Source organism: Tetrao urogallus, assembly GCF_951394365.1.
Source record: "Tetrao urogallus genome assembly, chromosome: 10".
NCBI lineage: Eukaryota > Metazoa > Chordata > Aves > Galliformes > Phasianidae > Tetrao > Tetrao urogallus.
In genome coordinates, this window is record NC_136823.1 from 14,682,856 (window position 1) to 14,827,034 (window position 144,179).

At 46.1% G+C, this 144,179-nt stretch overlaps 1 protein-coding gene across 1 annotated transcript; it reads right to left on the bottom strand.

Moving 5' to 3' along the window:
- Positions 1-1,207: 1,207 nt before the first annotated feature.
- On the bottom strand, positions 1,208-79,681 carry LRIG1 (leucine rich repeats and immunoglobulin like domains 1; the record flags this gene model as incomplete). The annotated part of the gene is given in 21 exon segments (XM_079540111.1): positions 1,208-1,440; positions 1,567-1,875; positions 2,924-3,088; positions 3,685-3,807; positions 5,120-5,539; positions 6,087-6,368; positions 6,951-7,271; positions 8,433-8,596; positions 9,778-9,849; positions 11,082-11,153; positions 15,741-15,821; positions 19,085-19,228; positions 23,700-23,843; positions 24,813-24,956; positions 27,167-27,310; positions 28,308-28,445; positions 46,451-46,525; positions 50,968-51,039; positions 79,068-79,391; positions 79,393-79,669; positions 79,672-79,681. Coding segments are annotated over 21 exon segments (3,714 nt in total).
- Positions 79,682-144,179: the final 64,498 nt, after the last annotated feature.

A 144,179-nucleotide genomic window follows, 5' to 3' on the forward strand; every position in this document is an offset into this window, starting at 1 on the left:
GTATCAGATGAATTAAGGGTACAGCTGTCAGAGCGGGACTTAATTTCTGTTGTCACAGCAGCTCCATGGTTTTGAACCCCCCTCCAGGCCAGCCGTGTACTGCTTGCTCAGCCAACGTGGTGAAGCGCAGGGCTGAGCGCTGCTGCTGCACGGGGCCGGGCTGCAGCACTGCAGGCTCCTCTGCACTGGAGGCAGCGCCTGCAGCTTGGCTGTGTCAGTGGCCAGCGCGATGCAGCACAGTTGGGCACAGAATGCCTGCTGCTGCCAAGCTTTTGAGAGGTGCCATGCATGAGGCCACCCCACGGCTTACTGCATGAATCGTTTATTTTGAGAACGACTGCTCGCTAGTCACGGTCTCCATTTGGTCGGGTTGTTCTGGGGCTCTGCACTGTTGCTGCATTATTTCGTGCCACTTGTGTGGTCCACTCGAATGTGTCATGGGGAAAATACAAACTCTGATGCGGTGTTGAAAAATAATGGAATTTAAGTTCTTCCACAAACAGGAAAACAATCAGGTTGCTATGTAATTCCTCACTGCTTGTTTTCTTTATTCCTGTAAGCTTCATTTCAAACAGTTGCAGATCCCTGTTTAAATGTGTTAAGTGCAATAAATTTCAGAAGGGAAAGAATTTGTGCTAAGTAACCCAATTGATACTTGATTTAAAGGGACTTCCACTGGAAAGAGGACAATCCCTTTGGAACAGTCTGGCTTTTTAAACTTCTGTTTATGCATTTAAGGCACCAGAATTATTTCTCTCACAAAGTTTAACAGCAACCTGATACTGAAAACAGTATTGCCAAAATTGTAAAATTTCACTCAGTTTTCCATGCACTAAAGATTAAAATAGCCTCTGTAAAAGATATATATATATATTTATATATATATTTATATATGAAAACTCTTATGTACAATTGTATCAAATACTTTTCTCTTTACACAATAACTCTTGCATTTATGTGCTTCATATGCAAGTCAACTTTTGAATGCTTCATACTTCACAGGGAAGTTTTAAACTATGTACAAAAAGATGACGCTCGAACAGGAGTTTGTTCCCCATACAAGCTTGTTTCTCATACCTCAGCTGTTTTGCCTTTGACAGGTCATCAGTTCAAGATTTGAGGTAGAAGTAAGTAGCCTCTATACTCTGTGCAAAAAATAATAATAATAATAGCACGTTTGTTGCTTTGCACATGGCAGTCTGTCCTCTCAGTCTGTCAATCTGCTCGAGGGCTTCAACGCATGACTGGAGTCGCACGACTTGGGTGTGAAGCCATTGGCCAGGAGGGCCTGTTTTGCTTCTGCTTCGCTCTGCAGATCCAGTAGTGTTGGGGGAATTTCAGGAAGCACGTTCAGTTGCTTTAGTGACCCTCCTGCCGGCGAAGCTCTCACCAAGTTCAGGTTGTTAAGCTCTGAAGGCTTTGCTCCTGATTGCGAAGAGCCTGCAGAAAAGCAAAGCAGCGCGGTTAGCTGGTGCTCAGCCCGCCAGCAGTACGCACAAAGCCAACCCTGCCGCTGTCATTCCTGCCCTTGAGCCAAGTTAAAAAAGCAAACGGGGCACGGCGTACCGTGTTGGTCTGCAAGCAGAGGGCTGGCGGTGCTCACGGCTGTTATTCTGTCGTGGTTGCTGGGGTAAAGGGTCCCATCAGCTTCCATCCTCTTGCTGGCAATCCCGTTGCACTGCTGCGGATGAAGAAGGCTGGTGGTGCCTGCACCCCTCTTCCTGCTCCGTTCCTTGCTGCTCAGTGCATTGTGGTAGGAAGCATCCAGAGCCTGAAGGCCCTCCGCGTAGAACTGCGACTCGCCGGGACAGATGTGGACGTTCATGCTGTCTGTGCTGCCGCTGCAGTCTGTGCACACAACGGGCAGGCCGTAGCCTTTCCAGAAGGAAGAGAAAACAGCAACAAATGCAGATCGACCAGCTGGAATTTGTCAGCACTGAGACACACAGAACACTCGGCAGAGCGGGAAGCTCGCTCGGCAGATAATATGGACATTTTCTGCTTCACATTCAGGGCTAGCAAAGACTTGTGCTTGTCACAACTCAGCAGCTGTTCTGTCACTAAAGTAGTTCCAATAACTAGCTGAGTTTTTGTGTTTTTTTTTTTTCTAGCTCCAAAGAAGCTTTGATTTCATTTTTAAAAATCTACCATACACTTGTTTCCTTTTCCAGACTTTCTAGTCAGGGCAGAAATAGAAACTGGAACTTTGCTATAACCGCTTTAAAATACCAATTTGCCTTTCTTATTTTTGTGCTGCTGCTTTATAGGGATCACTGTCAAATCGTATTGTTATCTCAGGATACTTTATTGCTGCTGGTGGGAACAGCAGCTGAGCAGAATTCAAAGCAGCAAGATGAAAGGAGGTTCTGAGTTTTGAAAGTTAGTTTCCTGAGTGCACTTGACAGCTTTTCATTATTCTACTTTACTGTTTCTCCTGGAGAGAGAATTTATCCTAAAAATAGGAAAGTGTAACACCCAAGAAATTGGCACAGAGAAGCAGCAGGTGCAGTGCCCAAAACAACAGTAAAATTCTGAACATTCAAATTAAAAAAGAAAAGAAATGCTGAGCTTTGAAGATGACAGCGCCTTTAAAGACCATGAAAAAATTTTAACACCTTCAGTTTGGAAGGGCTCTCTTCATTTTAGGAACAGCTCAAATCAAAACACCCCTCAGCCAGCTGTGAGCGATGGCCAGCACAAGCTTCAGCCCTCCTCCTTCTGATGGGCCCTTGAATTCAAACTATCCAACTTTGAGAGAGGATCAAAGCAAGCAGGAGAAAGTAATTTATTGTGCTCACACCTGAGAAACATCCTGGCCTCTTTTTCTGAAGGTAACAATTTCTTGTCTCATTGCTGTCTGACTCGGAGGGCTTTCTGATCTGTACAAACACGAAATACCTTTCTAGATTAATGAGTTTTGTACCTGTCTTATCTGGAACAAGCATTCCGTCAGCCGTGTCTTCAGTTTTCCAAGTGTCTTTATTATAGCCGATGCACAGCTTTGGCTGTCTGCAACCTACAGTGGGAGCTTCAACATCTGGACACCTTCCAGCATCAGTCTGACACATACCTGTAACAAACGAACCATCTGGCTACAGATTGCAACCATCTGCCCTCAGCTGAATGACTTGTTAGTCATATTTCTACCCATAAAAGCTGCAAAAGGGAAAAACAGCAGTGAATAGATTCTGTTAAACATTAGCTTAAAATTATAAGTGATGTCTAATCTTCGGAGAATCTTAGCTCAGAACAGTTACCTTTTCTTTCCTAATGTGCCGTGTTTAAATACTGTAAAACCCCAGCATTTAATTTCTAAGCCTGAAGGCAGGGACAGGCCATGCTAATGTACCTTCTACTAAAGCTTGACTATGGTAACTCCAGTGCCAAAGAACTAATCCAAAATTAGCAGGGAAAAAAAAACCAAACCAACAACTCATTATGGCCTGACTGAGCAGTTTTGAAGCTGTCTGCTTAATCTGCTTAATTAAACTCAGTTATAACAGGGTAGGGTAGCTTTGCAAAGTGAGAAAGTCCTTGTTCTGCATAAATGCAGAGGCCGGAGAATTCCAGTGCAAAGATCTATCAGCTAACTCATAACAAGCACAGGAATACTTGACATTGTATTTTTTCCATCCCTGCATCACGTTCAGATGCAGTATTACAGAAGAAATGACTGGTTCTCACCATTGCTGTCTATGTGTCCATTAGGCTGCTGGTTATCTCCTCTGACGACCGCTTCCTGCCGGTCAGAAAGAGTCCCTTGTGAGGACAAGTAGCTCGGCACGTCTGGAGGCACAATGGTCTCATCTGGAGCAGTGGGAGAAAGGAGATATGAATTCCTAGGAAAACAGAAAGGCTTCTTCTGTTTGTATTACATCTCAAATCACATTTTCAAGAGGGACTGAGGACCAGATCTGTGTCTACTCAGTATTTTCTGTAAGAGCAGTGAATTAGAATTCAGCAGCCTAGAATATCCTAATGCCCCTCAGAAGCCCCACTCCTGATTTTTCCAAAGCCTGAAGCTGTGAGATTTAATGCTGATAAACTGATGTTCTGGATGTTTGGCACTGCCAGGACGAAGTGGAACTGTCTCTTCACAACCCATAAAAGCTTGTCACCTGAAATCCAGCGCACCTCATTTGATTCATATCCTCTGTCCCCCAGAGCCATGAAGAACAGGCTTCTGGAGGGCAGGGATTCTGACTTCAGCAGGCAAAGTCCAAAGTCCAAGTCACTTAGCTGCCCTTGGCTTTCTCCATCTCGTATCAGGCAGTTTTACTTTCCCCTGCCATTTAAATACCAAGTGAAACTCAAGTACACCAGGACTGAATAGAAGGGAGACAAAAATCCCACTTAGACATGGCACTGGTGACATGGTGTCCAACGTTTTCAACTTAAGTCCACCTCATGCTATATCTAAATCTAATAGCAATACAGGAAGACCACAAATGTGAGAACAGGGAAGCCTTAAAGTAGTTTTGCCTTACTTCTGTACAGAGACTGTTTAAAGCTGATGGCAGGAGAGTTTTTATCCCTGCAATGTTTGGTTCAGCACCTTATTATCCCCTTGGAAGACTGGCAGAAAGCAATAAGCACTCCTTCCTTCCCCCAGGAAGAGAGGGATGCCCATCATCAGTATGGTTACAACAGCTCTTACAGGCAATATGGAAGAAGGGTTTCCAGCTTCAGAGGCTCACTTTTCTATGTTCAGAACATGCAGTCTTTGAAAATACAGATTCTCAAGAAGTTAAGACAGGATCTAAGCACTGTGGGCATCACAATCTCAAACTCAATCTCATCACAATCTCACAATTGTGGGCATCTGACTATCTCGAGAGTCAGTTATCATTTACAGTCATGGAAAATTAAAGTTGCAAAACAACAGTTGAAACTACTTCCACTTGGAAAAGACCTTTCTGAAGAGCCAGCCAAGGACAGAAATGCAGCTGTAAACATGCAGGCAAAGGGTGGTTCCAGCTGCTGCAGCCAAGAGAACCACTGAGAAAAGCCAACTGCTTTTCCAGTAAGATTGTGGCTACCTGACATGCTGATTTGGCCCCGGTGGGAAGTCTGATAACACAGCAGGTTAGGGAAAGCCTCAGCAGGATACTGGAGGTACCTGTGTTGGTCACACTGTATTCCTCACTCTTCTTTCTGGTTTGGTAGATGATGCAGACCCAGACCAGCGAAGTCAGCACGATGCTACACACCACAGCAATGGTGATGATCCCCACAGTGGTACGGTCCTTTCTGCAGCCAAGAGACTGTAAGATGCTCACGTGGCTGTGCGCACGCTCTGTCCCCAGGGTGTTGGACATCTCACAGGTGTATTTCCCAGCGTCTTCCAAGACAACATTCCTAACGATGAGGAGCTGGTTGCCAGAGGTGAAGTGATGCCTTTCTGTCACGATCAGGGGCTGGTCGCCTTTCAGCCAGGTAATGCGGGGCGGTGGGCTCCCCGTGGCCTTGCACTGAAGTGCCACAGTCTCACCTACAGACACTACGTGGTCTTCCAGTGGGTGAATCAAAGACGGCGTCTCTGCAGGGGAATAAAGCAGAAATTAATTTGTGGGGATACCATGACAACATTTTTCTTTTAACAGCATTGAACGTAACTCATGTTTCTGCAGACAAATACTTGGCAGTGCAGTATGTGGCCACGTGCCTAGGACTGTGGAAGCTGTGTACCAAACAGATCTAAAAATCATGACCAAAGCAGTCTCTTAACTTGGTGGTGGTAGTGTTCACTACAGAGAAAAAGCCTCGGCTATGGAGGCAATGGCTGACACACGTGAATAATCTGGCAAGGCCAGAGAAAGAGAGCACAAATTCCTTTTGAAGTCAATTTCCTAGGTAGGAAATAGCATGGCTACAGGGGCTCCCCAGAACAGAGGAAATGTGACTCAGAGCTCCTTTTTTTTAATTAGCAGGCTTTTTTTTCCCTAGTTAACTACAGTGTAGAAGAATGAACAAGAAAAACACAGAGCATGGCCTCTTTGTCCCATTTCTGCAACTGCTAAAGAACAATCCCTTCCAGTTCCTGCTTCTAGACCAGTCAGTCTTTCAGGGACTCTCAGGCATCTTACCCAGTACAGTCAGGGTGGCATTTGCAAGCACAGACCCTGCAGAGTTCTGTGCTGTGCAGCTGTAGACACCCATATCTTCTATCTTCACATCCGTAATGAAGAAGACATCGTCATCAGGCATGACGTGCATGCGGCGTTCCCGGGCTGCAGGGAAGTCTGTGCCCCCATCTTTCTGCCAGGCAATTTGTGGGGTGGGGTGTCCTTCAGCTGCACACTCCAGCCGTGCCGTCGTCCCGGTCCGGCTGGTGATGTCGTGGGGAGTTTTGATAAAGGAGGGCAGCACTGATAAAGAAAAATAGAAAAAAGGATGAGCAGTTCTATGGAGAAAACACAACTTTCCAGGCAGTTCTAACTGCTTTCCTTCCTAGGCAGGACGTGGACATGATAATTATCTATAGGCAACAGATGACAAGATGCTTTTTTTATCTATTTTTTATGTGTCTTTTATCTCCATAGCACATACCTGTCCAGAACACCTCATTCAGGATCATTAGAGCTGGAATCAAAGCTAATTTTCTTCTGTGATTAAGCTGGAAACAAAACCCATTATCCCTCCTACTTTCAATCACTACAGTCTCTTTTCTTTCTATACTTTTTTACTCCCATGGGCAAAGACTCCACTGGAACAGCCAAAGACAAGTGATTACAGCCATTAAAACCGTGCCTGGCTGGATGGCAGCCATCACAGCCTGGCATGTGCTCCTCACATGGCATTCTCAGCATCCCCTGAGAGGCAAGCAGCTGGTGTGAAGAGGTTACGAACTTCTCCTGCAAAACCCTCAGGAGTTTACAGGTTTCCAGCTGGCCACAACAGGCCCCAGAGAATTGCTGAGGGAGGGAAGGAGAACTCGGCTTGCTACTCACCATTAACAGTGAGTCGAGCCTTGTTGGAGTAGGTGGAGCCAAAGTGGTTGGTGATGATGCACTGGTATCGGCCCTCGTGGGCAAAGGTGACGTGGCGGAGGTGCAGAATGGTGGTGTATTCCATCACCTCGCCATCCTTCGCCCGCATGTGGGCAAAGTTCTCAATCTCAGCGTTATGCAGCACTTCGTTGTCTTTCTTCCACGCAAACATCATGGGGGAGCTGCTGCTGCTGGCAGCCGAGCACGTGAAACGGATGTCCTTCCCAAGGACGGCCACCGTGGTCTCCGGCTGGATGATGATCTGAGGCTTGGGGAAATCATCTGAGAGGAAACAAAGCCCTGTTAGTTGTGGACTCTAAGGGCAGACTGGAACAAGCAAAGAGGTGCAACTAGAAACGAGCAGCATTTAGTGGAAGACATTATTACGCTTCTGTCTTTACATCCCCTGCTGTCTACGCCAGAAAAGCAGCTTGCTCTTGCTAAGCGCCCACCTTTGGCACAGTGCACACATAATGCACCTCCACTGAGTGGCCGGTCTAAGCTAAGGCTCTTGTTTCTCGGGTTCCTTCTGTTAATCTGAATGAGATAGTCTGCAAACCAGAGGATGCCCAGCTCTTTTCACCATGCAGCTGAACCTCAGAAATACACTGGTCTAAAGAAACTATCCTTCCCTGCACAGCCCGTGCACAAAAGGAAACAATGCTGAATTTATGACTTAAACTCCAGCGCTGCATTAGCAGTGAAAGGTCCTAGATGCTGGTGGGATGGTGGTGTTGCCCAAAATCCGGATGTATGAGCATCACTTCAGTCTCCTTTGATCATTTATATTTCTTTACTAGGGAAGCTGCAGACATTTGTGCATGCCAAGTGTTTACTGAAGATTCCTTGCAACCAAAGCTCAGGTGCAGAGTCAACTGCAGAGAGTGAGTAGGAGAACACCAGTAGGTGCCACTTAGATGAAAAATGGTAATAATTCAGGAGTTAGCCAGTCGGTTCCTGTATAATGCCTAAATGGTCCAATAAAAGGAGCTGTGATGGGGAGGTTCTCCTCTTTTTTTTTTTAACTCCTTGTTCTTGTTTGCAAGAAGGAGAAAAGATAAGCAAAGAACACAGAGCCACAGAGCGAGCTCAGAGTGCTGCAAGATGAAAAACTTTCCAGCTGCAGTCTTGGTAATATCAAGCCAAGTGCAGCTGTGCAGCCCCATTTGGAGCTGGGATGAGCATCAGTCCCTTTTGATTTAATAGCCGTGGAGCCCTGCGCAGGATTCACGCGATGCAGGCGATGCGCTGTGCGGTTGTGGTGGGAAATAAATTGTAGCCAATGACAAATTTTCCAAATGCAGGCTTGGGCTTCCTTTGATCCCATTGAATACCAAAACAAAACAGAAACCCTCTCATAATAACATGCTAGTAGTCAAAGAAAATGTTTCCCAAGTGAGTTCTGCCCTTCGTACAACCTCAAAACACACAAGCAAGACTTACCACACACAAAACTTTCTGGCAGGACAGCAAAAATGCTTTTGCTCTTCAGCGACTCGGGATGGGCGCAGGTGGCCACCACGAAGGACTGCAGCTCTTTCTCCACCAACCACGGGGGCAGCCATTTCAGCTGGCAGTCACAGAGGAAGCTGTCGCTGTTGATGTGGCTGCAGGGAAACAAATCCAACACAGCCCGCTGTGAGTTCTGCACGGAGGGAGGGCTGCAAAGCTCACGGCCCTTTCATGTTAGTCACATTCCTCCCTTCCCTTCAGCAGGAGTGGAAGGAAGAAAAGGCCTGCAGGTTGTCCTCAAAGCACTGATGAAGCTACCTACGTCACACATTTAAGTGGCATTTCATCTCCACACAAAACAACGCCTCCCTGTATTCCAGAGACACTCCCTGGTGCCTTATTATTCAGTTTTCAGAGTGGTCCCCAGCAGCATTTATCAGCATTCTAACAGTAACTCAGCACCTTCTGTTAAGGAAAGAGCTATGGGTGCAAATAGAAGTGGAGACTCGGGATTATTATTTTTTTTTAGTAAGACCAGATCAGTCTTTCTCCTCTATTTTGTTTCAAGAGCCAGTGTAGCAATAGATAAAGTGGTTAAAGAGACAGTGGGCATGCAACCTGATCTTACTGACCCCGCAGTCACTGTACTCATGTCACTGCCAGCATCAGTTGTCTGATTCCTGTTTTCAAAGTCAGGAAGAAGACCCTGAACTTGCCTGAGTACCAACTAAGTGATTTCTTCTTCCACAAACTGCACTACTCCAGAGTGGTGAGAGTGGATTAAATATTTATGGAGGAGAAAAGGAAACCAGGCAAGACTGGAAACAGTGTCTGATAACAGGGCAGAGCCCCAGCCTGGAGCACAAGCGGCAGCTCCGATGACACATCTGTATTTTTACACCAGAAGGCTGGATGACAAGTGGATTCAGTCCAAATGGTGCTATCACTGAAATGTCAGTACAGTATGTGAACCCTAAACATAGGTACTGCAGGGGAGCAGATGGGCAACTGGGAATTAAATCTGTGACAGTGTGAGAAGGAGGGACGGCTAACAGGACCTGGGCTGGACTTCCTGAGTGGAGATGAATCATTACACAGATGCGAACCTGCTGGAAGAACCTGTTCTGATGATCTAATTTCACTCACTATTAAATTCAAGATGTTCCTGTGACAGCTACTCGTGTGTAAAAATACCCTGCAGAGGAGGACAGCGGGGAGGAGGAAATAAATGAACAGTAATGTGAATAACACCCCATTGGAAACAACGTGCTACTCCTCACGTCCAGGGCAAGAAAGATCCTTGCTCCTTCATGGTGTGCACAGCACAGTTACTTACAGCTGCCGCAGGCTCTTCATCTTAGCAAAAGCATCTGCTTGGATGGAGCGGATGGCGTTATCTCCAAGGTTCCTGCAGAGCACAACCACAGGCAATGTGAACAACAGGACATTATGGCTGTGACAAAATCTCTCCATACCCAAGCGCTGACTCTAGTAAGCAAGTGAGATTTTAGCTTCTGGTGAAGACTGCTGAAGACACTTGCAGCTCGTGGAAATAGGTTTCAAAACACATTCCTATCAAACAGGTAACGCCAGGCAATGGTAAATGAACAAAACATTCAGGAATAAATGACTGAGTCGGTCCCTACCCCACTTTCTCAGTCTCACAAACTCCTCAGCCCTCTCAATAACTGAAGATAGTCAGAAATGTTGTTTCCCAGGCCAGCCCTTCAACAAACATGCAGAAAGCTAATATTGCACCGAACGGCATCTGGCAAAGTCACTTTGAGGGGATACTCAGCAGAGCTTCCAAAAGAACGAATTCTTAACAGCTTCCCTCTCAACTACTGCTAACTAAAACAATTCAGTTGTCTTCTGAAAAGGACAGTGTCAGATTTCAGGCTTGCATTTAATAAGTCAAGTGCAAGACAGACCAGTGCCAGCTCTGCTTACAGAGGAACTCTCCATGCAGCACTGACAAGGGACCCTCTAGCAGGGAAGGTACCCCCTGGATCAGGCAGTCACTACATTCTCAGTGCTCACAACATTTCTTAACGATCAGCAGTCAGTGAAACACCGACAGCAAAGTCTCAGATACTTTAACGTGTCTTAATTCAGAAAGGAAGCTATTCATGAGTCACTGCTGGAGTCATCAGCCTTGGATCACAGAAAAAAATTACACAGTGGCAGCCAAAATCTGCTTCTTGCAAATCGCTCTAAGGCAGTTGTGCCGAATGGGGATGTGCAATGCTGCATCACGAGCAGTCATTTGCAACATGTGTCACTGCCCAGATTTAGGAAGAAGTCAGGGCAAGGGAGGAAGAGTGCGAGCTCCATCTGAAATAGCACATTTTCATTGCCAACAGCCTGCACAATAGCAGTATGCAAGTCAAGGCGTATTTATCCAAGAACAAACCAAAAAATTAAGAGCATGCAGATTTGCCATATGTTCTATAACTTTGTTCTGGCACAAAAAAAGGCCAAAGTTGAGGCAGACTTATAATGAGAAGGAAGCAGGTGGCCCCCACAAATGGACTGGCTTCTCAGTTTACAAAGACACTATTAAATTGCTAGCAGATCTCTCAGGCAGCAACTTTTGGCAGACCCCCCTTCCCAAACTGCGAGGCATGGTGGGTTACTCACAGGTGCTCCAGGGCCTCCAACCCTGAGAACGCTTTCTTGGCCACCGACTTGATCTTGTTTCCAAACAGAGTTCTGCAGTTTCCAAACATCCAGTGCCAGATAAACAGAAAGAAAATGGGGAGAGGGAGGCAGAAAAAGAAGGAACACAATTAGCGTGGCTTTATCTGATGTACGCGCTCAGTGCAAGTCCCGGGAAATCTGAACTGCATGGAGATTAAGAGGGCTGAAATACATTCGCTTTCCCACTCCTGAAATTAAATCCTTTTATCTGTGTTTGAATTTAATAGTGATGACAGCACAAAAGGGAATGTGCCATATCATGTAAAGAGGCAGGTTTGCTCCAGTGCCTGGAAACCAGCTTGCTGAGTAACAGAAGGTCCCCTCTATTCTTTGAAGGCTGGCTTTGGTCGGGATTAAGTGCAACGACAGTTTAACAAGACTTTGGTTTCTTCCTGAAACACTTTTCATTTCTGACTTCTTCCTGCATAGTAAAAGAGTGGCAATCTCTCCCCTGCTGCTTGGCCTGCCTGGCCAGACACACACACAAGGGCTGGGGCTGTCCCCGGGCTGTGTGCATGCAGCACCCAACCAAAGTGAGTGCTGACCTCCCTCCTTGGCCTCCTGTAAATACAGGAGCAGAGCAGAATAATACACTAACTGACAGCAGAGCAGTAATTTCAGGGGCCAAAGGGAAAGAGAGAAAAGATAATGTGCAGAGAGACCGAAACAAGGAGCACGCTTGCCTGTGTCTGTGGCCACAGACCATTGCTGCCCACCAGCAAGAGGGGGATCATCAGTAGGCAAGAGCCAGTGAGTGCTCGCAGCCCAGCTGGTGTTCAGTCTTCTATAAATATTGACCAGGACTGGTCAGGGTTCATACAGAATGGATGATATCCTCGACTGTTTTACAGAAACATCAGCCAGTATCATCAATTAGGAAATTCTTTCCTTCCCCAAGCTCTCTCTGCGTGAGGTTTATCTGCCAGGTGCATCTGTTTATCACCTCTTGCTTGACGTGGCTTCCAATGCAAGTCATTACTAACAGATCCAGTACACAGACTGGCACATCAGGTGCTGCTTTTGACTCTTCCTTCAAGAATTTTCTTTCAAACATAGGGTGCAACACACAATCAGTGCTAATTACACTACAATCATGGCACTGCTTGCTACCAAATCGAGATACAAGATCAGCGCATCAGAAGTCCTAGAGCATAGAACTGCTCTATGTTCTGGCTAAAATACATAATTTACTGTATGCAAACTTTGGCCATATGGCTACATCCATACGCAGTAATTTCTGGAGCCATAATCCTAAATGCTATGCTGAACTTGGATTTGATAACTGGAGATTTGTGTTTACTGTTTCCAGTAGATCTGGAATCACAGAATCATAGAATGGCTTGGGTTGGAACCCCAAGGATCACCAAGTTCCAATCCCCAGCCACAGGCAGGGCCACCAACCTCCAGATCTGGTACCAGCCCTGGCTGCCCAGGGCCCCAGCTTTGAAAGCTGATGATGATTCTCTCAACACATCTCTATCTGTGCAGAGGTAAGCGGGAAGCCTGGTGTTCTGAATACCCACATTTATAAGCCACCTACAAACAACCTTATGGTTATGTTTGCGAGAAATCCACACCATACTGGCAGTAACACCGTGCCCCAGAAAACTCATTTCTGCCTTTCAGATCTCAAACAGCCACTTCTGTGACCCAGCAGCCCCTTCCAAGGCCGTGGCATGCAGCCCTGCTGCTCGTCTGCCTGCTGCAGCCCCCAGTCGTGCTGCTGTGAGCAGAGCTGGGCGCGACCGCGCTCTCCCAGTGATTGCACAAGTGTAATTAGAAGCCAGGCACGCAATTCATTAGAAAGCAGCATTTTCTCCTCCAGCCAGTTCTGCACCTGCAGGAAGATCTCAGTCACTGAGTGAGCCATCAAAAAAACCGGTTACATTGAGCAGCTTGAATAATTAGGAGAACCGGTTGCTCCCCAGCGATTCCACTGATGCTTTTCATGCTTCGGTGCTTCTCGACTCCCTTTCTTGAAGAAACATTTTAATTTAGGCCTGTGCTCTCCATCCTGGACAGCTTCATATATAATTCAGGGAAGGCTAAAGTGACTGGCCTCCCACCTCTCAGTTTAACACCTTCATTTCAGCGAACAACCCTCTCCCGGTTAAATCCTTTCAGAGGCTAATCTGTGCCAGATCAAAGGGGAGCAGCTTTTAAGGCAATCTCCACAGAGCCGAGGTGATTATTAATTCATTGGAAGGTCTCCTCTGAAGTGCCCATTTATTTTTTTGTATGCTAATGCATTTAAAGCCTATTGATGGTTTAAACACAGGCCTTAAATCAGGCGGTGAGATGTTCTCTGTAGAGGCTGCTGTTTTACTTTATTTAAGAAAAAAACCCTGCCAGCAAGAATAACACTCACTTCAGCCTTAGATGAAATTACAAGTTTGGGATTTAAGTGCTGATGAGCTAAAGTGGACCCTAGCATACTGCTTTCAAAGTGCACGTTCCCTAGTGTGCCCAGAATGCTCTACAATGAAATAATCTCATACTCAGAAGGCTTTTTCTGCCCTTGCAGTCTGACGGACAAGAAACGATCCCAGCAAAGGAACAACCTGCTGCCCTGTGGCAGGTTTGCTGTTGTGTAACCAAACCTCTCCTGTCTGCCAACCTGGTCTGCATGCTGTGCCAGGCTATGGAGTTTGCTGCAAACTCAGTCTTCTTTACACTTGCATGAGTTCCTGCCACATACAAAACAACAGACAAAACCAGCCATCTTTTGGAGCTGCTGTCTGTGCCCAATGACCACAGAATCACAGAATGGCCAGGGTTGGAAGGGACTTCAAGGATCATGAATCTCCAACCCCCCTGCCACCAACCTCCCCATTTAATACCAGCCCAGGCTGCCCAGGGCCCCATCCAACCTGGCCTTGAACACCTTCAGGGATGGGGCGTCCACAGCCTCTCTGGGCAGCTGTTCAGCACCTCACACACTTTACTACGAATAGGCTGGGCTGCTCCACCAGCAGCAATAGGACTCTGCACAGAGCTCCAAGCACACAGCCCACAAAGCCCTGCAGGCTCTTTGCTCCATCCTGCTCCTCCTGGCCTCTGCCTGACCCCCACAGCTCACCAGTGCTCATTCCTCCTGGTCACTGAGTCAATCCTTCTGAACTCTTTCCCCTGGTGCTCTCCCCTCTGGCTGTTTCACTTTTCTTCTGCCATTTGCACCCAACACTTCTGACACACTCAGGTACGCAGGAGCACTACTCGTATTCCATGACAGTGGCCACATGGCAGTGATGCCCTGTGGTGACTCCCAGCAGGACAGCGACCTCTCCCCTCTCCTATCAGAGCAGCACTCCTTTCAGACTCAGAGCACAGCCTGCAAGTCCCTCTGGACAAAGCCTCAGCTCCCACTGCCCCTTTGACCACTCCCATGTGCTCTCTGTTTTTGTCAGATAGATGTGAGGACTCCAATACTCAGCCAAGGACTCTCCCACCCACCACATCTGCCACCTCTGCTTTTCTTTTTTTAAGCAACTTGAGGGAAGATTTCCCAACTCACACACAGAAATTCCTACTGGCTTCTCTCCCTCCCACACATGTTCTGCCCCCCTGCCCGCCCTCAAATCCATCTCTTCCTTCTGCCTTACTTTACTTGTAGCTGCAACTTGTTTCCCCTCTTCTTCGACCCAGCGACTCCTCTCAACAACGATCCATTGCCATCTATGTCTGGGACTTGAATTTTTTCTCCTCCATCTAAGCATTACGGCCCCACCAGTCCCGCACGGCTCTTCCCACTCCCCCAGGAGCCTCTAATGAGAACACGACAATATACCGCCTGCCAGGGTTCATTCTGGCCATCTGCTATCCATCGAGGTACTTTTACTGCACCTCTAGCTGTGCCATCCCAGCATCAGAGACAGCGTGATGGGAGGGTGCTGAGAACTTAAACAAAGGCAAGAGGTAATGATTAGAAAGACTCTTGGTTTGTCACAAGCCATCAGAGGCTTCCCTGACAGGGCTGATTTATATAACTGATTTCAAATGGAATACGAACAAGCACAGACAGAGCAATGTGAAAATACTTGTGAAGGCCAAGCAAGCAATAAACATTTGCAGGGCGCATGCTTGCCTTAGGTTTCTTTTTATCTCTTTAAGAGCCTGTGCCCCATGGTGCCTTTTATTGTCACTGCACATGGAAGCAAGCCCAAAAGATCACTCTCAGACAGAGTATCCCACAGAAATGAATCCTGCCTCAATCCTCTGCTGTTACAGGAAATGGTACCATTTTTCTCTGTTTATTGTTATTCACTCCATCAATCGGTGGTTTGCTGAAGATTGCAAGGGGGCTTTGGTTGCTGTTTGATTTTAGAAGCAAAGAATAGTTGTGCTACATCTTAGAGCTGAAAACAACCTAAGTCTCTCTCTTCAGTTTCTGAACTACGGTATAAGACACACAGTAAGCAACGATGTGTGCTTTCAAAGGCCCAGAACTGCCTCCTATCTGCAGAACTACCTTGCCTCAGATGTTCTGTGGATTTCTATCTTGTTCCGAGGGAAGGAAAACAGCATCAGAGAGGAGAGAGATCCACCCCCAGGGGCACACAGCACAACTGCTCAGCAGAACTTCAAGCCAGGGATACTCACAGCTTGCTCAGATTTTCTAGGCCTGTAAAGGCTCCGTTGGTGTCCTCTATTGTGCCTGAGATGTCATTGTGGTCCAGTTCCCTGGGGAGAGGACAAGAGAAAGCTCATAATCGGTGTCTAAGTCCTAGGGTCATCACTAAAAACAAACATAAGAAAGTCTGAGAATGGCAAACAAAGAGCTTCCCACTTTGTCATAGTACTTATCAAAACTGGTTAAGTCCTGCAGCAAAGCCACACTAATCACTTTTTAACACTAAAGTGTTTTCTTCCTGGCTGAAGCCCCAGCAGCTACTTTTCAAACACGCGGGGTGTAGTCCTGTTCTAGTTTTGTTTATCCAAACAAAAAGAAACCAAACAAAAAACATGCAGTCCCAAAAGTAAACTGAAAGAACCAAAGGGAACTGGTAGATACGATGAGGCAGGGAGTCCCTTCCTACGTCTCTGATGGTGAAATTTCACTGCATTTGGATGGTGCCCACTGAAGGCAAAGGAAAGCACTGCTCCCCTTTCAATTTAAATCCCACCAGGACATTCAGTCTGAACAACCAGGGTTAACAGCTGTCCTTAAATGCTGCTATCATGACTTCAGATAACTTTGGCTGTTTCGATGCCCAGTTTGCCTACAGCTTTATCTTAGGAATACGATGGTGTATTTTCTACAAAGCTGCATTTTTTCTGGCAATGAACTTGAAAGTTCAACAAAGGAAAGCACTATCATCATTGCGCAAGCCAAACTCTGTCTAACCATTAAAAAAGAAAAGTTGGAATTCCTTTTCCAGAGTTAGCTTCTTTTGGCTTTCAAATTCGCCATCAATTACGAGAGTCAAAAGGGTCTGAAGAAAAACAAGCAGACAGAACAAACAGAAAGATCCACAAAAGCTGTTCAAACAGTCTGTTTAAAAATCCTTCCCTCCTGCGCTTTAATTCCAAGCTAGCACTGAATACCCAGCAACACAGACAGAAATTTATCATTTCTAATGTTAAGTAAGAAGAAAGAAAAAATAAATAGGCTCTGTAGGTTTTGTTACATCACTCCGATTTAAAACCTAGCAAAAACCAACAACAAAGCCAACTAAATCATCCAGATAACCTCTTGAACCCTCAGGTACTCTTTTCGCACCTTTTGAAGACCACTATCAGATCAATCTGTTTAAATATATCAAAACCAAGAAAGAAAAACGTTTCTGAAACAAAGCCCACTGCATTCTTTCAAATGCCAGGCGCAGGCATCACAGCCTAACTCTTGGGCTGTAAGGCACAGGCACGCAATAATGTCCGAGGGAACAGTAATAATAATTCCACAGTTTGAACATTCACACAGGATGGGGCTGAGGTTGCTGTGTGCACTACCTAAGCTGGCTGCAGTCCCTCTCGGCTTTGGTGTGTGAATTAACAACGTGGAAGGAGACGGCCCAAAGCCACAAGGCCTCTTTCTCAGCTGCTTTCAGCGTGAGAGCTGAACCCCATCCCTGGGGAACGCCGCCCTCCGCCAGCACGACTGCGGATGTCAGAGTGATCTGTGGTACCCCAGTGCCAAAGGGACGGATGAAAACCCAACACCTCAGTGGGGTACAGACAGTTGCAGGAGAGATGCTTTCATGTGCTGACAGTTTCCGTGCTATCTAAGTGGGACGAGGCAAACAGCTCCTCCTGGAGCTACAGTTTCTACAGTTTCCCTCTGCTTGCCAAACCAATGCCAGCTGTTCTGTCTGTCTGGTTTTTAAAGGCAAATCCCTTCTCTGTTCAGATCCACCACTGGCTTCTGGTCTTTGGATCGGCAAACCTTTTCCCATGGCAAAGACAGCCCGGTGGGAACGGCCCACAGGAACCCTCTGGCATGCACTTTTATTAATTGACTGCCACACATTGTGTTTCCTTGAAAAAGAAAAAAGAAAACGGGATTGCTTGTTCATCCAGAGACATCTCAAAGGTTTAGTGTTAGAAAGGAGGAAAAAACCCTTCTCAACAAATGGGTGAAAATAAAGGAAAAAAAAAAAGAAAGAGTGGGGTACTTCGGCCCTGCTCTCTTTGTATTCCAACTCCTCTCCCAGCCCCTGTTGCCAATTTCCTATTCTTTCTGGCTGGCTGAGCTTGAATGCTAGCAGCCTTGTTAATCATTGTGCTGCAAGGTCTCTGGGCCTGACCTCTATTTGAATAGCTCCACATTTCAGCAGTTTCACACCCACCAAAGGCTCCCCAACAATGGACCATAATTAAAGCATGCTCGGGTCTTTTTCACCAGGTGCAGGACCCAATAGGCCTTTCTCTTTATTAAATTAGAGCTCACTCACACACTCCCTCTCCTCCTCCCCCCTCGGCCCTAAACATAAAAGAGGCTCCACATTCACTGCAGAGCAAAGAGAAGGCCAGCTCCCCTTCCCTCCATTTCTCTTTGGAAACCTTTAGTTCCGCTCCTGACAGCTGCCTCAAAGAAGGCCCTTTCTGAATGCCCAGTGGCTGAAAGGCTTTCCTTTAAGTTTTTTTAAAAAAAAGACAAAAACAAAACCCAAACTCACTTTCCTGTCATTTCCTCTACTGTGAATTTCAATAAAGGAGAGAGATGCAGAAAATACTGTAAAGGGGATGAGATCTCTGTTCCCATTTCCTTTTAATTACTCAAACCAGAATAGATTGCTGGAGGAACGAAGTATCAAAGAATGAAGTCAGCCTGCTGAACATAAGTGGCCTGGAGGCTCAGCTCTGTGTGCCCTCAGCAGCTTCCTGCTACCATGGTTGAGCCCTACATTAATGGGTGCTAAACTCCTGGAATCCAGAAGTATAAGCAGATCCCAACCTTTGGATTTGTTTTGCCACTGCTTTTTCCTTCTCAGCACCACCTTTACCAAGAAGATGTAGCAGCAAAAACACTGAACAGCACACTTACAGGCGATATTCAAGTTTTCAACATTGTCACTGGAAGGAATTATTCTTCACAGATTCTGAGCATAGAGTGAGCCAACAGAAACAGTCCTTTTCTAAGAACTTCAATTAAACTCAGTATGCTAGCAAGAGAATTCTGCTGTTAGCTGAACCTTAGGAATTTTTGCTTAGCTGAGCTGCATTCAGGATCCTGTCCCATGTTCCTTTAACTTTATTTTGGGGCCCTCTACTCTGAAAGCACTCTGTAACACTGAGCAATCCAATTGCAATTCTCCTAACTACACTAAAAACTGTGAGTTCACTGAACTTTACTAATGGGGTAAACACAAGAGTGCAGCACGCAGGGGAGTTTGCAGCTGAGGATGCAGAAGCCCAGAGAAACTGCAAAGGAGAACAGTTTGACAGAACACAACCTGAGGAGGGAAGGTAGGTGTTGTGGTATCTGACAAGCAGGAGCGACTTACAGAACACGCAGGTTTTTGAGTCCCTTGAAGGCACCTTCTGCAATATGATTGATGGAGTTGTGGCTCAGCCGCAGTACATGCAGTCCTCCAAGGTCTGCCAAGCTTCCCTCGTCCAGCCTGGTGAGGTTGTTGTAAGAGAGTATTCTGAGGAGAAAAACAACAGCCCTTGTCATCCAACCAGTCTGTTCCAAACTCCTCTGCACCAGCCAGTGCCTGCCTCCCATCCCACAACAGTCTCACAAGAGGCAGTGTATACTGGGTGGATACATAACAGCTCGATTAGGAAATAGCACTGCAGCCTGCAAATATTCCCAAATGATACCATGGGGCAGCAGGCATTTGGCACCCATCTATGGGGAAGTCTTCTGAGCATGAGAGAGACTCCTCCAGAAATGAATCAGAGCAATAACCCAGCACAGATGCTGTCAGTTATGTGGGGAAGAAGCTACTCTTTCTCCACTGTGTCCCCGCGATAGGGCCTGGGAGCACCATACCTCCTCAGCCCCAAATGTTCAGGAAGGGTTCAATATTCTGTAACACCTGGATATCAGCAAGAGCTATCAGTCCTGGCTGTGTTCAGTCCTCACTCTAGTTGGATATCTTCTGAGGACAAAGCACCCCCCTTCCTTACACCTTACGAGGTGCAGTGATGCCAAACTGTAAGATCTGGAAGTTCACACGTGCTCTTGGCAGTGTCCAGACTCTATATTCAGGAGGTGCCTTATCGTTCTGCACTTGTGCACAGCAAGCCCCAGGCACCTGGGTGTGGGTGTCTCCACGGCCTGCTCCATCCCAGCCTAGAGCCAAAAGCATTTCACCACGAGGCAATTGAATGCTTCCTTTCATGCACAGGAAGGAGGTATCCGCTGCAGACCAGCTGCCTTCCCTCCCGCTCCCTTCTGTCAAGGAGCACAGAGTCTCTGTGAAATCATCTCCACTTACAAGGGACTAATGTTGGAGGGCTGTTTTGTTGTTCTTTTTTTTTTTTTTGCTTGTTTCCCCATTGGTTTTATTCTTTCTTTCTGCATTCAGATGCATCCTGCTACTCACACTTTCCCAAGCTTTTCTCTCTACAAAGTGCAATTCCATAGGATTTTAGAAAATGGGAGCTTTGGGAGCACAAGTCCCTCTGGAAACCGTGAGGCTTTGGACTGCTAACTTCTCAAAAAAAAGTGGAGTGCTGCTTTGTACAAGCACTGAAATCCTTCTCTATACAGGCAAAAAAAGCCCATCGCACTGAGTTTCAAGCCTCCAGATTCCTTTTCCAGTCCTTTCTGTTAATGAGCCTGCTTCAAAAACGTGTCTAAGGCTTGCAAAAAAATCACCGAGAAGCCAAAACCTAAATCAAAAAAGGGCACAGGTTCTGAAGCATTGAGAGTGTCATTTGCTTGGCCAATGAGCTGTTTATCTCTTAGCTGTGTGAGCAGGCAGAGGGCAAGCTTTGGAAAAAAATTCAGTGAAGATTAATGAGTTTGAAGAAGGTATGGGACAACATTCCTGAAGAAGTTGTAGTGTTAGTTATGAAGAACTGGCATCTGGTCAAAATTATGTCCTCACCTGCGATTAAAGAATTTGGCTTTTAAAAAAAAAAAAAGAGGAAAAAAAAAAAAAGCGTTCAAAAGTAATTCTAAACCTGGCTGAGGAAGAAAATATTTCCTTTTGATTCTACACAGAAGGGTTCCTGCTGCAACTGGTGAAAGCATGTTCCCATCCGTTCCTCCTGACGTCACCTCAAGACGGATGGGCAGCAGCAGGCGGCTGGGTCTCTCAATGGCTGCAACCAGATGGAAGATTTCAGGAGGGAACGCACCTGCTGGTGGCCTCCTTCAACACATAAGGCCTCTGCTTCCTGCAGTGGGAAAGGCCGATTTGTAAGAAAGTGCACTTCTCTCCTTGGTGGTTTGGATGATCTGGGTTGAGAGAAGTCACCGGGTCCCTACTGCTGCCCTTTCTCATCTCCCTGCCAGTGGGAAATCACTGGAACAAGCAAATGGAAATGGTTTGCTCACACGGCCCTTTTGGCTCAAAAAGCAGCATGCTGAAGAGATGCACAAAGCAGTTAACTAGAAACGTGTTGTGCAGCTGCAGCTCCTGCTGTCAGCCAGTTCTGGACCAGGATATTTAACTCATGTCATTCCCACTGATGGAACGATAGGTAAGCAGTGAGACTTCTTCATCTTCCTGAAGAAAAAGACCCAGAAGCCAATCCATCATTTACATCTGATGAAATCGTATGTTCCCACAGTGGATTTTTCCATTGATGCCTTAGCACCTGACTGGTGAGTGCAATCAGCCCTATCTCACACCCACAACAAGTCAAGCGCTCTCCTTTCTTGGTAGGTTTTTACGTGAAACCGGAATCTTAAAGTCACATTTTTTCCTAACAGCTGAAGGACAGACAACTCATCCTTCAGATGATCTCTTCTTCCCTCACCACATGTAAGCAGAAGTCTGGCCAACTCTCTTTTTTTGCAGTCAAGGACTTTGAAATTAATTCCCTGTGCAACCACAAGCAGTATTTGCTGAAAACTGAAACCCAGCAGATTTAGCAATAGGGAACAAGGATCTTTTAATAAGAACGTAACATACACGTTCAAAGGAGCACATGGAGACAGCTTAGGTGTATCTGCTGCTTCCTTTCCTCACTCTTCAATTTCAGAGCAGACCTCTCCTACAAGTACTCTTTTGCTGTGGGAGTTTCAGTTATGAGTATCTGATGGCTCTCCGCAGCAGCCTTACCCTAAAGGCAACACCTGCAACAGCCTGTAATATTTTGCAGAGCTGTGTGCTAACACCCACATAATCGCCTTTCCAATCTCAGCTAACACTGTCATCTCTGGCCTCACGCTATGCAATCCTGCCTGTCGGGCTGAGCATGCCTCAGTGCCTCCTACCACCTCCACAAGGCCTTTCCCAAACCTGCTCCATTCTGTACCAGAGCAAGTGAGGCCTTCCTGCAGGGCAGGTTCCATGGTTACTGAAAAAGCCTCTAAGCCAGAGCAGCTCACCGCTCTCTGCAGGAGATCCCAATCCATACTGGACACATAATGACCCAGCACCACGTGCAACTTCTCAGCTAAACCCAAAGGGTTTGCAAAGACAATGTGAGGTAGAAGAGACAAGCGTATTTCTCCCGAAAGGAGCTCTGATGTAAGCTCTGCAAGACGCAGATGGGACTTGCCCATCCCCCTGGAACTCATGTTGAAATAGAGCTTCAGCACAGCCACTGGATATTGGCTGTCTGAGAGAAGAAAGCTCCCAGAGCTCCACTGCTACAGCAGTGTAGTGATCTGCATTTGGCTGTTCCAGGGATCAGCCGAGTCCTTAGAAATGTAGACTTCCCTTTTCTGATGCTTCAGATTTAAGCAGGTCACGGGCAGAGCACAGTTCTGTTTCTGATCCATTGCCTTGAAAACTTCTGCACTGATGCTACCTTAACCTAGTAAAATATCAGTTGCTGATCTGCACGTGAAGGAACTGTAGCTGTGTGCAGCACCAGGCCAAGCAAAAGAACCCTTCAGGCATGGACAATTTCACAACAGTTTGAAAAATTAGTTAATTAAATAATTACATATGTATTCAACTAACAACAAAAATATTGCCCTGTGCCAAAAGAAAAATCCACATCTGAATGAATAATTTGGGTTTAACAGAATATCACAGTTGGTCAGTGTGCAACAATATTTATTCAAGAGCTTCTAAACTTAGTGGAACCACATGTGTCAGGACCAGTTAACTTTGAATCCAAATCCAACAGATGAGGAACTCACAGCTGGATAGGCAGATAGAGACCTCCAGTCTGAGTCCTGAGCAAGCCACTGAAAACAGCGAGCTCTGTGCTCTTTGGTGGAGGAGAATCCCTAACGATATTTAACAAGAGATTTTCAAGCATCAAGCAGAATGAATTACAGTTCCACTAACCACATGTGTCAAGTCCTCCAGAGAAAAAAGTGAATCTATCCACAGTCCCACCGAGGGGATGACAGCTACTTCTGTAAGTACTGCAAGCATCCATGTGTGTCTCTTCAAAAAGGCATTAAGCAGTGCCACAGACCCCAAAACACCCTTGGTGGGGCTTTCCACAACAGCAAGGGTTTCTTTCATTTATCAAAGAGACCATATTCACAGCTGGAAATCTCAGGAGAGCAAAGCCAATGCATTTACCTCTTAACAACTGAATCTGACAGGAAGGGTGAAGTGCAAATAGGAGAAAGAAGGAGAACTGCCTTTAAAGACCCAAATCTGTGACAGCTAAAAACAAGATTGTTCTTTGTAAATACAGAGGACAAAGCAAAACTTCCTTCAGGCTGTACAGTCACACAACAAGCAGCATATGTCTCCTAACTAGCTAGATAAAAAGTGCTGCTAAGCCACAGGTCACAAACTCTCCACATTTTCCAGCACTGCAGACTTTCAGTCAATTCTAACCTTCGTTTCTGGTGCAGAGGTATTTTAAACAGGTGCTGTGAAGGTCATAACATCACGAATAACAAGGGCATTTCTGCATTTCTGCATGTTTATACAGTGGAAGCTGTGGAGTCCTTCCTCCCCTTGCCTGCCAGCATTACATTAGCATCAAATTCTGAGTGAACAACCACAATGGGAAACAACTTACAGCTCATGCAGCTTCTGACAGAAGCTCCAGCCGTCAGGGTTGATGCGGGATATGGAGTTGTTACTGAGGTGAAGCTGGTGGAGAGATGAAAGGCCATAGAGAGAGCCGCTGTTTACTTCTGTCAGGCTGTTGTAATCCAGGTGCCTGTGGAGAAAAATTGGAAGGAATTGACAGATGTGCAGCACTGATCAAATGCTGCAGAATTTCAGAAAATGAAGAATCTTCAAAAAGTATTGGTGTTTTAGCTATGCCTGCTCACATTTCTACATACCTATGTGGATACACCCAAGTGTAGGCACTTCTTGTGCAAGCGAGGGATAGAAACTCAGGGGCAACACAAGGGAAAGGTGTAAGGTCTTCACTTAGCCCAAAGCCCTCCACCATATGCAGCCCTGCACAGCCTCTCAGCACAAAGACAGAACTCTCTGCCACCAGCACACAACCACAAGCTGCCAAGCCGGTGTGTTCTGAGGGCTTAAAGTCCAGGACGAGGTGTGACTGCAGAGGAACGCTCCACTGCACGTAAATTGGGCTAAGCATCCCATTCAAGTTTGTATTTGCAGAGTCTCAGTTGTGTGACAGCAGCTTCCAGAAACATACTGCCTTGATCACTTGTGACTTTGCAAGCATGCTCCAATCACGTTGCAAGTTTTGAGCATTTCTCTGCAATGACTGTTCTATTTGCTCTGTCCTACGGAAAGAACGCATCACTGAGATTAAACCAGCTTAGTTTCTAGGTTTCCCCAGAGGCAGAATAATCAGGTCTGCAACACATAGTTTCCATGTATCAGTTGAAGGAAATGTGCAGGAGCCAGATGAACTTTTATTTAAAGCCCAGTTGAGAACTTACTGAATGTTCAAATTGGTAAACGTACAAAGGAATACTGCCACAGCTTGAAAGACAGGATTTTTTATTGAACACCTAGCAGAGCAATGAGTTGACAGTGGGTCAAACAAAGGCTGCTGCAGCATTGCAGAGATCTGTGTGTACAGGACACAGAAAAAAACATGAAGACTGGCACCACTGCCCACAGGTCTCCGCTAAACAGAAGAACACGTGAACAGGTGAAGTCTGGGCTGTTTGAGAGAAAAGAATGTAGCCTTCCAACTTACAGAACTTGCATCTTGGCCAGCCCCCAGAAAGCTCCATCAGTCAGTTTGCTGATGTTGTTGCGCTGGAGTTTCAGGACTTCCAGGCTGTCCAGTCCCTGGAACGTCAGGCCTTCAATCAGGCGGATGCGATTCCGGTTCAGCTCCCTGAAATTGCCAAAGCCATACAAGAATATTAAATCCCAGTCCTTTCTCACAGAATCATCTGTGCAGCATACAATGGGGACAGCAATGCCAACAACTCCTCCATCAACAGTTCCCAGGAGAGAGCAAAGCGCACCGGAAACTTTCAATCCCAGAGCTAGCCTGGGAAGTCAGCTGGGTGTCATCTGTTAAACAAACTCACCCTGGGACAGACTTTCACTACGGAGAAATAACAGAGACAGGGCTGCAATTCCTCTTCAACCCTCTTTTCTCTGAATATCTTTTAAGCCATTTATCCTTTTCACCAATTTTCATACCATTTGAGCAAACACAATGAAACATCACCATTTTCTTCCTTACAATCCAGGGTTTTGCAGGACTTTTTAACGGCCCTGCAAAAATGTGCTCCGAAACAAATGGGTGCTGCATGAAGCCCCAGTGGAAGCTTTATAGCAAAGTTAGAAAAGAAAGCTCTGGGTTCCCCTAAAAAAAAATCCTTTTTTTTTTTTTTTCCCTGTTCAAAGAAACCAATAAAGACTGGAACAACTTGTTTCCAATAGTAGAGCAGTCTTAGAATTCTGCCTATACAAAAATCTTCAACTTGCTTCATTAAACTTCTTTTTCTCCACTGGGGGAGGAGGAAACTCTAAGTCTTGGGAATACTTTCTTTTTCTTTATCCCCAGAATAATGATACAGACGTCACCACAGCACTCTTCACCAACCCCTGTGCAATAGCACTGTGGACTGTCAGCTGAAATTCTAGCACCATAACATCAGTAAAGAACTTCACCGACACAATGCCTTGGAGACAAAGCTTCTCAAATGAAACACCTTTTTGCACTTAGAAGATTGATCCAAGGGTGGCTTCCCTATTCAGTGTTTGTCTTGAACAAAACAATGAAGGTTGCAACATCAGAAATTATTTAGGAAAAATGAGGAAAATGGGAACTTAAAGCTTACTTTTCAACCGCGTTAAAATAACAACGCTGAATTTGCACTGAAGTAGAGTAATCAAAGACAAGTGATGAGGAAGTTTTCAGTCATGATGACTGCTGCCTGCATATACTTCCTAGACTATTACTGAACTATGCTTGGCCAGAAAAGGAACTGTACACAACAGATTCTACAACACTTTCAGTCTGTATAAATTGCAATTCATTCCTGTTTATCTATAGAGTAAACAACCAGCTGTGAGACTGTCTTAAGAGTCTAAGAAAACCAATCGCTCTGAATTTCAGTGAAAACACAAACTGAGTTGACCTTTGGTTTATTACACTTTTGCACACAGTGCAAACACAGCGTATTGCAAGCTCTCTGCTAACAGACAGCAACTTCCAACTGAGAGGCAACACTCTTAAGATGCTGCTGTGCTACACAATCCCAAGCTGACAGTGAATCCTACACGAACGCAAGCACAGACACACATCCATTCATTAGGCACATCTTAAAGATCTGGCTCTCAGTCAAAAGGTTGCCGTGTAGAGGTGTGAGTTCCAACAGCCTTTGTGGAGTTTTTGTTAATAGACAGAGGCTGAACTTTCACCTATCAAATGTGATGGAAAAACTGCACGAGGCCTCAGGCTGGGACCATTCTTCCAGCAGAAAAAGCAAACGGGAAAAGTTCACCCATTAGAGCTGCTATTCACCATAAAGCATGTTTATAGCTGCAGATGTCCATGTGTCTCCATGCAGCTCTTGCCATGCAGACCGCAGGCAGGACAATAACGATGTGTGTGTTAACTCATCTAGAGTGTTATTTTCTCTGCCCAAATACCACCGCACAGTTTAACAACCTTCCGTCACTGCTTTTTTATTGCCACATAAAGATACCTGTGTGGTCTTGAAAACCTAACGTGGTGGCTGAGCTCTATCACTCGCAACAGACGCATCTTCCAAACCTCACAGACACCAGCAGTTTTCAAGGGAACGGATCTGTTTTATGCTGTCACTGCACAAGATGCTGCTGCTTGCTGCAACATCCATCCTTTCTCACTTGACCAAAAGAATGGCCTGAGAAGTCAGGAGTTAGAGGGGAAAAAAAGACCCTCTCCCAACATGTTTTACTAGGTGTTGGCAAAGGACTACTGTGAGCACATTCTAAGTTTTACAGACAGCAAGTGAGGAAGGGTGACATTTGGTGCACGTTTCCCCAGGGACATTTTGTCTCCATAAAGAAGGGCTTTGCTTAATTAAAGCACACATTTCTACTCACAGTTGTGTCAGCCTAGGCAGCCTGAATGCCTTGACAGGAAGCTGAGTGATCCTGTTTTTACTCAGACGAAGTGTTAGCAGGGACCGTGACAGACTATCAAAAGCACCAGGCTCCAGGGTGCTGATTCTGTTGCTCCCCAGGTAGCTGCAATAAATCACAGCAGAAAAATGAACAGTTCTGTTAGAAATCTCCTTTTATCACCATTTAGTTGCTCTCCAGACAGGCTGGTGGAATTTTTTGGCTGGTTTGGATTTCTGGCTGCACAAGAAACACAGTGCCTTTCCCAGAGCCATACAACAAAGGTGGAGATGCGCTGCATAATCTCCGAGACCTCCTTGATACCCTCCTACTTCAGTTTGGAGCAGAAGACAGAAACTAGAGAATATTGCATTGCAAGATGACTCCATCCATTCCCCATCTCTTAACCTTTTTCCCTCAGCATCTGTCCCAGGGCTCTTTCTTTCTTGGGCCCTCCTCTTGGCCACAGAGGCTGTTCCTACAGGTCAGAAGACCTCTATCTTCTGTCTTACTACAACCAGGGCAGAAATTTCTGTGCAAACTTTAATGTAAACAGATCTGTATGCAGCTTTTTGAAAGTACCTAAAACAGCTTTTTAGAACAGGGAAAAAGCTCTGCAGGGAGGGCATTAATCTGCTTCACCCCCTGCTTACAGCAAATAACTAAGGAGAGATTTCTGTTCTTAACGTTCAATAGCCACTTTAACTGTAATGACAAAATAATCCTTCTTCCCTCCACTCTTCCAGATGCAAATGGGCTGATCTGGGAAGCAGCAGGACACCAGGGAAGACACTGCTCTGCACAGTGGCTCTGGCTTGTAGGTCTTCCACAGAAAGACACCCACACCTGATGGAAACGCTGTAACTTTCCTTTGCTGCCAGATTCCTATGCAACACAATTACTATTCTGTGTTCTTTACAGGTATATCAGAAAACAAAACCAAAAAGCCCAGTAAATAACCTCACAGTGGGAACAATCCAATTCTCCTTTGCACTTAAAAAACTTACAAATAACCCCATGCTTTCTGTGTCATTCCTTTCCCTTCTTTTAAAGGAAGAGGTTTGAGGCCCTTTTCTGTGCTGTGATAACTCAACAAAAGCCGTTCCCAACAAGAGAAACTCACAGCTCCTTTATGTGAAGTCCCTGTGGAAAGCAGCCGTTTCGGATTTCCGTGATGTCATTGAAACTCAGGTCCAATGTTTCCAGGGCAACGTAGGGCTTCAGTTGACTTGCTTCAATGCTGCGTATCCTGTTGTGATGCCTGAAACGGACAGGAGGAGAAATGGAGACAATTTAGTTCTCTTGGCTAAATAAGAATACCTGAAGCTGCAGCAGGCCGGTAGGTTGGCCATTGAGCTCACACACAGTGGTTGGAAGCACATCTTCAATGCCTATTATAGGAGAAATCCACACCAGACCTAACTTCCCTAACCCCCATGTTGTTCCTACAACTAAAAAGAGCAGGGAACATACATTTGGAAGTTTCTGGACACTTTCTCTGTTACTGCCAGTACTTTACGCAAAGGATGAGTTTTTCAGAGCTGTCTGCAGAGGAAACACATAAATATAAAGGATCTCAGGAAAAGTTACGAAATATTGCTTCCCCAATTCCTAAGGACCCTTCTGAAAGCACTCAGCACTGAACTAAACACTGTACGAGGGCTCGTTCTTGCAAACATTTCCTCATCTTTCACTACCTCTGACCCACTGCACCATCAGGGTGGCTGCAGCACCACGTGCTCAGCTCAGGCACTGACTATGGAAGCAGACCCTGTAACAACCACCTGCAGTTGCTGCCTCATCAGCAGCATTGATGGAATGACTTCATTTAATGCTTTTCTTTAGAGAAAGTACTGCAAGCTGTCCTTGGGATTTCCACAGCCACCAAGCACTTCAATACCCCTAGACTTCATCTGGACTCAACAAGGCCTAGCAAAAAAAAATCCCTGTCCTCCCCTCTGGTTCCTTTCCGGTCTGAATCCGTGAAGAGAACAGTAACCAATTTAAAAAAAAATACATGGTGCATTAGTCACAAGAAGCTGAGTGCATGCCTGATGTGAATTTAGACCAGTCATTGATATTCCTGGCAAGGCTGAGAGCGAGGCACTCCAAACAGAGACGCTCACCAGACACTTGAGAACTTGCTGAATAATAAGAGATAGCAGAGTGGGTTCTGACAAGTACCATGGCTTGATCAGGCTGCCTCCCTGCTGCACAGCCAGCAGAGACAGCCACCAGTGAATGCAAACCGGGATGGCTCAGCTTTCCTGGCCAAGCATCAGCTGCCCGAAATTCACCCCTGCCCAGTGAACCTGGCAGAGCCTTCGATGCACTGGGGAGTCTCTCTCCTCCCACCTCAGCCCTGCACAGCTCAGGCTGTCCCATGTGCTAGCACAAGCCCCTTCCTAAGAGCAGGAAATACCCACAGCACACAGCAATGGGCTCACTCCCCAGAAACTCAGAGAAACGCTGCTTTGATTAAAAGGTTGAAATGCCCCTTAGTTAATGCAGTGCAGGCTCGTAAAGTCATTGAGGACAAATTTTACACTACTGTAGCAACACTCTGCTAATATGGTGCAAAAAGGCCCCAGGAAAATCAAAGAGAAGTCATAACTTACATCCCCAAATGGTTAGTGCATGGGTTACGGGCACACCAGCTGTAGGAAAGGCAATGATGTGGCTACTATCCAAATGACTGTACTCCTTTACAGCAAGGAAGGAGGACTGAATTTTCACATCCACAGCACATAGTGGAACAGAGCTCCACTGAATTTGTTAATACAAATAAAACACAGGAAAACTCACTAGATCCACATTTTTTGTGACCTCCATAAACCAAACACGTGGGTAAGGCAGATTTCCATCAGGACTAGTTTATGTTGCAAGGCCTCAATAAGCAAAATGGGCAAGTTCAAAAATTTCAATCTTTTTTCCTACCCAAAATAAGAGTGCAATAAATGTGCACGTGTGACCTGGTTCGGGGAAGTACCTCAGAGCAGACCTAAGTGAAAGCAAACCCCAAGCATGCTCTCTGGAGCTGTGCTGAAGCAGCGGCTGCAAGTTCAACTCTGATCTCATCTGGGCTGTGATGGCTGAGTTGAATCTGGCTGTAAATTAACAGGAAATGAAGGCTTGTACAAATGAACATGAAGAATCTATAAATTACCTGACAATTCCAGCACAGGGCAGCTAAGTCTGTAAGGGAATGAGAGCACCGAGTGAGTTTGGACATGAAATGCTCTTCAGAAGCCAATGTTATTTTTTTGGAGTATTAATATTTCTGTGCTTTAGTTACTCAACATATATCCAGTCTGCCTGCCAGAGCTCTCAGCCCTTCCCAAAGGACAGAGTTTCAGGAAGGCAGAAAAGAACTGTATTCGTTGAGCCATGTTTGCAGTTTCCAGGTGCCTTCTGTCCATCTGCATCTTGCTTTTCTCATGCTACAGCTGGCAGATAAGATGGATGCATTATTTCAGGCAGGAATAAACCAGCCTTCGTTCTCTGCCTCCCTCCATCTCCTTCAAACATGGGCTGGCTCCAAACACAATGCTCAGCTCCAAGCAGCATCCCAGCCAGCCCAGCTGGGGAATGTCAGACAGTTTGCTGCAAAGCACTGCACTCTCTTCAAACAAAACCAGCCCCACTGACTTTTCCTATACAAAGGATGTGATACGAATGCAACATCAGCCAAACCTACTAGCTTGATTACATTTTTTGTTCTTTCAGGAAGAGCTAAAAGGTGATTTAACCCTTCCTGTTGCTACTTGGTTTCTTTCAGTTTGTCTTCCTTGTTTCCAATCCCACCATGAGGGTGTTTTATACAAAAAAAGATAAGTAACAAAGCTACGATTGCCTCTCTCCAACTGGAAAAGGGCTAGGTCTGTACCGCCTAGCTCCTTAGTTTACACTTCCATGGCTTCAAAGGTGGCAGATCAGATTTTAGTACCAATCACTGAACCAGGCTTTAAAGCAGAAATTACTGCTGCTTCCACGACCAATTTGCCTCCAGGTGTCTTTTCCTCTCCCCACTCGCCTTCTTCTTAGGTATCACAGCCTGGAAACAAATTTCCCTGCTTCTCTTTAGCCAGCCTTAGCTTCAGAGTGTAAGATGACAAGGCTTCAAAGAGAGATTGAGCAATGGGAGCCAGGAGTAGGAGCCAAGGCTCTTAGTTTCTATTCGAAGCTCTGGCACCGACTCATCTGCCTTGGACAAGTTGCTTAACCCCTCTCTGCCACTGGGTTATCCATCTGTACAGGAATGCACTGGCAGACTAAGATGCTGCAAGCTGCCCTGACTGAGAAAGGATCTGGAGTAAAAGTACCACAAGTGAAAAATAAATGCTAGGGACTGAGGAAGCCATCTGGGCTTGCTCACGGATGAGGACAGCTCCAATAATAGTTGTATTCCACCCTCGTCCTGGAGACATCCCACTTGCAGCTGAAGCAGCTGTCAGCGCTGTATGAAGGTAACCCGAAGTCAGTGCTGGATGGCTTTAGCACTGCCTGCAGCACTTGTTCCAGCTGCAAGCAGAAAAGTGAGTGCAGGGGGCACCAACCCCCCAAGCAGCACCACTTACCCTGCCAGCACCCCAAGATGCTGCAGCCCCGCACAGCTCTCCAACAGAGCCCTGGGGATCACAGATTTGGATCGACCTCAGCCAGCCATTCGCTGAACTGAGCCCACGTGGAGCACATCAGGAAGCAAATGATCGCTCTGCGCTTCTGCAGGCTGCTCTGAGGCACAAAAACAAGCAGTGGTCCAGCGCAGTAAAGCATGTTTGGGTTTGCTCTGGGTCGGGAGGGAGCAGAAGGGGGCGGCAGGAAAACAACAGGTGGCACCAAGTCAAAAGCTCACAGCGCTTCCAGGAATCCCAGCTTGTATTTTAGAGGTAAAGTTACACTTTAATCCCAGTGGGTCTCCAAGTTCGGAGCTTCTTTGTGAATATTTATTTGATAAACAGGCTGTGAAACATTTTTCACTCGATCTAATAGGAGAAGAATTTACCTTCCTCCTTACAGCAAGCCCATCCCTTGGAGTACCGTGATCGGTTTAATTTAAACTGTGGCTTCAAACTATTCCTGCGAGATCAACGCAGAGAGCACTGCAAACACGTTCCTCTGTTGTCGGAGCCACGCTGCCCATTAGAAAGCTGGCAGCGGAAAATCAAAGCAAGCAGCCCCTCAGATGGGAATGTGTGAGCAGCTCTGCTCCGACCGACGCACATACAGCAGCACAAAACCTCCTGCTTTACACTAAGCTTGACTTACGGCACAAATGCGGGGTGTGAAGTGACACAAGGAGAAGGCACATGCTCAGCCTTCGTGCAGTGTCAGCTTACAGAGCTGGCGGGGCTCGCTGAAAAAAAGAAAGCCTTAATACAGCAAACCTATTAAAATCGACACCTGTTACAGGCATCAAAAACCAAGCTTCAAAAGAGGCTCCGCACCTCGGGTAGGGTTCTATTAATGTGTGAGCACATTTTCAAAGTCAGCATATGAGAGAGATCACAAGGCTGAAAACATGAGGTTGAGAAGCCCGGGGTTTGGTTAATACTTCCATACGGGGAAAGTATTAAACAACAAACCAGCGGCGGAGCCAGAAAGATACAGGTGTGCTACTGCAGGACATGCCAGGCTCGGTGTCAGACAGGGCATGGCCAGAAGGGAGATCAAAGCCACAGTAAGACAAGATGGGTCACACACACCATAACTACCTCAGGCCTGGAGTTACCTTGTGGATACTTGTGGAAATGATAAAGATTTAAGGCATGGGTTTCTTAACACCTTGAATTATCTGCCATCTGGTTTTACCACATCACTCACTACATGCAGAAAAACTAAAAGGCACAGCCCCACAGTAGAAGGCAATGCCTGAGCAACACCTATGACAAAAGGAGGATGAAGTGGATTTGATAAACTGGAAGACACATCTGTATTTATGACAACATCAACAGAGATGTTTGCTTATTCTTGTACCATCATTACAACCCATAACAGAACACCTGCCCAAGTGACTCTTACAATGGAAGCAAGGATAAGAGGAGAATGTTACTGTGGCCTGGACACGAGCTTTGACTCAATTTTTATACTTTATCAGTGCAATTGCATAATCCTAACATTTTACTCCTAGAAAACATTGTGCTTTTTGAAAGTCTTTTATTCCATGAAAGTTCCTCCTCTGTACCAGAACTTGTGAAATATCTACCTTGCAACAGTGAGACGTCCATGCAACAGAGCATGGAAGGAACACACAGGTGACAAGCTGGAAATCTGTGCATGAGAGCTTCCCCTGCAAGTCTGAACTGCCCAAAGCACGTCAGCCTTCAGGCTTCCCAGCTGCTCTAAGAACGCTATCTGACATTGCACTGTCATCTCAGCCTTGCCAGCACCGTCTGCGAGGCTCAAGATTTGGTAGCATTACAGGAATGCACGTTTCTATACAGCCTAACGCATGCTGTATTTGCTTAAGGGAGCAGCCCTACTTTCTTTCAAAGTAGAACTGCATGGGTTATTCCTTGGGCAGGAAGCAAGGATGCCTGCAGCAGCCCCCACTTTTCTCAGATGCTCTGAATCACTCCTTCCCTGAGGAATCCTGGCAGGGACCCAGGCTGCCACAGAACCAGCTCTGTTTGTTCAGGTGCTGGCTGCCTGCACAAAAGCAGAACAGCAGCAGGCCAAGCAGCCACAAAAAGAGAGGGGAAAAACAGCACAACTTCTACAGGTATCCCGACCTTCCCTTAAAGGCTCATATGCTTTGTCTGGATGTCAGGATCTTCCCTCTCCCTACTTCTCCTTCAGAATGAGGCCTTTATAAGGCACAGCAATGCTCTCAGCCTGTGTTGGTGCTTTAGGATGGACAAGCACCGAGAAAAGCACCCATGGCTACACAAAGGCCCAGACACACATGGGCTTTAAAACCAATGCTTTGACTTGCATCCTTTAATGAAATGGTAAACCTGCATCTCTCCTGCAGGTCACGGGTGCTCAGAGTCAGACAGCAGGCTGGGAGATGGGCTTTGCTCATTCAGCCCCTTGTATTCAGGAGCAGCAGCCGACTGCAATCCAGTAACATTACAAAGGCCTAGGTTACTAACTCCTTATTCCCACAAGCAAACTGTTACTCATGCTAATAGTTTCACTGCACTGAACAGAAGTATTCATGTGAGACTAGCACGACTCCAAGGGCTAACTTCTCACTCCATTAAAGGCTACTTTGTGGCTGCCCACAGCACCAAGCTCATCTGCCTCTCATCCTGACAGACTGCAACCACTGACTGGTGCAGGTCAAGCACAGGCTCAGAGCATCCTTAGGCCCTGGGTACCCAAATGCAAGCAGGTTTTCTCCCCCCAGGTACATTCTCATGGCTCGTGAGGCAGCCACATAGGTAAGGTCTGGGCAGAGGCCAAGCATGCTCTCTGAAAGCAGAACCTGGAATATTCATTAAGGGCTCCTCTTGGGTTCAGCACTGTCTGCATGAACCAAAACCTTTCTTCTAGCGTAACCAAAAAGCCACATTCAGAACAATGCATTCTCTCAGGATATTTTTGAACTGGCAATGCTTATGTAAACTTTCTGACTTGTTAAGAGAACTGTATGCTGTGTGTCAGACCCACTGAGGTAAGTGATGTAATTTTCAAGAAACTTTCTGCCTCCTTCATCTACATGGATTCTCACAAGACTTTGACTTGCCACCATATGATTTTGGATATTTTTTGCAATGCGCAACTTCCTAAGCTTTCAGCACTCAATCCATTAGTAGAGTAAAATGTGTGGGACAGGCAGGACCTGAAGTCAGTCATCTTTAAAAGAGAGGCTGCCTTATCTACTCATCAGATTACACAACCGGTTGTGACATCAAAGCAAATTAAGATTTCTGAAGACAAGACAGTCCCTGTTATGGGCACAGTCCCCCCATCAGCAAACAGGGTGGTTCCAAAAGCACTGGAATCTTTCCGCTCTCTTCTGGTTATACCTGATGCAGAGTAAAGATAATACTCCAGAGAAGCTTTTTAGATGTTGCATTCACAAAGAGAACAGATCCCTTAAAAAGCTGAGTAAAGCATCTTTCATTGCCTGTCACAACCCCTCTGTAAGGAGCTTTCTTGACCTTTCATGAACTCAATACCACAGCAGAACCTTTTCTCCCTGAGTGTAGCTTCCCCTCAAAACACTTTGGCATTGATCTTCAGAGTTACTCCGTGACTGACATCCATCTTTAAAGATGATGCCACCCTCTGGGATTGGTGCAGGGGACCCCCAGTAGGGGCTGCTCAGCATACACTGCATCTTGGCCTGTTCTCCAGCACAACGGAGGGCAAACATCTTTGAACCACTGGGCATTATCAAGGCTGGTTTGGAAACAAGCAGTTTGTGAAAACTCACAGTCTGTAAATCCCTTCTCCAGCTCTCGCTGCACTCTACTGCTCATCACTCTGTCTTTTCATATCCCCTGACCTCTGGCTGAAGGAAGCACTGAGAAAGGCTGCAAAGAAGAGGAGAAACTCTGCTAGAAGGAACAGAATTGTCCTGTGGGAATAGAAGGAAGAGTCATGTAAGGCAGTCCTCCAAACAGACTGCCAGAAAACACATGGCTCTGCACTGCCAATCTGGATGGGGTCATGGGCACAGCACAGCTTCTTTGAAGGGGCTCAATCAGCATTTGAAAGAGGTCATTCAATTGCCGTTGCTAGAAGATGAGAGAGGTCAGTGTTTTTATGCTATACACCTTATGTCTTTGGTATGCTTTTGTTTTTTGCTCCAATAGTTGCTTTTCCCCGTGCATTTTCACCTCAAGGGCTTTTTTCTTGCTGCTGATATCTACCAGCCAAATTCAATTTTCTACAAGAAATTAGGGCTAGGCATGAGAAAGCCTGGCATCCACCTCACCTATCTGCTGCTCTGTTGAGGCCCTGCTCTCCACCAGCCCACACTTGTACAGCACCCAGCAGAAGGGCTGCTGCCTCACCCCACATCCTCAACGCTGCCCTCAAAGATGAAGGGGATCTGCAACAAGGAGAGGCAGAATCACAACAAGGTGCCAATGTAATTCACCCAGAGCTGCGCACAGGGCAGCTACCCTGCCCCACTCCCAGGCAGACAGCATCCTCTTTTCATTGTCACTGCAAGCAAGTTTTGTGCTTCTAATTAAAATGGTTAGCGTTTTCATGTGAAAGCCAATAGGGTCCAGGATCACAAGGCATGTAGGCACTTTTATCCTTAAATCCTGATGCTGATTTTAGTTTCTCTTTGTGTAATACAAGATCAAAGCAAAGAAGATCCACCACAGCCTAGTGAGTGCATGTGTTTTGTGGGTGGCTTTGTTTTGCTTTTGTCTCTCCACGGGAGCGAGGAGGGGAAAATACACAAGTGGAGAAGCAATTTAAGCGCAAACCAAATGTAATGATTCTGCCCGTGGTGCTGGGACATTAATCCAAATGTAATTACAAGCAGACTCCTTGATAGCACACACTGTGTGTGCCTGAGCATTGCCAGAATATGCCACTGGCTTTTCCCATCTCTGGTAGTAGCACGGTTCTAAAACCCTGACACTGAAGCAGGTAAATGAAGGACAATATACTTGAGTATCTATCTACTCCTCAGACCAGAAACTCACAAAGTCAAATGGTACTTGCAGCAGACCCTGAGAGAAGGCAGCAGTTAAAGAAACAAGTGTTTTTGATTGGACAAGCAAGCTCCTGATAGCATTTGTGAGATGTAGATAGGCTGGCTGGTCTGTTCCAACATGACACATGCTTGTGCTCTGTTGAAAGGGCTTATCTCTCTTGTCAGCAAGGTCGCCAGAGCAGATAGCCTCTGGGCAGGCTGCGCTGGGGAGCTGCACTCAGCTGAGACTCTTCAGCCTACAAGAACGAGCAGTTCCTAGCTGGAAAAGCAATGGTCAAGTTCATGACAAAAACAGCTCTTCTTCAAAAGTCTAGGCACCTTGCTAATAATAAAGCATGTCGAGAATGGCTTCAAGAAACTGCAGAACAAGGTCTCTAGATGCCGGGAACAGAAGATTTAATCTCTGAAGCACGACTGCCATTGTGCTAACCCAGGCTGATGTAAAACACTGTCTGTTCAAACTTCCCCAGAGCAGATGTTGTAAAATCACCGGTCAAAGTCAAAAGCATTTGTCACCTCTTACTAAGTTCTTCAAACCTCTTTAATTGGACCGTTTAGTTCTTCAGTTTCTCACATTTTGAAAAGGAAGGCTGTCCCAAAAACAAAATCTGTGGGCAAAGCACTTCAGTAAGGCCTCTGTAGTCTGTTTTTTTCCAGGGCTCCTAAATCCTAGAGGAAGTCTGGACCCTTTTCCCTGGCTGTTGATACCAATCAGCCCCCCTCTCTCCTTCCATTTAGCAATTGCCTTCATGCAGCATGACCTGCAGTACAGACAGGATGGAAGATCATTTCCCCATCTACCTTAACCTCTTTGCCTACCCTCAGCCCAGCTGTTTTTTCAACACCAAGATCATAACTTCTAACAAGATCTCTGTTGTTCATCTCTGCAATTATTTGGGGAATTTAAATACAGGTTTAAAACACCATAAAAGCCAACATGTAATCAGCTTTCATTCAGCTAAAAGTTAGCCTTCTACAGATTCTTTGCTAATCTTTTCCAATCTAGACATGGCAAGTCTACATGTTAGTGAATGCTGTTTACTCAAGCGTTTCTTTACTCTGAATTACGCACTATTCCTAATGGTGCCAGTGGAAGCAATGATGGAAGTGCTAAGCATCGAACGGAGCACAAGGTAAATGGCAAAACTGATGCTTTTACTCACCGAGCTTTGAACCACATTCATTTTTAACACCTTTGCTGACATAGTTTTAGCCTTGTTATACGCAAAGGAACTAAAAGACGTTGCCTGTTCTCAAGCTTTCCAGGACACTTGAAGGTAAACAAAACAGATTTTGACAGGACTTATGGCACCACACTTCAATAAAATAATAACAGTAAATCACAGTTTGAGCCCTACTCTTACTTCTCACTAAGCACCTATTTGTGGCAACTTCTGGGAAGGGGGTGGTATGCCAGGGAGGAGACAGTGCTCTGAACAAGCATCACTGATCCGAGAGCCACGTCAAATGACCAGAACATATACAGTGATGCAGAGGACAAACCGGGAAAGGTAGGAGCCATGAGAACTGTAACACATTGATATCTTCCTGACATTGTGCAATTTTGCCAAAAAGCTGCATCAGTTTCAAACTTTTGGGGAGAAAAGAAACGGACAAAGGAATCTACATGAATAAATAACTTTACCTGCTTTTACTGAACTTGCAACTTTGCTTTTACTCACCCCTGAACAAACTACATTGCAGTTTCCAGCATTTCTTTTCAGGCAGAAAAGTTCAACATGCTAAAAAACTCTTATCTCAGCAAGTTATTTATGACTGAAATCTGTTCAGCCTGTGAAGACTAACAAAGGAATTGCCTCTGGAGGCATGTGCTTTATTTACCATATGCCGTTAACTGAGACAGCCTATCTACCACAGATATTAATAGTAGCAAGTTTGGCCTATTCTAAGGTTCAAATATGAGCCTATTTTTCATAGTGACCTTAACAAAAGATCATGATCACAAATAACCTTAATAACTAATCTAAGCTTGATTTGCAGAGGGACAGAAGTTGGAAACCACCTTAAGCATTGTGCATGACACACACCTGCCCTCAGACAACGCCAGAAGATGCTTCGTGCTCATGAGTTCCATCAGCTCTAGGGCAATGTCCACTCTTTGGCCAGGAGGAAGCAGAACCACCCAATCCTACTTGGACTTTGCTTGTCATGAATACATGGAAAACCACACACAAACACACAGGAAAGATATTGGTCCAGCATTTCAACTCTTAATCTCACGTTCTGTTCCAACAGATCGCTTGGGTCTTCTCCTTCCTCCAGAAGGAGCACTCAGCTAGCACAGCCAGCTAAGCAGCACACAGACATCAGAGCAGACCTAGACGAGCTCACAGCAATTCCCTGTCTGCAGGAGAAGTTGCCATGGCTGCACATTAAGAGTTACGCTCACTAATAAAGATATACTAAAGTAGCCTCAAGGGGTAACTGGTATTCCAAGAACTGCCACCAGCCTTCACTATCTTTTCCTCTGGCTACTTTTTACATTGCTCAGCATGTGCCCAGATTGCCTTCTGACACTCTTTTGTTGAGTCTGAGGACCAAGTACTTCAGTTCTACGCCTTTTCTAGAAGAAATGATTACCCACTTCCCTGAAACAGCCTTGGAACCTTTGCTGATTCTGTATGTTCACACTGTATCTGAAAGCTCGAGGAGGACATGCAAATAACTTAGAACAGTTCCAGCAGCCCAAAGGAGAAGTCAAAACAGCGTCTCTCCTGGTGCATGCGAGCACATGATTAATGAGAATTTCCTCCATTGGGAAAGATTCTTGCAGTCTTTGGCCTCAAAAACAAGCAGACTTTACACACGAGAGCCTTGCCACGAACTCTGAGCAAAGCAAACCTAAGAGGTGAGTATGAGAATATCTTATGCCTGCACGTTGCTTGCATACTGAACATCCTGGCTGTCAGCATTCTTTCTAGTCAACTTTCCACATCAATATATCCATATTCAAAAATAGAAGCTGAGCAGCACAGCCTGTAGTGCAGACAAAATCCTCAGGAAGAAGTCTCCCTCCAACCTATGAGAAGAATTGCCTAAACAAACACTGGAGAACTGGTCCCTGTAGACACAAGTGAGAGCTGAAGCAAGCACGACAGATGGTAAATCTGCTCATGCTGATGGATCTACATCTGCACGCGCCACTTTGCCTCGCTCACCAGGGAAAGCCCTCTTTGTGCAAGTCCCATGAATGAGGACAGGCAGTTGGCTTGCTGAGCTGCCAGAGAAGTCCTGCACACAGGCACAGCCCAATGACTCCAACCAATCCCTCACACAGCTGCATCCGACTCACCTACATCTTGTGCTCAGGAGTACAAAACTGTCATGACAAAGATGGAATTAAGAGTATTCTCCTCATTTCTAATACTTTTTTTCATTCCAGCGAAGATGACTTGCACACTACTTCTCCCAGGGCTCGAGGCAGTTGTTTCATTTGTGCAGCAACTAGTACAGCAGGATCGCAGGCCACCACAGCCTTCTAAGGCTTCAAACATACTGGTGCGTTCACTTAGTCCCCAGTTTCTTTAAGACTGAACATGCCAGCTTTCAACATCACTTGCACAGAGGCTTACACTCTGACCTAGCCAGGAACATGCAAGTGAACTCACATTTCATGTACGGACCAGCTCAGCTCAGACTCGAGCTGTACTCTGTAAACAGTACCACTGTGGCAATTTCATGTTTTTTTTTTCTCTCTGTGGGTCCCAGAGCAGCTACCACACAGTCCAGAATTAACGCAAAGCAGCAGTTCTGATACTCAATCTAGCTTCCCCCATCTTAATGTGTAAATCAAAGAACTAGAGTTGCACATCAACACCTCAGCTCCTGGTCAAAAGCTTGTGGAAATGAGGGCACACTGGCTAGATAATTTTTGGCTCTGATCAGCAGTTGAAGCTAACAGAGCAGGACATGTTTGTCCTGGATAAAAGCACAACTGCACTTCAAAAAATCTCATGGACCACGCTGATCTTTGCAAAGAGGCTTTGCAAATCTCATTGGATAACAGCAGAGAAGCAGTGCAAATAGCACTGAAGTAACAGTTGCTTCCCAAAGCATTCTCTTAAGAAAGCACACAGCAACATTTTCAGAAGGAGAGCAATTGTATGATCCCAGTTCCGTCCTGTTAGTTATCTCCAGCCAGCTAATCAGGTACAAAGGTCTGACAAGATGCAGTAAAAGTTGCAGCTAAAGTTAGACATACAAGATTCATGTTAACAATCTATTTTAACCAGGAGTACAGTGGAATTCTCAAAACTGCAGAGGAAAAAAGAAAAATCTTAGCAACCATGCAATTCAATTGGAAACATTGCTCCTGATGCAGAATTACTGGCTGCAGTCTTTGACCCCTCTCCACCCTGACACCCAGATGGAACACAACGCAGAGCCCTCCTTCACTGCCTTACTGCTCCAGTGGGCATCTGAACTCATCACCGCCCTTTCAGAGAGACCTTGCACATTCCTTTTCACTCCCAATCCGCAGTTCTTCACGTAGTTAGTTTACAAATTTCACATGATATATTTTGCCTATGGCACAGTAGATCACCTACCCTTCTCCTATTAGCCCTCTCTGTTTAATTACAGTTTAATGTGAATTGATCTTTACATTAATGAGCCTGTAAAGAAGATTGATTTTCTTAAGGGACTTTTATGCTCAGTTTGGCAGCAGAGTGGTCCTATTGATTTCCCTTTCCCCAGTAAACACGCACAGAGTGCAGCATCCTCTGTGAATCAGCTAATCCTATTTCACGCTCTTTTGCTTCAAAAAATCCTTGTTCTGACTTCCTTGTTATCTGTGCTTATTCACAGCAAGATCATGGGGCCAATGCGTCTCAAGCAGCACTGGCTGTTGCTAATATACAGCAGACTGCCGTGGGTCACTATCCCTTTTGTTCCTAAATGGTTGGGGGCTTAAAAGACTTACAGTGAAAGAAACGAAAGTTATTTTTAAGTGTTTAATCTGTTAACTTCCTTAATTCCTAACCAGCTAAGGATGTGGCCTCAAGTGCTCTGCTTACCACGCTTGCTCTGGAGGTCTGGTTAGCAGGCTCTCCACAGAACTCCACAGCTGCAGAGCAGCCTGTGCTGGCGTGTCCACATCACTGGCTGCCAACTGAATCAGGCCTGCCACCTTGGGAACACAGCAGAGGATGAGGATCCTCCTACCACCCTGTGCAGCCATCCCCAAAGCTCTCCAGGACACATTCACGCTCACCAAGCCAGAGGTAGGTAGGTGAAGCAGAAGCTGAAGTGCAGCCAGGCACCACAACTGATTTTGCATCTCTACAGGTGTTTGGAGAATGCCTATAGTAGCAGATCTATGCAGAGCTCATCACAGCTCTGCTCCTCCTCTTGTCTTCCACGCCAGCAAGGCTAAATGACTCTCCACTCAAGTCGGTCAGGAAGTTGGATATATGCAGACTCAATTCAGCTGCAAAGAAATGGTTACTTCCATCCTCCACTCCCCTACCAAACCATATCAGAGTTCAAGTAAAGAGTCTTCCAAAGAGCCTACAGAGTTAACATACTTGAGTTGCAGCAGAACACTGGGAAGGGAAATCCTCAGCCAAAAGCATGTCAGTGAAAACATCCTGCCATCAACTCCCAAACGTCCAAGTCTAGGAACTGTAGCTGAATTACAAACGCTGTGGGAATTTCAGGCAAGATTCTCCCCTCAGCTACTCCGATGTAATTTCGGAATGAATCCAGATTCACAGTCTCTCCCCCTCCCAGCTGAATTTCCTGGCTTTTGTTTGCACTAGCAGATGTTTGCATTTAATGTCTGTCTTTATTTGGTAACCCATCCATAGATTATTTTCCCCTTCTGTTCTATTAAAAGCCTTATCAACTCCCTTATGTTTGCTCTCGTTCAGATGAACAACTTTGGCAGTATTTTCAACGTGCAAGGCAAACTGGCTCTTCAAGGAATAATTAAACTGTATTAAACTTCATGGCAGTAAATTAAGGCATACCATGTTTGATACATATGTTTTTCTTACATCCATCTGCAGCCTGAAATATCCAAAGATTTGCAATAAGCTTTGAGAATGCTCTTTCCAAGTGATTCCCACATGTTTGCATATATATCAGTTCTTGGTACACGTGTGCATAAGGTCAAGTAAACGTGGGGTGATGGAGACAGACACGGGAAGCCCCAAGGCAAGGAGCAAGAAGTGATCAAGCTCACCGAAACAACCATTATAGTAAACTAAGTTTGGCATTATGGCATTTTCCTTTCTCCCAGCATCAAAAGGATAGAAACTCTCTCTTCCAAATGAGGAAGAGCTGGAAATGAAGTAACCCACTCACCAGGACTGTTTTGAGCGACAAATACACAACCATTGCTTTTATGATACATTCACAGCCCTTTGGAAATACTTAACCACATGCAATATACAAAACCTACTTCAGAGGTTTGTGAGGTAAACACACTTCACACATTTATAAACACTGAAAAAAAAAGGAAATCTATTTATTTTTCTTTAGCAGTAAGAATACACTGTAACACTGTATACTTAAACACAAACCAATTTCTCAGTACACAGCCTTCATTATGAGTCTTCACCCTGAGTTTGGTTTGGCAACCTCCCCAGTTATTACTGCACTGATTTGAGGGCTAGAAGAAACCAGTCTGATGGCACAATCCAATTGCTTACATCACACAAAGCCAAAGAACTTCACCCAACAATTTACCTACCAAGTCCATTAACCTGGAGTTGAACTAAAGGACCCTCTTTTGGGAAGATATCCAACTGATTGACTTCCAGTGATGGAAAAAGCCTCACTTCCTCAGCAAATCATTCCAATGCGAATCAGTCAGCAACATCGATTAAAGCAGGTACTTTAAAACCTCTTTTAGATTATTTTTACTTTTGATAAAAATTAAAAGGAAATGCAGGGGTAAAAAAATGGAGCAAAGAAGCTAAACGAAGAGATCCTTCTTGCAGGGGTATGACAGCAGCATTACAAATGCCACTATCACAGTTATTTATGTATAGCAGCTGAGGAAAGCAATACAGATTTCTGGAAAGTGATACTAAGCAGGTCTGTTTAGAATATTGTCCTTTTATCATTTGGCTTTGTACCTTCCCCTTCCTTCTGTACCACTCTGAAATTTCAGAGGAGCTGTAAATCCACTGCCTTCCACCACTCATTATTACTCCTTTCCAAACCACTTATTTCATTTCAGAAATAAAAAGCCAAAGCTCTAGCAATTTGGTCCTTTGCCAAAGGCTAAATTAATAGCAAAAATAACAACAGGGGCTTGTGAAGCTCAGATCATTTATAGACTTCATGAGAAAGAAAAGCTGATTTGGGGGGCCTAAAACTGTATCCTGGATGGCAAACAGCATGCAGGCTTTCCATCCATAAATCAGATTTCTGAAGTTTTTTGAATCCCAGTGCATGAGCTGTTACACAGTGCGTTACGTGGCAGACTGGTGAGCTCAGTTCAAGTGGCAGGCAGATGGCCTCTCATGTCAGGGGATCGTGCCTCAAACAAGAGATCCTGCTTGGAGGGAATTACCACACAGCACTGCAGTCAGCAGCGCCCTGATCACGGATCTGGGCTTCACATGTGGTCACGCGAGCAGGGAGAGACTATGGCAGGAGGAGAAATCAAACAAGTTGGTTTCACACCAGCTGCACGTGACATATTTGACAGGTCTGATAACTATTGAGACACAAGCCACTCCTCCGCTCAGGAGGTGGAGTGGTTACTTGCCCATTTAAATGAAAGACACTCACTAGATTCAGTGCTGAAGATAGCACAGGAGTGCTTCGGCTCTTTGTAAGCTCCGCAGGAACACGCTATACTCAAGAACCAGATCAAAGGCATCATATCTCAAAATAAAGCTAAGCCCACTTCATGTTAGGAGGGAGATATGGATGCTACTTTTAAGCTCAGGTCCTTAAACTGAATTAAGACAGTGAGGGAGTTCTTTTGCTTTGCATATTTTAACACTGCCTAATGGAAGAGCAGGAACGGTGCCAATTCATTTCACTCAATTCAGTTCTCGATTTAAGCAATAGGAATGTACTTTTAGTCAACTGATCAAGGTTGTCTCGGAGTAATTCAGAGCCTTTCAAGTGTGAGAGGACCAGTCACCCACCCAGTCCTATGGACACTGGCACTTTCCACTGCAAGACGACACAAAGCCACTGCAGATAAGAAGGGATGGGACACCTGCCTGAAGCTATATGCTGTAAGGCCATGCACAATGGAAGCCATCACTTGAACTGCTCAGGCACTTCACTGGATTCCATATTAGCTATAACCACTTCCCCTTCCCAGGAACTTGGGAGTTATCACACATGCCTCAGCAAAATTCCTTCTCAGTGTGCATTATAAGCACAAATAATGCAAAAATAAGATACTGAGAAGTCTGATAACATAATGTTTTTATTCCCTTCAGCAGTGTCCCCAGTCCTAGGTCTGCAGTGGCAGAGGCACAAGGGTACTCAAAGTGTCTAACACTTCTGTAGGCACCTAAACTACCAAAGTTAGCAATTTCAAAGCTTCTGTAGATCTAGCCCTACAGTCACCAATCACACTCTCTCTCTCAAAAAAAAATTAAAGTTGAAAGTGGCCATAAAAATGGGTCTGGAATGAGTTTCCTGAAAGATTAAAATGTGAATAGTCTCTGGCTTTAAGAGAAAATAAGAAATAACCAGAACAATGCCAGGGAAAAAAACAATAAGGTAGAAGTATATACTCCTTTAATAGCACAAGTATGAAACAATGGTTGAAAACCAAATGCAGACAGTAAAACAAAAAACACAACCCCCCCTTCCCCTTCCCTTATTCAATATGCAACTAACCTGTGGAATTTACTGACTTAAGTTATCACTGACCATAAGGTTTCAACGGTTTGGCAAGGGATGAAATGTTAATGAAAAAAAATGAGGACAATCACATAAAAACAAAAAGATAAAAAAGAGTATCTGCATCTTCCAACAACAGGAATGCAACAGTAACAATGACAGATTTCAGTGTGACTTTCTGCTAGGGGCATCTTATTCTGTAATTTTTCATGGCTGCCCATCATGGCATTCCTGCAGGCTGCATGGAAGCAATGCCCACTACTTACCACAACCCAAAAGGACTTTTGTGTGCATCGCATCTATAATCATTTTTCACAGGGGTTCTGCTGGCATACAGGCCAAAAGGTGGTACTTCAAATCTGCTAACGATTGCTAAGTCCTGGGCAGGTCTGTTCCAGTCACACCGGCACAAAAATGACTTTTAGGACTCTGGAGACACTTATACAGACTTGGCTGTGCTGACAGATGGACAAAGTGGTTGCCTACTTTGGATCATTCCGTAAAATTAAGTAGCAGAGAAATTATCTGCTCATGGGTTTGCAGATTTCTAATTGGTCTGCAAGCATTATCTTCTTTCTGCCTTGTGCATACACGCTGCATTAAAACAGCACATTTAATCACACACAATCTAGCCCGAATCTCAACTACAGAAGATATTTCTTAATTAAAGAATCAACAAGACTGATAATGAAATCTGAAGAGTTAGCAGAAGCGGGTGTGACACGCATGAAACTCAGCAGTTACATCCACCCCACAAATTGCAGCAGAAAGTCAAAGGTAAGGAGGCAGCAGCAACTCACAGGTGGAGGGCACGGACGTTGGAAGCAGCAGGGCCCAGGGAGGGAATGGCAGTCAGTTCATTGTTGTTCAGTTGCCTGCAACAAGAAATGAACCATTTAGCAAGGAGGCGTGCATCAGATGGGCACAGCACTTTGTCTGAGTGTGTTTTTCCCCAGAAGCACCAGCATTTCGGCAGAAGGGCTTTCTCTGACCGTCCCACCTTTTCATCCCAACTTCTTAATAAACCAGAGCTGCCATAACTGCTCCAACAATACCTTCTTTATCCAAGGCAGATTTGCAGCCCCCTGCTCACCATACTGGGCCATGGAGATGCCATGGCAGCCCTCAGGTCGCATCGGGTCTAGCTCTGGAAATCCCACAGGGGCAGCCTCACAGAGCTGGCCATGAGCACACAAAAAAAAACCGCTCTGGGCACAAAAATGGCACTGAAACAGGTGACCTGCTGCAGCCAGCCCCCAGCAGCCCCAAGGGCTAATGGCAATCGCAGACAGGCCTCACGCCTGGAAAGGCCGTTACAGAAATGTCCCCCTCAATGGCCTAATGTTTGAAGTGTTTTACTGACTGAAAACAGATCCCAGCCATGTGACCGGCTCTTCCTTGGTTTAAAGAGCCCTTGTTTGTACGGTGAATTAGTCAATTAATTACTGTAACAGTCGCTTGTCTGGCTGCTTGAAAATTACCTAACTTCTTAGCCATCTTGCTGCCCCCCCTCCCCCCCCCCCCACACACAGAAGCCATTAAAGCTGAACCCCCGCCAGGCCGAGCCCCATGGCCCCCAGCCACACAAATCAGCAGAGCCTCACTGCTGTGCCTCTGCCCTCTGCGCAGCACCCTCTTCTCCTCTGCGGGGATCTCAAAAGCACCCCAATCCTCTCAGGCCTTGCCCCCCCGGCACTCCTCCCCAGGAAATCCTGAAAATCACATCCAGATGCATCTGACTGCAAAGCAGGAGCAGGGACGCACGGCACAGCTGAGGGGTGCCAAACCCTGAGCGTGAGCTGGGGCAATCCTAAATTCTGCTCCTTTTGGCACTTCAAAAATATTTTTGGCAGGTGGGAGAGGGCAGCGATGCCTCCATTGCAGAACTTCCTCCTGACTCCTCTGAGAGCAGGCACCGTATTTGATTTCATGAGGAGTTCCAGGCACTGCTGGGATAAAAGCTTTTCTCGGCTGCAGATCTGCCTCTGACATTATACCCATACCTTAAAATGTAAGGGAAGAAAGCCAGAGGCATTGCAATTCAGCAAGGAGCTCTACTTTGCAACTAAAAGCTCATTGTTACTGGTATTATGGCAAGGCCTCCAGCTTTCAACAGTGCAAAGCAAGCTGGAAAGAGCACTGAAATGTATGTATTTGTGACACATTTACATTAACGTCCAGCTGAGCATCCTTCTGAAAGCCTCAAAAGGGGAAGGAGAATTGGGCCAACCCTCCCCTAGTGCTGGTTAAGCAGCTCTAACACTAACCAGCTTCTAGCAAGCGCCCAAACCCTGCCCTGACATAAACGTCATCTTCATCTATCACTGCCCTATCAAGCCTTTCTCAGTTAAACAACACAGTCAGAAAGCAGCTCTCCCACCTCATTTTCTCTTGGCTCACAGGCACCAGTTGCTGATGCAGTGGAGACAGCCAAGCTCATTATTTGTCTGGGATTTCCCTCTCCTCTTCCCCTTACCCTGACATATAATGAGCAAATAGCAAAAAAAATATCAAAAAGAACCCCCCAACTAAACTCAACAAATTTAAACATCCTTCTTTCTCCTTGAGGACACAAACCTGTTGCCTCTGGACAGCGAGGGAGGGCAGGAGGGGGCCACCCATATAAAATATTTACGGTCTGGTTGCCAGGCTGGTGTCAAGCTGAAATGGAGCCTGCTCAAAAATAGCACAGCTCTCCAGAGCTTTCAGTGAAAGGCACTTTAGAAAATAAAAGGTGAGTTGTTTGGAGAAGAATTTTAGCACAGTTACTACCTCTTTGTTAAAAAATGAGCTCGGAAAACCTGAGAGCCGTGTAACCATCATTCTCATGGATTCCATACGACCCAAGGAAACCCCACAAAGGACAACAGGGCTGTCCCACAGCAGCATCCCACTCCTACCTATACTTGCTGTCAAGGCATGGGATCAGGGGTGTCTTTAAGAGGGACCACAGAGGGGCATGGGAGAAAGTACAGGTGTCCTGAAGGAGGGAGGTAACGCAACGCTGCAGCCCTAAGTAGCACACAGCTGCTTAGTCCTGAATATATGGGATCACTTTAACCTCCTCCCGCGAGAGATTAAACTTAAGAGGAAAAGAGCTTCTAAGAATCAAAAATACCAGCTGCTACTACTTTATCTTAGTAAAGCACACCAGAACACCCAGTATAAGCTATGAAGTTTAGATCATTGCTTTGCTGACATTTTCATAAAGCTGAGGGTTTCAACAAAAATTTCCAAAATATATGGCACTAATTATTCACATACAGACACATCATGTTTGAGACCTATCTGTAATGCTCAGGAACCACAGGCTCCATGTTTAAAGCATCATGGGAGGTTTCAGGTCTTATCAATGCATCTATCATTTGGGGCAATCTCATTCCCTGAGGGTGACTTGATTTGCCCAGCACAGCACACACAGCGAAACACTGACTTGCTCTCAAGACATGCCACAGCATGATCCTTATTTCATGAATGTTTGTAAAGTGCTTAAAAAAACCCTCAGAAAGAGATGCTCTGGCAGTACAGATGTGGTTCTCTTTGTGAAATGCAGTTTATTTCAGTGGTCTGTGGTTTAGCTGTTATTTAAAAGCAACCAAGATTGGTAGATAGGGCTTTTAATAGAGCTTCTCCCTCACACTTTCCAAAGCTTGCCTTCCAGGCTGGGCTCCAGACCTCTGCCTCCCTTTCCATCTCAATTTTCTTCCTGTTCACTCCTTTGCTCTCTCCCCTTCCCCTAACAAGGCACTGCTAGCCATGCTATTACTCTGACGGCTGCACTGCTTGCCTCCCTCAGTCCTTGACGTTCTTTCCACATTCAGCCCTCAGTGCATGACTTTGCAAGCAGGGGCTCCCTACCTGTGAAACCAGAAGCCACACAAATGAATCTCCCAGCCCCACGTGCCCAACACAGTCAAACACCTCCAGGCACTTCCACAAATAAAAGCAATTGCTAAGCCACAATCATGTTAGGGTAACTCCAAAGTCTCATGGGATCAGGGCAGTGATTCTGATCTCTAAGTGCAGGGCAATTTAAGGCTTTTCACCATTTAAGAAAGCAGATCCCATAGGCAGTATTTGCTCACCAGCATCACTTTCTCTCCCTTCCTGCTCTCTATGGCAATCCAGGGCTGACCTCCAAGCACTGCCCTTATTCTTGATGCACATTCCATGCTTTGTCAATATCACCAGCAAGTCCCTACTGTCAGTGTAAGCAGAGGTGCCAGGGGCAATCAGGCTGGTGGAGATGCACTGCATTAATCCCTACAGTCCAATCCTGCAGGCATTAGCCAGGCAGAATTCCCACCACTGAAAAATGCTTTGCCTATTTCAGAATCACAGGATCTGGCCCCTCCGTGAGTCCCAAAGCCAACACTTAATGAAAACAGACAAAGGACAAGAAAAAAAGAACGATACAGACAGAGCACAGCATTGTTTCTGAAAGGAAATGTTTTTTCAGTTTCCCATGAGGCATCAGTAGCTCTTCAAACAGAGCCCAAACCTCAAGTATGCCAGCAATTCAGCATTCAAATGAGAGCTCATTACCTCAACCCACCGCTTACAATTTTAGTCACTTTCGTTTTTCAGAACCCCAATCAGAGCTCCAGGAATTGCTGCAAATAGCTGACAGGCGCAGTGCTTCCATGAGCAAGGCAACTGGGCATTTCTGCAGGTCAGGAGGTAGGACACCCTGCCATTCTCCATGCAGGATTTCTTCTCACCAGCCAGGGGCCCTGTTGCAGCCAGCCTTTGCTGGCTCCTTCTCTTCCCCCACCAAAGCAAGAAGACAGCTCTGCCATTTTACACTGACTTAGTAGACTTCAAACAGAATTTGTCCAGGTTCCATAAGGAATACAAATGTCTAAGAAAGGAGGAGACACAGTTAAGTGCTTTGTTATCCACTACACTACACCTTTGTTTCCTGGGAGATTTGGGTTAGGTTGGCATCAGATATCACGATCCAGGCTGTTCTGTCTTGCTTCAGGGTTATGCTGTCAGCAAGGAGCTTTGTGTGTATGTTCAGGTGTGTTAGCTGAACTGCTCCCTCTGAGCCCTGCACAAAACAGAGGCAGCAAACTCCAATGATTTCCAATAACAGCTATGCTGTTTTAATTGGGAAGTTGTGTTCTTCTAATTGATTAGTTAGTTAAAGACAAAGCAGCAGAAGTACAGTATGAAAAAAACATCCACACCGAGTCACATCTGCTCATTCACATTAGCTAAAGGAAGATACTGTCCTGGGAAACTATATATAATTTCCTCCCGTCCCACAAGCTGCCCTTCCAAAATACAACTAAAACTTTGGAAGAATACTTACACTTCCTGCAGGTTCAACAGCTCTGCAAAGGCAGAAGGATCAATCTCGGTCAACTTATTGTAGCTCAGGTTTCTGTTAAAATAAAAGAAAGTGGCATCAACATCATACAGTTAGTGTGCTCAGCAGAAGTGTCATCCTAATTATTTTGGATTACAATAGGAAGCGGCTTGGGTTTGGTTATTTTTGCCTTTCTTTTTTTTAATAGGAGCACTCAAATATGGTAGGGCAGCACTTGGCTGCTGAATACATGCAGGAGTTACTTTAGTTCTCTATCAAAATGTTATTCAGCTCGCTGTAAGTTTTCTCCTCTCTTGCATTAATGTGGTGTTGTCTTTATATTATATTAGTGCTAATTACATTAGTATTCCTCTGCTGGTCATTCACAACCACACAATTCATCACAGATGAACAGGATATTTCCTGACAAATTGAAGTCTGAACTGAAACAATCAGCAAGGCTTCTCCTAAATATTTCACACCTATAATGGTATCCGGGTATTTTTATGTGCCGTTGTGTTCCACATATAAACAAAAGGCATACACAAGTATGCACACTTATATTTTACATTGAAAAACAGTATTTTACATTTTCTAACAGACTGTCATTAACATCACTAAATACTGGTCATGCAGTAACACACGCTTGGTTCCTTAACAACTCCCACCACTTTCCAGACAGACCAAACCTAGATCATACAATCCCATTTTACAGGCTATCTGAACATAGCCTTGCTGAAGCTCTGCTTTGCAGGACACACAGCTGGAACAAGGTGGTAAGAAAGCAATGCTGAAAGCCATGCACAAGACCTTTGCAATGCTCTGCTGCAGCATCACAACAGTGAAATCCCAACTGAGACATGCAGCATCAGCACACCGCACACAGGTCCAGCCTGTGCTTGGGGATGCATCAGGAGAGCACAAATCAATTAGGACCAAGCGACTAATGATGTGGAAATTAACAAATGGCCCAATTAATATGATGTATGCCGTGCTGGAATGTTACTGTATGTAATCTGAAGAGGGAGGAGGCCAACTGACAGGGAGTAGCAACAAAAGCAACCACAAGGAGTTGCAAGGAAATTGAGGGGACCTGCTTTAATTTCGTCCCGCTCCACACCCTGCTCTATGATATTATCCTGGGTAACACTCAACCCTCCTGTCTCCTCTGCAGGGAGGTTACACCCTCTTACTGCACCTCTGAACACGACCCAAAAGATTCATGGTCTGATTTTAGATAAGCCCTCGAACATCCAGCTGCTTATTCAAACCACCAAGCCAGTCTGACTGGAAAACGGGCCAACCTTTCCCAGTTTGTGCATTTGCTTTGTGTAAAAGTTGTGCCCACAGCCCCCAGGCAGGTCGGAAGCCCCAGCAGGACCCATGTCCTGAGGTCTCTGAGTGCCAGTCCCTGCACTGGGGGACTCGAGAGGCAACAGACAACAAGGAGAGCTGCGAGAAGGGCCCAGACCTGCCTCAAGTGCCCCATGCAGTAACACAGAGAAATTCAGGCCCACAGCGATGCTTCCAAGCACTAAGGCTTGACAGACGAAGTTACAAATGCCTCTTTTGAAATAAAAAGCAATTACTGATCATCTGCTCTCCTGCACTGCATTTATGGGATATGTTCAAAACATTCCCTTCCACACAGGTACTGTTTAGTAGCTCAGTGCATGCACTGTTTTCCAGCACTTCAGAGAAGCCCATGAAGGCACTCTGTACCATGCCTGAAATGTTCCATTTCCGCCAATACCTACTGTGAAAGAAGGCCCTACAAATCAGCAGCACAGGATTGCTTTAGCAGAATCTAACTTGAAGCTATATATGAGTGTAAAACCTAACCAAGCATCTAGTTTTAAAATATGTTGTCCTGTAAGCCCCTACTGTCTTTTAAAACACTCAAGAGACCTTTAAATCAATACCAGCCTACAGCAGATATCCATTTCACTATGAACTCAAAGGCATTTGTCTAAATAAAAGTCAAACTGCAGTTTAAACTCAGAGTGCGTTTGAAAGCCAAGTCCATATTCATAGCACAATTACGAATTAAAGTGCAATTTGCCCACAGATTACATTACTACTACTTTTTTTTTTTTTTTAAACCACACAGCAAAATCAGGTTGGAGCTTGTCCCTGTGTGATGTATAGGCAAAAGGAGAAAATACAGCAGGTAACGTCCTGCAGGACATTATATCCCATAGGCTCAATGCAGTAAGAATAAAGCAGGCACAGAAACACTGGTGACATACTGTAAGAAGGGAATACCGTGTGGTGCTGGCACATTGTGCCAGAATCCATCAGTTCTAATGTGTTTCTATGCTTTCTATGCTGCACATTTTTTAAGGTAGCATATTTATCTTGAAAACATTCCTCTGCAATAAGCTAAGATGCTGCTCCACAGACCAAACACTGAGGATTGCAGGCACACTGATCATCTGTATGCTTGTCAAGGGAACTGATCCCTGGCTTACTCAATGCCCAAACACTGAGCAATGCTGATGTGACCTTCAACAGCTCAAAAGTGAAAAATGTAAGAATCTTAGCAGAATGAAGGATTTCATGGACTAACATCTTGCAAAGCAACTTTCTGATTATTGTTGTCGCCATTTGAGAAGTTTGAACATCAGAGTCATCAGCCCAGCAGCTAGCTCTCCAGATAGTACAGCTGTATTTCACCTGCTCCAACAAAAGAGACTTGCCAGTGCTCACTTCAGAAACACAGGTGAAACCTACTTTATATGCCTAAATCTTTAGTTCTGCCCACGCTACCCACTCCAACTTCCAGATATCCTCACCAAACCCACAACACGCTGCTCAAAAATCAGTGGGGAAAATGGAAACTAGAAATACAGCATCAGTACAAGAAAAAAAATTTTTTTAAATATTCAAGCTTGAAAATAGATAGATACACCAAAATAAACAGCTGACTCCAATGTCAACGTGCATTAAAATGCCCAGGAATTTGTCGCCTGAAGCATTAGCAAGCAAAAGACAAGTTTCCCAGAACTCAGATCTCCTAACTAGACAGTATTTGGCATGCCAGTCACAGCATGCAAATGGGTGAAAGAATTAACATGCTCTGATAGATAGATCATTGGGACTGGGAGTCAGGAAACCTCAGTCTATTCCTAGCCCTCTTAATCTCCTGCTGTGTGACTGGGTCATGTCACATCACCTCTCCAGAGCTTTTGTTTCTACAGCCACCCTTTGTCTGTCTTGTCTATTTAGACTGTAAATAAAATTGAGGTAGGTATTGTCTCGGTTTGCCCAATGCTGACAAAATGAGGCCTCAATCTTGGTTGGGCTCCAGTAATGCAAATACGGAAGAGAACTCAAAACTTAAGGTCATGGGTGCACACGATGCTCTCTGATCACAAAGCGCTGATCTCAAATGCAAGGCATCATGTGTAGCTGCAACATCCCCATTGGTTCGGCCAAGCATTCCAGCAGTGTGGGTGGATGGAGATGCCAAGCTCAGGGTTCTGCTGTCCTGTCACTGGAAATCATCACGCTCCTGCTCTGCCATAGCAAAGACCACTTTCCTCCCCACGGAGCCCCTCGGTCTGACTGATACAGTGCTGGGCTGTGCAGTTGAGCAGTGCCTCTCATTGGGCAAATATTTCTTCACCAGTGTTTTAAGAAGTCTTCTCCGAAGAGCCCTGGAAACCTGAGCCCAAAGCCCATCATATGCTTCAGGGAAGCATCCTACAAGAGTCAGAAGCCAATGACAAAGACAGCAAAACAGCCATCAATTTGAGTGGTCTAATGGTCAGCTCCTTTTTTCCCATTTGAACAGAAGGTAGCACAAGGCTTGTGAGGTTTGTTGAGATATTTTATTTTGACTTAGTGGTACAAGAAATGCTCTATACATTATTGATCTATTATATACATCAAGCATATAATTCCCTGTATTGGCTAATCCGAAAACATAGTGTTTTCCCTCCTCATATACACTGCCCCTGATCAAGAACTAAGAACAAGTTAAATCAACATGGGAAGGGCCCTCTTCTGTCTATTTATCCCTTCCAATCTTTAAATAAGAAAGCAGTGTTTGCCTTTATTTGGCACTGTAGATCACTGAACACTGCAGAGGCTGAAAGGAAAGCCTTGTTACATAACCCGATACAGAGCCTGCCGTTCGACTACCTCCTCAAAGTAATAATGCTGTCACAAAACCATCATGCAGGCAAGAAGGAATCAGGCAGCTCTCTGACCTGACAGGTGCTGATCCTGCATCCCTGGCAAGGTGCTGGGAAGACTGGGAGTTCATGCACTGGTTTTGGTTCTGCTTTGGGAAGCTGGCCAATATGCAGTAAGCCACCTTTGTATTAAGAACAAGGTGCCTGGCTGGCTTGCCAGACAAAGAAATCAGCAGGCATGAGGCTCCCAGTCCCTGCTCACCATGATGATGGCTGAGTTCTGCTCAGGGAGGTGGAAGTTTCCAACCCGCACGTCGAACCCATTCATCTGTCAGCATGGAAGATTATGTCAAAAGCGTTTCTGCACCTTTTGATGACAGGCAGAGGAGAAAAGGAGGATGGCTCGAAGTTCTGCCCCTGCCAACCGCAGCTTTCATTAAACACTTTGTCAACCATTGTCATAACACAACTTTTCATTGCGTCTGCACAAAAGGGAGCCGAGGGCCCAGAACAATCGAGCCCTGCAATAGAAATTCCTCTGGCTAATCTGTCGAAAGATAGCTGCCTAGTCTGCAGCTTACTGAATAGGCACCATCCTCTTCCCACATGTTTGTGGATGGCTTTACAGCACCAGCATGGAGGCCCCATGCACACTTCACTGGGTATGAAAAGCATGGCAGCAGCTGAATAAGCCTGGGGATGGGAGTTAGGGAAACAACAGGAGAAACACATTGCCTGTGCTTCAAGAATACAGCTGTGCACAGAAGAAAGCACGCATGAATTTCTCTTTTAAACAAGCTTTTCACTCCTGGAGAGATAGCAGGGTCCTCATGAGTAGTGACACGCAAGGCTTAACACTGAAGCACAAAGCAATCAGAGACTGCAGGGATTCAGTTGCTTGTATGAACCGTAAGGGCAGAAAGAAGCAGCTTTAGTCCTTTTTTCTTATATACACAGCAAGCCCCAAATCCACTTCTTTGAGCCAAGAGCAGCGAAATGTGGTCAGCGCCAGCTACCAAGCAGTGCATGGCACAGCAACGCCTTCCCCTATATGGGATTATTTGAGCCTCCTTAAAATGGAGTTGCAATGAGCCATCCACACTGAGTCAGGAGGAACTGTCACATCCAAAATGTGTGTAGTCCTTCGCTGTCTTCAGAGGATTCTGCCAGGAGTCCTCGGGGAACCACTCACCCAACCTGCTACAGTCAGTCCCACATGCCCTTCCAGTCCATCTGCTAAACTGGCAGCGAACCAAAGGTCTCCGAACCCTTTGCCTCAGTCACTCTACCCTCTGCTTCGCCTCTCTCAAGCAAGGACATCAATTAGAAATTCACCCTGGCCACAGGCTTTGTTTTAGGGCCTGCACTCGCGCTCACTCTGGTGAGCCCACTCGCTCAGGCCTTGCTTGTGCCCCAGCTCAAATTAGCAGCCACAGCAGATTAGCTTGGGTTAACAGCACGCTCATATAAGGGGCTCTATGTGCAGAAGGGAGTCAACTTAAGGGCAACCCTCAAGCCATAATATGAGCTAATTTGACAGTGAAGACAAACTTTGAGAGGTCATCCAGACACCAAGAGAACTGCGCCATGAATCACTCCAGTCATGACTAACAATGCCGTCTAAAGGAAATTCCTGCAGCATGATTACCAAAGAATCAATACCACACCGATTCCAGCAGATGCATGCAGTCATTAATGCAAAGAATACTAATTAAAACCACATCACTGAGAACCATTGTACCAGCCTATAGTTTAATATAACTTGTGGTTGAGAAGGCTGAAGGAACAAGGGAGCTCTCTTTAAATAACTTCAAATAACATCTTGGGCCCCGACCTTTCCTCCTGCGCTCCCAACTGCTCCCAGTGCCTGGAGCAGAGAGATACCAGTGCCTGGAGGTCGGCTGGGCTGCTGTCATACCTCCACCACTGCTGAGCATCTCCTGGCAAAGCACTGGGTGACACCAAGCTGCAGCTGGGGGTTCCAAACTGCCCACAGCAAGGAGCTCCCTTCTGCTAACTTGTCTCTTCTAAGAAGGGCACTGTTGGGTTATTTCAGGCCTTGTTTGGTTTATACAAATGTGTTTTCACAATGCCTCAGATGCTATCTCTTCCTATTTTAATAACCTTAACAAAACAACGAAAGGAGTTTTGGGGTTTTTTTTTTGGTTTTTTTTTTTTTTTTCATTTTCCAAGCCAAACTAAACAGTCTCCTCAAAACACCCCGAAAGTTTGAATCTTAAAAAAAAGTCATTTTTGACTTAATCTATATAAACTGCACTGACATGGAGATATACTGCAAAGTAAACATGAAGCCCTTGATGTCTACAAGCCTGCCATGCTTTGGAGGCATTAGGAGAGAAGCAAGGATGCTCATTTCACATGCGACCTTGTGCTCATCCCCTCAATGAGAACAACAGTTCTTGTTATTTTGCGCCTCCAAGAAAGAAGGAAAGGAAAAGTCAGGTCTCAAGAAGTGATGTGGATGGCATCCTAGGCTGCTGCAGGGACAAGGACAGCATTTTCCTCCCTGCAGCCAGCACAGACCCAAACCAGCAGAAGTTAGGGCAAGGCATCACAGGAGGGAAGGCGAGACAGCGTATTCAAAGTTCTCTCTGCTTCTGCAAAAAAAATAATAATAGCAGCAGCCACACAGCCTGCAGTTACTAAGGCTACCAAACTGCATTATGGTTGCACGTTCTTCTGCCCCACAGCAGACAGCCCAGTCAAAGGCAGTATTGTGTGCAAGGAACAGGGGATGCTGCGAGGGTTAGAGCAGGCGGTGTTTAATTGCAGCAATTTTTCACTTTATTTGCTGTTTCTATTAAGCTGCTTTGCGTGAAGGAGATGCATTCTCTCCAAAACGTACCAAGCCATCAGCTGCAAGAATTGCCTTAGAGCAAAAAAATCAAATTCAAAGAGGGTTGGAGCATCTGAACAGAAACAACTGTATTTACTTCACCATAAAGCTATCCCGGTTTGCCAGCTGCGGCAGGTAAAGCAGTTGGAAGGAGAATTAGGATGTGGAAGTCTTTAACCCACAAATAAACTCCACCCTTCATCTGCCCAGATACCCACAGGGTTTGTTCGGGGTTCATTGTTTGCTTAATTAAAGTGCTGCTTATTCTCATGAGAAAGACGTGTCCTGAAAGCAGAGCTGGCAGTTCCCTGCCCTGCAGAAGGCAGAGCCACACATATCCGGCATGAGGGCTGCAGGCATCGTGTGTACGCTGGGTGCATGTGAACCAACTGCTCTGCTCCTTAGGTAAATCAATAAAGGCCATGACTCCTGCACTAACATTTCAATTAAGGTTCCCCACTGTGTATTCAACATACTAAACCAATTTATTGAGGATTAACAACTCTATAATTTACTGTATGCGTCTACCTTACAGGCACTGCTAAGCCTCCATTAACTGACAATAATACACAAGAGCTGCATTGATAGACCAGCATAAAGTGCAATTTACTGCTTCAAAAATTGCTACTTCTGCAGAGCTAATATTTTCACCTACAAGTTGCATAATTTTTCACAACTATGGCAGATAAACCGTGTTAAACCTTTGGCTTTTTCGGATGGCTGGAAGGACCAGCAGCATCACGTCCAGCTGCTGGCAGCCCAAACCTCCCACCACATGACTGTAAAATCCAGCTGTGGGTTACAGGTCGAGCACACATGGAAAAGAGATAATTCACAAACTCCCTGAACGCTGTTCAGAAGTTTCCACGGTTTAAGAAAACATCCGAGGCCAACAATCATTCAATAATATCCAATAACCCATATTTTAAGATACATTTCCTACTAAAACACAGAATGGAAATGTGCTCTGAAACCACTCAGAATCCCCGAAGACGGGGGTTGCGTCTGTAAGCATTTCTGGCAAGCCTGCAAGTTTTTCCAGTGCTCTGACACCCCAATCTGTTTGTCAGAAGTGCTCATTCAGTAAATGCGTCCCTGAGCAGAGCACTGCAAACTGGGAGCAGCACCCACGGTGCTGGGGAAGGGTGAGCATGAAACCCACACTCCGTTTTTGGCACCTGCTGAAGTGCCTTCCTTTGCAGAGCCCATTGCTCCAGCAGCACACAGCCACTTGTGCCTCCAGCTGCCACCAAAAGCCACTGCAGAGACAGTGCCCCACTCTGGTCAACTGCTCATGGCACAGGAGGGCAAGGGACCCCTGGCATCACTTCATTGCCTCACTCTGCTTCTAGTGAATAGTTAATCAGGAAGGGCCGATCTCCCCCCAAAAAACACACTCTCTTGGAAGAGGCACAAAGGAATATTTGTGTGCTGGTTAAAGCCGGTCAGGGAAAGAGGAAGGGAAAAAAAAGCCTTGCAAAAACAGCAGGCAGGTTTCTACCACAGCACGGGGGCTTGCCAGCCTGCATCGTTCCAACACTGCTTCTCATCATCACCCTTGCTGGTACAGAAGAAAGAAGGATGAAAGGGCAATGAGGGAGGCACCTCCCAAAGAAGAGCCATGACTTCTGCTGCGCATTCATCTCAGAAACATGTGCGTTGGGATTTTGCTTTGCAGCTCCTTGCCAAAGTTCATCACGCTGCTCAAAGTCAAAGCAGCCAGCTCTGCAAACCACCCATCAGCACCAACACAACAGTATCACCACGTCCAGTCCCCAGTTCTCACCCAGTGCCAGCAATCCAGTCTCACATAACACTCAGCCAACTCTGCGGCTTCCTACTATGGAGGTAAAATCCTTTCTGACTGCACCTGCAAGTGGCATTGCAGCACTGTGCTCCTTGCTATGCCCCTCATGCAGTTTTTCAGCTTGAAGCCCAAGCCATTAAGGACACTCCGTGCAGTTTTCAGTGCCACAGGCTGAAATGAAGAGGCTGGGTGAAGCCAAAAATCTTGCACATTGAAAGAAATTATGTATACAACCCCAAAGGACTGGTAGAGGACCCTGCTGGCAGTGCTGCAGGTTGCACGGCCAGCTTTAATCCCCCAGAGGTGCAAAGAAAATACTGAAGCCTCTATTTGCAGTTTAAAAATAGCTCTTCTTTGTAACAGCAATTTAAGGGCAAAACATGCACATTTTAATCGAAAAAAAATTCTAAGTTGGTCATCTTAGCTAGAGCTGTGTGGTTAACACCAGCATTCACCCTCTCCTTTTGAGTAATCAATGTCCAAACATAATGCACTTTCATTCCAAGCACTTTTATATTGCCAATAAAGCACCAAGCAATTTAATGGATTTCTAACCCCAAATTGGAAGCTGTACTGCATCCAACTGACTCAATTTGCTCAGGCTTAGAGGAAGCTCTGGAACAAAACGCTAGAAATGAAACCACATGTACTGATAACATTACAGAAATAGATACACCAAGAAGCGAATGTTCTGTCCCTTTATTTTATCTGACCTCCAACCTGTTTTAATTGACCTTCAAGATGGAAAGACTGCATTTAAAAGAAACCATTTCCACCTAGATCAAGAGAAATGGAAGCCAAGCTATATATAATGCACTTGCTGCAAAACAAGGCAAATAAATCTACCATTAAACTACCTTTCACTTGACAATGAAAAGCTAGAAGAGACTTTCAAGTTAATTTACTCCATATTTTATGTCCTAAGCAGAGCTATTTTCTAGACAAACTTGCTTTCTCTCCACGTGACATGAACATAGCCAGGAGCTTCCCATATTGCCCTGCATCATGCCCTGTAACTTGGTGGAGGAAGTTGGTTTGGCCAGCAGGAGGCTGAAGCAGCAGATGTCAAAAGCAATGATGCAACACAGAAGTTCCCAACTGGTGGTTCACAGCCACACACTCCCTGCCACTAGAAAGCCAGCCCTGACGCTAAGAGCAATCTACCAGAAGAAGCTTTCACACATCTTTCTGTACAATTCCTTCATCAGTGTTTGTTGTTGGGACAGCAACAGGACACCTACCAGGATTCTGAAGCAAGTGCTGGTACCCAAGTCTCAGCCTAAAGAGCATCATAAGGAAGCCAAAGGTGCTTATCTGGTGCTTCTTTTAATTGTCACTTGCCAGAACTCACATTTCTCATATAAAGCAGAATGACACAAAGGAATAACGCCTCCCTCAAATAGCTTGTGCATGTAAGTAACCGTGCACCTGTGAATTGAGGTAGCGAAATATTCAAGTAAACAGACATGGACACATCTGTATACGCAATGCTGCAGACAGCAACACACCCACAGTCACGTATGCAGACAAAGGCTTTATCAGCATAGTCTGGGACAGCTGAACAGTTTATAACAGTTGTGAAGGGTGCTAGTAAAAGTCTTTATTATACTCCTCCCCAGCATATAATGATGTATCTTTCACAGAAGCACTGTTTTTAAGAACTTGGAGAGCTTTACAGTTTTTACTGGTGCTCTTCTCCAACCTCTCCCACTTAAAAAGCCAGATTTCTTCATTAGCACAACTCAGACTGTACAAAGAGAGAGAGAGAACACAAATTACAGCCAGCAAAATTTTGGAAAGCCCTTCCCACAAACCTGCTCCTTGCTCTGCAGCCGGCTAACCCAGGACCTGCCTGCACTAATAGAGCCCCGCTGGAAATGGGGGCTTTGGCACAGCCTTTGGTCACTTCACCATCCCTGGGGCACAGCAGGACTCCACAGCTTTTACCCCACATGCCCAGTGTGAGGCCTGAGCCCAGCTGCCCCCCATCAGCCAAGCACCAGATCCAAGCACAGGCTGTGCCTTCAGATCAGAAGCTATTTCTTCATCCCCAAATGGCCATGACGTTACCTTGCTGGATAGCCCTTATTCATTATTCAGTGAACTGCCTCTGATTTGTGCAATTTTGCAGCTAAAAGCATGGCAGCTAATTCACAGCGAGGGCAGATGTTACTGAGGTTGAATCAAGGAACAAGCTCTCTCTTCTACAGATTTTTATTCTTTCCGTGTTGCAAAGGTTTAGAGGTATGGGAAGGGAACACTGCCCTAGTATTTTGCTACAGGAAGCAATTAACAACACAATCTCTTGCAGAACTGCTGGATTCCAAGGGAATCTGGATAAACTCATTTCATCTTCTTGTAACCATTATTACTGGCATCACGCTGTTCCACTTGGCACTCGAGACTGTACATTTTGCTGTATTTCCATCCCAACCTCTGCCCACCAGAAGGTGCTTACATGCCAGTGGAGGCTCCAGACCCGGCTTCCAGCACTGAGAACTCGTTCATCCAACAATCAGACCTGCAGCAAGATGTGAGAGAAAGCCAAACCCTTCCCTCTTCTGTTGAAGATGCCCCATGCAGGCACAACCCAAACTAGCCGCTATCTCAAAACTGCACTGATGGCTCTGGAAGTCAAAGGTCCTATAAGAATGAAACTCCACATGGGTGGCAGCATTGAAAACAGCAAAGCTAACACTACAATTAGGCCAGGAACAGAAATACTTTTTTTTTTTTTTTTTTTTTTTTTTTTGCTCTTCCGAGTGGTCCCTGCGAGCCGGGCGTCCTGCCAGGATGCTCCCAGGGCTCTGGGCATACTGGCTCTGCACCAGAACCATGCAATTCAAAGAAGTGGTTATTTAAAGAACAACGTGAATGCAGAAGGTGCTCATAAGGATTGTTGTTGTGCAGGGAGGGCCACAGCTGTGCCTACAGCTTCAAGAATTCCAAGCCTTCCCTTTTAGGAGCAGGTAAATTAATCTTTGGAGAGAATAAGGAAAGGGAATTTCTACTGTCTCCCTGAAGATGACCAAAAGAGTTCTTAGAGCTGGTGGTATCTTGCTCTGAGACAGAGAGGGGTGGAAAAGGGCAGAGCTTCACACACAAAAGAGATGAAGAAATACTGAGCTGAACCATGGTAAAGAACCTAAGGCACCCAGCTGCATGAGAAGTGATGAATGTGACACAACTGAGACCAGAGGGTAAGAGCTCATCACATGGCTAAACAAAACATAACAGAGAAACACCTACACAATTCACTACTGCAGCTGCAAAACCACAGGCTTAACAGCAGTACAGAAAGTACAGTTCCATATCGTCATCAGCTCCTCCCAGCACATGGGGTTGGATCCATCGAAGGAAAAGGGCAGCAGACTTTCCCATGTGAGCAACCCCACAGAGATGCCTCTCCTCCAGGTTCAGTCTTCTGGGTCCTTCCTAAAGTCAGGCAATGACAGCAGCATGACTTGGGCCTCAACCAGCAGGGCACAGCCACACACCCCAATATACCATCAGAATTCCATGCCTGGCTCTGCTACACCAACGCCACATCAGCAAACACATTTTCCTCAATTTGTCACAGCTAGCCAGGTATGAAATAACAAGCTTTCAGAATCTTCCAAATGCACAGGCTCTCCCCTCCAAAGACTTCAGCAAACCAATGAAAATTGTGTAAAAACAAACCATAGCACATTTTATAGGGGAAAATAACTTTGCTGCAACTGGAAACACATAACTTAGCTTTTCTCTAACAAAACGTACAGGAAATGGCTCTGCAAAAAGTTAACTGAGTGATACTGAGCTTTCTCCAGAGTGTCGTATAGGAAATAACACTGCAGCAACAACTGCCTGATTTAACCTTTTGTCCAGACTACACCACAGAGCCGTAGCACAGAGGTATCTGGCTGATGTTAACAATCCTCCGGTGCATTCTGCAGGAGGACGGCGGCACACAAAGCAGGTTATCACGCTCAGCAAAGCACCCCTGCCGTGGTCCAAAGCCCAGGCAGCCAATTGCTGATGGAAAACAGAATGTTACGATTTTCCCTTCCTGCAGCTAGCAGTTGGTTTTTATTTATGAAAGATATGGGGAGGTAATGCCCATCCTGAGGTGCAAAAAGCAGAGAGACATGCATCCCATGCATGCAGAACCATGCCCGACCTACAGAGCAGACACAGCAGGGAGCCCCATCCCTGCAGCACATCACACAGCAGCAGCCCAACTGTGACACACAGCACCTTGGGGTGGGAGCCACCGCCTCCACAAGCGGCAGGGGCTGCACCAGTGGCAGTGATCCCCCAGCAACACTGGAGCAGCACATCTGCCAAGAAATCTGGTGTCAATATTTGCCCGGAGCCCTGCAATCACAATTACATAAGCTAAGCCTGGCTGCCCTCCGGCCTTTCCCTCTGCTGCCCACATACACCAGCATGGAGAACACATTGCTGGAGTGAGTTTGCTTCTCAGCATTCCTCTCTTTTAGCCAAAAAGTGCTGCAGCATAAGGCGTGCATCTCACCCACAGAATCCCCAGCACCTCACTCAGTCATCGCTCCGCATAAAATGTGCTGTCTGGGGGAGAAAAAGGCGAGGAAAAGAAATCAAAGTTCTCCCCATTCCCACAAAGCTTGAGTTCCCATGTAATTGCTGCAAGAAGCGTTTTACCAGGACGGAGCTCCCCAGGAGCCATGGGACACGCTCACTGCCTGACCAGGTTAGCCAGCAGGAAAACATTTCCTTCAGCAAGCTTGACGCAACCACCAAAGTTGCTCCAAGATGAAATAAAACCGGGGCAAAAGCCAAAAAAACCTAGAGCAGGGACAAAACCTTCAGTGCAGGAGGCACACAATAAAATACTCCACACAGAACAGCACTGATTTTAATGCATCAAATTGGCTGCTGGGAGAGAAGCCAACTCAAGGCCGTATCGCAGCTGGCCTCGGGAATGGCTCATGGCTGGGGGTGGTTTCTACAGCCCCACGCTGACGTGGAGTCACGTGAACACCATTACCTAAACTGCACCTTTTCCATGAACACCTCCTCTGGGATAAAGGTTCTCATTTTGCTCTACATAAAAACACCCTCCGCAGGTTTATAAGCTTTAATTGCTATGGGAGCACATAAAAAGTGTACAAATAAGTCTATTTAATGGTTACACATTAACTGTCATACACCTCCAGGCTTCTGTTATCCATAAATTTGCAAGATCAATAAACCCCTTATAAGCAAACTTAAAAAAAAAAAAAGAAAAAGAAAAAAAAAGTAGTTGCTGCTGAAAATGTTCCGTTCCTATTTACTAATAACTTTGTTAACTTGGAAATTCTTACCTTTATCTAAAGCCTTCTGCTAGGGAAAAAGCTGTCTTTCAACACAAAGAAAAGGAATAAAAAATGCCTATTTCTCTCTTGCTCAGAATTGGACGTGTGCCCACAAGGTAATGCAAGAGCAGCGCCATGGCAGGCTGGGAAGGACTTGGCTACAGCAAAACGTGTGTGAGAGCCTGTAGAGGCAAAGCCCCTCCAAACCCAAGGAGAAAAGCCTCCAGGAAGCACCAGGATGCTCTGCGCAATTCTGGAGGAAGGCAAAAAGGATTTCGTTTGTCGTCCTGTACCTAATGGCACTCAGAGCACAGTGCAGCCCTGTTGCTTGGTTGCTGCAGTGCACTAAATGCCTGCTAAATTTTACACTGGGTGTACAGAGAAGCCCTGGAGTGCAGCACAGCGCTCAGAGCAGCGTGGGGAAGGGGAGAGGGCGAGCAAAAGCAAGGCAGGCAGCCTGAAAGTGATTAAGTGTTGATCAAATCCAACTATTTCATAAAGTTTCTGGTATGCCTGACTGGCTTCAACAGTCTCCACACTTTGCTGAGAAATCCCTGCGATGTTTATGAGAAGTCTGCAAATGGCTCTTTTGTTGCTGTTTCTCTTTTTATTATTCTTCTTTAAGAAAGAAAACACAAAGCCTGAAGCTGCTGGGACATCAAAATGCTGTCAAACCTCAGCTGCCCACCACCTCGTGCCGCCTGTCCTTTGGGGCATGGGTAAGGTACTGCCCTCTCCCTAATCTGGTCCCTCTTTCCTGCTGTGCAAAGCCAAGCTGGACACAGTGCTGTCCCTTCCCTATAGTCGGGAGCACCAAATTTTGGGATCAAAGCTGTGCCAGCATTCAAGCCATGCCCAAACCCCACAACAACCCCACAACCTCCCCCCCCCGCCCCAACCACACTCACTGAATCTCCATTGTAAACAGTGAGCACAGCCTGCATTTCAGGCCAAACAACACAGGGAGGCCCCTGGAAAGATGGAATCGCTTACTATCAGGAGGGAGGGAGATTATAGAGGTTATTTAAATTAAAAACAAACTAGACAAACAAATAAGCCTCATCCCCCCCAACCCCAGCCGCTGCTGCCTGCTCTGCACATGTTATCTGCAAACTGCGGGCAAAGCAACTTCCAGCTCTGTGCTATTTCACAATCTGCTCGCTCTGAACCTTACACTACGTAAGGAATTAAACAAACATTTCCTCTTTTTCCTTCTTTGGGTATCTGTTCCCCCCCCCCACCTCCCTTCTTTCCAGGGCTGGGCTCTGAAGTCCAGCCCTACATGGGGCCAAGGCATAGCCAGCACCTTCCCACCAGCCCCCAAATGCCCCAAACTTCCCCCAAAAGAGGCAGAGAAGAGTTTGCACAGCAGCTTGTGATCGCACAGGTCGATCCATACAGCAAACAGACAACCCTGTGCACTCCCAAAATACACCAAGGACAGCCACAGGGGAAAGGAAGGCGATACCAAAACACGATGTGGAGATAACAGGAAAACTTCGCAGAAGTCAATTAAAAAGGCAGTCAGCCCTAGAGACAGAAATCCTCAGGAAAGCAGGACTCCTTCCACACCGACTGCTTGCTATTACATGCAGCTGCAGCAGCAAACTGGCGAATAAAAAGCCTTTGCCTCAATCCGCTCACATTTGCAACAGGTTTAAATTACAAATTCGGGTTTTATCTGGATTGCAGAAGATTGTGAGGGAAAGCTGGGAAGTGAGAGCATGGAACGAACCAAGGGGCCAAATGCTGGAGACCCAAGAGTCAGGTTGTTGGAGTTTTTTTTTGTGGTTGCTGCTATTTAATGGCAATGCCTAATTACAGTTTGGGATAAAGGAAGCTTTTGTTAACTACCTGCTCTCTCCCTCCCTCTGCACCTTCCCTCGGGGTTTTGAGATCACATGAAAAACACATCCTAAGCTCCTCGAGAGATTTTTCTGCACAGCCAAGGCTGACAAGACTTGACATTCCTGAAATGTTTAAATGGGAGGAGAGAGAGAAACAACATTTTTTCAAACCCACTTTATACATTGTGCACAAGCAAAAACTGGCCCAGATCCAATTAAAAAAAAATACATACATATATATATATACACACACACACACATATATTTGCAAAATCATCTTAAATACTTCAAATGTTCTGGATTGGAAATCTCTTCCAAAAGCACAGGATCAGAAAAGCCAGGCTCAGAATTAAAAAGTTTAGCTAATGAACAGGCAGCAGACAAGAAACCCCATTTCAGCCAAATACCAGGAAAAGCACATTGCAATCAGCAGCTGTTTCATTAACTGATCCACACACTGGCTCATTCTGGATATTTTTCCAGACTGGAATCTTGCTTTGCCCAATGCTTCTGGACAGACCTGAGTGAAGAGCAGGGTCCTCACAGATAATTACAGCCTGTAATAAAAACCTGCTGTGGGTGATACAAGCCAGATGTGGGAACAACTGCACGTGCTCCAAAAGGTACCACTACCCAGACTGCCAGCTGCCAGCAGCCAGCACCTCAAAAACCGTGCCACAAACATCGCTCAACAGCAGGCAGCGTGTCTGTGGCTGCAGAATGGTTACATGGAGCACTCCAGGTACCGCTGGCCAATTATTCTTTCTTGGTTTACTAGCCTAGGAATTCGGGCATCAAAAAGGACCGCTGTGCTCCACTTGTGCAATAAACTCCTTTCACCAGCATCACTTCACACTTCCCAGAGTGCAAAGTTCGCGCTGATATTGTTGGCTTTCTCACTTGCTGCTTTTTGGCACCAGTCTGCCTGCTTGGCTGTTCATTAATATACAATCAGTACCTTAAAGGCTTTGTTCCACAGGTCTAGCTAGGCTGTGAGCCGTCCTCCAGCAAGCGCTGGTTTGTGGGGGACAAGCAACAAAAGCTATCTGCAGGAGTGCAAACGTGGTTAGATGTAAGGATACAAAATTAGGAAAAGCCCAAACCATATATCCCTACCAGTGAGTTTTAAAGAATAAAGGATTATCAATAACAACACAAATAGCATCCAGGAAAAACCTGGAAACAACACAATTTACTCTCAACATGCTTTACTCCTTTATGCACCAGTTACACTACAATATTTTTACCTTCCATGTGAGGAGAGGCTGAGAGAGATGGGGCTGCTCAGCATGAGACTCACAGGATCTCATCAATGGCCAGAAACGCATGAAAGGAGCGTGCCAAGAGGATAGAGCCAAGTTCTTTTCTGTGGCGCCCAGTGCCAGGACACGAGGCAATGGGCACAAAGTACAAGAGGCAACAGGTGCTAAGTGGTACAGAGAAGGTTCCATCTGGACACCAGGAAGTAGTTCTGTGTCACTCAGGGGACACAGAGCAGCAGGTTGTCCAGAGGTTGTGAGGTTTCCTTGGTGATCTCCAGGAGACGCTTGGATCTGATCCTGCTCTAATAGGCCATGCTGGAGCAGAGGTTGGACCAGATGGACCAAGATATCCATGTCAGTCGTGTGATTTTCATACCACCTGCAGCACCACAAGGCATAGGTGACACAGCAAAGGCTGCCTATGTGCACCAACAATGAGAAAGCTGCCACAGTTTTGGTCAGCTAGCTCAGGTTGCCATGTAAAATCAAAAAAAAAGTAAATCCCAGCTATTTTGTGATCTCTTATCTCCTGGCTTAGAACAGAGCAGTCTAACTGCATCTGCTGACATCATGCCTGCACAGAACACCCCAACAGCACGGGGCAAAGGAGGGCAGCCACATTCAGCCCAGGCAGCACACAGCCCAGTGTGTGCAGGCACACAGCAGGCTGCGCCAAGCTCACATGTGGAGAAGTCATGCCCATCAACATGCCATGCTGGTCCCAACCAATGGAACAAGATCCAAATGTCCTCTCTAAAAACCAAGCCATTTTCTTTGTTTACTGGGCCCACTCAGCATCAGCAGTTGTCTTGCTCTCTAAACCAGCCTGGCAGCTCAGATGGGAACAGGCATGAAGAACTGACCCCAGCCTCCCTTAATACGTTACTAAACCCTGCCTTATTTGTCTTCTCTGGGAGACTAAACACACGTTATTAGTTCAATATAAAACTCTAAGTACACGCTTGAAAGACAGAGCACAAAAACAGAGTTTAATTGTTAAGAGCATTAAAAAAGCACTCTAGTTGTTTCAAGCTCTTTTATGCTGGTTTAAGAAGTTTTAGAAGTTTCTGTCCCAACTTCTCAAGATTTGCTTATGATGGAGATGAGCCCAAGTGGAAAATCAAAATCAAGGATCCTTGAATTCTGAGGGAACCTTTATCTGAGTTTGGATTCGTATCTGCACAGAGTGCAGTGCAGTCAAGTTTCCAGCCCTCTTTATCGCTATCACCTCATGCTCTCTCCCCACCAACACAAGGTCATGACAAAGTTCCTACACAAGTCCCCGGATCCATAAATTGTTACAGATCTGGATTCACATCAGTGGGATTACACGAGATCAGCCAAACATGCACATGCCGGAGAGAGAGAAGACAACAAGGCTCTTTAAAACTCGAGAGTATTTTTCATTTATAAATAGTTTACATTTTTTGGATCTAGTGGTGGACGACTCACTCAGTCTGTACGGAAACCAAAGAAATATCATGTGTGAGCACTAACCACAGCGTAACAGAGATAATAAACAACAGATGGGCAGCCATACGCAACAGGGCTGGTGCTTGTGGTAGGGGAGGCAAAGAAAAAGTAGTAAGAAAACCAGCAAGCATCACTCAGCCTGTGGTGTTTTAGAGTTCTGGGGACCTGTTTCTCCAAGCTAGGCTACAAGAGTAATCTGAAAAACAGCTTGACCATGCAAGCAAAGCACCTGAGTGCTGCTGGGCTCCTGGGAGGCCTCCAGCCTTGTGGGCTTTGCCGAGAGAACCAAGCCAGGCGACAAGCCTCCTGCACAGCATCTGCCCTCGCAGCAAATAAAACTAAAATGGATGCGGACATCTCCCTCATCCATGCTTTTACAAATGTTTTAGAGATTATGTCAAACAATATCCCATACTCCACACAATAGATAAGCATTTAAAAGAAAGCAGGACAACTTGGTATTTGCCAAGCAGAGAGACCTGGACCTGGAGCATCTCTACTGAAATTATCCTGCCAAGACCAATTTGATGCCTTTTCTTACCGCAAGAAATTCTGCAAGTATGCTGATAATGTTTAAGCATCAATATGTGCCCCTAGGTAAAAGAAAACAAAAAACATTCCAAAATACACTTTCCAGAATTTGCCAACATTTACCAAATGCAAGAGAATTCCCAGACCACTCATCTGCCGTAAGTGTGTAGGCACCAAATCACGAGCCTCAGCACCCACCTCCTCCTTGAGCAAAAGCCTACAGCCTGACACACTTGGCCGAACAAAGGTTTGTTCCCAATTATATTTCAGATTCTTCTAACAATAACTGCGTGGCGTCTGGCACCAGCACACCTGAGCCTTTGAAGCGGTTCTCAATTCCAGCAGGAAAAGGAGGGAGGACAAAAGGGGAATCAACCGGCAATTTTGGTTCCAGTCAAACCACCATGCTGAAGAGACAACCTTAATACCATAATCCCTGAGCACACCAGAAATGTTTACAGCTAACAAAAAAAAAACCCCACACAGGACAGCAACACGTTGGTGCTGCAAGATCTGGGCTAGGGAGTGCTTGTGATCAAATCTCTTCTTGATGTGCTTAGGCCAGCATCCTCATGGGGTCTAAATGGGGCTTGCAGGGCACGCAGGTACTTCTCTATCACTTATGTCCGTTAAGGATCTGAACCCCTTTTCACCTTACATGATATCGGCAAGAAGCATGTGAGAAATCAGTGCAGGGCAACAAGCCTCACTTTTAAAACGCATATCTTATCTGTTCTGTTCAAATAAGCACAGGGTGGTTTAACAGCAACAAGGTGGCAGAGCAGAACAGCTCCAAGGGGCGGAGGTTTTGATTGGAATGATGCTCATTTGAAAAAAAAAAAAAAAAAGGGATAAAAACACCTTATTCATTTTCCCCAAGCTGAATCCAAGTCCTACCAACTCTTTTTGTTAGGCTGGGCAGTTTCTGGAAACATCTTCTGGCCCAAAACATTCCCAGAATTTCAAGAATCTGCTCCACAAATCTTGAGGCTGTTTTGCTCAGGAATGCTGACATGTGGGCAAAGGGAAATCAAACAGTTCCCTTGAACATTGCAGAAAACTTTAAAGTCTGCCCAAGCTGAAAAATGCAAGAGTCAAAACTCTGAAGGAAGTGTGGGTTTTCTGTTCAAAGGCAGCTGCATTTCAAATATCACCTAGAACATAATCTTCCAGCAAGAGAGCATGGCCGTGTCAGGACAGCTTGTGCTCCTAGTAAGGCTGGTGGCCTCCATGTGGTCCCCTCAAATCAGAACTGAAGCTGAAGCAAATAAATAAAACAGACTTCCAGATCCAGTTGTCTCAGCCTTTATGGAGCAGAGATGATTGTGCTGTGAGAAGCTCTTGGCAGAGCTGCTTCCCCCCAGACAAGATCCACCCACTTCCCAACACCTCATCAGCTCCAAACATGTAGGGCGGGCATGCATTTTGTCTTCTGCTCATGCAGCTCCGAGGATGACAATCCTGGGTCACAAATGATAACTAAGGACTTGACTTAGAAAGAGTTGTGAGGATAACAGGGGTTTCTGGTCCTGCAAGTGCTTTTTTTATTGCCTATCATCCAGCATCATCAGGAGAACAGTTTCCTGAGGATGAGAAGTTTCTCCAGTTGGCTGCAAAGCAGAGATACAAAGGACACATCTTACCACTGTAAGGCAGGCAGTTTTGTAACTGGTGGTCAGGATGCTGAGGAAACCAGAGAGGAAGTAATCGGAAATTGTTGGACAGGGAAACTTCCACATTTTGTATCCAAATGTGCAGGCCTGCAGCCTGCATGAATTGTTCTCTTATTTTAGCCATGTCTTTCACAAACAGAAAGCCTTGCGGTTTAATTAGCACATGCAGCCCAAGAACTGTAGCTGCCATCTCCTCCTCCACAAAGGTAGATTTTTGTTATTTTGACTTTTGAAGAAGTTGAATGTCAAGCTTGCACAGCTTCAACACGCACAGTCTGCTTCAGAACAAGCTGTGTGCTGGCATTACAACTTCTGCACAGGGAGCTGCACAACCTCACCTGAGAGCTGGCAGAGTGCTTGCAGCCAGAGGTGAAGCAAGCAGCAAGGGAGCCAGGCTGGGAGTACAGCAGCAGCTAACTGGGAGCACTGGTGCTGCAGGAAGGGAATTGCCATCTGGGGCTTTCAGTGAGGTGCTACGGAAAAACTGTCACAGTCCAAGGAAAACAAGAAGTGCGGGAGCTGGAGCACAGGCACCCCTGCCAGCTAAAAGGACAGCTCATAACGCTCTTGTAGAGCAGACCACAAAGTGCTAGCACTTGAGACACAAGTGCTGGAAATAGACTGGGAGCAAGCAGCACAGCAGTAAACAGCTCAGGCTGCTATCCAGCATCACCCAGGGATGCCATGCTGCTGCACAGCTCTACCTTTTCCCTAGGGATACTGGTAAAGCCCAAGGAGCAGGACTGCGTGCCCAGCACATCTGCACATGCAGCAGTACTGCCGGGCTGGGAGGATGCAGGCACCCAGGGCAATTGCTCAATGCTCACAGGCTTGGAGGCACACAGTCCTCTTCCTGGAAGCTCTCCTCCAAGCAGGGAGCAGAAAGTTGACAAAACTGTTCCCAGCTGTGGCCATGACCATCACAAAGTCTTGCTGCTTTGGCTGAAACACTTCCTGCTGCGGCTCCCGATCACCTGGGCAGCACTGCATGGAGGAACAACCATACTGGGCCCCAGCAAGGCCAGAATGCAGGCGGTATCACCGCTGGTAACTGCCTCAAGGAGGCCATTATAGAAGGTAGAGCTAGAGCCAACTGTTATTTGAAGTAGACAGCACAAACCCAACACGTTCTGCCATATCCATACAGCCTTCCATCCAAGCAAATCAACCCAATGACCAGCACACATCTCCACTGATAAGTTCAGTACGAATGAAATCAGAACTCCTGGAAAGGGTTCAATTCAACAAGACATCAAAAAGCCAAGTAGCTTCCTTGGGGAGCTGGGCTGAGCCCCACAGATAAATACATTTACCAGAAGTCCAGGAGCTGATCGCACTGACTGGAGAGGCAGCCAGCAGCTTCTTGTTCAGGAGGCCACCAACCAATGATGATACGCAAGACAAGAGCAATCAGGATGCAGGGTGAGGTCTCAGCTCTGCAGATCTCCTCCCACTCCAGGAGCTTCCTGCTCATACAGGAGAACTGAATCTGCCTGGCCACAATATTATGATAAGCCATTTCCTAACCTGCTAACAAGGAAAGCAAAGGTAATTCGTCTGCTCTTATGAATGCAGAGTCATCCAAGTCCTCTAAGTTCACCAATCTCAACAACTTCTGGGCAGTGATCTACTCAATGACAAAGGTTGGAGAGTGGGAAGCAGGACAAAGTTTACAGCTCTGTCAAACAAAAACAACTCTCACACACTTCCATATAGGAGAGGCCTAAACACGTGAATAAGATGTATATGTTTAATGCAGCACTTATGTGCCATATTTCAGAAGAAACCCAAAACGCGTTTGAAAGCCAAGAATTCTTACTTAAGACTTGTTGGGAGGAATGGAGTTGTTTACAGAGCAACACAGAGAGGAACAGCACAAAAACATGTTTAGCAAAGCAAGAGTGGAAAGTACTGTGACATTTCAAAGTGAAACATCATATGGTTTGCTTAAATCTCCTACAAAAGGACAAATCTCTCCATTTTACCCTGTGTTGCTCTGAGTCTACTCCTGGTTCCAGAGGAGACAAAGGCTTCCTGGCAAGGTCAGACCAGGGCAAAAGGGGGGGTGAGAGGAAGCCCCAGATTTAATTTTTTTTCACTTATTTTAATATAAAGACCCATGCTAAAGGAAGGTGGCTAGTACTTTTCTGCAGCTCTTGAGCAATTGCCCAGCCAAGTATCACTTAAAATAAGCTCTGGAAAACTAAGCAAAGCTTTTCAGGACCGCTCATAACACCAGAGGAGGCAGAGCAAGCTTTCCCCATCTTCCCCCCAGTTCACAAACACAAAAAGGAGGACGGATAGGCAGCAATGTTTGGACAACTGGAACACATTTAGGGGGTGATTTTTCACAGGGCCTCCAGCCAGGCAGTTTCCTCTGATAGCCATTTTATTACCCGCAATACAATTTACAGACCAGCAGCTCCCCTACCCACAGGGATTGCTGCCGCACCAGTGCTGCCCAAGCACCGTGGGGAAGCCACCCATCAGCACAGCAAGCCTTGCAAGCAGGGAAAAGCCTGCTTAGATGCCAGCACTGATGGCTAATGCTAGGGCAGCAAGCACTGCAGCATAGAGACAAGTGTGCTCCATCCAGGTGGGCAGCCATCAGCAAGCACAGGCTTTGGGCAACTGCAAAAATACTGTGATGCCCGATTTGCATCTCTCTGCTGGAGGAAGCAACTGTCCAAATGCACCTGAGGGCCTGTCCTGCTTTTCTGCACTGAGCAAGGGCCTGCCAACTGGAGGAGGTGGTCTGGAGAGCAGTATCTCATTTCAGGGTTTCACAGCCAAATTTCCACTGAACTCAAGGTATGCATTTTCTAATCTGGAAGGATTCATCTAAAAATAGGCACCTTCACTGAAAGGGAAATGCTCTCAGCACACAGCTTGCACAGCGGATGAGTTCAAGAGCAAGGCATTTAAGACTACATCTCTGCAGATTTCCCAGCCTGCCACAGACCAGCTGGCTGCCTGTACTTCAGCCCCTGCTCAAACTGAAAATGCAACCAACAACCAAAGCACACCCAGCACACCCTGAGGGGTGCCCCCAAATAGCAGGGCCTGCTTCTAGACTTCCTCAAAATTACACAGCTGTGGCTGGAGAGACAACGTGCTGAAAAGATAATGAGGGAGTGTAACGTACTCCACACGTTGTAGTCCTGGGCTGAAGCTGGCACTGGCTGGGGTGAAGGACTCGAGCTGCAGCTCAGGATTTGGTTAACTATTAATGGATGACTCAGCTCCAACAATAAAATGCATTTCGCGTTCTGCGTTAGCAAAACAGCATCCTGGTCCTTGACTCCAGCTGAGTGCATTGCAGGAGGAAAAAAAAAAAATGATCCCATCAGCTCCACGTTGCAAAACAAGGAGTCACACTGCGTGATTAGGTTAGCAGCACAGAATGATGATGTTAAAAACTGATGAGCTGAGCTAACTCAATCTGAGGTGTCTGACAGCAGAATCAGTGCAAAGCCCCGCAGCCTGATTGGGATTTCTGGGTGTGGTTGACATGCAGGACAATGCAGAAGGTCTTATCTGAGCTGGGTGCTGAGAGATGGGAGCCACTGGGAAGCACCGCACCATGCAGAACTCGAGGCAAAGCTCCAAACTCTCTGAGAGGGATGGAAGAAGCCAACAGCCAAAGGCAGCACTGCAGATTCCAAGCACCCACTGTGCATTGAATGGGGTGGCTGTGCCAGAAGGCATGGGGCTAGGCTGCACAAGGGGAAACCCAAGTGATGGGAGAAGGCATGCAGCCCCATAGCTCATCTCTTCAGCCCTAGACTCCAGGTTGAGCTCCTGCAAGGCTCAGTCACCCTTTAGCCTCACTCATCTGCAGGGCAGTTTGCAAAGCAAAGTCACAATACTGAGCCGCTACAAAATCATCAAGGTTGGTTTTCCTAGAGAACAACTGCTGTGTGTTCAGTTCTCTGATGCCTACTGGGCTTCTCGTCCCCGCTCTGGGAACCTTCCCTCCCCTTTCCTCCAGCCCATCCATTCTCCCCTTTTCATGCTGCATTGTAAAAGGCACTGAATATTAACACAGCCCATTGAGCACTCTCCTTTTGTAGGGGACCCTCGCGTTTCAAATTGCAGTCGCTGTGCAGAGGGAAAAGCCTCAAAGTGATTAAATGCCAGAAGCTTCTCAAAAGGAGAGAGAAATAGGGAGGTGGCTGCGGGGGTCCTGCAGACTTCAGTGCAACAGTCAGAAGGGCTTCAGATCTGCACTACGGATCTCATCTCACGTGCACATCTAACCCCAGTCCGGGTGGGATCACTCCTCCCAGCCGAGGCTCAGCTCAGGATTAAGACACGAAGATCAGACAGCAGATGAAGGCTCGCTGCTGTTCTCCAGTGGGAGCCAATAAATGTCATGGCATGCTGGGGGTGGGCAGCGAATCCCAGACACATGTTCACAGTCAGGGAGGATTTTTGCAAGCGTGCAGCGCTGCGAGGACAGGCTCTGCCATCACCCTGACCCAGCAGCCCCCTCCCAAAAATCAGCCCCCAGCAATGGCTGCTTCATCTGTGTCCCATTATTGCAGCAGGCTTGGAACTGCCAGAAACTTTCCTCCTGCAACACCTCCACATTCATCCCTCAGTACCTCCTCCAGCCAAGGAAGCTGCTTTAACTGTTGCTGTGCTCACAAGAGCTGGCTCTAGTTTAATAAAAAAAATAAAAATAAAAAAAAATTAATCTGGAATTTTGAGCACAGGCATTCTGGTTTCCTGAACACAGCAGGGCTCTGTCCCAGGCTCCCAGCTCAAATGCCTGCGGCCAGGCACCCACAGGACTCCCAGCAGCACCCAGGTGCTCTGGTGAGAGCAGCAGTGCCAGGCAGACAGCCTCAGGGCAATGGAACCATACCCAAATTCATCTTCCTGGGACAGCTCAGAGCAGCACCTGCACAGACCCTGCCATAACTCAGCACCCCATGTCCACAACCAGCCAAGGGCAGGGAACTCCCTCCTCATTCAACTGTTACTGGAGATATGAGATGCAAGCATTTCATTCTTTTATTCTGTTTTGCAGCCCTTACATTCAGTCCTTCTGGGCTGCTCTAGCCCACAAAGCTTGGATCAACTCATCCCTTCTTGAGCTGAATCATTGTTGCACTCACATGCACAACACCAGCTCTAGCACAGCACAACAGAAGAGTGCACGCACTGCACACAGCCACCAGCACCCTGCACCGAGTCAGCTGGGTGTTCATACCAGGGCTGTGTGGGTCACGCACCATCACAAGGTGCTGCAGCTGGCTGTGCAGTGCTGTTCCTCTCAAGAACCCCAACCCGTGCCACTCTGCATTGGCTGTGAGCGACCTCAGCACGCTGCCGTTCTGTGCATCAGCTCTGCCCTCTGAAAGCCAAAGAGAAAAATCAACGGCAAGAATTGCTGCCAAGGAAGAAATAACAATAGTTTCAAAAGCTCCCACTGTTTTTCCTGGGCACTGATAGCCCTGTTGACAAAATACGCAGCGATTAGGGTGGTGCACAACCCTCCCCAGTGTGCAGAGTTTCCTGCAGTCCACACAAAAGCTTTATCTCAACACACTGAAAACTAATCCAGCACTGCTTGAGCACCGGGACACTAATTAGAGGGGGGAAAAAAAACAGATAAACTGCTAAGGAGGGATTTTTGAAAGCACTCAGTAAAGTGAGGACACACCAGCGCAAGCCACTGAACACGGGATCTCCATGCGAGTTCCTATGAGCGATGCCACCAGCAGAGCTTAGCCTGGGTGCATGCACACAGCCCTGTCCCATTGCTTCCACACCCAGAATTAGCATTGGTGAGTCTGGGAATCATAAAAAAGCAACACAAACAACCTTACTTTAAAATGCAAAAATTTTCACGGTAGCTTAAACTCTTAGGGTTTTTTGTTTGTTTAATAGTAGCCATGGACAAGGGCAAAAAAAGCTCTGAATCGTGCACTGGCAGATAGAAAAATTCCACCTTAGCCAATTCTTCTGTTAGTTTACTATTTACAAAATGACAAACCATATCTTGCTAAAGTGGCTACAAGTCCAACAGCTCCCAGGCAGCAGATTTATATAAGCGATTACTTTACCAATAAAACTCACTGAACTCAAAGACATTCCAAAATCTGTTCCATATGAAAAAGACACTCCTGGGCATTCACACTCCCAAAAAACACAATAAATTCGGTCAAACCAGGCTATTAATGCGTTTCCCTGTGCTAAACAAGACGCACTGTCCTATTTTTACAAGGCACGTGGGGATTCTGGAGTTATGCTGAGATGAAGAACCACACTGGACAGTGCCCAATGCTGAGCAGGAGTGCAGAGCAACAGGTGAGCAGGCAGCCACAGCCTCCTCTTAGCGACCCCTGAGAATTGCGGGTCAAACTCAGTATTTCTGCAGCCAAAAGGAGGGAATGCAGAGAGAGTCTGACAGCCCCTCATCATTCTTAATAGGAAGCTGGATGGTCTGCAGCAATATTTGAGTGATTTCTCCCTCCTGCCAGAGCTGAACCTATACAACTCACTGCTGTAATAGATGCTCCTCATTCATCCGTACGTTGGTGCAAAAGAGCTGAGGCCGTTTTCCCCTCTCCCTTTCTGGATGCTCAATTCCAGGCTTACCGACCAGCGAGGGGCACGGATCTCTGCCCAACTACGCACACAGAGATGCCCGCTGTTCATCACACCACAACCATGGATGCACAGCGCTGTCAGCACTCGGGTTCAGCTCTGAAGTCCGCAGCAGCACCCGAGGGACGAGCCTAAATCCTTCCTAACACTTTGAAGGAAAACCTCACAGTGAATCCGCGGCCGTAACTCTCAGCACAGGGATACACCAATGACCTCAACAAGCAGAGACGAACCGAGGGCCAGCAGGGCGGCAGCTAGCCTCAGTCAGAGCTTGCAGCTCATTTGGCAAACCCTTCGTTTTCCACAAAACCACCCCAAACCGCCCCGCGGTGCCGCAGTGGGCGCTCAGAGCCGCGGCGGGGCAGCCCGGCCCCGTATTAGGGCAGCGCGGCGGGGCCGGGCCGGGCGCTGCCCCTCGGAGATGCCCAAATAAGGCTCCGGCGGAGCGCAGCGGGACCCCCGCTTCGGACGGCACCGCCGCTCTCCTCGCCCCCCGCGCGGAGAAAGCGGAGCCTCTTCGGCCGGTAAAAACACCGTTCAAACACCCGCCCGCCCGCGGCCAGCGGCCCCGCGATACTCACACGTGCCGCAGCCCGTGGGGCAGCTCCCGGGGCACCTCGGGCAGCCCCAGCCCGCCGCAGCGCAGCCGCTCCCCGTCGCAGACGCAGCCGTCGGGGCAGGCGGCGGCCGAGCCCAGCAGCACCGCCAGCAGCAGCGGCAGCGCGGAGCCTCCGCCGCCCCGCGACGGCACCACCGCCATTTTGTATCCGGCACCGGCGAAGGTCCGAAGCGGAGCGGAACGCGGTCCCGGCTGGCGGCGCCCCGAGCGCTCAGCGCAGCTCCGCCGCCCGCGCCATCGCCTCGGCCGCCGGCCCCGCGGGGCGCTCAGGGCATCCGCCGCGCAGGCGGCGCGGATCCGCGGTCCCTCCTCCGCCGCCGCGAGCGCTTTCTCTCGGCTGCCGCCGCCGCCGCCGCCGCCGCCGCCGCCCGGCTCCGGTTCCGGCCCGCCGCCCGCTCGTCACTCCCGCGGGACCCCGCACCCCGTCCCGGCCCCGCCGCTCCGCTCGCCGCGGGCCCACGTTGGCTGCACCGCAACATGTAGCCGCGCCGCCCCCCGCGCGTCCGCCCATTGGTTGGCGGGCGGGCCCGCGCGCGCCGCTGTTGGTCAGGATCGCCCCCCCACTCGGCGCCTCATTGATGCCGGCAGCCCGTCAATCAAAAGCGCTAAGGCCCGCCTCCCTTTCCCACTCCAGGTGTGAACGCGGGCGGCCATCGCCCCCCCGGCTCTTTTCCTCTTAAAGGGGCCGCGCCCATCGCTCTCCGGCCGACTGCGCGCCGGAGGGACCCGGCCCGAAAGGTCCCCCCAGCCTCTGTGTAACCTTCCCCATGTTATAGCATCACCCACGGACGTATCCCGCAAGGAAGCAGTGCAGGAACACAGCGTGAGCGGTTCACCTTAAACCCAAGCGGCTGTCCAACTTCACCCAGTGTTTGAAAGCCCCGCATTCTACCATTGGAGGGTAGGAGAGCACTCCACCCAGTCAGTGGCACATGACTCATCCAATGGATGCAGCGAGATGATTACCAGCAAAGCTAATGTCAGGGCACCCACGGCTGCTCAGGGGCTGCTCCTGGACTAAGCCTAGAGCATCCAACGCTTCTGGTCACTCTCCTGGCATCACATCCAGATGGGTTCCAAATAGAAAACCTAAGCCTCTACAAGAGCTTCCTCTGGGTCACCAGGACCCCCTGGCATCCCATCCACCACCTTCTCCAGTGACATTCAGCAGTATCGATGATCCTGTAGGGTCAGGACAGCTGCCACACCTCCGCACACCTCCAAAGAATCAATGGGCATTATTTTAAGGTAGAGGTAGAACTTGTGGATTAGGCTTTTGTTAATCCAATGGAGGACATCAAGAAGAAAAGAGATTCACAGTGGGCCAGGGTTGTGTTTCAATCTCCAAGAACTGGAGAAAATAGGAGAATACTTGGCTTTAGTCTTTCCATTTATCTGAAAGCTGTCCACAAACTAAGAGAAAGCAGCTGCTGCCCCGACCAACCAGGGTGACCTGATAATGGCCACTCAGTATCTTAAGGGTGGCTGTAAGAAAGAAAGGGAGATGCCTTAGGAGGTTCTGTTGTTACTTTTCAATAAGGGGGGGGGGGGGAAGAGGAAATGAGGCAATGAAACAGATTGCTCAGAGATGACAGATGCCCTGTGCCTGGAGACAGCTATGGTGAGGCTGGATGGGCTTTGAGCACCTGATGGAGCTGTAGGTGTCCCTGTTCACTGCAGAGGAGTTGGACCAGCTGGCCTTTAAGATCCCTTCCAACTCAAACGATTCTGTGATCCATGCTAAATCACATTGCACAGGCATTGGGGATCAGTCCCCAGCAGCACTTGATGGGAAATGAGCACACTCACAATGCTCCTGCCTTGCCCCAAAGCCCAAGTCTGCGCTATGGAGTTGTGTACGGAGTGGAGGATGCTTCTGCCTTGAACCTCATTAAGTCTAATTAAATTGCTTACAAAAGTATTTAGGAAAACAAATTTTAAAGTGGCAAAGGCATGCCAACACGGAAGAGATTTCTAATTCTGTTGTGTCTTTTTGTGGATTTGGATTCGGTTCAGAAAGTGCACACTTGGAAGGTAATTGCTGACAGCATGCAGAATCCATCAAGCTATAATTAACACTACTATTATTCTAATTGCCTCACTCAAGCTTCTGTGTTTTTTAATTGTAGAGCAATTTGCCAATAGAGAATTTAATTGCAATACATATTTTATACATTTTGGGACAAAGTACCATTATTTCTACTTCAGTAGAATGTTCCTCAGTTTTTAATAGCTTTCTTTATTCTTCTCTGGGACTTTTTTTTTTTGCCCGATAAAGGAATTTGATTGCAACCTCTTATGAAATTAGTAAGGATATAATATACAGGAGTGCCCGCAGGCTTCACTTTGGATCATGACTCTATTAAGCAAGGAACTGTACATACATGCAGCAAGACAGAGCCCTGAGGAGCTTGAAATCCAAACAGAGAAGACAAACCGAGGTGAGAACAGAAGCACCATCCCTTTCTGTGGCACAGATGGGAATGCAGCCATGGATCACTCACCTCAGGCGACCCTGTGCTGGTAATTAGGAACGTACATTCTCTCTCCCACTTCCTGCACATCACAGCAATTATTCAGTGCAGAGCTAACAGTGGACCTCAGCACCAGCTGATCCTATGGCTAATAGCTATGCATCCCTCAGACCCGGAGGGATGAGGCGATGCTACTCACCATCCAGAGCCACTCTGTCTGTGGTCACAACCCTGCTGCTCAGAGCTGGTCTGGTTGGAAAACATAGCAGGTATGCATGTGACCCAGGAGCTCCCAGCAACAGAGGCTGATGGTGACATCACACCTCACTGCTGCTATGGGCAATTCAGGCTCAGCCTAGCAGAAGGCAGCCTATGACGGGGGAATTAAAGGAAAGAATCATGAAGTGTAAGGTCAGTGCTGATGCAGAGTTGAGTTTGGGCTCAGGGTCCTAAGGGTTTACCTTTGGTGACATATAAACTTTTTCTTCTATCAAAAGCAGAGACTTGTGCTTGAACTCTAGCCTTTCAGGAACATCTTTAATCAAGACCAGATTATCTTTAGTTAACTTTAAAGTTCACCTAAGAAGCTACCATAGTTTCATTTTACACAGGCACTGAGTTAAATTTCTCCTCCAGTCTGGGACTGACACAGGCATTCAGCAGAAGATGGTGCAAAGAGTGACATCCAATTATCTCTGTCCCTGTTCTGTCACACGGATGCCACCTCTGACTCCTCCTTCCTTCCTAAAGGGCTTGTTTGAAAACTGCATAATGAGAGCTTCTCACCTTTTTAAAATCAGAAAAGCGCAGCAGCAGCCTCAGAAAGGCGCAGCAGCAATTTGCCGTTGAGACAGAAGGGGGAGAGAAAGGAGGCTGTGAGCAGCAGAACAGTGCCTGCCGTTAGGATGAGCAAAAAAAAAAAAAAAAAAAAAAAAAAAAAAAAAAAAAAGGCAGAAGTCAGCTGGCAGCCCACTCAGTGCCTTCTAGCTCAGCATCGTTGTTCCCTTGTGCTCCAGATCCACATCCAGAAGTTTCCTGAAGCCCAGAGATGAAGTGGCCCTATGTGCAAGCTGGCAGTGTCAGGGCTCACTCCTCAGCTCTGGGCAGCAGGTCTGTGCCCAGTCTGACAGCAAGAGCAGGGCTGGAGACGCGGTGCTTCCCACCAGTGGCAGGTGCTGGCAATGTTTGTGCTATGAAGAGCTCTATTAGTTGGTATAATAACTATAATCAGAAGGTGTAACTTATTGCTTTCACCTGTCAGCTGAGGTGGAAGCAGGAGGTTCTTGCAGCCCCAGAGGAATGCAAGAGATTAAATCATGGAAGTGAAGGAAAGCAGCTGGGATCCAGCTAACATGAGAGGCATCTGCCCCTGCCTAGAGAATAAAGATTTAGGAGTATCAGAAGGGCCAGGACTCAGAAGGTTATTACTGAGTAAGAAAAAGCCAGATGGAGTAAGCGCAGGATGTCCCTTCAGAGGCAATCAGCATTATTTAATAGCTACATGCTAGGCACCATCAGCATGGGTGGTCTCTGCCTGGCAATGTTTCCAAGGCAAGCTCAGCTGTAAATTGCACAAGCAGTGCCTGCTGGCAAAGGTTGAAATCCCATTCGACAGCTGAAGGAAGATGATGGCAGAATGTCCACCACAGCCAGGCTGGGAAGGGCCTGGTGAGCAGAGCTGCTTTGCAGGTCAAAGCTATCTTTTTTTTTTTATTATTTTTTTTTTTTTAAGCTGTTGAGCTTTGCAGTAGAAGTATAGCAAGATACCTCATGACAACTTCCACTGGTACTCAGACACTGCCCCTATGATTACCACAAGCTGTTAGTACCAAGCCACCTCTCATTGCTTCACCAGGCTGGAAGATATTAATGTCTGTCCATCACACTTTGATCCCTTGTTCAGAAAAGAAATGTTTCCTTGTTCTTGAGTGCCTCATTCTTGGCTAGGGACTGAACTGCAGGCTGATATTTCTGCTTGGCCCTCGAAGCCAACTGTTAACCACACTTCTCATCCTGCTGGTACCACCCAAGAGCGCAGCAAAACTGCCATACAAATGGCACAGCATCATTATACGAAGAACAAAATATGTGGCAGGGCCCTGCTGTGACTTAGAAGCTCTGAGAAGAATCTGTCAAAACATCTTAGACATCTGCCATGTGTAAAAATCTCATGACTGTTCTTCAAATTCTTCCACAGATACATCAGCTTCTCCCCAGTTTCTTTCCCCTATCTCCCTCTGCTTGTTACCAGCTGTGTGTGACACAAGAGCTCTTTTCCTTCCATTTATTCAATACCTGAGGTCATTATGCTCTGTTTTGAGACATCCTAAATCACTTCCATAGCACACAGTTGGGATGACATGAAGGATTATGACTTCATGCGGGAATAAGGAGGAGCAGATGAAGACTTAAGACACAGACCCTGCTTTATGCCAGTGCCATACCTAATTAGAAACAGGGGGGGAACAAGTAGATGGTAACTGTCTCAGACTTCTTACAGAATGAGTCCCTAGCGCGCTCTCATGCCAGCATCACAGCAGTTGGACAGCTTTGTCCTTGCATGCAGTGGTAGGTATTTGGGTATTGGCACATGGTGTAGCCACAGACATGAGCGGCCATGGAAAGCTGCAGGGATGCACGATGACTGTGTCTGTTCTATCCCAGGAGGATTATATTCCTTCCGCCTTTGAGATGCATTTTCCATCAGCTTTGCAGTGAGGCACATTGTAATGCAAGAGCTCACGCAGAAGTAACAAGGTTAAAGCAGTTACCAGGTTGTGATCCGGAGGCAGCACTGCATGAAGAGGCAGAAGAGCGTCCAGCCCCTTCCCAGACATCACTAAGCTTTCAACAAAACAAGAACATATCTCAGTATGCTATAATTTGTCTCCCAAATTCAAGAAAACTATGGAGAGCTTTCAGTCTCACAGCTGTGCTGCTCCAGAGAAGCAAAATTCAATATTGATTCCTTACTGCTCTTTAGCTTCTATACCACGCTGAGAGGCCTCAGTCACTCTCCTCCTGCTCTGCATAGAAGGACTCTGTTCTGGTTACTGTGGGCAATAACCACATCACCCCCCACAACTAGGCAGACCTGAAACCAGCACCCAAAAGTAAGAACTTGCCAACAGCCTCCTCACCCAGCTAGGGCAACATACAGCAGCATCATCCAGGGCATTTAGAAGAAGTTCTTTGTGAGGATAATCTAGAAGAGATGCAGCATCTAAAGGAAGCACCAAAGGAGGAGGCAGGGAAAGGAAAAATACCACCCTTGTCCCCTACTTACTTTATCACCCATCAGACCCCTTTGATGAAACGCAGAACCATTACCAAGCCACTTCTGTAAGCAAAAGTTACCTATGCATCTTTCTCTTCCAGCATTTATAGGGTTTATGGGATGCTGGTGTGCCTCATGGAAGAGCCTTTCCCAATGGGCTACACCTGTGGGGAGAAAACTCAGCTGCAAGCTATCAATTACTGTGTGCTGGGCACTGTGCATACTGCTCCAAGATGTTATTCTTAACAGGATCTTTGAGGAAATCTCTGCAGGTAGTGGGTGCTTTTTTCATGATGTTTTTGCTGCTCTTTTGCTAGAAGTGCTAGGACTGTGGTTCAGAGGGTTTTCTGTTCCCTAGAGCTTGTCTCTGTTTCAGACAGAAAGGAATAGCTCTGGGGCCGTGCTGGAAGTACTGGGGGAGTCTGGTAGCGCTTGGCTTATTTGTGGTGATCCCAAGCCACAACATGAGGGGTGGGTCAGTGAGAGCTGCCAGCCCCCCTGGGGGGCAGGGAGATGGCTTCTGTTTTTGTTTGCTGCCTTGTTCACTTCTGTTGGTATTGATAACTGCTGAGTGACTTTATCTGGGCTACAGCATTGTATGAGCTTGTGTCACCATGCAAGATGTTCCTTGGGACTTTAGATACGCTTCTGTCCGGTCTTGGACATGTTTAGGAGGAGTTATAGTACATTTTTGAGTGGCTTGGATATGGACCAATGGTTTCCTTTATCTCTGGCATCGTAGTTTTCCTAAGCATCTCCCTCTGACAGCTGGGTAGAAGGCATTGTAACAGGAGGGTCGCATGTGGAGGTAACACAAAGCTTAGGCTGGCTTGTTTCTGAGATAGCCACGCTGCACCAGTTTCAACAGCTTCCTTACATATTTTAGCTTGCAGGTGACCAGAATCCACTAACTGATCATCCATAATTTAGTAAAAGTTAGCTCTCTGTATTAGCATAAGGCAACACGTTGGAAAAAGCCATTAATCATTGCGAGTCTTGATGGCTGCTGAGTCTGCACCTGCGAAGCTGGAGCCTTGGGAAATAGTATTTTGAGCAATCTGCATGGCTTTGACAGAATGCCTGTAACTTTTTCCCATTACATCATTACTGGGGCCAACACAAAGGCTATCTGGGTTGCTCAAGGAAGTGTATTGTGGAAAACAATCCTACTTTGATGACTGATCCAGGCATTTATTTAGGCAAAGCAGAAGCAGTTGCACTGGCACATTTGATCTGCACTGTTAATGGGAGACAGCTCAGTGCATGCTTTTGTTACACTTGCTCTTGCTTGCATAAGTTCTTGAGAATATTTCTTTTAATGAACAAAGCTGTCTACTCCTTCACATGGCAATCCTGCAGTGTCACAATCCCACTTATCACTCATACTTTCCAGATGGGATTTTTTCCAAAATCTGGTTCAGAAAAATTTGCCCAGGTTGAAAAAAAAGCCACTCAATATAACACTAACCAGATAAAAGCATGTATGTATGCAGCAAGGAGGAAAAAAAAAAACCCCACACAAGTGGGATGCAATGTGTAGGAGTGGAGTAAAATAAAACAGTGACTTGATTTCTTATTGCACCGACTGATGTCTAATTGGCCAAGGAGATGTCAGCATCCCTTTGTATTGTTTTGTAGCAAGCATGCAGAAGTTACTGCTTCCTTCAAAGGGAAGAAAATCTGTTCTAGGATTTGCATTGATTACTAGGGCTGTTGCCGGAGCACCTTGCAAACCATTTATTTTTTTAATGTTTGTCCTCTGTTAGCATTTCTCATGTGTTGTTGACTGTTATTAAAGACTTGCTAAATGCTTTGAATGAAAGCCTTGCAGAAATGGCCAACTCGCTTCTGTGCCGTAGGACTTCCAAAGTTTGAGTGCTCCTTATTTGGATGTTGTTTAAATAAAGATAAACAAACCTTCTGAAGGAATGAGTAGGGCTTTCAGCAATGTAATATCTGAAAATAAAAGCTGAAATTTAGGATTGGAAACTGGCATACGGCAGTTGTGGTCTTCTCAGGTGTATGCAGTGTGGTAAAACAGTGTCACTGCAGAAATGTTTTTGCACTGTAGCAATGTTTTCCTGGTTTAGGTTGTTTCTTAGACTCTCAGAGAGGAGAGGACTGGGTTTTCAGCTGGGAAATGCTCTGCTCATTGCTTCAGCCGCCGCCGGTCAGAATTGTAAGAACTTATCTCTGAGGGGCGATCTCTTAAGGTGAATCCACGTCTGTCCTCCTAAGCTGGTCTTCAGAAGACTCAGCCGGACCTGGTCACCGTCATTCCTCGCACAAAAAGCAGCAAATTGGGTGTGCAGCTCCCCAGGCTCGCAGGTACAAGTTCAGCCTGCTGGCAGCTGGCTCCATGCTCTCCCACAGCTGCTGGTCATTCGGCCATTTCCCAGCTCTGAGCTTGGCCAGCAGTGGCTCATCACCACCTCCTCCTCGTTCTTGGAATTAATTGTCGACCATTTCAGGGTGCGTCTATTTATTTATTAATTTCTTGCAAAAGAGGTCTTGTAATTCATCTGAAAGCGACCAAAAATCCTCCTTCAGACAGCAAAGCAAGAGCCATGCATTGTGCGCCTGTGAGCTGCCCTGCAGCTACCGATTCCTCCTTCCCTGGGCAGCTCCATGCAGGCAGCCCAGAGCGTGACAAAGCTCTTGGCCGTCATCCTGCTTCCTCCCCCCTTCCACCTGAGCGCTGCCTTCCAGGTGTTACGTGCATTTTGAAGTCAAAGCGCTTGCCAGCTCCAATTAAACTTGTGGTTTGCAGACAAATTGGGAGCCGGCCGGAGAGGAAGCAGGCGGGAGAGAGAGCTGTGTGGAGCCTGCAGCAACCTGCAAGCTGCTTGCTTGCCCTGTGGCTATTGCAGCAGTTGGGCTTTTCCTTGCATTCTTTGTGGTGTCTTTCTTGGGCAGAAGTGTTAGGTGGGCACAGTGATGGCATTTCTATTGTCACTTTGTGTTAATCCAAAATTCCTTGCTCAGCTTGACTGCTCTTTCAGGACAAATAAAGCTTTTGCAGGGAGTTTCTGCTGGTTAACCGTAACCGAATTCAGCGGTGGATGTTTCTGTGCCAGCTCAAATTCCATAGGCTTCATGCAAGTAGCAGTAAATATTCCACTGTGAATATGCTAGAAACATTTGAACAACACAATTCCCAGACTGCAGTGACCAAGTTAGAGTGATTGAATGGTTTGGGTTGGAATCATGGAATTAAAGATCACTTAGTTCATAGAATAAAAGCATAGAATATCTCGAGTTGGAAGGGACCCATAAGGATCATGGAGTCCAATCTCCCTGCCATGAGGAGTCCAAAATCCAAGTTCCAACACTGGGTTTTGTTTGGTGCTGGTGTTAGTGGTGATTTTGATCCTTTTTCTATTTGCAGCCTTGGCTGGCACAGCTTGGCTTCACTGGCACAGCTGCCCAGAGCTTTGGTGCCCCATTCCTGGTGGCACTTGTGGCCATGGATGGGGCCCTGCGCAGCTGAACCGGTGGGGAGCAGCCAGCTCACAGCAGAGGGTTGGAGCTGAACGATCTTTAAGTTCCCTCCCAACCCAAGCCACACTTTGATTTTTAACAGCAACAGAAGAAAGGACCTTCAATTTTGGTGCTTGCCAGAAATGGGACACCTCAGCTGCATTTAAAAAAATGGACCAAAGTGGCTCCAAAATGAAACATTTCCTGCAAAAAAGTTTGTTTTGACGAATGTATTTTTTTTTCTGTAGGAAGTACTGTATAGTGAGGAAATTGCTCACCAGTTCTAGTGTTTGAAGCTATTGGAGACGTCTTTCTGAGATTAAAAAGAAAACATATTGCTTTTTTTTCCCTGTTTGCATTTACACTGCTTGCCAAAATGGGCTCTGAGAGCAAAGTCAGATGTAAAAGCAGCAGGAATCCATTTATTAGTTGGGAAGTGACTTTCAATGCATCTTGCTTTTGTTTCAGTGATCTTTCGAACCTGGCTATTGGCACTGCGGACACATCTACAGTTAGTGTGTTCCTGGTAATGTTTTTCTCCAGTATCAGGGGTGTTGCAATGTTGTTTCTCCCCGGTATTCTGATGGCTTGCTCCTGGGGGATTTCCAGCCCTCTGGTTGCTCTTACTTTCTGTTGTGTGCCCAAAATTACTCCCCCCATCATCCAAGTTATCCGTGCGCCCTTGCCATGGTCTTCTTCTGTACCCTTTTAGGTTTTACTTGCTGCATCCACTCTGGCATGCATCATTTTCATTTACTGCCCCTACTACACCCATAAAAGCTCCTTGTTGATGTCTCTGAAAGCCCCAGAATAAGCTGCATTAAAGCAGAAGAGGAATACTTGATTGTGGACGTGAGGATAAAGAGGATTAGGGAAGAGTGCCAAATCTACTGTTTAAAATCCCACACTTGCTGCAGAAAGTATCTGGTGTACCCTTTGCCAGAAGAATCTTTGGCCCTGGAAACGAGCCCCATGTCTGTCGTTGTCCCAGCAGCAAGCCCTTTGCAGAAAGCAGTCCCTGAGCTGTTCACCCTGGGAAGGGCACGAGGATCTCCATGCAGCCCTCCTCTCCTGCAGCCGTCTCCCTGAGCGCGTTTCTGCTTTTCCTCTCGCCTCTGTCCTCCACCCCCCTCCACCTCCATCTGGTTTCTATCTGGGCTGAACAGATGTTTTTCCACTTCTTAAATGTCCTGTGCTCTCACCTTGACGACGTCTAACAGCGATTGTTCATTCTTCTTTCCCCAGGTGTAAAACTTGAAAAACTGGAGGGGCTGGAGGAGCACCAGCTTCTCACAGCCCCTTTGTGCACATTGCTGCTTGGTGGGGGGACGGAGAAACCTCTGTGCTGATTCACCTTGCAGCCTAGAACCCCATTTCTCCTTCCATCTCCCCTTTTCTCTGTACACAGAGGATCAGACCTGTGATTTATGCTGGGGCAGTGTATATAATATTCTCACTTTCATGTTATAAATGTTTAACAAATCCGCAAGGTATCAAAAGAGCTCTCGGGGGAGATTTGCTAAGAAGGGCTGGTGGATAAACCTTTCGGGCTTGGCTGGAAAGCAGACGTACAAAGTTTATTGCTTCCCCCTGCTGTGGGGTGACAATAGGTTAATTGTAGATTTTTTTTCCTTAAAATAAAAGTTCCTCACTTGGCAACTCAATCAAGAGGTATCTGTCACGTGGAGGTCTCGTGAAGGATTTATTCCCATTTTAAGTAATGTTTTGGAGGTGTGTGCTCCATATGGAATACATTAGATAGAGAGCAGCAAGGTCTGCTGGCATGTGCTTGGGCTGGGGAAGGTGTGTGTGGTGGGGACCGGCTGCAGGGTGGTACCTTCCTGGTACCATCCTTCTCTCCTGTTCCCACTTTTTGGCTCTGAAGTACCGCAGGAGGGATTCCCAGAATCCCCCATCAAGGGACTGTGAGCATGACAGCAAGGGAATAGAGATCTTCTGAGCAGTTCTGGTCCCAGAGCCGGTTGCAGCCACTGCTGTGACCACTCCTGGCCATGGCAGTGCCCAGCTCCAGGGCACTGGGGATGAGTGGGGATGAGAAGTTACCAGCTGCTTCCTCCCACAATGAAACCACCTCCCTTCTCTGTGTTCTCTGTTCTCTCCTTGGTACTGTACAACCAAGTGAAATCACATCACTTGCAAGCATCCCTCTGCTTAACTTTGCACTTATTTATTTTTTAGCTGGCTGGACTCTTTCTCCCATAAAACAGCAGAAAATGATAGGATAAGATAGCATAGCGCTTTAGAGGTGAGCACCTGCTGGGGGCAAACCCAATGTCAGAGCCACCAGCTGCTGCCCTGTGGGAGGTGGGTGCTGAGCAGCCCCTCCTGCTCTGCTCTGGGTTTTGGAAATTGTCCTCCTTGGAGACCATATCTGTGAGTGCTGGCATTTTCCATGCCGCCTGCCAAGGGGGCTGTGCAGCATGGAGCAGCCAGCCTGAGTGTGTTTTTTCTTGCTGGAGCACAGCCACCTTCCTGAGCAAATGGGGCTTTTGTCACGCACTGTCCATGGCCACTGAGCACCCATGTCTGTGCCTTGCAGGTGCCTGAAAACCCATTTGAGGGGCAATGTTTGGACACTGAAATGGGATGGGTGAGCTGGCGTGTCATCTGTAAATCTGGGGAGATTTGGGTCTCCTCTAGCATCACAGCCCTTTTGGAGATAGGACCTCTCCGTGGATGTGGTCAGTGCTGTATGATGCTGTTGCCACTGAGAAGCAAAAATAAGTTTTATTTTCAAGAAACATATTTCCCTGAGCTTCCTGCCCTTGGAGATCTTGGCCAGAGCTCTGGTATTTCATGTTCCCCGACCCCATGAAAGATGAAACTGGGCTCGGGGTGCAGCAGGCGCGTTACTAATGGGATGTGGAAGTGCCATATGGCCCCAAACGATCACTGTCAGTGAGACCACTCCAGGAACCCCCCTTGGTGTGTGGGTAATTAATCACCTTCACCTCCTGATGTGGGTGGAGCTCCCATCCCAAGGGGTGCTTTGGTTGGAGGGATGGAAGAGGTTTCCTTTCTCTTCTAATGCTGGAAGGGTCTGCACAGCAAGGAGGAATTTGTCCCTGTGAGCGCTTGTCTGCATTGCCTTCGTGGGTCTGAGTGCCTGCAGGGCACTGCAAAGCTTAACCAACGCTTCCCTGAAGCCACCAGCTGTCATTTCACTGCTGGAAAGTCAGCAGCGCTTCGTTCTTTTATCTTCAAGCTCCGTCTGGATTAAGTTGAAAGTGGTATTCAGGGCAAATTTGTTGATTCAGGCTTTTCTTACTGCAACAGACTTCCCTTTGTCCCCAGCACCTCAATTTCCCACATTTCTCTCTGTGTTGCAGTTTGCATTATCAGCTTCTGGCCACAGCCAGGCTCATGCCACATTTTAGCCTTTTATCACTGCAAACCTGGGGGCATGCAGGAAAAAAGGTCTGAGCAAATTGTGTTTCAGCTCATCCCTTCTTTCACTGCTCGTGGATAAAGCATTTCTTCCTGATTTCATGGCAGTTCATAAATATTGCTGCTCGGGTACGGGGCGATAGCAGAAGCGTTACTGGGAGGGTTTGCTGTAAGGATACACCCTCTGGATGCCTCTGCTGAGACTGTGTTGCTGCAGCTCTGTGCTGCTGCGGTGGCCATGGCAGTGGTGTATTTGTGGGGAAAGCCCATCCTTTTGATGAGAACAGTTGTCCTAGGTCACAGGAGGCCCTAAGAGCAGCCAGGCTGGGAGCACTTGAGCTTGGGATGGCACTGGGGGCCTTTGGATGGGTTGGAATGGCAGTAGTTGTGTATCTGGTAATCCCTGGCAGTTCCTCATATCCTAAAATGCTGTTTCATTAAAACTGCTTTCTGAAGCAGCTCTTGCCTCCCAGCATGGGGAAGTAGGCCACTGAACCGGCTGTGGTTTTCTGTTAGTTTGCTATATTGGAGTTTGAAACTGTGCTGCTGGGTTTGCCAATGCTGTTCTTTCTGATGCTACCCAGTTGTTTTGCATGGCCTTGAAGTGGTTTCCCAGCTATTTGAACTCCCTAAATGACAATGCTTCATTATTGTCTGATGGAGAAGTGGAATCTTCTGTTTATATGTAAAGGTTCCCCTCCTTCCCCCCTACCTCCCTCAACATATGCAAAGGCACTGCAGAAACTGGAAACAGATAAAAAGAAGAAAACGGGCTTTTAAAGCGAGTTCTGAAGTGTAAAGATGTGAAGGCCACTTAGAAATCATTGCCTTGCGCTTTCTCCCACACTGTGATTCATTTGGTCCAATCCATCATTGATTCAACATGCTCATCCGCCAGAGCCTTCAAAGACAACTGTGCATCTGCTTTCGCCATTCATCAAGGAGGAGCACAAAGGAGAAGGGCAAAGGAAAATGTATTGCCAGCTCCCTTTGGTGCTGTTTAATGGGTGTGAAAAAAGGACAGTGGAGAAGCTGGGTTAATGAAAGCCAGCACTGCTGGGGAAGTGCCCTCGGGACATATATTTCTCAGCCCAGGTATGGACCTTGCTAAATTTGATTCTGCAAAGGAACTTCAAAAGCCGAGCAGGAGAGCCAAGATGAGGTCAATGTGCAGAAGGGTAATCCACTGCAGGTGGGGGCTCCCCAGATGTGGCCTCACAGACAGTGAGGGGAGAGGGCTGCAGACCCCTCGTGTCTCCCATATCCCAAAGATGCACTGAAGTATTTTCAGGAAGGTGATGCTTTGCTGCACCAGAGAGTTTTGTAGGAAGCACCATATGAAGAAATTGGTTTTGATTTTTTTATGCCAGCTCCTATGGAGAAACTCTACCTATTCTGTCCATTGGATCCTAAGTGCTCCAATAAATACAGGAGGTGTTTTTTGCTGGGGCACTGATTTGCTGATAGGAGTTGACCAGATACATCTTTTTTTCTCCTTCAAGCTGAAGGAGAAGCTTCAGAACTGCTGCACGTGGAATTGTTAGGATGAACTGGATGAACATTGACTGGGGCAGAAAGAGAAAATCTTGTAGCCATATGAAGGGTATGCGTGAGAGAGGAGGGGATGCTTTTAACTCCCAGTTAAGCCATAGAAGACCCTTCAGATCAGTCCTTCCATGGGCTTTCTCTGAAGCTTTCAGGCATTTAACATTTCTGCTTTTCCAGTAGTGAGGAAAAATATTTTGGGTACAGCTACAAAATAAACAAAAATATATTTCTGGGCTTCCTCAAAACCCATCCCAAATTCCTGGCCCAACCCAGAGATTATTTGTCCTTCTTTAGCACGGGTTTAGCTTGGTGGAGAAAGCTTGTTATGAGATGCACAGCAGAAGGATGCTTTGTGCAAACTACGGGGAGGACTCTTGGGCAACTTAGCAGCTGGTATAGAGCAACAAGTGATACAATATGCCTTGCAGTTAATTATCTCACTTTTGGATCAGGCTTAGACCTCCTCCAGGGTTCTCATGTGATATTATTTATCACTAATACTATGTTCATTTCAATCAAAGATGCTTAGCTTGAAGTTTTGTGAAGACAGCTTCCAAGTAGTTGAGCAACAATTTGTTCTCGGAATAAACCAATTTGCAGCTGGGGCCTGAAATGCTTTGAAGAAGATGAGTTTATACTTGCAGGCATTCTGCTTTGTGCTTATCTTGATTTGGCCTTGCAGATCTTAGTCCAGATTTTAGCTGAGTGCAGTCTTTTCTTCAGCTTCGGGATGGGGAGGGGAAGCAACCCAACCACGTGTGGATGGGTGAGTTCATGTCCCAAATCCCTCCCCTGAGAACTAAATAGAGCTTCTGGACTCATGTAATGTGCTGGTCAGTGTGTGCTCATTGGGGTCCTTTCTATGCTGGAAAGAAGATGTAGATGAAAGCTCATATGAATTATTCATCTTTGTGCTTTAACTCCGTACGTAGAGAGAGCTGGAGGATGGGCCTCCTTGGGAAAGGCTGGGAGATGTGGACAAGAAGTCTATAGAGGTGCTGGGAGTTTTTAGTACACCCAGCACAGAGGCCCTGCTAGTTCTGTGTTCATGTGGTTCATCTTCCAGATGAACTGGACAGTCTTTCTTTTGATTTGCGTGCTGCAGGTTGGGTTTTGCTTTTCCTGGCTTCCTTATTAGTACCCACACTGCAGCTTTTTGCTCTCAAGTTCCCTTGAATTCACTCAGTTCTGCAGCTTTAATGGGAATGGGAGAAGCTTGCTCGTGTGACTGCAGCTCAAATTAAACACAGCAACCCCCTCTTTGCAAGTTCATAATTGTTATGGAAATATTATAAATCATTCTTGTGAGGTCCCAGTTCGCTAACGAAGGAAGCAGGACAACGTATGCTGCTAAATGAGCATCTTAATGTTAAAAGGCTCCTGATGGACATCTGGGACAGTGAAGTCACATAGCCTTAGTTTGGGTGTGGTCAAAATTGCAAACAGACATTGGTTTTAGATAAAACAGCACTAATCCACTTTTATAGAAAGCTAGTAGCGTGGCTGCTGACCTTATGTTTGGCAAAAGTAGCCAACCCAAAACATGCATGCAAGGCAGATGGGGAATGCGATTTAATTAAAAAAGAAAATGTTATTATATTCTGAGAACAAAGTGGTAAAATCTTCTGACTGCGTAGGAATTTCTATTGAGAAATGGAAGGCACTGACAGGCTGGGCTGGGAGGGGACGTGAGTCTGGGCCATCTTCCCCTGGTTAGGAGGAAGAAGGACAGTCTCAGGGTATCTGCCAAAAGCGTGGTTGGTTGTTGCCTCTGGAGCAGCCATGGCTGGAGAGTGGCCAAGCACTTTTTTCCATCTGGAGCTGTGTGATAGCAGTGATGGCTCTCTGCCTGCTGGAGCTGCTGACGGCACCCCCAGCCCCACCTGTGCCTGCCCTGGGGCCCCCAGCACTGTGCACAGCAGCCAGACCTGCAGGGAGTGGCAGCTGAGGCTGGATGCTCACTGCCCACAGGAGATGCCTCTGGGGATCTGAGCTGATTGCTGACAGGGTGGGGGTTCTGGAAGTGGGGTGATTTAAGGGGTTTCCAGGGGAGGTTCAGGTTGGATATTAGGAAAAAGTTCTTCTCAGATAGAGTGATAATGCATTGGAGCAGCTGCTCTTGGATGGGGTGGAGTCACTGTCCCTGGCAGTGTTCAAGGATGTGGAACTGAGGAACACGGTTAGCGGGCATGGTGGGATGGGATGGGTTTGGATTAGATGATTTTGGTGATCTTTTCCAATCTTGCTGATTCTATGGTTTTTGTTTTTTTTTTTTAATGTGGATAGACACCAGCTTCTGGAAACATATGTCCAGGGTGCTGCAGTGGACAGGACACAGGAAAGTGGCTGCATGGTTGGGCAGAGCTGGGTCCCCAGGTTGGGGGGAGCACCTGGTCCTTGGTTGCAAGCACAAGGGGACCTCCTCACCCAGGGTCTCTGGTGTGTTGCAGAGGTACCTTAGCTGAGGGAGGAGCAGCTTCTCCATGAGGCTGCTTGCAGGAGGCCATCAGCATTGGCCATCAGATGTCAGGGTGACATTTGCCATGGGCTCTGCTCTTTAGGGCAGGACCCCCTGACCTTCAGAGACCTAGAGACCATCACCCACCCCTTGAATGACCCCAGAGAGGACACAGCCAGTGACCCTGATCCTCCAATCCATCATCCAGTCCTGACCCCATGCAAAGACTATAAGTCTTCTGGGCCTGGCTCGGGGGGGCTCTGCAGAGACCGGGGTGAGCAGTTCTGGCTGCAGCCACCAAGTCTTCATTTGTAAATAAGCACCTAGCTGCTATGGTAATGCTTATTTAATTTGGGCTAAGTATTTCTACAGCTGTTCTGGAGGAATCATGCTGGTTTATGCTGAATGATAATTCTCAGCTGCTCACAGCTGCAGAATTGTATCGGTCAGACTCAGCCTCAAAAGCAGACCGTGTTGTGTGGTGAGGTGTGGCCACATCAGCTTGCCTTACCTTTGGAGTTCACTGAAAAGAGCAGTGGCTTTCCAGGACTGCTTGCATTCACCTCACACGATACAGGGACCAATACCCATCTGTGCTAGCAAAGCAGGTCTTTAGGTATATTTTGCCTAAAGCATTTTTTAAGAAAAGGAACACCACTCCACTTCTCAGCTGTCCAGCTGTCTTTTCTTTACCTGTCCTCTCACTATGCCACAAGCCATGCTGGGTTGCCTTGCTTTGATTATACAGGGCTAAATCTGTCTTTGCTTTGAATGAGCAGAGTGGGCCAAGTCAAAGGATCCAAGGGGCCATCCACAGAGCGCATGTCATGGTGACCATGAGCCTGGGGACTGTGAGCTGTGGGTGGAGTCAATGAGCTGAAGATGGATGGTCCTTGCTCCAGGGTCCTCCAGGGACCACCTGGCCTTCTGCAAAGACCCTGCAGATCCCATCTCTGCACTGCATCTGAGTTACATTAGTGCCGAGAGCTCTCCCAGCAGAGCGATCGATGGGCTCCAGGGCTGAAATGCTGCCAAACCATCCTGCTGCAGCAGGTGGGCCCTGCTCTCAGCCCTGGCTCCTCCAGCACTGTGAGCAGCTGGGGAGATGCTATCCTTAGCCAAGTGTGATAAAAGCCTCCCTCCATCCTCCCCTGGGCTCAGATGGGTTAGAAGGCTCGGTGTAGCTTGTACTACACAGGATTCTCTTTGCAAAAAGTGGATTTTGGAGTGTGTTGTTCTGCAGCAAACTCAAGAGCTGCTCTTTGTTCAGGGTAGTATTTTGGAGCAGGTTTTGGGGAGCAGCATGTTCCATTGCAGCATCCCCAGAATCCTTCAGACCCAGCATCATCTGCGAGCTTTGCACCACCTGAGGCGATACTGTTTGCATGATGTGCTAGAAGAAGCTTTGACAGGACCCTTTGCAAGCTATCGTGCAATCTGTTTATAGCTCAGGATTGTCTTTGACTTTTAAACACTGCAGTGAGGAGTAAACGCAGCGATCCCAATGCAGGCTTTGTTATGACATTCTGTTGCAGGCAGGAGGCAAGCTCCGGCTCTAATAACAAACACCCAGTGTTATGACACTTTTACCTTCCCAACTATTTATGCAAGAGCAAATATTTTATTTTAAGGTTTGAAATGGGCGGTTAACATAAAGCAGTCCCATTCCTTTAAATAAGGCCTGGTTTTCACTTTGGGAGATGTTGTTTAATGGAAAGATTAATTGTGTTTTATAGGGCTGTATTGCCTACCTACCAGTTTCTGTGTTGGAAGGAGCAAAGATGTGGCTCCTTGTCCTGGTGCCAACCTATCAACCATGAACATGTGCAGTTCCTAGGAAAAAAACCAAAATGTACTACGAAAAGTGCGTAGAAATCAAGGGTTTGGGTACTGCAGTTCTTTTTTGGGGCTGAAAAATTGATTTTAGCTGCAATGACTTGCAATAAGTCTATGCTGTGCTAACACCTTGTGCCTTGCAGTGTGAAACGAGAAGGGAGTTTCAAAGAACTTGAGCTGTTTTCTGCCTCGCAGTAAACATTCAGCATCTCCCTCCCATAGCTGCGCCGTGTTAGAGAAATCCTGCATGCATTTTCATCTCCTGAGATCGAATTAATTAACTTGAATTTTCTTCTTAACAGCACATAATGACTGGGGAGAGCAGGAGGAACTGAAAATTTAATCTTGACTTGTCAGCAAATTCCTGCTCCAGCAGCAGAAGGAGAAGCAGCCATGCACTTGCATAATGCCCTGGTGCAGCCGCCTGCCTGTTTTGATTAAATGGATTCTGGGGGTTTAGGAAAACTACAAAGTTTATAGCTATGGTGATCTTCGAAAAAGTGATGTAAAACACCATAAAGCTGCCAAACCACCACTGTAGTGCTGGGATTTCACATTGGCCTCCTCTGCAGCAGGGCTTTTCAGACCTGCAGAGCGCTGTTAAGAAAATAGTGTGGATGGAGAGGGAGAGGCTCGCTCCACAGAGACCTTCTTTCCCTCTCTCTGAACATTGCTTATTTTCCATCAGTGCTGCTTGGAAGCCGTGTCTGAAGCCAGCTTGCTGCTGGGAGCCAGGATTTCCTCTACACTGGTATCACCCACTCTGCTTGCTTGGATGCCAGTGGGGCTGTGACACGGGTGCCCTGCAATATCAGCAGCCTGGAGCACACAGCCAGGGTGATGTCTGGCTGTGAGCTTTTGTCAGCTCCCTCCACTGCAAAGATGAACAGGTTTTGGGCTGGAGCTGTTGGGAACATCTGCTTCTAAGAGTTTAGGGAATGCTCCCTCTTTTGGCAAATTTTGATATCTGTTCCTATTGAGTTTAGAGGTGAAATGCAGCTTAGGAATTCTACATTCCTGACTTTAAACTGCATGGAGACTGCGGCCACGTCTTCTTGCTGTAGGTGATGGAGGGGTGTGCTGTACAGCCAGAGCATTTATGTGGCCACAAGCATTTCAACATCCTAGGCCCTAAGAAAGATCAGCGAAATCCACAGCAGAAGGGAGGGAAATTGCACCTCCTCCCTGCTGAAAGGCAGCAGTAGGAATGGAAGTACTCAGAAAGCCATGTCTGATGCGATAAGAGCTGAAGGATGAAGATTGATGGCTTGCTTCCATCCTTCTGGTTGGAAAGGTCTGGCACAGATTACCCATGCAATCGGGGACCTCATGTCAGCACATCAAGCAGCCCAGCAGGCTGTTTGGGTTCACAAACCTCTTCAGGCACCCAGCTCCTGCATGAGGAGAAGGGAGAGAGTCTATGTGCTCAGCTGAAGGACTTGTGTCAGGGATACATGCAGTTCTGGGCTTGGAATGAGACTCACTGATGGGAAAGTTGTACTTTCAATAAGGCTCTGCCTGGTGCCAATGGAAAACATGAAGAATCAAAATACCTCCAACATATAAATGAGAGTACTCTAAAACTGAAGGTTTAATTGATATTTTTCTTCAAATAGCAGACTAAAGTTGAGTAATTTAAGCCATTTTACAGCAAAGGCAATTGAATAATTGCTAATGGCTTTCAGCTGAATGTATTTAAATTCAGGTCAGGAACCTGAGCTGATTTAAAGACCAAAGGGCATTCCTTTCTCTTTCAGAAGAATTAGGTTACAATGATAATTACAAGGTGGGATTCAAAGTAGAACTGAGACTTAGCATTGCTGTGGCAGACCAGTAGAAAAAGAACTGAGCTGGTGAACAAAAACGTGAAGAAGTGGCAAAACAAGGCCTGAAAGTTGGTGTTATGTGAATGGAGGGAGAACAGAGCAGGAAGGAGATAGAGGTCCTTCCGGCTGAAATCTGGTCCAGGCAGTGGCACCACTGTGAGTGATGGTCACATAGGATCGGGTGATGCCTATCTGGTGGTGTGCCCATCTTGCAGATGATGCCCATCAGATGGCCAAGAAGTGTGCTGGGAGAAGTGTTGTGCCCAACTGATACTTTGGGGGGTGTTTTGAGATTTGCCTCTGAGACATTAGTGCCTCTTATGCACCTGATTCTTGAAACCATTTGTAAAACAAGGGAGGCTTGGGGAGGCGAGTGACTATCCTGTGGAGTGCTCGAGGGGAATAAAACAAGAAAAGAGACCTTCATGTTAGAAATCTGAATTTTAGCATTTGTTTAGGGATAAAAATTGAAGGTTGTCTTTTTTTTTTTTTTTTTTTTTTTTTTTAAGAGTCATTTGAGTGAAAAACCGTCCCGGCAGAATTTTCAGTGGCTCTGCTTCCTTTGAAAGAAAGCCTTGTACCATAACACTGACAAGAAGGTGACGGAGCTGTGGCCTGCTGATGTATGGGTCCTGGCATCATGAGGCAGAGCTCAGGATGGCACAAGATTCACTCAGCCATGGCTGTACCCTGCATCCATGCACAGGCTGGACAGTGGTCTGGGTGTGGGATGATGGGCAGCTTGGCTGGAGAACCTATAGGGATGTTGTAGCCTGTAGAGCAGGGCAGGCCACAGCCACGTGCTGAGAGACAAGTCCTAAGAACCACCAAAGCCAAGGGGAAGCAGATGCTCAGAATATTTGTGTGGGTTCTTCTCAGAGCAGATAAACCTCTCGCAGTTCCAAAGCACAATGTATTGATACATCAGACAAGCTAAGACTCCTGCCCCCAGCTGCTGTCTGGGCAAGTCCTTGTTTTGTTTGTTTGTTTTCCTGTTGCTGGCTGAGGAATTTGCTGGCTGAGGGAGCTGGCAGGTGCCAGTCCTCCTGCACAGCTGCGGGTCACTGGGGCACAGTTACACCATGCTGTGTCTGCTGGGCCCACAGTGCTGGCTGGCAGCCTGTCCTTGTCCCAGCCATGGTGTCTCATCCTGTTATGGGGTGGGAGGGGAATCTGGCAATTTTTCTCTACCTAAAGGAGGTGTAGTTTAGATGGAGGTAATGGCCTCCGTATCTCAGTGACGAGATTGCAAGAGGCTGCTTTTTGGTGTCCGCTGGAATGACCTTGCTCCAGTACTTCTTCAGTCATGGGAGAAGGAAAAGATAAACTCTTGATCACTTTTCTTCAAATAATAGAAAGCCCTTCGTTTCCTCCTTTTTGTTTCCTTTTAAGGTCATTGGCTCTTTGACTTGCCTCAATGTTTGCTTGGTTTCCCTAACTCCTGCTGTGTCCTCCAGTAGGGTGGCATGGCCCTGCTCATCTCCGTGTTGCTCTCCATTGTGGAGATCTATGGAAGATGTTGTTCACCATGCCTATGCATTCAGCTAAGGTCTCCCCTGTCCCTTCTGCTCTAATGGTGTCTGATGGCTTCCTTTAAGCCCCCTGCGATGATATGAGCACTTTCTGTCTTTTGATTGCTTGTGCAAGGCATGGCTGTTCGGGAAATTTTCCGCATCACAGATTGCCTTTTGCTGTAATTCAGCTTATTTCCTTTGCCAGCCACCACATGTGGATGTATGGCCTATTAACACTAAACTGTACTGAATTTTGTCAGAATTACCCGGGATATACCGTGGGTGGCTTTGCTATGGCACACGTGCCTATGATTACCTTTTGGCAGCCCAGTAATATGAATGAATTGTACTTGCAGCCTTCCATGGCAATTTCTGTGGGCTTTCTTCAGACTTCATAGCTTCTGGCAGAAGACAACTCCTCACTGGATCTTGTCTGTTCAGACTCCCTGTCTCCAGCTTTTGTCCTGATGCCACCAGAGCACCTCCTTGTCTGAAACTATAGTCTTCATTTTCCTTGTCCTGCCTTTGTAACTTGCTCCCCAGGATTCTCACAGTGGAATTTAGGGACAAATCAAATAGCCACCAGTGCATTTTTAACATCCCATTGCCTTGGGAAAAGTCCTAATCTTGCAATTCTCTGTTTTCTTTTTATCACCCAGCTTTCCACCACACTCCAACATGGGAACAGTTAAGCAGCATAAATAGCAAACAGGTTCATGTGCCTAAGCGCTTCCAGATGCCTGAGCAGGTAATGCTTTGAAATGTCTTTTAAATGAGCACTGAGTTTTGACCTGCAGGATAAATGCTGACTGGCATGACACAAATAGTACTGATCTAGAAAATTATGCCAAATTATCCCTACCAGCTGTAATGGTGGTAACGGCTCAGAAACTCACACCTCAGTGGAGCTATTTCCTGCCAGGACACTCTAGAGCCCTGCAGTTACTGTCACCAGCTTGTTCCTTGAATTACTGTGTCTTTGCTAATTGTCTGTGATTCCCCATCTAGGTTTAAACACAAAACTTCTGCTGTTAATTTATTATCTGTGTGTATATCCATACTCCAGCCTATCCGATCACCCTCTTGTGCTAGACCTAAGGAGCTGAGTGTTGTACGCTCTGCATTGCTCACAAAAAGCTTTTTCTTTTGGTGTAGTTTCCTCGAGCAGGGATTTTGCACCTGTTCTCTGCAGCACAGAGGTGTTCATTTCCCCCCCTCTCCAATTGCAATTCTCTTTCTGAGTATGATGGTCAGAAATGGTCAGAAATATATTTAGCCAAGGAGCTGAGCTGTACGTTGTATTATTGCACAGCATGATCAGATTGTATTCCTAGTGACTTAGCAAATGTTTGCTTCTTGGAAAATATCTTCTATACTTGGGCAAGGAATTAAACTGCTGGTTTAAAATACGTTTCCCTGTTTGAGAGGGATCATTTTACCTTGTGCTGAGTGATAGCAAGCATCTAACATAATCTTAGAGTCCTTCCTTCCTCTGATTGTTCGTATTTCAAGTTTAATAGTAAAATAAAATGTTAAAGGAATAATTCTCCCTTTACTGCCTTCGGTCTGCTCTCACTTTCCCCCCTAGTAGCTCTAGGAGACCTTTCTTAATCTTTCCAATTAACTCAGTATTTCCTGTAAGGCTAACGCAAGTGGGTAAGAAAGGAGTGTAAAGCGAGGAAAGACATCTGTCAACTATTGGAAATACTTTCCATGTTAGAAATTGAAGGGAGCCCACACTGAAGCCAGATGATCCAGCGAGGAGAACAATTGCAGTGTTGGCTTGAAAAGAATGCGGGTGATTTGTTATAGCTGTCCTCGCAGTAGGCACCCGGTTGTCATGTTCATATGAGAATACCTTGGAGATATGCTAAACACATATCCCGTTCCCATCAGGAGTGCTGAAGAGCCAGAGCAGGCAAGGTTTGACTTGCATTTTCTGGAAGACGTAAATTACTGTTTGTTCCTTAATCTCTGTCTTTTCAAATCTTTCTCATTCCTCTCTGCCGTCCCACGACTGATTTAAAGCAAGCTGTGAAGAGCTCGTGTTTTGTGTAGGCAGCTGAAAGTGTGCGTTTTACAAACTATTGAAACTCCTGGCAGACTGAGGCTGCGTGCAGAATTTTGTAACGATCTGCTTCTGACTGCGAGCCTTATGTAATAGGTCAGTGGAGACCCATTTTGGTAATAGCACAGTAAAAATACGGAACGCTTTTGGGGAGGAGAGGCGGCATTTCAGCTGATCGGACACGTAAGCTCTTGCACTGGTTAACTTTGTAGTTTATTCTGAAGTTTTAAAATTGCTTTGGCACAGCCTTGTGAGCCAGGGTATGTTTTAACAGGAGAAACGATCCACAGACTTCCAGGCCTGTCCCACTTCTCTACCCCTCCTCTCCCTAGCTAATTCTCACTGCAGTGAGAAGAACCAGCTTCATCCTCCTAAAGGGTGAAAAACGTGATTTCAATCCAACAGTTTCTTGCAGCGCTTGGTTGTTCTTTTCTCATTCCTGATCAAAGACCTGTTTTTCAGTAGTCACTTGCCATCCCCACTTGCAAAAAGAATCCTATGAAGCAGTTAAGTCATGACATTGCCCTACCAGTTTGACATTACACTTGTATTCTCTTGCACTTGAGCTCCCTTATTGTGCCAGGCTCCAGGAAAACATAAGAAAATTCTGTGAATGGCTGGATTACTCTAAAGGGCAGAGGGTATCACAAGATCAACAACTGGAACTTTACATTTCATGAATTATGGGATTTACCCAGCCTCCCTGGCAATGAGCCCAGCAATGGCCTACCAGTGAAGATATCAAGAGATGAAGGCTGTGCTAACAACTCTTTTGTTTCCTTCATGGTGAATCATGATGCTTGAATTTGTTTATATTCGTTTCTAACACGAATTCATTCAGTTTCTTCCTCCTGGAATATTACTATGGGGTGTGGAAAGGAGGCTGTGAAGGTCATTGCTGCGTTCTGAGGTCCCTTGGAGCAGCCTGAGCTCTGGATCTCACAGAAAAAGAGCAACCCGGCCTAGGGAACCTACCAGCACTCTGCTGGCAGCCAGCCTGAGTCTGGACAAATCTAGGATTATCCCTGAGTGCACCACTTCTTGCTCACTTTGTCCTCTTCTGCTGGATTTAACACAGAAGGAGCTATTTTAAATGGAAACCTTTCATGAAAGCTATTCAAGATATTCTCTTCCAAAGGGTCAAACCCGTGTCTCGTTACAGGGTTTCTCTCTCTTGACCTGTCTCTCCTGCCATTTAATAGGGATGAGCAAATGGACCTGATGGGGAGAAGAGCTGCTGTAAGGCTTACGTCACTGCACTGTGGGTTTCTTTGCTCCTGTCCAGGTCTGGAGAACTCTCTACATCCATCAGGAGCAACAGACCTGTCCACATGCTTTAGTTGTCTTCCAAAAGTTTTATCTCTTCCTGTAGCCATTGTTTTCTTGCAGCCCATTGACTCCTCTTGCAAATACCAACTTGGTGAGGCCCCTCTGGCCTCCAACTCCTGCCTCCATCATTGGGACCCCATCTTCTTTCTCCACTGTACATCCCCTAAGCCCAGCCTTACAACATATGTGCAATTTGCAGAGAATGTTTGTCACAACCAGGTGGTTGAAAGTAAAAAGCTGCCTTTTGTAACCATGTGAGCAGCTTGTTAAAATTAGTCACGCGCTAAGCTGCAGTACATCTGTGCTGTCAGCCTGCCAGAGCCATCGACGCTGCATCTTCTCCAGCGTGAGCCCAGATGGGAGTTGCTCTGCCAGCACCGGGCCCCAAATCTGGGCTAGCACAGATTCAAATCGTTCCCTATTCCCAATTTTCCCCACTTTAATTTGTGAAGGTTTGCTCAAATTTGGCCACTCGCCTTGTCCTAAGCTACCAAGCGTTTGCGTGTCCTGAGTATCTCGATAGGGGATGTGCAGATAGAGGATCCTGAGACAAAACCTGTGAAATCTTGATGCTGGAGTGAACTTTAGCAGAATTCGTACTTGGCTATTCTGAAAACTTTTCTTTTTTTTTAAACTTAATTGAGCAAGGGTTGCAATTTCCAAGGCCTTTTGGAGAGTGAGGTACCGAGCTGTCACTGGAAGTTTATTAAATTTGGGCCCAATTCCCATAATCAGCTTGAAAAACTGCAAAGCAAAATTCCTGTCTGGCTCTGTGCTGTGGTCCAGCTGTCGATCTGAAGGCACTAAACCTTCTGCGATTAACAGCTGTCCTCAGCATTGAGCAGGAGACATCTTTTGGAGTTTTCAGTGTGGTGTCCTGTTTTTGGGATCAGGATGGCGGAGGAGACAGGTGCTGCTGCCAGCAGTGTGGGGCTGCACCTTGCCTCCAGCCCCATTTCCCTATCGAGAGCCATCTTTGATGCATGTCCAAAAATAAGGCTTTGGATCCATCGTGCTTAACTGCTCTATCAACATGCCCCACTGTACAAATACATAAACATCTTGCGTGCCTGTCCTCAAGCCAAGGGTCTCAGGTTTCTCTGTGTCCTACCTCTGGTGACTTCTGACTTGACATAGCTGATGTGTGCTCACCCGGCCATGCACCCCCAAGCTCATCTTCTTGCCTTGCTGAGCACCATTGCTCCTCCTGCAGCCCAGAAACATGAGGTTGTTTTTTTTTCCCACTCCTAAAACAAGCATTATCATGACTTCCACCAAAGTTTCTCAACCACCAACAGCAACGGGTCCAGCAGCCCAAGCTGAGGCAGAGAAGGGGAGAACACTGTGCTGTCTTTGCCCCTTTCAGAGCACGTTTGGTGCTGACTTCCAGACATTTTGCACATAATTCCCTGCCTGTGAAAGCCTGACATTGTGCCGGGAGGACACGAACACAGAACCTTTGTGCTGAGGGTATTATGCTTTCCCTGCACACTTGCTCTCTGCTCGCACATGCCGTCTGGGCAGCCTTTGGAGCTCGGTCTCTTGCATACCATGCTTTCTGATGGAATTTGGATTCAAATGTGAAAATTCTCCACCACACAATAAAAGTGGCATTTCCATGCCCTTTAGCACATCAGTCTTTTCTTGTGAATAGAGCCCTGAGTTCTTTGGCTTTTGCCATATGGAACAATTGATCCCTTCAGTTAACTTGCCAACAGTAATCAGTTTCTCCTAGCCATAAATTTTAGCTATTCTTTTTTCTCCCTTTTTGGGGGGTGAGTCGGTGGGGAATAAAGTAATAAAAAGAGACAGCCATAAAGTAGGCAGCTGTTACTAGTCAGGTCTTGCACTGGGAAAGAAGCAAAGTGAATATCAGCCTGGCTGTTACCTGTTGCTCTGTGATGAAGTTTAGCTATCAAGAAAGTTGCTTTGCAAAGGGTCTCAGTGTTAATGTTCTCACTTCCAGCTTCCACTTTCTCTGTACTTATGTCAGCTGTATTCAAACCGAAAGATTAACCAATTTTAAGCACCCTGGGGGATCTAATGCTTGCTGGACAAGATGAGGTAATATCATCTAAGAGTGCAAAGCAGTAGTGGGACAGCAGTTTTGCTTAGACACAACTTTTGGATACACCACTTTTCTCTGTTTTGTAACATTATTTGTTTGCCTGCTCTTTGCCTTGCATTGGCAGACTGCTCTCTCATTTCACTGAGGCTTTCCCTGCATGTGTCTGCTTCTGAAGGAAGACCGTGGTGCTCCTTGCTCTGATGGAGCTGCAGGTTTGGCATTGGTGACACTGGAGGGGATCTCCTGAGCACAGCAGCATCCCAACACCAACATCATCAAACTTTCCTCTTCCCATTGCTGTCACTGATTTCATGCTTCCCATTAGGGATGGAAAATGATCAAGAAAAGAATTTCCCCCTGCCCAAAGTTCAGCCCTACAGAGCTAACCATACAGGTTCTGCTTTCTTCTAAACCTGGAGTGTGTCTTGAGGATGGGCTTATTTGGAATAAATTTGATCTGAATGGAGACTTTCCATTCATGTGGCTTGGTACAGCATGATTTTTTTCACACTTGCGTGGTTTGCAGCAAGCTGTAAGCACTTGCCGTTTCAATGCTTGGGGAGGGAGAGCAGATTAGAAACTGTTCATAAAATTGTGCAAGGGAACTCGATCTTGCTCAGTTTCCTTCCCTATGTGCTCCACACTGCTGGTATCAGGGAAGGAGGGCTGGGAGCCCTGGCATGAGGCTTATAAGGGGAAACGTGGCAGGTTTAGAGTCTGATCCCTCTGCATGACAAAAGAAAGGCTCTGCTGCTCTGTCAGCCCTTGGGAAGGATGATCTCCTACTTGGGTAACTTGTGTTGCAACCAGAGAACCCTCCTGCAGAGATCTCCTCCTTCCCTGCCATTGCTGGTCTGTAGACTTTTGCTTTTCCTCCAGCAGGATTGCAGGTCCTACAAAGCCCTTCCAAAGCTGATGTCATTTGGGCAGAGATCTGCCAGATTTCCTGACCTTTCTGACATTCCCAATATCCGCAGCCCCCGGGGACCCTGTGAGATGACGTGTGCCATGGACGAAGGCCTGGCCAACATCCCCCACTAGAACCTTTTATTTTCCTAATGACACTCTGCAGCTCCAGTTGGATTTTGAAGAGGACTTAGGCTTCTTCCCACTGTTCTTGCTGAGGACTGGAATGAAATATAAATATTTTAACCCCTCTCAATTTGGCAGGTGCTCCCCTCCCATCAGCTGACACTGTTTCCTGGGGCTGTGTGGGTGTTGTGGATGTCATCAGCCCATTCGATTTTGTTTTGATACCAACACCTTCCATTTTGTGCCACCTTCATGCACAAAAGCAGAGTTGGAGGCCTACATTCAGAATTTGGTTCCAGATGTTGGCAGGTTGGAGCCATCTGGGCAAAGCAATGACTTCCTACTCCCAGATGCACAAAACTTTGGGCACAATTTTGAAGCAAGAATTGCTTTTCTTTGTCTCTACCTGGAATCTATCCATATGTGAGACTGCCAGGACAGGGACTGCCTTCTGATGGTTGTTTGCATAGAGTCTGGCTTTTAAAAGGGCCTCCTCCAAAACGCTGCTGCCACCCAGAGAAGATTAACAAACTCAAGGGACAGCCAGAAATAATATATATAGCTCTTACTCACATTCTTGTCACGATCAGTTAAAAAAAATAAATACACATAGCTGTCAGTTTACCACAGCTGAACACAGTTGTATTATCTGCTCCGCTTTCTGATTTATTTGTTAAAGTACAGCAGAGCACTTATGCTCTGTGCAGCTCATAGTTGTTCTTTCACCAGCAGCAGAAAAGCTTACGCATTCCAGTAGTTAAATGATGCAATATCCAGGTGGGTATTCAATGGCCCGTGACAAATCTGGAATGACACAGCAGACACCATAAATATCTTCACTTGAACAGATAGAACAAAACCTTTTTTATAAATGTGGTTCCTCCCTACCCCCTTCCCCCCTTTTTTTCCCCATAGGCTGGCCTTAATTTTTAAAATACTCTTTAAAAATAGCCCAGGGAATCGTCCTTGTCCTCTCTCCAGCCTGTTCCCTTCTGAGCTTTCAGGACGTGGAGCCTGTTTTGATGCAAGCAATGGATCTCTTTCCTATCAATCAGATACTTCTTAGCATTTCTTTAACCTTCCAAAGTTCAGCTGTGTGAACATTCCCATACTGTTCAGATAAACTCCTCAAGCCTATGCACGTTCATGTTTCTTTGCATAACTTTGGAGAGTTTTTGAAGCATGGTCATCATCTTCTAGGTGACTGTGCTCTTAACCAAGGCAGTGTGCTGGGTGCCAGGGGTGTCCTTCAGCAAGGACATGTAGTCCTGCAGACACAGGATAGACCTGACCCCTGCCCACACGGGTTCCTCAGCATCTGTTATTGTCACCTTACATATAATGCACTGTAAAGGCGTAGCTGAAGGATGGAAGGAAAGCACACCTTCATTACCAAATTACCATTTTAGGAGCTCTCTGTGAAGTGAGGCTGCACTTGTTGGGTTTCTAACTTTTCTGTTAAAGCTTTTAAAAGAAGTTTTTCAAAGGTTAGGGAGGAGTGGAGGGTGTTTTTTTCTGAAACATTCCTTTTGCTTCAAGGTGAAAAGGTATATTTACGTTATTTTATTTAATTACTCACTGACGTAAAAACGATGGTTTTCTTTGCTCTGTTATTGAAGCAAACAATGGTGTGGGATCCTCAGTGTGGTATTTAGCTTGTGGAGACATTGCTTCCAAGAGCACTGCACCCACACTGTGTACCTCGACACACAGCAGTTGTGCCATTCTTAAGGACAGTTCTGATCCTGGAAAGGCAAAGCTCTGGTGGGTGGGTGAAAGGCAAAGAGGGGTTCAGGGTTAGCAAATCCCACTGGCCACAGGCACCAGGGCAGTGCTGTAGTGGCCATAGGGTCTGAGGTTCATCATCTTGAGTACTGGGGTCCCAAGGAGCAAATGTGGGTTTTGGCATTGCTTTGCATAGGATTCAATCTCCTTTGGAGTATATGGCAGACCTTGTGTACAATTGTTCCCAAACAGGCTATCAGCATTCAGAAGAATGTATCCAATGCTGTTTATAGGACTTTTAAAAATACTTCTTTATTTAAAGCTGTAGGATTTCATTACTGGTACACGTGTGCCTCAGAGGCAGACGCTGAGTGTAGTAAAAACACTGTTCTCTCTCAGTGCTTTGGGCAATGACGATTTAACAACACATGCTGCAATGGGGCATCTCAGAATCATTTTTCAAGAAAGGCAGCTCTGAAATGCAGCTTAATGGACTACACAAGGGTATGCTCCTGCCCACACCTCCCCTCTCTGAAAATGTTCTTTATTCGTTTAAATACCTCCTTTCAGAATAAACAGTGAAGAACTTGTCAATTTGTCTTGTTCTCCATATCCCTTTCTCAGCCCCGCAGTTAAACCCATGTTATAGGCTAACATAGCTGATCTTTATCTGTTTCCAACCACTTACCCCTTCTGGTATTTTGCAGTCACTTTCACTGATACTTGTGTGTTTATTTCTGTTTAATCTCTAGCGTCAAAGCACTAGAAATCTCTCTTGGTCTCGAGTTATGGGATACTTGTTCCTACCACCAATTAATGACTGACGTAATCACAGCTGCGTCTCGAACGAGCCTGCCTGAAAATACCTCTGCAGTGCTTTCCAGGCAAGACCACGTTGTATTTGCCATGCAAAAAAACCTCTGCTCAGGTCAAGCATCAATTGCTCTGTCTGGCAAAGGTTTGGGGCATGAGGTCCCCGTGGGCTGTGGGGTTTCCCCTGCAGCAGCTCTGTCCAGTGGTAGACCTCTGCTTGGAGCTGTGTGCGTATCCCCTTGGCCGCCGCTCGGCTCCCCTGCAGCGATGCCTTTCTTCTTGTGGCTTTGAACTTGCAGACTCCCCTCTCCTTTGGCATAGTTTAGGTTTTCAGTCTATTGTACAGAAATGTTAGTGTTTCTCTATGAAACAGTGAAGATTCTTTTTTTTTCCTCTTTTTTCTTTAACATAGACAAAACAGCTCTGTTTTCCATGAGGTCATTCTGTGAAACACCCGACGTTTTTCAAATGATGTTTTCCCCCCAAAAATGTAGACAGAGGCAGAAGATAACTTGGAAAACTTCAGTCCCACTGGCTGAATTTTGGCAACAGCAACTGAAAATCCAGTGTCTTGTGATGGAAAGTGTCTGACAACTGTAACCATCAAGAAGAGCTCCATAAATTAACCCTGGGAAAATCACTTAGCTTGCCGAAGAGATTGTGCATATGCATGAACAGGGAGAAGCTACTCACTTCTCTCCTTCTCTAAAAGCATGTTTTCCTAGAAAACCTCCCTGGCCCAGCACCAAGGCACTAAGGAGAATGGCCAGGCGTGACTGAATGGATTTTGTTTTGTTTCCTTGCTTTGCTGATATCTTCCTCTGCTTATCCTGCTTTCCCCTCTCCTCATTTGAGGCATCGTGGCCCATATTTGCAGCATGTCTGCTGGGAAGTCTTGAGCTTCCATTAGTAATGTGCATCATCTGTTTGTCAGGTTCTGTGTACAATTCTTCCTTTGCATTCCCAAAGTGTAAAAATAAACTGCATTTATTATACAGGACACCAAGAGAAAATTGGCCAAGCAGTTGAAGGATAATTGTGTTTCTTACATTTTCCCCTTTTTCCTCCGGTAGAAGAGATGTGTTTGGTGAAAAAATCACTGCATTTTTATCCAGCTTTTCTCCTGCTGTTACAGAGCTATGCTGTCATTACTCATTCAATTTTTATCTTTTATGGCAATGAATTTAGGTTTTTTTTGGCTGCTAACACTAGTTTGTTCAGCCTTTGCCCTGATTAGCTCACATTTGCTTTTCCTTCACTTCCTATAAGAACATCTTTTCCTATAAAAGCTTTATGTGTTTATCTTTTAGGCATTTATTTGTAAACCACCACCAGGCCCTCATAGTTAATCCAAAGGCAAAAGTCCAGATATATCCAGGAGGTGTTCACAGTCTGACCACCAAATGAGTCCTGGACATGGCAGGTGCCTACACGTATGTTAGGGCCATTCCTCTGGCTCAGATGGAATTTAGCCTTGCCTTGTGTTTGGGACTGTGTTGCAGATGCCAAGAGGAAAAGGACAAGGGGAAAGTTTCCTCATTCCACCTCGGCAGCATTTTGATTCTTGGCAATCAACAACTTCAAGACTTCTCATGCTAGAGGTTGAATTCCTTCTTGGTAGTTAATGTCCGTGTCTCTAATCCCCATTTAAACACTGTGCTTAGTAACATTTGTCCATGTAGTGGCTAACAAAGCCTTCTGTAAGTGGCTTTTTTATTTTTGTTAGCAAAATATTTTTGGGTTCCATAAAGCATTTTCCTTAAAAAAAAAAAAAAAAAACGGAATAAATCTTGGTAATCTATCAAATTTAGCACTGTGAAAATCACAACATTTCCCCAGCCAACCCCATTGTCTGAGGCTCAGCTCAGACTCTTTGACAGCTTCCTCGGTCAGTGGGAATTTCCCGGGCACTGTGATCATTTCTGGGGAATTGGGCATGTCTCAAGGCGAGTCCTTGAGTGCAAAAGTTCTGCAGTTGGAGGCCTTTCAGCAGCACTGCTCTGGATTTTTACCAAGAAAATTGTTCGTCACCTTCTGTCTTCGACCTCCCTCCTGCATCATTTTTCTCTACCTTAAGCAATGCTGTTTCCACAGGGTTTTTGAATCCGCTAGGAACACTGAATAAACCCAACACCTTCAGCTCAGCCAGAATCTCTGCTCTACCTTTTCTCACTTGGCACCAGGTTTCCCACAGCTGTAGGTCTGAGGTCTCCACCTGAGTGACCAGTTGAGCTTGTCCCATTTCTGGAAGCTCGGCTCACATCTCCTCACCCACAGAGGAAGCCAACAGACATCTTGTCCATGCTGCTGATAGTCCTAGCTTAGGCTGAGATGGAAATGCAGAGGAAGGATGACTGAATATCTTATGGGGAGGGTGCAAGCTCATTCCCACTGGCCAAGAATGCAGCATGAAGCCAGAAAATCTCTGCTCAGAGCATTGGGCAGGAGCCTGTTTTACAAAGTTGCCTGGGTGCCTTGGCAGTGGCTGTTGTTTTCCAACCCGAAGCAAACCATCAGGGCAACAGATGATGTTTACTTCATGTGACATAATACTCAAGTCAAATATTATTTAATAGTGCTTTCTTTCATGTCCTGACAACTCCAAAAGTGCCTCTGTATGACAAAAAGCTGTCGAACAACTTTTTGCAGCTTTGTCTTGTTTTGTGTGCAGAGCGAATATTTGTCTTTTCTTTGGCCAAGTCAGGCTGATCCCAGAAGAGCTACATCAGGTCAGACTGAAGTCATTTGCGTTCGGTTCTGCAAACGCAAGTTTATCACTTCCCACAGAGGAGACTGCAAAAGGGCTCTGATGGCTTTTGGACTGAATTACAGACAATTAGTATGCCTTGTGAAGTGGAGGGATTAGGAAGAATGTCAGTAACAGATGACATGAAAAAGGCTCAGATTATGACCCAAAAAAGTGTCAGTGACTCCCAAATGCCTTCAGGTGCTTGACTGAAGACCATGCTTCTAGCAGCATCCCTTGGTGGGCACCTCTATATCGTGCCAAGTGTTTGAGACTAACCTTGCACGCAGCAAGGCGTGGATTGAGGTGGTGCTGTCCAGAGGCACTCTTACTTTTCCAACAGCGTTTGTTTTATTAGCCTCCTAGAAGTCTTTTTCATTTCAAATTTCAGGGATTTGAACCAGAGTCTTGGTGTATCACAGGAGGACTGCCCTGGCAGTGTGGTAGCCATGGCATACACCATATTCAAGGTGTGCTTAAGCTGGTTGTATTGTTGCATTCACTAGAGGAAGTAAACACAGTTTGTCCTGATGGAGAAGTGTCTTTGGAAATTATATTTCAGGTGCCTGAAGCTGAGAGAGGAAAACGTGGCTGTTCTTCACTCGATACAGGTTTTCTCTTTCAGAATCAACAAAGCTCCTATCAGTAAAATAGAAATACCCAACTGTTTTTAAAAAACGAGAGAAAATGTTCTTAGAGGTACGGATTTTAGAAGCATCCAGAATGGCTGAATGCCACAAAACATCATAAATATTGATTGGGATTGTCACACAAATTTGCCCAGGCAATGACCATGCCCTTTGTATCCACTTTTCTCTGATACTCAGTCATTCAGGTTTCACTGGCAGCAACATAAAAGCTTTGAGGCCACAATGTCACAGGCGTGAGTATTTGCAGAAGTTGAATTTCACATTCCTATGTAAAAATTATTGGAAAAGAAGTACAGAAGGAAAAGAGAGAGAAAAAAAAAAAGGTGGTGGGGGTGGGGGGAGTATTCAGGGCCTTGTTTAATAACAGTTGAAAGGAAAACTGTGCTCTTGGAGTCGGCTTTGTTAAGGGTTTGAGTATTGGGGTGCTACCAAATGGTCTATAACCAACAAGACCAAGTAATATTTAGCTGACTTTTTCCAAAGCAGAGTTGCTCTGCTGGTTGGGATGGATTGTATCTGTGTTTTAATTACTCAAATAAAACTTTCTTCTGGACATCCTCAGCATAACCATCTGAGCAACATCTCTGAATTAAAACCATCCAGGAGCCTTATGTACGTGCTAACACTAAATCAGTTTTAAAGCTGCAAAGGATTGTCTGTGTGTTCTCTGAGTTGCATCAGGTCCTCTCAGTGTCCTTCAGCAGTGGCTGTGTGTGGCAGCCCAGGAAAATAAACTCCAGCCCATTAAAGTAGATGTTGCTGAGAGTGCCGGGCTGACAGAGCCTACTTTATCACAGTAAAGCTGCACTTATGGCTGATACAGATCTAAGCCACTTATGTTGATGTGTTTGGAAGCAAGATGTTTGGTCTGTTTTATGGGTTTTATTGTTTTCAAGATGATTGATGTTGCAAAAGGCTTTATCATCCTGTCAGCAATAAACGGAGAAAGGACACAAGCCATCCAGAGCCACGAACTGGTAGCTCCATCGAGGTCTCCTGATTCACAGCTGTAAGCCTCGTCCTCTCAGCCACCCTTCCCCAGAGCACTGGGCCATCATCAAATGCTTCACCGCCTCCCAGCTCAGCTGTGAGCCCACAGCAAGGAGAAGGGTGTCCATCAGCAGCTCTGCTGGGTGTTGCTTTGAGAGCTACGAACCTTGCTGGGTTTTCAGACCCAGGCAGTATCCCGAGCCCCACTTGGGGCTTCTGCAGACACGTTGTAGCTGATCCGACTTAACATTTAGATCAGAGACAGACGGCAGAATTTAATCCAGAAAAGATGGAGACAGAAGCTTTTAAAAAAAGACTGTTTATTAAAGCTCCCTCTCAACTTTAATGCCAGGAGGGGTGCTTTTGGAAGACAGAGGGTTGGGTACCGCTCACTGCTCCTCCTTTCCCCATTCCTTGTGGGGTGCCAGGCACTCTACCAGCCCTGCACCCAGCACTACCTGCTGCCCTTCCAGCAGAGCCAGGCTGCTCCTCTGGCATGTAGACTCAGTGTCCAGCAGCCAGTGGCATCTGTTCCTTTTCTTGCTCCCTGCCTGCTTTTATAGGGCAGCATTTTTCTGCCACTTCTGGCTGGGAGGCAAGCTTTGTCTGAACAAGCAGGAGGGAGGCCTTTTTGGCAGCTCCCCATCTCCTCTCTCATTTCCCCTGGTGTTTTGGCTCTTTCTCCCCTCTCTGTTTATTCCCTTAGGAGCCCAGACACTAGCAGAATTGTTGAGACTCCAGAGAGGGAGAGGGTGCAGCAGTCGAAGTCATGCATTCACATTTCATTTTGTAGAGAGAGAGAAAGAGCAGATGTTGGTCCAGGGGAGCTGCCTTGGGCTGGGAATGGGGTTATTGGTGCAGATGCAGAGCCAGACCCATGCTGGCCCATGTTACTTAACTATGGAAAAGTCTGTATCAATCACTGAGGGCACCATCCAGGATAGGCCAGGTCACTGGGATGAAGTTCACAGTGGTCACATCAGCTTTGCCTTTAATCCCTGTATGGAGCACCTTTCCTTTAGGGAATTCAGATTTTGGATGCTCAAGAGAGAAAATGATGTCTGGTTGCTGTCAAATTCTAGCAAGGCTTTGAGTCCTCACACAGAAAAACTGGGAACTGAGGGATGAAACAGGCATCACTGCTTCTGCCCTGACATGGTGGAAAAGGAGGGTGCTCATTTTGCTCTGCTCACCCTCAGCTCATGGGGCAGCTCTTTGCCTGGTGCAAGCCATCCTCTGAGCAAAAATTGTTGGCTCACCCCGGCCAGGATCTGCATTTCCCCCTGCTTTTGTAGCTTTTGGAATATTAACTTTTTCCCCTGAAATGTGATTATCCCTAAAAGTTTCCTGCAAGTCTCCAGTATTGCCCAAAAAATAAAACCCAGGGATAGGGCTCCTGAAGATCCTGCTTATGTCCATCTTTCGCTACCTTCTGGGATGTGCTGGGAGAAAGGAGGGAGAATGCTGCCTTCCTCTCCTACCAGCCTGGAATGAATTGCAACAGTTAAAATTCTTCCTTTTGCATAAAGGAGCTTTTGAAAGAGATTTTCTGAGCATTTTAGTGGCAACTGGAGAACAGATTCCATGTCCTTAAATCCAAAGGCTGCAATTTGAGGTTAAATTTAACCCAGGGAACCTGGTGCCCTGTGTTAAGAAGAAGCTCAAACCAGGTAACAGACTTGATCTTTTCTCACCTATTGGGGAGTAGGTCTGATGTGGATAAATAAACCCAAACTGGATGAGTGGAACTTATCCATCCCTAACAGCTCAGCCAAACGTTGAATCGCAGGGACGGCTTTGACCCTCAGATTTAGAATCGTAGAATCCTTTGAGTCGGAAGAGATCCTTCCAATGAGATCTTTTCCAATGCACAGGGACACCCACAGCTCCATCAGGTGCTCAGAGCCCCATCGGCCTGACCTTGGGTGTCTCCAAGGGTGAGGCACCCACCATCTCTCTAGGCAACCAAGATTTCTCTGCTGAAGACACCGCCTTGCACACCAGGCACATCTGAGGAAGCAAAAGCAGGACTCGGACTCCAGACCCCACATCTGGCAGGCAGGGCATCCTGCAGTGCACAGAGCAGCTTTCAGTGCGCTCCAGTTCCTCGCGGGCCGGCAGCAGGGAGGTTTGTCTTCTCAGCAAGACACCTCGGAGGGCTTCCTGCACACGGTGTGGGTCTGGGTTGAGCCAGCATGCTTAGGACCACACAGAGAGCCCAGCCCTCGGCCTGGGGCCACTCGCTGCCCTTGTCTGGCTCCTGCTGAGCAGCTGTCACCCGCTGAGCCTGCGCTCCTGCAAGGTGGGCTGCCAGCATCCAACCCATGGGACGCAGCAAGGGCACGCGGGCTGTAGTGCTGTAAATTGCCCTATAAATAACTGAGGGATTACCTTTCAGGAAGATGCGCTTAGTGAAACAGCAAGTGAGAGAGGGGTTGATTTGTTTGTTGATACAAATGGTCTCCATGCAGCGCGCGGGCCCAGCGAGGTTGGAAACCCTATCAATATTTTGGTGACATGGAGTTACTAAGATGCTGTCAAACCCCGCAGAGAAAGGGAGCAGATTCTCTCCCCGCACACAGCCTGCTCGCTTCACTCGCACTCTCTGTTTCAAGTGTGATTTTATGTTTTATGGCACTGCTGTGTGGTGTTGCTCCGTTCCCTCTTTGCGATGCTGATTGCAGAGCTCTCCCCTTCGTCCAGGGGATGCTGAGTTCTCTGTGTGTGGATTTGGGAGCAGCATCCCAATGGATGGGGGGTGCAGCAGGCAGAGGCTCAGCCGAGGGCTGCTCTGCTTGCTCTGCTTTCCGTGCTTCAGCTCAGAGCCTTGGCAACCCCTGTGAAAATGCCTCGGGGTTAGAAAAGTCTGAAATGTGTTTGTTTCAAAAACTTGGCCGGGCTTTTTTTAGGCAGGGTTCCCAGCACAGGTGTGAACTTTTTTTGGGTGCTGTTTGTAATGCAAACACACAGAAGGAAGCGCTCCCATATTCTGCCTGGATTTCATAATGCTTCGGCATTGAGGTTTTTTTTTACCTTGTGGCCCATGGCAATGTTGGTTTTACTCCTTATTTATTCATTTATTACTTAAAACCCACCCTCCCTGCAAGTCCTGACCCACGTCTCAATGCTGGTGGGCAGCCAGAGGTGGCCCTGTCCCCACACAGGGGCACCATGCAGGCATTCTCGCCCTGCTGTGCTCTCACCCTGGAGCTATTTGCTATCCTTGTGTAAATGAAAGGAAACACCAAGTTTCATCAGCCTGGGATCCAGGGCACAGCGGCTGTTTTTCCTGGTTTCAAGCTCAAACCACATTCACGCTTGAAAGCCCCGGGGGCATCTGCCTGAGCCCCACATGGTGCCGAGAGCCCTCTCTGGGGCTCCTCAGCACAGCCAGGAGGAAGAGCTGTAAAGCTCTGCTCAGATAAACTAACCCATGAGCTCCTCACACTGGCCCTTTGCCTGGAGCAATGCGTATGGGTGCTTTTTTTCTTTGAAAGATGGGACAAAAGTGATGTTGTTTGTTTCACATATGTAATTTTTTCAAGTTTGGTGGAGCAATCAAAGACCCTGCTGAAATGGGGCTGTGAAAGTCAGAGCAATGGGTCTGTAGCGCTCTTGTCAAAGCATGACTCAAATGTAGGGACATGGAGTTAACTACATGAGATTACAGTGAATATTGGGCAATACTGGACAGTGAATAGTGGGCAATACTGGTGGTAGGTGGACTTGATGATCTTAGAGATCTTTTCCAACCTTAATGATTCTATGATCCTGTGATCTATGAATATTGTAGTCCTAAAAGGAGCCATTCTGCTGAGGTAGATGTGGACAAGAAGAGGGTGCAAGGGTTTCAAGGAGCCTGTGACCATTTTGAGAATATGCCTCTGTGACATGGGTGGAGATATGAGGACCTACTAGGCACTCATGAGCTCTTTCCTGTCGTATCTCATTTATTATATATATTATATGTGCATTTCCATAGTCAAACAGGCAGCAGCTTTTCACACCAACCATTAGCACTGCAGTCCTTTTTGTTCTGTTTCTAAGAGGTTTTTTGGTGGCAAAAGCACCTGAGCAACCTGTGGGCAAACCTCTCCCTTTAGAAGAACTATATGAAAAGCCATTTTCGTCCTCATTTTGTCCGGATTCACTGAAACACCTGAAAAACAAAACTCAAACCGTCAATGCTTGCAAAACAGCCACTGAGCCCCACAGCTCTGTCTGCTTCACTTCCTTCCAGAAAAGCCCTGGTTTGCCAAGGTGGATGTCCAAAGGCACTAACTGGTATTTTTATTTGAGAAGAAAAAAAAATTCTTCTATTTTAATAAAATAAGTCAGGCTCCAGGCGTGCCACTGCCCTCGGGGTATTGAGATGTAAGTCAGAGGCAAAAGAGGATTAAATTAGTACCAGCCCTCATCCTGCAGCCCTCCCACCCCAAAGCCCCTCCTAAGTAGGGGAGGGTGGGTGAGGGACCTGCTAATTGCTGGGAAGGAGATTTCCCAGAAAATCCCTAATGCAATCACTGCACCGATACAATACGGAACACCAAGGCCCTTTGTTGGGGTGGGGTCAGCTGCAGAGTCCTCTCTTGGCCTCACTGAGGCACAAAGAGCAGGTATGCAGCTGGGGTTATGCTCAACACACTGCAAGACAGCTTTCAGTCCTCAAAAGATCGTGCTTTGCTGCCTTCAGTGGTGCCCACCCAATGCCTTCCGTGTCCTTTCTTTGATCCAGCCTCAGTGCATCAGAGAGAATGGGGAAAGACAGCTTCCAACGTGTGTGCTTTCAGCTCTCTGTCTTCTGCCACTCTTTGGGGATAAGCTATAGGAATCTTTCCTTCTAAAAATATTTTAAGGTCAGGAATCATTTGAAAGAGAACCAGTTATAGCTCTTAGCATCATTGCCTTGCTCAGGCAGGACCTAGAAGTCCTAAGTACTCGCATTTGTTATCTGTATTTCGCTTCAATGTTAATAGTAATTCCTGCTTTTAATTTGATGCTGATTGATCGTGAAACTGTGTGTAAGCCACATGGCACGGTGTTTACAGTTTTTACACCATTCCCATTCTCCAGCAGCCACATCAAACCATTTACATAGCTCCAGACGTGCTGAAAGGACAGCCAAGGAGGGGCATTTGTTTTGATTACTTCATTAATGCTTTAGGAAATCAAGAGAAATTGCAGTAGACCAACCACGAGTGCTCAACACACACAAGGCACAGGGGAGGGTGAGGGTTAGGAGCTGGGAGGAGGTGTATGTGGTAGCATTGCACACACCTGCTCTTCAGAAATAACCCCAAATGTTACCTTTGTCATGGAGGCATGATTAACTCTTACTGAGGGCAAAAGTGTTGTCTTGCTGGTTTTGCCCCATTATGGAAGTGTTGGAGCACAGCTGGTTGGCAGGAAGGGCTGTGCAAGTTGTGCCCCATTGCAATGGGATGCTCCTCAGGGATGGGTGTGGGCAGCTCCCCATTCCTGCAGCACTGCTGGCTGCCCCCTGCCCCAGCTTTAATCACAACGTGTGGTTTTGCAGTGTTTTATCCAAGCCAGGCTCTTGTCTTGAAACAGGGAGGGTGCTTTCTGGTTGCACTCAAAATCAGGAATTCCAAATTTCTGCAGAATCTGACAGAGGAGAGAGTCATTTCCCGCTGAACAGATGGGAAGGGCTGCTCCCATGGCTCTGGTATGCATGCACATGTGCAAGGGGCACTTCTAAAACAGCGCTTGCCCTTTTTTCTCCTGGTGTGCCTGTGCGTGCATGAGCCACAGGTGCTTAATATGCACGGCCTGCATTATTCGAGCTTAAAACATAAAATAAAACAGCAGAGACAGACAAATCATGACAAATATCAATATTCATTGTAATCTCATTCCTGGCAGTGTCTGGAGCCTTTTATGATAGCCAGGCTTCTAAGGAAACCAATTCATATATAAAAGATTAATTTCTTGAAGGTAAACTGCACATACAAAATGAAAACCAGGTTAAGGGGAGAAATGTGTGCTGGGTGCTTCCCCCTGGCTGGGGTGGAGGCATCTGGGTATGGCTCCAATCTGAGGTTTCCAGAGATGTTTTAGGGCTGCAGCACTCAGCTCCAGTCATTTCGGAGGCTGTTGGTCAGCCACATCTCACCAGTGGCATTTTCTTTTTTGGATAAACGCTGCTCGAGGTTGCGAGTGATGCAAAGATTGTTTTCTTTCATGAAGAGATCCAGATGGATAAAAAGGAGAATTTTCTGCACTCTGATAACTGGAATATCAGTAGTTTGCTTCATTTAGTATTCGTTTTAAATAAATACTAAACTTTAAAGAAGAAAATGCCTATTTGCTTCATGTGCTTCCCATACTGCTTTGCCAAGGACAATGATGAATTCCATAATGGGTTTGCTTTTGGTAGTGTGAAGTGAGAGCAAACAGTTACATGCGATTATCACCACTGAATGTGCACCAATCTGCTGCAAATATGGGTTAGCTTGTCTTGTGCCACGCTGGGAAATGAGTAATTAACAATTGTTTCTGCAGAAGACTGACTTTCTCTCTGACACTGAAATCCTACTTGACAGCAGACATAAAATAGAGTATGCAGACTTTGCTGAAGGTTGCCCTCTGCTCTTGTAAGACAAAACAAAAGCAAAAGGGAGTTCAGGGAATGTTTTTAATTCCAGCTGAAGAAATCTCAGGGGTTTCTACATCCCCTGCTGTGTGCAGCATTTTGCCCCTGCTTGGCCCCACCACTGGCAGTGATGTGGCAGCAGCAGCTGAGGAGCAGCTGCATGCCCTCTGCATGGGGCACAAGGCTGAGCCAAGGGAAGAGGGCTTTGAGCAGCAATATGGCCACGTCGTTGACCTTGCACTGAGTCAAGGCTTCAGTGAGCTTGGTTTGCTCGTGCAGTTACCAGCTTTCTGGTTGTCACCACACCTTTGCCCTCTTGGCAGCATGAAATGGATGGGGGGAAGTACAGAGAACATCAGCTAAACCAGCTGGGGTAATTCAGAGCTTCTGACACTGTCCCTTTCATTTCTTCATGAAAAACAAAACCCCAATTCTCCTTCTTCTGGAACAAAATTCAGTATTTCTACATGAAATCAGGGTTGATTGTAATGGTATCAAAATTGACGTAGGCTGCCCCAGGGAGGAGGTGGAGTCACTGTCCCTGGAGATGTTCAAGGGCTGTGGAGACGTGGCACTGGGGGATGTGGTCGGTGGGCATGGTGGGGGGGTGGGTTGGGGTCAAACTAGACGTCCTCTGTGTTTTTTCCCAACCTTAACCATTCTATGATTCTATGAAGTTCCCCCATTCTCAGTGCAGTATAAATCTGCAACAATTTGTTAACCCTCACAGAAAGAAAAAGCAAAATTGAGCTCCTATCCAGAATGTTTTGCCATGCCAGAGAAGTACAGAAAAAAAAAATTCAATTTCAAAGGAGAAATGGTTAAAATCAGAATTGGTTGAAGTATTTCCTTTCTGGTGACAGCAAGACCTCCTTTGAGGTCTTTTAGGCAAGCTTCAAAGACACCTCCAAGTTGCATGATCGAAGCTTTGTTTTCAATTATTCATTAGCTTTCATTATCTGAAGGTCATACAACAGGCTGGGATGGGGAATGCAGCTGTCATTAAAAATTTACTTTCTTTTTGTACTCCAATTAAACTTACAGATAATAGCAGATAAAAACAGCCACGCAATTGCTTTCCTGATGAAGGCCCTGATTTATTGATACTGAACTTGGCTTCAGTATAGTTACACTCGGGATGAATTTGCAAAGGTTTGCTTCCATTTTAGGAAGAAAAAAATTGTCAGCTGTAAAAACAGCAGGATGTGATACTGTCCTTGATGAGGCTTTTTCTTGGCAGAATGGTATACACATCTTGCAAGTCCATGACATGCCATGCTCCCCTTGAACTCACAGTCAGCCTGAGCTCCCACATAAAATTAGGGACCTGGTCCTTTCCACTCCCTCTGCAGTCAAAGGAAAAGGGTGGAGGGTTGGATCTACCTGAGGGGATGGCAGGACCGAACATGGCCCTTCTGTATTTTTCAGGATCTGTGAATTTTGTAACCTTAAAAGCAAAATCCTTCTTGAGGAATCACCCCTGCTAGACCTGCAGGTTTGTGTTCTGACAGCATCAGGGTATCAGTAGGAGCAAAGTTATCCAGATGGTGAAGTGCTTTTGGAAATCCAGCCATGTGACTTTGGCATTTAAACAGTATTTCCTTATGCAAAAGGCAGGGCAGATGCTACAATGAATCGATACCTCCTGCAGGTACCTTGGACACATTGACTGATTGGGCCAATAGCACCAAGAATTGCAGAAGAAATTGGAATATGCAACAATAAAGTAGCCTTTTGCTATATACAATTTTAAAAAGAAATGGGATATCCAGTTCAGGTTTAGATTTATGATGCACATACTCAGCTACTGGCACCTTGTTGTCTTTGACAGAGAAAACTGGGTAGCTCCACCAAAGCAAACTCTCTGCAAAAAGGACTCATCCCTAACCATTGGTGATTTGTCCTGGATTATACTCCACATATTTGCAAAAGACTACAGATACATTAAAACTTTTTCTAATGTATACAGATAGAAAAAAACATTAAGCACCAAAGATTCTGGAAGCCACTGTTAAAAGAAGTCATGGTGTATGGAGACAGATCCATTGGAATGAACTGAGTGTAGAAATGGAAGAAGGAACTGATTCTTTTCTTGCTGTTTCAAAGGCCAGGAATTCCCAGAAAACTCCAGTAATTTTAAACTAGGTGGGTTAGACTGAGGGTATTTGAACTTCTCTTTCTAAGGCTCTCTTTTTCTACGAAGTTCTCCATCTCTTGTTGCAATATTGTTTGTTTTGTCCCTCTCAAAACTAATCAGAGCAGTGATACTAGGGATCGATCTTGAACACTGGATCAAAGGGATTGTTTTACTGTGACATTCATTGCTTAGACTTCACAGCCGTTACCCACCCAACAACAGCCTCTACTCATCACTTGGGTGTGGTACGTTCAGAAACTGTTGATAATTTGGTCATTGAGTCACTACAGAGCACGTGTCTCTTTTGGTTAGGAATGTAAGAAGTCACAAAAAAAGCTGCTTATGCTTTGCCATAGGACATGCACGTTTTTTCTTTTTTATTTGCTATGAATAGAACTGGCTCTTGAATATCTCACAAACTTTGGTAAGGATTTCCAAAATGTTGTCAGTTATTTTTTTTCTGCATACATATGTATAGAATTTCGGCATAAGGTAGATTTAGAATATGCAAAACATCAGATTAGGTACATATAGAATATGCAAACATTGCATGTTTGATTTTTAATGGCCAATTTGCTGTCAGTCTACAGGCAAAATGTTCAACACTACATCTTCCTCCTGGAGGCCTGGAGACAGGCATGGTATGGTAGGAGCCAATGAGACGAAAATGTCCCACAAGTTTAGCAGGTTGTGTCACTCTCACTGAACTGAACTTTCATCCCCTTTTTTAGTGCTACTCAAATGTGCTCTTCAGGAGTGTTGAGTTTCACAAAACACCACAGAAGTTATCTTCATGCTGCTTTCAGAAAGACTGATGGTAGAGGCTTGCTTGTCATCACATTGTCATCTTGTCCAAACAGACTGGATCGCAATAAGTTAAAGCTCTGGTGTGACAGAAGAAAAGACTTAAATGTATGCTTCTAAGAACAACCTCTTGCTATAAGCCTATAAGATGACTAAGATGGATGAGGGAGGCTTAGGTTTGAGCCAATCTTTGGGTCCTCCCCACGCCTTTAATTCTGTCTGATTGATAAGACAATATGCAATGAGCGAGAGCATTGTGCCTGAGCTATGAAAACAGCTGCAACAGAGGGCAGACCTTAAATCTTCCCTGGATGGCCACATGTATGTTTGCATCTATCAATCAGCCATGTCCTCCTGCTTGACATCCACCTGGTCATTGTTCTAGGCAAAGTTTAGGGAACTATTTCAGCAAATTTAAGTGGAATTTGACAAATAGTTTCAGGTGGCGAATTTTCTAAACTGCCAGCTAATAAGTTTTTAGCCAATGCGTTTTGCTTTGTTGTTAGTTATTTTTCCTCATTGTCTGAAGCAGAAAGAGGAATAAAGGGTCATTTTAATTGTTCCTTTCAATATACTTAATGTTTGGTCACACCCAAACAAAACGTTCTCATCCTAATTGTCTCTTACAGAACACTGATGAAAGAGAAGATCCAAATTGCAGCAGAGTTGGGGTCCAGGAGGACCTCCAGTTTTGGGAGTGCACCTCACCAGGTCCACTGGATTTCCTCATTGAGTTGAATGACAATCTGGGGAAGACTGCTGGCGCTGTCATTTTCTTTCTGGGGTGATTTTCTATATCCAGGCTTTTCTCTGTGTACCACTGCCTCAAATGCTCATAAGGTTCATGCAGCCCTACACAGCAGGCTCTTTTATCAGAGCACTGCAGCTGAGAGGAGAATCATGCAGCATCCTCAGATACAATGCACTGCTTCCCCAGTGCTCAACTTGGTTATTAATTCATACTTGACCAAGAGATTTAAGCATTTGCCTTGTGCAGTCTGAGATTTTCTGTGAGTTTTCTGAAACTGAAATAACTTCTAGATGATATTATTTCTTTCTCTCTTTTTTTTTCTTCTTTTTTTTTTTTTTTCTTTCTTTTCTTTTTTTCCTTCTGATGAGCAGGGAATATTTTGGTGTGCACAGAATACCTAATTTCCCATATGGATAGAATGCTAAGAATGGGATTCTTTCTTCTTGGGTATTCACAGAAACGGCCTGAGATCCACGTGCTTTTCAGTTTAGATGAAGACAAGAGCATTTCTGATTTTTCTCCACTTGACTTTAGTGAAGCAAAAAGTTTAACCAAAAAATGCTTTTAAGGTGAGGACAATTATAAAGTAGGGTAGCTTAGAAGTATAAGTGTTAGAAGTTAATTGAATTGACACAATTACATGGACAAAACCTCTTTATCTTACTGCAATATTAACACTAGTGTGATTTTTCTCCCTTTCTGAGAGGCAATGTCACACTAAGCTGATATCAGTGTGATTAGGTAAACGTTACTTTTACATGTGTACCGCTGCAGTGGACTGTGTGTGTACATTTCTGACGACTGGGTTCTCCTTCCCGTTAAAAATATCCCTTTGCCTTTGAGTTATCATCCAGTAAAAAAATATCCCATTCCTGGGAAACAGACTTCAAAGAATGTGGAAAGTTGGAGTTTATCAGAATGAGCCGATCGAAACGGGCTGTGTGGATGGCGTGAGGGGAAACTCTCCCACGCAAAGACGGAAAAAATGTCAGACATATTTTGGTTTCAGTCAGTGATCTGTGAATTCCCTGCAGTTCCTGGGTGGTATCAAATTTACATTTTTTGGCCTCAGCCCTTCCAACGTGAATGGCTTTGGTCACAGAAGAAGCCTCCTTCAGCTCTTCCATAAGGGGACCTTTCCCAGGGGTGCTGTGGGAGGATGCGGCACTGAGGGACGTGGTTACTGGGCATGGTGGTGATGGGGTAATGGTTGGACTCGGTGATCTTAGTGGCTTTTTCCAACCTTAACGATTCTATTTCAGTTCCAAAGAACTTGACACCTCTTTTACCTGCACGAAGGACAGGACTAAGAAATGGCCTTTATTGAACCAAGTGACAAAATTTCTTCTGCCAGTCCTGCCTCGTGAAATCCTTGCCCATGCATTCAAAATAATGCTGTTCTCAGTGAAAGAAAGCAGGAAACTGGGAAGCTGATACCAAGTTTCGAAGTCTCTTTTTTTTCCTTTTTTTTTTCCTACTATTGTGGCCCTGTAGTTACTGTTTCAACAGGAAAGTGTTTAATCAGTGCAAGGCAAAAGTCAGAGAAACAAACAGGTGGTTTCCAAAAAGAGAAAATGTTGGCCCTGATTAGAGGGTTTCTTTCTCAAGGCAGAGTAGACAATACAAAACGTGTGATAACATGCTCAAGATATGCCTAAAATCCCCAGCAGCAGCACTGTGAATGAATGGCACATTTCCTATCACAGCTCTCACAGTATCACAAGGCTGATAAGAAATGTCCTGTGCAGTAGAACGCACTTCAGAAAACCTTGATCTTCTCTTGGGCATAAAATGCAACCAAAAAAGCCCAAACCTCCACATAGGGGCAATTAGAGGAAGCAGTCCCCTATGATTTTTAGCTTGTAAATTTACTGTTTTATTTTTCACGTCAGGTAATTGTATTCTCCAGCTCATGTAAAGGTAGGGAGACAGGAAGAAAGAAGATATTTCCTTTAAGTTTTGATCCACAGAAGTGAAATGTTTGTTCTCCCAGCAGGCACAGTGTCTTTTTGTGCTTTAAAATCTGATTGACACTGGCAAAAGGGACATATTATGCACATAGCATGTGAAGCCCTTCATATCCTGCTTGATGTGTGTGCTGAAGTCGTTAATCTCACCCATTTCCTATGCTCAGCAGTGTGTGCCAAGATGTTCAGAAATAGCTAGGGATTTGGATGCCTTAGCTATTGAATGTCCAGCTAAAGAAACTTCTAAAGGTCTTGGTTTTCAGAAAGCTTTGAACAGCCGTCCTCTGAAAATTAGGCTTGTAAAACGTCTGTTGGAAAGTGATTGGTCCTTGGAGGCCTCTGTGGTGCAGACATTTTCACACCAGCAGGTTGGATTTGGTGGAGCATCGTAGGATGCACTTCCATGGAGTCATGCTGCCATGAAGGCAGAAGGGTCAAGTTGCAGCTGTGATCTGCTGGGTTGGGATGCTGTTGTTTTCATAGGACTTGGACATGACTGGCATGAGCAAAGGGCAGGTGTTCTCCATGGGATAAGACCTGTGATCTTTAAATGTTAAGCGAGGGAAAAAATGAGTGCTTTCAAGTTTAAAAGAAACATCAAATTTGTCTTCCTCCAACTAGAAAAGCAAAAGCACTAGTTCCTCTCCTCTCCTCTCCTCTCCTCTCCTCTCCTCTCCTCTCCTCTCCTCTCCTCTCCTCTCCTCTCCTCTCCTCTCCTCTCCTCTCCTCTCCTCTCCTCTCCTCTCCTCTCCTCTCCTCTCCTCTCCTCTCCTCTCCTCTCCTCTCCTCTCCTCTCCTCTCCTCTCCTCTCCTCTCCTCTCCTCTCCTCTCCTCTCTTTTCCCATCCCATCCCATCCCACTCTGTCCCTGCTGTCCTCTATTCAGCACCACAGCAACTTCTAGGAGTACTGGTTGAATATGTTTCAAAGACGAACTCTAAGGTCAAAATACCAGAGAATAAACAATACGTGGAACAGAACCAGCATGTACCAGCTTGTTTTATTGGCACGAAACTGAATAATACCTGAGTAAACACGGCAAAAGCAGCTATTGACAAATTGGCCGCTCAAGGGCCCACTGACCTCTGAAGTTCTGGAGCCCTGCCGAAGTCCAGCAATGGCAAAGAATAGGAGGTACTGCATGTTCGAGAGTGAAGATGTGGGCAGAGATATAAATTACATCCTGGATGTTGCAATATCCCAGAGCTGACACCTCTATTATCTACCCTGTGTGTATATAGAATAGAATTACACATAATCTGACAAATAAATTTAAGAAGAAATCTTGTTTTCATCCTTTTGCTTCCAAAGCCTTTCTTCATTCTTTTAAAAGTAGTGTAACACAAAATGATAATAATACAGTCTGCTTTTCAGGACGTTTGCAGCCAGTTTGACAGGCTCAGAAGTTAATCTTCACACTTCTAGCTTAAAATAAATCACATTTGTGTAGAGATTATTATTTTTTTTTAAGTAGCCTAGACTGTTTCACTTCCTTTGAGGAACCCAGTGCAATGCCTCTCAGCTGTGTCAATGCTGTGGTCACCATGCAAACACATTTCTCAGGTTGGGAGGTGTATGACATATTTTCCTCATTCTCACAGACCATAGGAAAAGTGTTTGCCCATTCTGCATGATTTGAAGTAGCCAGTCTATTAATCCTTTACAAACTGTATGTACAGGCAAAGAAAGATTGCTTGTTGCTGCAAATAAGCACTGGTTTTGCTTACAGTGTTATGCACTTTGCACCAATGATCTCATGTAACATGGAGGCCTTGTATTTTTCCTTTCCATATTCTGTTTCCAGAATTTCCATTGCCCTAGACCCCTGCATGCTGTCTCACAGGTAGGATTACCCATGCAAACTGAGAGTTCCCATTGCCTCCTGTCCTTGCAGAGCTCATAGGGTTCTCAGAGAAATGGCTGCTGTGAGCATCGCACGCCTGCAATGTCCTCGGTAGGGAGAAGAGTAAAACAGGAGGGGAGGCTCTGCCTTGGCCTAACTGAGCTTTCTGAATGATGATTTCATGACCTCCCCGTGCCAAGAGTAGCCTTGAGATGATCTCCAGAGGTCCCTTCCAACCCCTGGGTGATTCAGTGAGAACAAGTCATGCTTTATGCACAACATATGCCACTGATTTTTTCTGCCAGCGCACAGCCAAAATCTTTCACTGGTTGGACAGAGGTGTGTGGATAATGCATATTAGCAATATCAATATCTCATCTTTAGAGTAAAAGACAGATCTCCTTTAAAGCGACTGCTCTAAAGATTTATGAAACACCTGCTGTTACTTCACGCTTGATGTTTGGCTACAGCCTGCTCTGAACAGCAATCAATTCTGCTTTTGAACACAATATCTGGTATCTTAAAACACCTTAGTCCACACCAAATGAAAAAAACTTTTCCTCTTAAAAGCCAGGATATTTATTCTCCTGCTGGTCTGAGCATGTGGATGTTTCTTTCCATTCTCTCATTTCAGCCAGCTGTGGTTCCCTTCTTTGTCTTCAGACACATCCGGGCCCCACTTGGGCACGAGCAAAGCTGGGAGGCGTTGCCAGCCCTTCTCACACAGCTGCTCTGAGGGCTCAGCCCATTGCCACCACACATCTCTGCTGCCCTCCTGTACCATAGAGGGCACCCACCACATCCCCTTTCATGGCTTTGCTGGGGCTGCTAATCTCATTTCTCGCCCTTCTGGGGGTTAAACCATTTGACCTGTGACCCCCAGCTGGTCCGAAGCCTCCATCAATCCTTCCGAACAGTTTTGTTGCAATCAGGGCTTTCAAATCACTCTTTACATCATTCCTAAAGGGAAGAAAAGAAAGAAAAAAAATCCCCCAGCCGTGTGCTGTTTTCTGTTGTTCTAGCAGAAACCAAACATCACTCATAAAAGTACAGGCAAGAAAAATAGAGCACGCTGGTTGCCAGAAAAACAAACCATAGCAGAACACAGAGGGGCCTCTTGCAGGGAGGAGGCAGGGAAGAAACACCTGTGATTTCCATCGAAACTCCACTGAGAGCCCCGTTCCCCCTGTTCTGCTCCAGTGAAAGCTCTACCCCTGACCCTGGGGCAGGGTCTCCATTAAAGGGTCCCTCCTGGTTGGGCCCTGAGCGCGGGACCGCTGAATCACAGAGCGCAGCTGATGAGCACAGAGCGTGCCTGCCAATGTCCTCATGTCATTGCTATGGTTATCTGAAAGTGTGCTGCAGATGTTTGCCTGCTCGGAAAAAAAAAAAAAAAGAGAGAGAATCAAGAGAGGGAGATGAAAACAAAGCTTTAAATTTTTCCTCACGACTGTTCTTCCACAGTTATTATAAAGCTTGGATGGAGGCAGAGCTGTTGTCGGGTTTTGGACTGCAGTGGTCTGCTATGAATGTAGTTGCACTTTGGGCACAGAAATCAGTGGGGAGTGGGTGACTGAATTGGGTGGCACACTGTGGGCAACAGTCCTTAGGGGCTCCCAGCATTGAGCCTTCAGGGCTGAGAAGCTTAGCTGCACCAGACTGGCTCCTTGCTGGTAAAGCAGCTGCACCCTTTGGGACCCCCTTAAGGCCACTGTGCAGTGCAGATGTACCCAGTGGGTGCTCACAGCTCTGAGCTTTAGGAGACAGCTCATTTAGCACAAGGAACAGAACCCAAACAACTTGGAATATTCTGTGATTCTTTGTTATTGCAAATATGGTCTCTTAGTTGCTGGTAATGTTATCCCAGTAGAAGATAAGAGAAGATGGGAGAACAGTAATGTTGCATGTTCCTGATCACCCTTATTCAAGAGCTCCTAGATCACAACACACAGACTTGGAGGAGAGATCTGAGACTTAACGTGAACCCAAGCGTGAACGGAGCTTAAAGATTTCTCTTGGCTGCTTTATGACTTTGCCAGACTTGGTCTTTGTAAGACAGGAGGATAAGTAGTGAGAGAGGGAAGCACTGAGTATGTATCATGGAAGGTGAATCACACAGGCCTTCAAGGAACTGCTTTGTGTTGCAGTCACTGCAGCACTTCTCCCAGCAAGATAAATGCAATTGAGTGCAACCAAATGCCCTGCAGGCTTGTGACAGAATTGTCCAGCTTAAGCTCGCTGGAACCAAAAGGAGATTTTCCCTTCCATTCACATAAGCCCTGAACTATGTTAGAAATGAGTGTGCATGCCTTCTGCCCAGCAGCGGCCCACCAGGGGTCTCATGGCAGGAGGTGATCCCATGGGCAGTGGTGAGGAAGCTGTCCCAGGGAACATCCCAGGGAGAAAGCTGGTATTGTATGGGCACACAGTGTGCTCAAGAACATTTGGGCTGGCTACATGTCATTTCGAAATACACATTTTTCTTTGCAAAAGGGGATGAAAAATCCTGTTTAGAAGAGCAGAGCCCAATTTGTTTGAATAGAAAACAGTCTTGCTATAAAATGCATCCTTGCCTGAAGTCTGTGGTACACCAGCCCATGCACATAAAGAGCTCAGAACAGTAGCACATGCAATGCTTTGGTGACCTGTCAGCAGAGCTGGCTGACTTACCTTGTGCATGGCAAAAGGGGGAGCTCCTGCTACAACTACAGGAGAAATGATGCAAGATTTAAGACTACTGAGTAGGGGAGCCAGGGTCTCTGGCACCTGAAGCTTTCCTTGGTGTGCTGAGAACTCCCTGAGCATGTGCACAAATGAGGAGTTTCCACCAATACAAGCTTATTTCAATATTGGAAAACTGTAAAGAAATTGCCAATTTAATGAGAAGTTCTTGATTTGGTTTAAGTCTTTGAAAGTTATCAGTGCATTGAAGATGCTTGTTAGTATGGTTATTTCTTCCCTTCTCTTATCCTTCTCTTATTGCCTTCTCTTATCCTTCTCCTTCTTCCCTGTCCATGAAAAACATCAAGGAACACCAGCCCGGCTGACAAGGAAAAAGGGCTCCAGGCAAGAGGAGAAATCAGGAAACATTTTAGAAAGCATTTCAGTAAACACTGGCTTCAACACTGAGGAAGTGGGTTTCTTTGCATTTTGGAGTAGAGAATGCCTCTCTCATACACTCTGGTAAATTATTTCCAATTTTTCCTACGTTTCCCCCATTTCAGTCAGAGCTTTGCTTTGCAAATGGGTGCCATGTGTGCACTGAAGCTCTTTTCCCCTGACAGCTGAAGGCCCCATGCACAGTGCCCAGCCCCATTCCCTGCCAGGCACCACTCAGCCTGCAGCCAGGATGAGGTTTGAGCAGATTGAAAATGACCCTAAGCAAATTTATAAAAAAAAGAAAAAAAAACTTGAAACAACACCAAAATTTCATGCTCTGGTAATATTCTGGATAAATGTTGTTTATGAAAGGGAAGGCTGTGTGGCCATGCAGTACTTTTGGGCTGTCTCTGAAGCCTGCAGAGATCTGGTGCAGCCAGAGCTTGTGCTTCTGCATCTGAGCTAATGTTACCACCAGCTCGTTGTTTCAGCTTGGTTCTCCATCTGAGGAGATCACTGTCCAGAGAGGGATAAAGGGTTCCTTTCTTCTGGGTAACATCTGAAATCACAGCCTGGGCTTTGGTAATGGGATACGGGTGGCTTCAGTTCTTCCAATAAGGGGAATGCTTCTTTTCCTCGTTGTTGTTAATCCTGGGAGTGGAGATCAGTTGCAGTGCAGGTGTCTGATTTTCATTAAAATTGCAAATTGGACTGGATGCTTGATCAGATAACAAAGACATCATTGAAACCATGTGTCTTCCTTCAGCAGCAGAACAGGGGACAAGACAAAGAGTTTCCCAGTGTATGTCCACTTGTGCATATTTACTGCAGTGAGTGAGTCTTAATACTTTGGTCATGGGTGAATAAATAGCTTCTAAGAAATGCCAACCCTATCAAGCTTGCTGCAGTTTTGGAACAGCTTTTGAGATGAATGCAAGATCTACAGTATTAGCCCTTTGGGGAGAGCACAGGATGTTCTCAAAGGAAATCAATTAACTGCAGCCTCTCTCTGGTCCCACTTTGGTGGATCTTCCCTTTTGATCAAAGCATTTAAGTGTTTTCTCAGTTTTAAGCATGAGCTTAAGTGCTTTGATGAAAAGAATGGACTTTCACACATGCTGCTGACTACTCCAGAAGAAAGACTATGTGCTTTCTACTATGGGAAAGTGAACAAGTTAGAGAGGTCCAACAACCAGTCATTCTGTTTAGAAATTGTATACAAAAAGCCCACCTGGGGTAGGAAAGAGTGAGAGCTGATAGTATGTGTTGTCTTGCAAGGAAGCTCCTCCTGTTATGTCCTCTTTTCAGCCAACCAATGTGATTCTGAAGGAAACACACAGGTGCTGCCGTTCCCAAGACAGCTCCTTATGAGTGTGTTTCATCTCGATGCCTTCTTTAAATCATAGTTCTTTTTTCCTCTGCTTTGTGGCAAAACACATACTAACTGCCCTTGGTGATGACGGATTGAAAAGCTAAGCAAAATCTCATCCAACACAAAGTAGAAGAAATGTCCATCTGCTACATTTCACAGTAGATGTTGCAGGAGGTATTTCTCAGGGAGTTTAAACAGGTCCCAGCTTGGGAGGGAAAACCATGCTGAACTTCTACAAAGAGAGAGAAATGAGAAGTTCATTGTGCTCTGCACGTATCATTCAGCTGCTGAAGTATAACTTGCTGTCCTGGTGTCCTTGAGAAAAACTCATCCACAGCTGTCTGCACTGCAAATCCCATCTTATCTGCTGGGCAGCCTGGCTTGCTCTGCAGGAGGAGCATGATCTGGGCAGTGCGTGGCCCTGGGATGAAACCTGGGCAGGGATGGAGCTCTGCTAAGGAGTGCCCAGCACCCAGCGTGCTGCCTGCTGCTGGAGCAGGGCTACGGTCAGCTCTGAGAAATAGCTGAAATTCCTACCCCCAAAGTGCTGTGAAAAGACTACAAATGACTATGAAACATTTTGTTTTCCAAAAAATGAGCATCACTGGAATATTACAGAAATATTTCTCTGGGACTAAGACAATACAGACATACAAACTGATTGCTCTGACAGCCTTCCATGCAATGAACACCCGTGGATACTGCTCACTTCCATCCCTCTTAAGTAGGAGGCAATCTGAAGATACTTTCATTCTTCTCCGAGCATCACTTGGGATATCTGTAGAAACACTAAACATCACAGTTCCGAGAAATCTGCCAGGACTGTGCTCTGAAGTTTGCTTTGGATCAAAAGGGACTCGAAAGGTCATAGATTTTCCCAGGACATATCAAAACACGCATCACAGATTTCCATGTTCTTGAACTTGCAGTGAGAGTCAGCCCCATTTGCTCAGCTTTGCTCAAGTTTGAAACTTGAGGGAACTTCTCTCTGCTTGCCAGCATGTCAGTTTTTGCTTTAACTTAGTAGGATTTCCAGCCTCTTCAACATGCAGAAAGACATTGCTGGCTTCCTCACTGCTATTTCCCTAACCAGCTTTTACCCATAGAATGTCAACTGATGTTGGTGCAGAAACAAACCTTGCAGATGACCATTAATTTGGCCGTGCCCACCCCTTGGGGTCAGACGTGTTGTGAGAAGATCATCTCTAACCACAGAAGAACGGCTGCAAGAGGAGGATGAAGTCATTGCTGGGCTACAGCTGTAAGATCAGTCGAAGCCCTGTGGCCAAAACTATCTAATAAAAGGAAGTGGGCCAAAACACCAGCACCAGTGACCCAGAGACTGTTTTGTTTGTTGGTTTGTTGTTGTTGTTGTTGTTTTTTGTCTCAGCTTAAACAATCTTATCTGGCAACTTTGCTCTAAACAAAAGCAGGGATTTTGTGGCCATCCTCAATGCTTTCGCCTGTGCTACAGTGGCAAGCCGTGTTTCAAAGGGTCAGTAATGGAGAACAGATGCTTAAAATCTACAGCAAAATAGCAAACACCACAAGCACAAAGCCTGTCATGGCAAGGAGGGTATCTCTGGATTATAGCAATAAAAAACACACAATGAAACACAGGACTAGATAAACTGCTATTTTTTAATTGTTGTGCACAGCTGCTTTTATGGCTATAAAATCACAGTCCTTGTAATAAGCCTGAACCAGAACTTTATTTTAGCATTCTGCACTCCTGGTTCACGCAGGGATAAACTACTGCACAAGAAGTGTTGCAGGAGAGGGCTCTGCTGCCAGAAACACAATGCAAGATTAATTATTTGCCCAGCACACTGCTGCCAGGCTGTGAAGAATGATGCTATGTATTCTTTTAATTAAGAAGAGATACTTCCACTGAGTAACAGAGAGACCTACTTTGAAATCTGAGAATTTCCAATATTTCAGAATTAGTTTCCATTCCAAACTGGATTTCTAAAGTGTGTCTATTCAGAAAGTTTTTTTTAGTAGTGTCAAAACATAATGCAAGTCAAAATACAGACCTGCTGCAAGATGCTACAGATGAACATTTAGAAATCACTGTCATGAAAAAGAATCTATGTGAATATTTCTTCTCCTTTAAGAATCCATACACACTCTTGGAGTGCATTACTTGAGGCATGCTTAATTTTTGTACAGAAAACAGCTTCTATTTATTTTCATATGCCAACAGTAGCAATATCTTTGTGTGTTTCTTTTTCTTTCTTCTCATCAAAGGAATGTGATGTGAAAAATGGAAATAAGTGATTTCCTAAAGCTGTTTTCATGGGATGCATATAAACGTACAGAACTACAGTGAGACGGTGAGAAGAAATATTGGAATCCTTCTATTTGAAATGATAAAGATCATCTTGTTCTCTTCCAGCTTGTTTCCCTGCTATTCTTGGATGGGGAATAAACAGTCTCCAAGTAAATGTTGCATTGAAATCCATTGAGAAAAAAATTAAACTTTTATATTACTTACTGGGAAAAATGATGATTCTACGAGCTGACGTTAAGGGACAGATTTTCAACATTATTCACCCATTGAAAATAGCTCCTATTGTTCCCAAGTTCAAAAGCCTCTCTGGTAACTGCAACTTTGTCTTAAATGAGCAGTTGGGCTCAGACTCTCCAAAAGCAGTTGCAAAGCCATGCAAGTTGGCCATGCAGTTACAGCCGTGCGATGCAGGGTTGGTGCCCACCAATGGGTCACGAGGAGCTGCCACCCTCACTCCTGGCCCTCCATAAATGCACTCAGCATGGAAATCTGATTTGCTGTGAGATCAGGGGAGCACAGTCTCATTAGTCACTGCATGCCACACCAGCCCATGCTGCCACCCACTTTGCACCCTCACCCTTCTGGGGATGCACAGCAAACTGGGGCTTTGATTAAAGGCTTATTGCACGGATATCAATCCTGCCAGCTCTGCTGGCATTGTGTGGAGCTGTGCAGGTGTGCCCTGGTTTGTCCCCAAACATGGTGGTCTCTGAAGGACCACTCACTGATTAACCCCCATCCTGGGGCATACTTATCATAGCATCAGACAATTGTTTGAGTTGGAAGGGCCCATTAAAGAACACCTGGTCCAACCCCCTTGCAATACACAAGGACACCTATAGCTCTATCAGGTGCTCAGAGCCCATCCAGCCTGACCTTGGATGTCTCCAGGGATGGGGCACCCACTGCCTCTCTGGGCAACCTGTGCCAGTGCCTCAATGCCCTTACTCTAAAAAACTTTTTCCTTATATCCAATCTAAATCCCCCTTCTTTGGGTTTGGAACTATTTCTGCTTGTTCTGCCACAGCAGACCCTGCTAAAAAGTCTGTCTCGTTCTTTCTTATAGCCCCTCTCAGATACTAAAAGGCCATGCTCAGGTCTCCCTGCATCCTTCTCTTCCCCAACGTCAACCTTTTTCTGTATAGATCCTTGTCTCCACCAAATCTCTCTATCTCACTCATTTCAAAGGGCTCTTCCTACCAGTAATGCCATCTGGCATGTCTGCATCTCTGTGCTGAAGAGTTTCCAAAATATCCCATAGTTTTTACCAATTTTCCTTCCTGTTAGAAGGCAAATCACTCTCACTTGCATTTTCAAATGAAATTAACATGTTAGTGATCATACTAATAGTGCATGCATTGATTCTTACTGGGAAAACCTGGGAAGGACCAGGATCCAAATTATGTGACAGGTGTTACAGGTAACTGGACCACAGAACCACAGAACTGCAGGGGTTGGAAGGGACCTCTGGAGATCCAACCTCTCTGCTAATGCAGGTTCCCTACAGTAGGCTACAGCTCTCTTGGTGACAGCAGTAAAAAACAAGGCAATTCTCCAGGTTTTCCAAGAGTTCATTTACTCACATTCCTTTCTGGTGTGTGGGATGGAAATACTTCTTTAATTAAAATTGCTCCCAAGCCCCTAATGCAGCAGCACTGAGCTGGGCCAAGCTGGGCACCATGCACTGCGACCATGCGCTGCAGGATGCATCCTCCACTTCCATCAGCCTCATGCAGCCCCTTCAGGACAGGTTGTGGATCTCCTTACACAGATAAGAAAAGAAGAAAACAGGACAGTTTCCAGCATGAGCACACCACCCAGGAGCTGCCCAGGGTGCCTGCACACAGCCACGGCGCCGCGTCTGCACCCCGGCGCTCTGCGTTATTTCTTCTCAGCAAAGCGGCTCAAACACTTCCCTGAAATGCAAAATATTTTGGAAGCTAAAGATAGTTCAAGCTGAAAGGCAGACATCTGACTGACCCTGAGCAAATAAATACGAGTTATGAAGAATTCTTAGTGAAAATAAATCCCCATAGGAATGGAGCTCGTTACTGAAACAGGCCTGCAGCCACCGCAGCCTCTACCCGTAAACATCCGTCCATCCACTGGAAGCCTTCTGGGGATGGGGAGCACCCACAGTTTCTGCTAATGGTATCAAAACACACTGCAGGGGAAGGAAATTCACAATACTGCCATACGTCGCAATGGATCTGTTCTGTGCTCCAGATTAAATGACTGCAAACACTACTAACAGAGTTTGATGTCCTTTCTTTGAGCTTTACTGCTGTTGTTTGAGGAGGTGGTGGAGTCAGGTGAAACTCTAGGGAAACATAAGACTGATCACAGAAACTGTCCTTCCTTTAAACATACAAGGCTTTGGGTGTGTGCCGTTACCATCTGAGCATGGTGCCAGTGGGTTGATGGTTGGACAAGATGATCCCAGTGATGTTTTCCAACCTCAGTGATTCTATGATTACCTTCTTCAACTGCTTCTTACGAAGACTGTGTTGGATTGCAGCTATCACCTGCTGTTGGTGGTAGGACACTGACGCTGGGCAGAAGTTACTGTGGTACTTTCTATGCTGTGCTGATACTTGACCAAAAAAATATAGCTGGTTTTATAAATACAGTGTCAAAAAAATAGACCAGAAGAGGATTGAGAGAAGACACTGGAGATCGAGGAATGTGTTGGTAGAGTGTGAATCCTTTTGTCTACCTTTCAGTGCTACCTTCCTTTCAAGGTAGGTTGGTCTTATGGGTTGAAGCCTTGTTCTCCCATGAGATCGCTTCTGGTTTCCCTACTGCGAGGCTGATTCCCCTGGATTGAGGGAATCAAAATCAGTGCCCAGTGCTTGCAAGGATGCACTCATGGTACTGCAGGGGCTATCACAGGCAAACACATCCCCAGTCCTTGGGAACAAGGAATTGATGAAATGATGGAAAAGATTGGCACAACCAGATGAGAAAAATTCTCTCCTACTTAACAGTGCTGATAGCTGCCATAGTTTTTATTTCCTGGGGCTGAACTTGGGCTATTTTGCACAGAGTGGGAGGAAATCCCATTTTGAAATAACACAATGAATATTAGCTATTAGAAATGCCTTGATAGAAAAACCAGATACAGCCACAGCAATCAAGAGGAATATGCCAGAGATGATTTCACTGCCCCAGAAGCTGATGAGCTTATTGGAGGATGGCACTATTATTATGTCCAGCAGACACTTGCAGCTTGCCTTGCTCAATACACTGTTCATAGATCTGTTTTCCACTGTGGTTTATCGCAGAGCACGAGGTCGGTGTGATCTCCATCCCATGAAGCCATTCTACATGGGAAGGGAGGATGGGGAATGCCAGCTATGAGCTATGCCACAGGCTCCACGGACAACTCCATGCATCTACTCCAGCTGCTTTGGCTCCATCTTTCTGCACAGAACACAGGACTTTGAGTGTGGGGATTATATTCTGCTGCCCTTGTTGGAAGGTGTAGAGAGGAACCTACTATGGAGTTTAATTTCATGATCAGCTCTGGGATGCTGCTTAGGAAGGATGTTGCTCCAGCCTTTGCAGGCCTGGTAGCTTCCTCATTTTATATAGTGGTGATAATAAACAGTGAGCCATACTGGAATCCTGTTGGTGACCTGCATGTCAGAGCAGTGCCTATGAGGACAAGCCCAGGTGGCGGACGCTGCAGCAGTGTCCTTTGGCAAGCTCTGACCACGTTTGATCTCAGGGAGAGATGGACTTAATGGCTCGGCTCAGCTTGAAAGCTGGTGCATGTGAGACCGTTTGCTTTCTCGTTTGGCCAAGGCAGATTCATTTTACTTATTGTGGCCAGTGCTGCTGGGCAGGGCAGAGTGGGAAATGAGATCAAAGTTTGCCCGATGCCTTCAAAGCCAAGCTACGTATCTTCTGATTGGGCTCTTAACTAACAGGTGTGCAGCCACCCTTTGAAAATGCAAAGACCTGAGTATAAATGTTCCATTATGCATGGGAAAAACCGACAGCCAGCGCTTTTATCAGCAAGAGCGATCGGGGCTGGCCATTAGCCTAATGCAGCACTGAGAGGACAAAAAGTGGTCCTGTTGGTGTGGTTCAGAGGTGTGCAATGAGTTTTCCTCCTTGAGGGGAAGAACTTGGGCAGCTACTGAGCTGCAGAGGGTGAATTCAGCCAATACAGCAAAGCCTGAGCACCTTGCATGGCAGTTTGGTATACAAGGGATCTCCATTGACTACCAATTACTAGATGTTATATTTATGGTGAAGCAGTGATTTTAAACCAGCAAAGTTTTGGCCCTGAATGTCTTTCGGACTTGGTTCTCTCTTGGTAGATGGAAAATACTTCCTTGTCTCTAGGGGGCTTTGGGTAACACATCAGTTCTCACCACTGAGGTGCTTGCAGACCGAGGTGATGAGAAACCTATAAAAACAAATCCCGCTTGCTCAGAGCTGAAGGAAATGAAATGGGAAACAAATGTTCGCCCCAGATCAGAATGAGTGCAGAGGAATTGCTCGCTCAGTTGGAAAAAAAAAAAAAAAAAAAAAAAAAAGAAAAGCAATTCTGCACATTTCGGTCTCCATTTGGTGTCAAACTCCACAGCTGTGAGTACTCCAGAGCGGAACGACAACCAATCCCTGAGGTTGCTGTTACGAATTCCGCGCCTTCAGAACTACGACAGTTTTAAACAATTTGTTCCTAATTGAAAGAGGTCATATGAGACTGACTTTACGAAGTTTACATAACAAAGAGTAATTCTGTTAAGCAAAATGATTAATTCCTGTCACTGTACATCAAACGGCGCAGTTACAAAACAGTATTGTCTATATTCGCATTGCACTGAAAGCCATTTTTTCTTCAGTTTCCCTTCCCATAAGGCAACCTTTTGACAGAGCCTTAACTCTTTGGTGTTATTCAGCGGAGGAATTTGTGAATGGGAAGCGAGTAGGCTGCTGCAGATGTGTGAGATGTGTAACACTGGTGTGGTGGCAGGCAAAAGACAACAGCTCTTTAGAGGGGGCCCAGCTTACCCGGGATCCCAGTGCACTGAGAAATGCTTGCCCGTACAATGCGTTGGTTGTCGCCTTTCCATGGCACAATGAGGCATTGAGGCAGAGTCACAGCCCCAAAATGGCAGATTGTTTCTTTGAAATGCTTCCACGGTGTGCTGCACAGATGTGCTAAGGACTCAGAAATGCCAACAGCTGAGTAATTTCATGCTTGGGTTGTCTGGGAGCACATGAGTGCCTTCACGTCTATAAAGCTGCTGGCTTACAAGTGCATGGGGTGGGATGCTGGCTGTGCAGAGGGACTGAGAAACTTGCATAGTCCTTACATAATATGCATAGTTCTGACACCAAGAGAACCTTTGGATTTGGAGCAGCTCTGTTACTGCTATAGGGCTGGAAGGGAGGCTGTATACATGCACACATGACTACAAGAAGGCTGCCACCCTGCGCATACGGGGGTGCTTGGTTGTCTCCAGGACAAAGCTGTGACTGTGGGTGCCAGAGGACACCTTCCCAACTCACTGGGCAATGGGATGGTCTCTTCAGCTTGTACATGCTGCTACTGATGAGCATAGACAGACTGGGAAAGGCTGAGAAGCACTGGGGTGTGCACAGAACCTTACTTGCAATTTGGTTTGGTGTTAAAGCCCACTGCTGGATTTTAGTACAAATTTCAACACACCATGAAGCTTTGTGACATTCCTGTTCCTGCCTGCTTGTCCCTCTGTTCCCCTTTTATCCCCAAGACAATCTCTTTCTTACTTGGCCAGTGACCATTAGAGTCACAGAGCCAGGAACTGCTGAGACTGGTAGGAGTATGAGGGACAGATGATATCAATCTGTATTTAATCAGGCTTTAGTTCTTCAGCTCATGGAATTCCTTGTTTGTTCGGACAGTTTGGGATATGCTTGTTTTTAAATCTACCTTTGCCTAGTCTGTGGAGTAGAACTGACTCACTCTTAAGAACTTTTTCTCTCTCACTTATTTAATGTAGAGCTCATATTTGCTCGTTTTGTCCTTTTTTTTTTCTCTTTACAGTCCCTTTCCTTTCTCCAGACTCCTCTCTTGTCTCTCCTTCCCCGCCTGCATTTCAATTCAAAGCCCTGTTGGAGTTCTTCATTCTCTTCTAGGGCTGAGTCACTGACTTTTGTCAATCCCCCACCATGGATAGCAGAGGGGAGGGAGAATAGAAAGAAGAAACAGACAGAAATTGCTTCAACACCAGCCAAAAGTTGCATAAAAAGGCCCAAATGTTATGGCATCTGAAACAAAATCAAGCACAAGAAATTCCTGCCAAATCTCCCTTGAAATGCTGGAAATCTGGAAGCGTTCAGCACAGCCAAATGGCAGCTTTCTAGCCTGGATGCCAGTGGAGTGGTCAGGACAAGAATCTTGCTTTGCAGGTGGGATGTCCATGTTCTCAATCCCATCCAGGCAGCCAGGCTCTACGCCTCTTCCCTGTTGGGAGGACATCTGCTTTGAAAAGAGGAGATACCAAAGTTGTTGCAATTTGGTGGACTGATCTCCAACACGAGTCAGGATCTGGGTCAACCTGGTGAGCACACACTGGAGCAGTGCAGAGGACCTCTGCCTGCTTCAGCCCTGGTCGTGCAAACACCAAGCCTGAGACTCCAGCTTTTCTGTGGTCTTTCCAACCTGTGTGCTCAAGCTGCCAGGTAAGCAGTAAAAATTTGTCCCCCGTGCAAATTATCCAGTACATCTTTTTCCCATTTTTCATAGTAATTGATCTTGTATTCAATTACTTAGAAACCTGCCAAGTCTAATTAAAATGTCTTGGATGAGGGCAAGCTTCGCCATACTGAAATCAGACTCTTTTTTATTCAAGAAGAAAGCCCAGGGCTCTCTGTGGACCCAAAGTCCCAGAGCTTTTCTGAAAGTCTTGCAGTCAGGACATTGCTTTCCCCATTCAAGGGGAAATTGTGGAACAAAAATTCTTGCTGGCTTGCAGCAGGAGGATCCACTTCTCCCAGGTCTTTTCTTGGACAAGCAAAGATCGAGAGTTGCTCCACGGGGACTTTTAAGTTAGATTTTGTCCTTGGTTTTTGTTTGTCTCCCAGGAGAGGCGTTCTTTTCTCCACTGACTATGAGAGAACTAACCTCACTGTCACACCTCCCATATCAAACACCAGTCCCCTTCACACCTACCACCTCACAACGTTTTTCAGGGCCCCATGACAAACCCTACAAGGTTCACACTCAGCTCTGAAAGCAGAGAGTAGGTGAAGGTTCATTTCAATGTACATGCACTAAAATCCACTTTGGTCATAAAAAGGAATCACTTGCAAGTCTCAGGCGTTTCCTACACCTCTTGCTATAAATCTAAGCAGTTTAAACTATATTTACTTATTTATTTGTGTCACCAGCTAATCTGTTCTGTTGGGAAAGCAGATTTTGTATTGCTTGCCATTTCAGACTTTTTTCCATCTCTTTCATGTGCTAAATCTCAAGATCTGTAATGTTGCAATCCATTTTTCTCCATAAAAGTGTTTAGTAACGATAGATTAGATTGGCTCTCCTGACAGATTAGATAGGTTTTTCGTTTTGGCCTTTGATGAAATTACAAGGAGAGCACGAGGCAAGTAGTAAAAAATGGCCTCGCAGTGAAAGGTTTGACTTCTTATCTTCATAGATTAGCACCCTGCCTCTGCAAACAGCTTCAAGAAAGCTTAATGAGTCTGTGGGGACTGGCTGTTATCAAGAATAGTTGGTCTCCGGGGACTTGAAGGGCAAGGAGCAGCCACTTTGATTTAATGAGTAAAAATATACTGCGCTGCCCACTGCAAGGGCTGTATGACATGCAGCCATGGGCTTTCTTACTGCGGCACATTGTCTTCTCTCTCTGGGTCTCATCTACATTTATCTCAAAATATTTTGGGAAATCCCAGTGCAGTCAGTGGGACCAGGACAGGTAAAAGGGATGGCCAGGCAGGAAAGGGACAGTTAGACCTGGTGTCTTGAACAGGGCACTATTTGACAGATGTGATTTCCTCCTAATAGAGACAAGTCTAAAGACAACGCCTGGTCCAATACACCTCTCCCATAATATGTATTCATGGCAGACCAGTGTGAACCATCTCTGCCATTCCCTATGAGCTGGGTAGGATTTTTTTGGGGAGCAGTGAGATGAATACAGTGATTGCATGTGATGATCCATGCTCTATAGCTGTCACCAGCATCCAGAGGAGATGGGGCACCCGAAGGGTACTGGGTGGATGGGCAAAGCATAAACCAAAGCCCTTCTTGTCTTCTTCAGTGGAAAACATGTTGGAAGAGCCTTTGACGAAAACTCTTTGCAGAGAGTCTGTGACACACGAAACGTGCTGTCAGCAAGACACGAGTCAGCTGTTTGTAGGAAGGGCAGGGGTGGGTTGAGCTTGTAGAAGCCATGGAGGATGCAGCACCTAGATTTTGGTCACCCACGTTCAAAGCCTGGTAGCTGAAACGGATGTGTAGAAAGGCTGAGTGAGGGCAATGGGGAGTCGGCTGGAGAAGAGGCTGGAGCAGCTTGTTTAGTCTGGCAAGGACCAAGGGCGAGAGGGTGGTCTCTATAAATATACATTTGCAAGGCGAGGCCCCATATTTATTTATTTTTTAATTAGCTAGTGTTTAAAAATGGGAAACTTGATTTTGTTTTTTGAAAAATAAATGTAGTAGAGATCCCAGTCATTTCCACGCCTCAGAATCCTGAAATGGTTCTATTTTATGGAACTTCCTAAGCATTCCCTTTTCACTTTTATCTCATTTTGCAGAGGCCCACGTTCTCTGGTAGCAGGAGGCAGAGGGTCCTACAGAGGGGACCCTTTATCTGCAGGGTCTGTGGGAATCTGTTTCCTGGCCAAAAGAGGACGATATCCTCCTGTGTGACATTTCTGATCCCCAAATGTGCCCTGTGCTTCCTCCCACAGCAAGAGCATCGCATGGAATATCT